At 42.4% G+C, this 140,890-nt stretch overlaps 1 protein-coding gene across 1 annotated transcript; it reads right to left on the bottom strand.

The window, feature by feature from the left end:
* Positions 1 to 5,035: 5,035 nt before the first annotated feature.
* On the bottom strand, positions 5,036 to 112,463 carry cacna1ab (calcium channel, voltage-dependent, P/Q type, alpha 1A subunit, b). Its single transcript, XM_080464247.1, has 48 exons — positions 112,365 to 112,463; positions 111,823 to 111,962; positions 90,841 to 90,932; positions 90,154 to 90,306; positions 89,246 to 89,433; positions 87,712 to 87,815; positions 87,488 to 87,603; positions 87,337 to 87,381; positions 86,920 to 87,015; positions 86,168 to 86,365; positions 83,724 to 83,836; positions 82,554 to 82,666; positions 81,431 to 81,562; positions 81,267 to 81,339; positions 79,352 to 79,472; positions 78,918 to 78,985; positions 78,201 to 78,307; positions 76,799 to 76,952; positions 72,205 to 72,794; positions 71,708 to 72,006; positions 71,194 to 71,326; positions 70,972 to 71,101; positions 68,960 to 69,019; positions 68,671 to 68,777; positions 59,081 to 59,180; positions 58,008 to 58,168; positions 56,750 to 56,887; positions 56,465 to 56,666; positions 56,197 to 56,361; positions 54,509 to 54,619; positions 54,148 to 54,231; positions 48,919 to 49,035; positions 48,759 to 48,824; positions 46,809 to 46,906; positions 46,562 to 46,712; positions 45,445 to 45,572; positions 43,620 to 43,716; positions 34,846 to 34,951; positions 30,992 to 31,099; positions 28,259 to 28,362; positions 24,016 to 24,137; positions 22,675 to 22,810; positions 20,262 to 20,375; positions 15,074 to 15,091; positions 14,480 to 14,515; positions 10,003 to 10,204; positions 7,979 to 8,232; positions 5,036 to 6,401 (listed from the first exon to the last, which is right to left on the bottom strand). Exons 1-48 carry the CDS (start codon positions 112,455 to 112,457, stop codon positions 5,673 to 5,675), a joined length of 6,972 nt encoding a protein of 2,323 aa, XP_080320373.1. The 5' UTR covers positions 112,458 to 112,463; the 3' UTR covers positions 5,036 to 5,672.
* Between the last annotated feature and the right edge of the window lie 28,427 nt (positions 112,464 to 140,890).

Genomic DNA, 140,890 nt, shown 5'->3' on the forward strand with positions numbered 1-140,890 from the left:
TAAAGTAATTAACACATAATGCTTTTTATTGCCTTGTGATAACTGTGAGTGCATTAATGTGTCACGTGAGCTTAGAGACACAAGTGTGAATTTCACTCTCGATGTGTGAGTCTTAGTAGCTTTAATTATATATATATATATCATGTAAATTCTTGAGAACAAAATTTTTATGACTACAAGGGATCAATCCTACAGATGTTTCACTCACACGCTCGCACACACGCACGCACACACACCCACACGCACACACAGACACACACACACACAGAGTGGATGTCTCCGTGCTGCAGCGGTAGCCCCGCCCCCTCTCACAATGGGACACAGCATGTGTTGGGTTGACGGTGAAGGGAAGGATGGCCTTTGAGCATGAAGATGAGCCTGAAAAATGTTCCAGTGCCATTGTGAAATTGTGTATTAGCATAACTCTGCTGCTGCTGCTCCCCCCCCACACACACACACACCTCCACCCGCCCCAAAGTTCCCACCGTTTACTCCCCGATCCATATCACCAATGCCCCACCCTTCTAAAATCACTAAACTCTCTCTTTCGCTCATCACTTTTAAGAGTAGCCCCCCAACCCACCTCACTGTTGACACACACACACACACGCGCACGCGCACACGCACACGCACACGCACACGCACACACACACACACACACACACACACACACACACACACACACACACACACACACACACACACACACACACACACACACACACACACACACACCACCGAGTGCTGTACAAAGGGGGAGACCACAGCGTGGCTTCAGCTACATAAGCACGACTTTTGGCAGCACTACTGTACATTAAAACCCACGGTGCAGTTTTTTTTTTTTTTAAAGTTTTTTTTTTTACTTTAAAGAGAGCCCTTATTCGTGTTTTTTTGTCGACACGTTCCCTCGCGACTGACCCAGAGACACAATTTCACAGCCGGCTGAAAGGATGTGTTGGTGCGTTGTTGTTTTTGTTTGTTTGTTTTTTTCTTTTTCCTTCATCTGAGAAGGAACAGGAAAATCAAAGTGATTTGTTAGATTGACCTCCAGCAGAGAGGTGAAAGACAGAAAGCAGATGCGAAGAGAAGTGATGACTGAGCAAAAACCTTGCAATCCCCCCCCAGTCTCATTCAAAGAAAACCAAACAAAAAGGAAATAACAACAACAACAACATCAAAGAAACAAACATCAGATGCTCACTTATTTTTCCAAAGGATGGGAGTTGTTCTTGGAAAAGCACGCACACACAACATGCGGTCAAACAAGTGGCAGTGTTGTGTGTTGGCCATTTTGGATCCGCTGTTACAATTCTGGACAAGCGAGTTGGAGTCATGGAGCCAAAATGGAGGCGTTTTCTTTCTTTTTTTTTTCTGCCTGTCTGTCAACACGCTTTAGCGTCGAGTGTTGGTGCGTCAGCAGGCTGTGGATGGGGAGGTGGTGGTGGTGGTGGTGGGGGGGTGTCGTGGGTTAGTGATCGGAGGAAGGGTGAGGGATCGACAGTACAGCGTCTGATGCCATGCCAGGTGAAACCATACAACAACTCAATCCGAGGCCCGCCCGTTTCCAAGCTCGTTCTCCCCCGTGTTGCCTAACTATCTAGTTACCTAACTCTAGAGGGACCTGAGAAGTAAGCAAACTGCTTTGCACCTCTGTAAACCTCACTACACCGCCTGAAACTGGACCGAGGACACAACAGGGCGTCACGCTGAAGTCAAGAGGGCAAGATCCGGCGATTGGAGTCAAACTGTGCGGATCTCATATGATTTTTGGCAACTTTTTTTTTCTTTTCTTTTTTACAAAAATCCGTGCACTTGAGTGGGAGTTTTAGCTTTGATTGAATTCCCTGCATCAAGTCTCGCCTCTTGACCGTCTCTTGCCGTGGCCCAGTCTGAAAATCCCCCCTCTCCCTGTTACTGTGTTTGGATGGGAGCCGGTGGGACTCGACTTTTAAGGCGTAGTTTGGTTGATCTCTTGGACTACAGAAGGTAAGGTGTGGACAGACAGGAGCGACTGCAGATAAGGAGACATGAGGGAGGGGCTGATGAGTATGACTTGGATACAGAAGGCACTGTGGCTCTGTAGGGGGCTCCGGGGAAGAATCACCACCTGCCACAACCAGTCTTGATGGAAGGTGAGGACAGAGGGGTTTCTAGTTTGCTCCCCGTCATGCCTGCTGAACAAATGAACTATCAGCAAAAAAACAAAACAAAACAACGCTCCCCTGCATCCCCATCTTCTTTCAACTATCCTGGACTACTGCTAGGCCCGGAGGCACCTGCTCTCTGGAGGGGATAGAGGGGATGGGCTGGGGATCTTGCTGTGACGTGTGCAAGAAGAGGTTACGGACTTATCCTCGGATCCGTCTGCTCTCATTTCGTGAGTTACCAGACTGCAGCGCTTGAGATTTCACCTCTTAAATAATATCATGAAGATGCTCATGAGGTCTGCATAGAGCCACAACGCGTGGACTGCGGCTTTGTTTTCTGGCTTCAAACTGCTGCTGAGAAAACGGTTTTGAGAGTTGCTCAGTTCTTGACTGTGTCATGAGCGTGATCGACACGCAAAATAAACATCTGCATCTGTATTCATACTTAATCTATAGCTATGTCTACTATAGTATATCTATATTTATCCGTAGGTAATAATCTATAATTTTCTATAGTTTTATCATTCTGTCCTAGAGTTAGTGAATATTCAATATTTGTTGCCCTTCATAGAAATAAGGATAAGTATTAGTCCTAAGAGTTTCTGTGCTGTAAAGTATTCTTTATCTTCAATATCACTTTCTGGTAGGCTGAAGGAAGAGACGGAGAGGTAAGCAGATTGCAAATACATGACGACAAAGAGGAGGATGGATACTGAAGTGGGTTATGGCTGAAGAATGTTTCAGCTTTGCTACAACCTCAAGTGACTTGGGGTTTTTGGGTGGTTTTGGCGAATGTTCTCTGGTTTTCCAGACCTGAGAGAAGGGGGTTGGGGGTTCAGGATGATGGCTGAAGGTAGGGATTGGGATTTAAGGGTTGTGTGTTTGGTGGGCAGGTCAGCATTGGCACAGACAGGCAGACAAAAGGACAGACTGACGGACAGATATGGCATCTCTCAGGCTACATCCGCATCTCCTGACTAGGATCAGGTCTTGATCTCGTATTCCTCTCATGGTTAGTAGAGAAAGACACAAGCGGCGGTTTCGCTCCAGTTTAAAAACTAGTATGCGGCCCAGAGGCTGTCCTGTAGAGGGTAGGGAAGGCAGGTCGGGTAATGTATGCCGATAACCACCCCCTGGTGGCCGAAAAGAGAATAACATCATGGAATACTGAACAACACCAACACTGTACCACCAATACTGTGCTGTCTTGGCCGGCAACTGATCTCACCACAAAACTGCAGAGCCAAACTGAGGGAGAAGCTTGAGATTCATTGAAGTTCTTTTCTTTTTTTGGCTGCAAGTGAGAGAATTCAACAACAGACATCTTTGAAAGCTCCTCAGTGTGAAAGTCATACAACCCCTTCCCAAAATAATGTGTTACACACCCCCCCCCCCCCCCCCCCCCCACTTTGACCGTGAAGTATTGATGTTTTGGTTGGCTTAAGCACTGACCCCATTTGAATAATTGCAGGTCAAACATTGAGATCTCCCCTGACCACCGCTTCTGCCGCCCTGGAGAGAAATCCGTATCGTAAGATTTGCGTTACAACACGCAATGCTGCTAAGTGAAATGTTCCCAAGCCGTCATTTGCACCGAAACGTTGCAGGAAGGCATCAGGAACCCAGTAAACGTCATTGTATGGGGGGGGATTAAAAAACAGAACAAATGTACCCAAGATGGACATAGCATACTTGAACTCCAAATAACAATAACAACAAATCTATAGCAACAGTTCAGTTCAATCAATCAATCAATCAATCAATCAATCAATCAATCAATCAATCAATCAATCAATCAATCAATCAATCAATCAATCAATCAATCAATCAATCAATCAATCAATCAATCAATCAATCAATCTTCACCAGTATTATCATTGTCACCATCATTTTGCATGGACATTGGTTTCATTATTTATAAGACTGTCATCTTTAACAATTATAAACGAAGTGTGGTAGAAGTTGGCCTCTTTCCACTCTCTCTCCCTCACGTCTCTCAAGCACTGGAGGAAACTTTCACGTGATTCCACGACGTTACGTCGTTCAACAGAGCTTTGGCCCAAAAGAAAAGAGGCAAATAACACAGCGGACTGTCAAAGCCCGTTTCGCGTTCAGCAGAAACCCCGAAAAAAAAACTTTTGAGATGTTGAGAGAGAGAGCGAGTGTGACAGAGGAGAACTTCTTTAGTAAAACCTAAATGCAAAGTTTCCTATAAAGCCCCCAGGTCCCTCCCACACCAGTTAAGATTTCCTCTCAAGTATGTATTTAATCAGTCATGCAGGTTTCCATCAATTTTTGGACTCCGAAAAAGGTCAAAGGAGGCTGAGCGAATGCAACAGAAGAACCAAGCTCCAATGTCCGAAGAAGAACAAGAAGGAGAAGTAATCGATAGAAGAAATATTGAAGAAATTAGTCTTTTTTTTCCCATCCCTCCTTTCCTCTCCTCCGCCGCCTTCAGCTGTGTGATATCATTTCTTGTCGGGGTCATCCTTTTACACCGCGTGTCGGGGTGGTGGTCGAGTGACAGAAGAGGAAAGCGGCTCGACAAAAGTGTCCGACTCCCTTCTCGAGCTACCTGAGCCCACCCCCTCTCGGCGCACTCGGAAACGGGAAGCGAGCCCACACTGTTGCCTCAACCCTTCCCCTTGCTCGCTCTGCTACCGCCACCCACCACCGGCTGGACAGGAAGTGATGTCACAGCAGTCCCATCAGCATTAAAGTGAGTCTTTAACAGTAAACAGAGATGATAAAACTCATCAAATATCAGCCAATGCTGGGATTGGCTGGTTTTTGCAGTATAGGCGGAGCTTCCTGGTTCTGTCCCTTGGAAAGGAAAAAGATTAAAGATAAAGTGGTTTTTCTCCCTTTTTTTTCTTTTCTATGTAAAGTTTCATTGTGTTCTTCATTGTTCAAGTTTGATTTTCTGGAGGCATAGCTTGGCATGTAAGGGTTTAGGGGGGTCCTGACTTTCTATTAATGTATTTTTCTTGAAACATATCTGTCCCGGAGCAGAGTCAAAGCGGTGGACTCTGCGTTCCAGCTCATATTTTTCAGGCTTGTTCAATAGTAGTCTGACCCGCAACACGTAGCAGAGGTCTGGCAAATCGAAGTAATCGGGCGTCAGTCTGGGAGAAGTGCTTTCTCGGCCTGGTAACGCCCCTCTCTTGTTCTCCTGTCGTGGCGTCTGCCGCGTCCTCCTGCTGCTGTCTGGGTGTATTTCTGAGACTGAGAGAGTCAGAGGTGCCCATGCCTTGGCCTATCTTTGCCAGCTGTCTGTTTTGCATTTCATTCACGTGCTGCTGCTTTATTGATTCGAGTCTTACACAAACTGTGTAAAAAAAGCGGTTTGCAGCACACTCCCCTACAACCTCCTCATAATCAGAGTCTGCAGGATGAGGGTAGAGTGTTTAGAGGGTGTCCAACCCTTTCATTTTCACTACTTAAAATCTACACGTCCAAGGCCAAAGCGCTGGAGGCTGCTGTTCTTCTTCTCTCCTGCCGGTATCCCTTTGCTCACTGCCATCGCTAGCACCAGTCATCCTCATCCGTCTCGCTATAAGGTTCATGCAGGCCCTTGCGGGGCCCTCTAGCGTGGGGGGGCCTGTGGTGCGGGTGCGGAGGCACCCCCGGTGGTCCCCGTCGATGTGGGGACGGTGAGGATGAGCGGTAGCCATTGGGTACCCTACGTGGATGCGGGTGTGGGGGCGGAGGGGGCCCGTGGCGGGCAGTCCTAGGTGAGCGCGGGTGTGGGTGGGGGTTTCCTCCATGTGGGTGTGGGTTGCCGTGGGAAAGGCTCTGCTCGTAAGCAGGAGGCTCGTGGTGCCGCTCGTACTCGTAATCTCTCTCGTAGAAGGGGCCGTCGCCCTCAAGGCTGTCCCCGGGCGGCGGCCCGCTCCAGCGGCCCCGATGAGGGGATCGAGGCGAGCCGTGGAGGGGCGAGCGTGGGGACTGGTGCCTGGGGGAGCGTGGCGACCCATGCCGGGACGAGGAGCCTCCGTGATGGGGGGACGCGTGGCGTGACGGGGGCCGGTGGTGGTAGCCTCGGTCGTGGTCCGGCGGGGAGAAGTGTCGGGGGGACGGCGAGCGCAAGCGCCCCGGGCCTGGCGGGCCATAGCCGGGCTTGCGGACCGCGGGGGAGTAGGTGACGTGCGGACGGGGGACGGCGGGGGTTTGAGGCAGCTGGCGACGGCCTCTCCGTGGAGTGCTGGTCCCCGAAGTGGAGGGGACCGGGCTACCGCTCACCGAACTACTGCCCTACAGCAAAATGTAAACAAGGAAAATCAAAACGCACCACCACCACAACAACAACAATAACAACAACAACAGAGACCAAAGTAGAACAGAACGGTGGTGAGATAGATATAGATAGATAGATAGATAGATACGTAGATAGATAGATAGATAGATAGATAGATAGATAGATAGATAGATAGATAGATAGATAGATAGATAGATAGATAGATAGATAGATAGATAGATAGATAGATAGATAGATAGATAGATAGATAGATAGATAGATAGATAGATAGATAGATAGATAGATAGATAGATAGATAGATAGATAGATAGACAGACAGACACCATAGAAAATCATTTGAAAAACATAGTGATGAAGCAAAAAATTGACATCAAGAAGCCACAAGTCGCGTCGAAGAAAAATGGACAGAGAGAGAAACAGTGACAAAGAAAAAAGCATAACACAAAAAAGAGAGATTGAGATCCATAAGTAGGAGCATTGCACTAGACTTATGTGAACTCTTACTAGACAAATGCTGGTAAGGAGTCAAAAAAAAAGAGGTTGAGAAAAATGGATAATTTATAGCATATGTAAATCTACAAACCCAAGTCATCTGATTTTGAAGCATATTGTGGTAAAAACACACTATGAATGAATACCAGGTCCAGGTACCAAAGTGTGTCCAAAAGTCTTGCAGCTTTAACGGTTTCTTTTAAATCGGGTTTTTGTGTTTTCATGTTTCATTCCAAGCCAGAATAATCCAGGGGTCTGCAAACTTTTATGAACCAAAAGGCCATTTTGGCCATAACCCCCCCGCCTCACCCCCAAAAAAAACTAAAAACAAAACCTTAACGTTTACACAACAACGTTTTAAGTGAAAATGCATCGTTTTGGAAAAGTTTCTTGTTTGCATGGCAACATTTTGAAAATGATGTTTATTTCCACAGACACGATGCGTGGCCACAAGTTGATGCTGTTGGTTCTATTTGTAATGAAACCACAGTCACATGTATGTGGAGAACTATATGCTATAAACATTAAAAATGGCGAGTACAGCAAAATTCGTATGGCCAGTCAATGAAGTTGGATTGTTATTACGGTCACTGTCAACTATAAAACTACCAAGTCCCAACAGAATAGGAACTGGGAGTGTTATTGTCCATCTTCTCACGGATATGCAGAAGAACTATTATGTACAGCCGCAGTGTGCATGAGCAGTCGGGGCGTTTCAGGAAAGTTATGTTTTCCCATGTTTCCATGGAGACGGAGTCAGACGTTTTGAAAAAATAGCATTTTCCCTCGTTTCCACAGTGACAAGTCGGAGCATTTTGAAAAAAAACTTGCCTTTTCAACTTGTGGCCTGGCATGTTAACTACATCGTTCTCAGCAATTCTGAGACAGTTATGCTTTGCAAATATTGCGGTGTAAATGAAAAATATTTCTCAAACAAAAATGCCACAATGATTTGTATTCACTTGGAAAGCTGTTGTGTAAACGGAGCACGGAAAGGGGAAACATAAAATGCAGCAAAGGTCCATAACAGAAATCTTTGCCCACGATATCTTGACATAAGCTTGGTGTCCTATGAGCCCACCTGTCTGTGGCCCCGCCCATCAGGCCCCTCGCTGGGTGACCGCGACCAGTGGCGGTCGTGGGGATGCCTATGGGAGTAGTCGTGGCGGTCGGGGCCGTAGCGCTCTTTATCCATGGAGCTGTGGTGGTGGTGGTGATGGTGGTGGTGACGGCGGTCCTTGGTGCGGCCGCGGTCACGCTCGCGCTCCTTCGGTGGGAGGTCGCCCGACTGCGTGGTGGTGCTGAGGTCTGTGCCCAGGCCTAGCAAGGACATGAGTCAGTTTACATGTGCACACAGGACTCAGTAAACCAACCACTGTACCATCCAGCATCATATCAAATACAAGTCAACAATAATAAAAAAAAAATTCAAAAACGGTGCCACATTAAAATCAAAACCCATCAACCTTGTCGCAGAGGAGGGAATGCTCCATCAGATGAGAGAGAGCTCTCAATTATAAAAAGGTATGAGAGTTTCTCTCTGCTGGCTTTGTTGGATTAGTTTTACAGCTGAAGCAGGCAATTTGCACTCACAGATACAAGTGAAGTGGCCGATCTGCGCGTTCGATGTTCCTTTCAGGGACTACTTGGTGCCGAGGCTCGACTCCCATAACAATGTTTATTGAGTATGAAGATCAGTACTCAACTGCTATTAGAGTACTCTAGACCAAAAGTTAGAAACAAAAGATCCACCAAACAAAAAATAGCCTGGAGCCACTACACCACAATGAGCGGTCGTCTCCCAATCGGAAGGTTGCAGGTTCGAGTTCCATCTCTGCCTGCCTACGTGCCGAAGTATCCTTGGGCAAGACACTGAACCCCAAACTGCCTGGGTGAATGCAGTGTGAGAGTGAGTGGTTGGTGGTGGTCAGATGGGCCGATGGTGCAGAATGGCAGCCTTGCTTCCATCAGTCTGCCCCAGAGCAGCTGAGGTTACATATGAAGTTTACCACCATCGAGTATGGAGTGAATGAATAAAGCAATGTAAAGTGTCTTTGAGCGTCCTGAACAGCGCTATATAAAACCTATGCATTATTATTAAAATTGTGATTTATGTTGCTTTTTTCTTTCTTTGTAATTTTTCGTTTCTTTTCTTTTTTTCTTTCCAATAAACAAACTGGAACAAGTATAATTTTTTAAGAAATTTAAAGACCACACCTTAAGAATTGTGTTGTTTTATTGCAATTTTAGGTTTTTCTAACATCATTTAAAGCTGGATTAGCAATTTTTTTAGCCATTTCTTACCATTTGAAACCATTTTTAACCATTTTCAACCATTTTGGCTGTTTTATCCTCGCTTAACTATTTCTACGCAACGTTTGGCCATTTTTGCTGACTTTTGCCTGACTTTAAAGATCATTTCAGCCATTTTATTTGTTTATAATATTCTTCAGCCGTTATAGCTGTGTTTGCTATTTTAACAGTTTCAGCTGTTTTTGTTTCCATTCTGAGATGCTTTAACCATTTTAGCCATTCACTTTTATTTCTAAGCAATTTTAGCTTTGCTCATTTCCCATTTAATTTCAGTGATGCCGCCATGAAAGCTAGAAAACTGGCATTAGCCTCTAAGCCATGCTGCCAGGATGAGTTTCTATAAACATGTATAATGCAATATCTATAGGACAATTTTTTTAATGTATTTTGCACCAGACGGCAACATTAAAGTTGGCTTTACTTTGCGATTGTAGGAATTTTCATTGTAATTGTTTCTGTCGAAAGTAATTGTTTTGAAAAACATTAAAGTTTAAATTCAAGAGTTATTACGACACGACTTTACCATTCCGGCCCAGTCAAGTTGAAATTGAACTGTGTTTGGCTGCTGAACTGAAATGTGTTTGGCACCCCTGTATTAGATTGTTACCTTAATATACAGCCAGTAATACTGAAGAATGTGATTTGTCATCAGGTTGAAATGTACCTACAATGACTATCCTCCTGTTAATTTCTGTTTATGAACTTTTTTGCAATTGGCTTGTGCGCTGCAAACTAAGGAGGTGATGGCTACATGTGGCCCACCGGAAGGTTCGCCCACTACGAGTGACTCACCCGTGTCTGCGTCAGTGTATCTGGTCAGGGAGCGCTGGGAGGTGCGGTGGCTCCTGTCCCGGTGCCTCCGCCCTCCCCCGTGCCGGCCCTCCTCGGACACCACCCTCTCCAGCGAGTAGTCGTCGAGCCGAACACCCCGGCCCGTGCGTCCATGGACTAGGCTGGAGGTGGAGCGGCGCATCGGACTGGTGTCGGTGATGGTCTGCTCGGACACCGGTTGGGTTTGGCAGCAGGGCGGATGGGGAAAGGGTGAGGTGAAGGCATGAAGAGAAAGAGATAAACAACAGTGGGGGAAGGAGGAGAAAAAGAGGGGAAAAGGAGTGAGAATCAACTCATTGTGATTAACGATTCTCGGCTGGAAACGACGCTTCACTGACTTTTACTGAGCATTGGAAACTATGAAGCTGCTCCTGATTGAGTGTTCATTTATGTCACTCCTGAATCTGACAGGAGCAACATGAGGCAGTCTCATCGTTGGCTGTGTTTTGACCTCAAATCCTCTGACCTAAAAGCTGATGCCTACTTACTTGTAATGGTTTTGGCCTAGCTCTTTAACTGCTCTATATGCAAAAGCTTGTGCTTGTACGAATAAACGAGCAGGAGGACGGACAGAGATATAAACGACAGGAAACTGACGGAGAGTAGAAGAAATGGGCCGAGGGACAGAGAACAAGCATGGAGGAGGGCTGTAAAAACCATGCCTCACATACATGCACAAGGCAGAAGAGCCTGGTGGACTCTTCCTTGTGGTAATATTTCATTCACATCATAATCAGATTGAAACCACTGAGCCAAAGATAGTCGGTACGTCGAAAGCCAAAAACGTAATATTTGTTATGAATCTCCAACTTGTTTTAAAGCAATTGATCATAATCAGGTAACCTTGTGAAACCTTCATTAATGTGTCAGAGATTCAGCACTGTCTGGGTAAGAATGATCCATTTTGTTTGTATTGGACTGCTACAAAGCTGCTCATGTCTGATTGACATTTTTAAAAGTGCTGAAAATACATGAACAGTGATGAACAGTTTTTATACGTGATGTAAATGAAATACAGGCACCACGTGGATAACACAAAGCTTCCTTTCATAAGTGAAGAGGCTGATCAGAAGCTCAGTGACAACCCAACAGGAAAATCACAGTATGCTGTTGATTTCATTGTATTATTGTTGAAAAAAATTGGTTGGGCGAAAGTTTTAAAAATGTGTTAAGGTGCTCTCGGGTGACGATTAGGGTCCAGCAATAGAGAGGGGAATTATGCACGGTCATTTCTTTTGGATTACCAAGCAAGCGTGGCTATCATATCTACAGGCATGTACCAAATTAATTGAGTTGAATCAAACATTTGCTCCTCATTGAAACGGTGCCTATTAGTAAAGGGGAAAAGGATCTTTTACATTTTGTATTCAGTTTTGGGTTTGAGATTACAAACAAGAAAATCCACTGACAATTTAAACAAAATCGCATTGTTGCTTTAAAATCTATTAACAGCTATATATATATAATATATCTAATAAGTTAGATCGAGGTAAAGAAGTCAAATATCGCAATAAAACCTCAAACGTTGAAGGTACCCTTCAAGACAAACAAAGGAATTTAAAAAGATCCTCAAATAATATTAATGGGGGAAATTATGTTCAGGTGGGGCAGAATTCAAAGTGTTTAATGCAGGAAAACAAACAGTTTTAAAGGGAATTTTGCACATAAGTGTACATGACTTTAAAGGAATGGTAGCTCTATCACTCTAAAGCTTTATTACACCAATTTTTCCTGAAACCAGTGTTTGTTTGGGTTTTTTTTCCTGCTGGGTTCACCGTCAGCCTTCTCTGGCCAGGACACGAGCCTGCTGACACTACGGACGCCGACAAAGCCCCACGTCACTCCGACACGATCAGTCGCACGTCAGTCTGCGAGCGGCAGGCCGGACAAGGACACACACACACACACACAGGAGGATTCATCGTCGTGAGCGAACCGTCGCTGCAGACAGACAGCAGTCTCAATGATTTCTGGCACAAGCCATGCAGATCCTCCTGGTAGCTCACGGTGCCAGACAGATTCATACACTTAATGGGCTTATAAGCACACACAAACACACTTTAGAATGTCACGTTTCCTGTATATTCGGTTTGAAACTACCTTCTGTTCTGTGTACAATAACATTTTATAGTGCAGAGTTCTTAGACAAATTTTAAATTAAAAACAGCCTTGACATCAGTCAGACAATATTCAGACAACTGGAGTCTGATCAGTGTCATTTCAATTGGTGCTGAGTGACTGAAGGAACGACTGAGGATTGTGTCACAACATCAGCAGCACGTTTTATACAAACAGTTTACGTCAAACCAAATGAGTGACTTCAGAAATAACAAGTCTTAACGGCTACAAAGTCCCTGCATTAAAAGGACACGTCTGCAAATGTTAGAAGTGTCAATGATAAAATAATCACAGAGAAGAGGATGTTACTCAGAGTTTGGAGGCCATAAACTGCTCATCACAAAGAAGATAGTTCCGTTTTAGTTCTAACTATTAATGGAAAATGATACATTAAAGACTATCAACCTCAGCATCGGAATATCTGTTATTGGCCATTCAGTTAAACTTTTCAGTGAATTCTGTATCCCTATCTTGCTCATGACCACACTTTTAGCTTTAGCATGAGCTAAAGCTGTTGTTTGTAGCGTTACCATTTGATAAACAAAGCTCCGAACAAACCACGTCCAACATGAATCATGTCTGACTTGAAGAGACATGAAGGTCTGACTTCACCGACTGTCGTCTGCGATGCCTCCGCAGCATCACATAAACATTTACCAAGAGGAGCGTTCTGCAAATTGTTTGTTTATCTTAGCGGTTTTGGTGATGCTGCTTCGAGATGACGTTAGTGGTAATGTCTAGATTATAGAGCATCTTCCTTCCACTGATGGATTAAACTCCAGCCGGGACCTAAACCCTGTGTCGATCGGTCATTCGAGAAATATTTCCTCACAAATCGATTCAATCTCTCCTGTGGGGTTACAGAGATTTAGAAAATCAATGCTGGGGCTGCTTTTGTGGCACTTCTGGTGACCCAACTTTAGTAAGACCATTTACGTTGGCTTTTCATTTACTTTTTTAATGCATGTTTTCCTTGTGAGTAAAAAGTCTTAAATCAACAACTACAAAAAAAAAAAAAAGCATCATTGACCAAACTGATTTTTAGGTGTAAAACAATCGCAACAATCAGATTCACACAGACAGAACTGAACGTGACAAAGACACTTCACGAGCACCGCACTCTGATGGTGTCCAACATTCACTCCCACGGTCAAGCAACTGAATGACTTGGACAAGAGCCACACGGCTTCCTCCCAGTAAACCCCCCCCCACCCCCACCCCTCCCCGCGCTCTGGGACTCTGCCACGTCATGCACGACTAACGACATGCCGGCAATTCTCCAAACCCCCGGCACGGGCCAACAGCCACATATCAGGGCGGTCCACATGCTTCCAGTGGCTCGCTGTTGGGTTGCACATCGCCCACGTAATGCACACACACGCTGCGTACAAGCCCCAATCTTGCGAAACTTTGGCGGCGAACAAAGAATGGAGAGCGGAGCGACCTCGATATGAGCAAACATGGGTGAGTGGAACAGAGGGAGGGAAGAGAGAGAAAGACTAGCAGAAAGTAGACAGAGGAGAGAGATTGGCACAGATAATCAAAGCAGATCTGAAAAGTGACATTTTTGGTCACGGTTGAGTCTAAAAGCTTTGAGCGCCAGGTGGGCGGGGTTCAATGCACCAACACAAGTGTTGCTGTTTATTTAGGTCTCATGTCTATCATATCGTTCAAAGATCATCTCAATAGTTCACGTGGAGGAAGAAGAAAATGTCAGCTACAATCCATTTGGCCAAGTGTCGTGTAACTATTCAAAATGACTAAAAGAACCTTGATGCAATCAAAAGAATATGAGAAAATAATAAGGCCAAGACCTTACGATGTACTGTCTGTCTTTGTGTTGTAGCCAGTCCATCTGTTTTGTCTCCACATTGGTTCTTGTTCGGATGCCTGTTTAGTTCATTGTTATGTTGCTAAACTTGTCGTTTTATCATCGTCTTGTAATACCACTTCCTGCCACAAGATGGTGTATTAAGTCAAAACATGATCCAGGGAATTATTTTTTTGTGATTCCTGTGATCAAAACGTAGTTTTCTGGTAAATTTTCTGAAAACTTTAAACACGTGAATTTATTTTTAAGAAACGAGTCTTGAATCAAGTTTCTTGCTATTAAAAGAGAAAGAAAAAAATGCAAGCACACTTAAGTTTCAGTTACACCCACATGCACATCCAGGTGGGGGCACAAACCACCACCAAAACTCCGGCATGGTTCAGGTCCAGTTTGAAAACTGGCCAAGAGCGAGACAGAGAGAGGTGTGGAGGAGGTGAGAGGGGAGACGGACAGCAGGAGATACAGAGAGAGAGAGAGAGAGGTACATACACTGAGGTTATTTCCACGAGGCCTGTGTCTCCTCCGCTGCAGAGCAGGCAAACACAGAGATGATACGTAGAGCAGAGCAGTGTAACACACACACACACACACACACACACACACACACACACACACACACACACACACACACACACACACACACACACACACACACACACACACACACACACACACACACACACACACACACACACACACACACACAGACCCGATGTAGCATAGCCGCCAGGACCGGACAGAGAACAGAGAAAGAGATAAAAACAAATACATTGATAGGGAGAATGGGGGGAAAAACATGACATGAATATGCAACGGGAGAAGGGAGCGGGAGGATGGTGAGATTATTTCAAGATGCATTTTTGAAGGAATGCAGGGTTAATAAAAGGAGGCGAGGAAAGAAAGCGATGAAGAATGTATAAGGGAGGAGGTGAATAAGTAAAAAGAAAGGGAGGAGAGAGAAGGAGAACCCAGTTAATATAAAGACGGCCAGTGTGCACGCATGAGAGCGAACAGCGTGTGCCAGCCAGCGAGGAAAGAGAGTATACGATGGACTCACACACACGCTCATACACGCACACTTACCGAAACAGCATGAGCTCTCTGTAAGGCAGAGCAGTGTTAGAACGACAATAAGTAACAGTGCACAGACACACACACACACACACACACACACACACACACACACACACACACACACACACACACACACACACACACACACACACACACACACACACACACACACACACACACACACACACACACACAGATACACACACAGATACACACAGAACATTTTCTACATCCCATCACAGTAATGATAAATAAAGTAATTACTGTCTGATTATAGCAGCAGAGCCAAATTGTCGTTGCTAGACGTACATGAAGGTAAGGTGTTAACAATCATCTTTAATCGGCTGAAATGTGACAATTAGTGACGTTCTACCTGACAACTGGTTGTTTCAAAGACTTGAATGACCTAGCAGCTCTGGATAATGAAGCCAAAACATCGAGATTGCCCCCTGGTGGCTGTTTGCAGTATATAAGTTGATGTTCATGCTTGTGAATGGGACATAAAAACTTAAAAAAGCGTCTCATCTCAAACATGCTTCATGTTGTAGGATTCAAATTGACTGTGCAGTTTGATAATAATACTTGACATGCTTAATTCTCTGATCTTTTTTTTTTTGGTTTATAATTACCAACATGAGCGAAGGAGCTGCATGCGATTGGCTCAGTTGGGTAAAGAACTACTTACCACTGCATAGAATCTGTACTTGTACACCATTTCTTACTTATTAAGTCGTGCTTGGCTTTCGACTATCTTGGTGTGACAATGACATTTGTGGAGGAACTTTTGTTGCACTGTCAGCGCTCAGTGACTCAAATGCCAGATCCTGATGAAGCTTTTGGAAAGGCATTTTTTTTAAACAAAGGACAAAATCCCAATTTGTTACTTAATCATATTATTAGTGCAAAAACTAGAGTCTTTGTTGAAGTCTGTCCTCTGTTAATAAATCAGCCGGCGATTGTTGAGTTAATACCAACAAAAGGCTGCTTGATGTTCTTCTATTGTCTCCATTATGAGGCGGTGTTAGCTTATGTAAAGCACAACGTTTCAAAAAATACAAAATTTAAACAGCTTTAGTGGCTGAAGCACATTGGCAGTGCACTCTTAAAGGTACAGTATGTCATTTTTAATTAAAACCTCAAAAATGTATGAAAAAAAGCTTATTGTTTCTTTGCATTGACATGCACTGTCTATGTGTTAAGCTTTATTTATCAGAACTGAAGTGAGCAAAACAGAGGCCGGACGGTGTGACCATTTAGTAAAGCAGCAAAAGCTGGTAAAACTGTAAATCACTGGTGCCACCTAATGCACCGATGTGATATTACCTAGATCTAACGTACTGCAGCTTTGGAAGGTGTCACATTTCTTTGTAAAATCTGGACTCACAAAGTTTATATTAGCAGGAAGCTAAACGGATCAAGACATAACGAAGCATCCAGAATGTTTTTGGCTTCACTTTTCTGCACTTGCAGGAGACACGACGGCCATCTTTATGCACAATGTTGCACTCCAAAAAAAGAAGAAAAAAAACCCCCCAAACTGTTATTATGGAATGATTTTCATCGTAAGGAACTGACAAAAATCGTGTCATATTCCACATCCGCAATCGTCTTATACACTCTCTTAAACAACACGCCAGAGTGAGAGCAACATGACTGGATGCAGTGAGATGTTGTGAGTATGGCCATGCTGGTGTGCATGAATGTGCGTCTGAGTGTGTGTAACTGCAGCCAGAGGCTTCACAGTGACTCAGTCATTAGAGGCAAATGTGTCTTAATGCTGATAGGATTGTAAAGAAATGTGTAGGTTTTCTCCTCCCGTGACCCAGGGGAACAGATTTGAATCAAATTCTCCTTTTTTGGGGAACAATATTTTGTAACGCTTCATATGTCACTGGAAATGCCAGGATGTGCTCTGATTCCAAGGTTAATAGGAAGGAAATGAGAGACGGCTGTTGACAATGTGCCCACTTAAAGGATACAACTCAGTGGGTTTGGTCCCAGGAGGTAATTACATTCTGTTCGATCTTGTTGTCTTGTAAAGTGAGGAATCGTTTCTGATTCTGGAAAATCTGATTCCGAAGTCGATTAGTACTATCTGATCGGATCATCTTGGATTTGCTTCACAGTTGCCGTCGGTGTTGGTGCGCTCAATTGTTATCGTGCAAAACTCCAATCTTTGTCAGATTCTGTTAAAAAGTCGGGGAACCATCATCTTGGTTCCTTTTATATTCAGTGTCATAAGAGGCACCCAGTATGATGGACAGTTGGGGTAGGATTGATGGATTTTCCAGTCTTTGTGTGTCTTTGTGTATCTTCATCTACTACAGCAGTGGCTTTCTAAGATGTTGCCTCTACAAAAGTTAGAAACCTACAAAATATACCAAAACATTACAATAAAGCTAACAGCTGGAGGAAACACCGACTCTCACCAACATCTGAAAGCAGGTTTCTTTCGAACAAGTACCGTATTTTCCAGACTATTGAGTGCACTTGAATAAAAACCGCACCCGCAAAATTTCAAAAGAAAAAAAAAAAAAAGGTACATATATAGGACACACTTGACTACAAGCCGCAGGTGTCCACGCTGTAACAGGGAAGGAATTTCACTGCAAATCTTTCATAGTGCTGCAAATTCCTGCACACAGCGCTCTGTGTGTGTGTGTGTGTATGTGTGTGTATGTGTGTGTGTGTGTGTGTGTGTGTGTGTGTGTGTGTGTGTGTGTGTGTGTGTGTGTGTGTGTGTGTGTGTGTGTTGCAGGATGTCCACCTGGTGCGGAGAAGCCCCCAGACAGACAGACAGACAGAGAGAGAGAATCACAGAGGGTTTTATCTCTGTTGATAAAGTATTTTATCAGTTATTTGCTGATTGTGATTCTGAGGACGAAGATTTCTCAGCCACGGAGTCCAGCAGGGCGGCTTTACCTGATGCACCTGAAGGCATCACTCACAACCGTCAGCTGCTGGAGTTCTGGACCACGGAAAGCAGCACAACACGAGGTCACGAAGAGCAGAAATATCACTTTTAGGGCAAGATTTTGAGAAGCAGAGGCTCAAAACAGCATGTATCTACACGGGGAAGTAGAATCTGGCGGCATGAATGCCCTAACCCGTAAAAATTCATAAATTAGCTGCATCATGATAAAAGCCGCAGGGTTCCAAGCGGGTGAAAAAAGTAGCGGCTAATAGTCCGGAAATTACGGTAACAAGTAGTTTCCTCAGTCTGCTCTATATTCTAGAAAATGTTTCCCGATGGGTTTATTTGACAACCAAATGAGGCCTTAACCTCTTCTTTCACTGAGCTTTGACAAATGGTGGCTAGGTGGAGCAAGAAAACATGAACAAATATGCAAATTAGCACAACTTTCACCCAAATTCACAATTAATTGAGTACTTTGAGTTTGCTACACAAATGTTGTGAGAATCCTGCAAAAAACTGCAAAACTGGGGCTAATATTGGGATTACATGACAGGCGTTTGAGATTGGGATGATCATTGCCAGAAGACCATACACATTGTGGGAATTTTGCAATGGATGGCAAACGGTTAAAGTGAGTTGTAAATTCTGAAGGGTCCTCATAGTTCAGCAAATGTTTTGTAGTCAAGAAGTGCAGAAGCTGCTGGATGGAGATATTCTGAAGGTTATTTCTATTTTCTTGTCTAAGACATTTGCATTGACTCACTCCCCAAAAAAAGAAAACGTCTGGAATCTCCATCTCGTGATGTTGCATCCAGCTCGTTGGGTACGTTGACAATAAATGAAGCAAATCCAAGGAACGGCGGTAACCTTCACTAAAATCTGCCCTTTGCTCTCAGAAACATAATGATATGTACATTTTCTCCACACACATGCACATACACACACATTCAGTTGGCGTTAGCAGCGACACACTGGACCCTGCTTGGATCACACGCGAGTCAGAAGAAAACTACTTCTTCCACTTTGAATGTGGAACACTTTACATCTAGGCACTTGCTGGTTTGGGTAACCGAGGCTCACTCTGGCCACAGTTTACACAGGACAGACACACCAAGGATTTGATGGAAATGGGGGAGGGGATGGGGGAGGGAAGGGGTTTTCCTAGATATGTACCTGGATACATATCTAACCCACTTAGTCAACCTCCAGTGGATTTTTGGAATCCTGCTCGCGGGAGGTGAAAGTGACTCAGTGAGGGTTGTGGGGGGTGTTAGAGGAGTAGGAGGGAGGAAAGGGGGGGGGGGGGGGCAAAATGGGGGAATCAGACCGAGGGAAGTGAATTTCCAGAAGTCGCTTAGTTCTGTTGCATCTTAAACCGGTTTCCATTTGAGGAACTGCAGAAGTTGTAGTAAAAAATATGAATGTTTTTGTTTGATATGTTCAATCTAAACAAGCTCAAAACTAAATATACTGGTAGAACTGTTTTTAAAAGCCAAGTTACATTACCACCGAAATTCAATACGGAACAAAAATACCTTTGTTTATTCATTTTAGAGTTACCATACTATGTCGGCTTGTTGTGAATTTCCTTATATGGTCGTAATATTTATCTCGTCATAACACAGCGGTAACAAGCAAAATTATGAGGCTGGTGTTCAATTACAAGGACAGCTTAGAAATGAAATATCAAACTAAAACATTTTTTTTCCCTCTGTACACTGAGAAAAGCAATCAGACATATTTTTTAATCATGAAGGGAACTTTTCATGCTTCTTTATGTCGGAAAGTTAACTGTTAAAATAATGACAATACTAGGTTGGTTTTTTTCCCCCCATAAGAGATGTAGTAGTCGCTAGAAACTGATGAGGCTGATGTCAAATTACAGGCACTGATGACGCACAGTGCATAAAGAGAGGCTTCAAGTCAAAAGGGTTTTTCATTTGTACAAAAATTAAAGCGGTTAAATAGATATGTATGCCAACACATCTTTGATGACAGTGCTTGAGTTGACTGGACTAATTTGAACCACTCATCCTGGTAGAACAGCAACAAGGGATGCTGAGTCTGGTGTCAAATTACAAGCACTGCTACATCAATGGTGTCCAGGTAGTTGGCCTATCTGGCGAATTAGAATTCCGTTTCATTCTCGGTCCCAAGCGTTTACGATGCAACCGCGGACTTTTTTGGATTCACTTCAGAACCGGTCACGGCTAACAGGTAAAGTGATGGGAGGGTGAACGATGGTGGTGATGGTGCTGACAGTGGGATGAAGGTGCTCACTTGGTTGTCTGCCGAGAGGCGGGGCATGGAGAGGGTCCGCCCGTGCCCATCCATTGGGTGATAGGGCTCAGTGTCGGAGTACCCGTCCCGCCCCATCTCCCTCATCTCTACCGTCTGTAAAACACAATGACAGGGGGGGGCGTGACCACCGTCTGCTGAGGGAGCGGACCCCGGCAGGGCGTTGGGCTCATCCACGGGCATGGAGTCAAGTCATGAAGATATTCTTTCGAGTTAGAAATGTATGATGTGTCAATTTATGCACCACCACATTGCATAAATTAGCTGCTGCAATCATTTGTTTAGTCCAGGCAGGATGAGTGAGCATCCAGAACATTAATACGATGGCATATTGGAGCTTCATTTAAAGAGATTTTTGAAACTGTTATCGAGGAAACACACACATATAATCCCAAACAATAAAGAAAATGGTAATTAAAATTGGCCAAATGGCTTGACTCTTATTCTTGATACATGACGAGGCTAAATTTGCATTATTTCCAGAAGTTTGGACAAATTTATGATTGCTTGAACTTTGTTTTTGGGAATTCATTTGAAACCAAAAATCTTATAGCACGATGCTCGATTCCTGATATTGATCAGTTTTACCTGAATTTTGACTGGAGCATGCGCATAGAATTTATTTTGATTGAACTGTTCTAAATTGCTTTAAACATTTGAAGTGTTATTTTTTTCTCTTTTCACTTTGGAGAGGTGGAAAAAGTAATCACGTAAAATGATCAATTTGACTTCAACTCCTTGAATAAAGTGATTTTGACATGTCCTTAAATGTACAAAAGTAAAGATTCATATTTAACGTTGTTCAGACAGAATTCCTATTTTTTCAGGGTTCTTTTTAATGTTTCTTTTTGGTGATGGTGTTCCTGTCGGTTCTACAAATGCACATATAAGTAGGCAAATTTGCACACCAACACATTATTACTATTGCTATCGTACATATCATACGTACCAATATAATCATATATATCAAACATATTAAACACACTAGAAAGTTTAGTCATATTTGCATTTTTTTCACCATTTTAGTTATTGTGCCTTTCGTTTTTTTTAAAAAGCCTTTTTTTAATCGAAGAGATGAAAGTAATATTGAAAATGACTCTGGTGTGTAAATAAAATACAAATAGGATGAAACGTTTCTTTATAATTTAGAGAAAGCTTCAGGGAGCCACTACAAAAGAGCCAAAGAGCCATATGTGGCTCCAGAGGGGCAGGCTGCAGGTCTCTGCTGCAGTAGAACTATGGTAGTAAGCATGAAAGCAGCGGCTTGATCATTAGTGATGATGCAGATATTGATTCAACGTAAAAGTCTATACAGACTTTACGTAAAATACCATGAACTTATTCAATCATTAATGTAACTTGCCCTAATAGGGGTTCAACCAATAAATGAGCCAGTTTTGATCATGTGACAAGGAGAGAAGTGTGTATATTTGTGTGCAAGTGTGGGAAGAAAAAGTAAAACCTCGTCAGAGGAATATGTGTAATACAGACAAAACTGGATAATGAACACTATTTCATTTTCAACAATGTATTTTTTGAACAAATGTTCTAATATGCCATTGTATATTCAGATGGGTTAGATGTTAAATATGGCGGACGTTCCTAAACACTATATTCTGCATTATAAGATAGGAAACGAAAAACAACAAAAACAAATGGCTTGTAATCACTAAAATCTGACTTTGTAGCAACAGGCAGCAAACTAGAAGATTAAAAACTTGTATTAAAAAGATGTTAAAGCATCTTCTTCCCTAAAGAGAATGTTGCATGGGTGCAATTGGACTTGTTTCGTTATCTTGGCGTCAACTAGAGATGAGGCGCAGGGGGAGTAGGGGCATCCCAACAGACAAGCGAAAGTAAGAGGCAGTGAAGAGGAGAAGGTGCAGAAGGTGCACGTCACAAAAACCAAAACACCGACTGGAGAGGAGGTTGAAGAGCAGACAGGAGGGAACCAAGGAAGAGGAAGATGGAGAGAATTAACAAGAAATCTGGAGGAGGAAGATGAAGAGAGAAGGCAAAAGAAGGGAAGGCGCTTGAGGACAGAGAAAGAGACACGGCGAGTCCTGTTGGCTGGAGCAGAAGACTCGACATCCAGTGTGTCGGACTAGTCAAACAGGACGGTGAGGTGCATTGAAGCTGTTCCACCCGTCGGATATTCGATCAGACGAAGAAAATCAGGGAGTTTCTACTTCATTTACTACTTCAGATTGGATTTCCTTAAACTTCTACTCTTTATGCCATTGTGCTGCAGGTGTGCTGCCCTTGGAGGCTCTCGATAGACAGATTGCAACAGACGGTATTCCCGGTCGTCTTCACAACGCCGTGTAACCCGAGAGGTCGAAGGCAGACTGCCTCGTTACCGCGGTGATGGCGTGTGCACTCGGGCTCATCGTACCTGCGGGTTGTGCCGATTTTCATGGAGGTCGTCGGGGTAGGGTCTGTCGGGGCTCCAGTTGCCCGTCTTTTGGAACATTTCCTGGGCTTTGGCCGTCACCCACGACTGGCTCTCAGTCATGCCACCCTCAGGAGGACTGGCATCCACACACACACATACACACACATACACACACGCACAAACATGCACAAGCTGGATTACAAAGTTACAAAAGTCATGAGGCACTTTTTAATCCATAAAATCAGGGCTAAAGCTGAGGACGTACTGAGGTACATCCAAGTTGGCTTCTGCTTTAGAGCAGATTAGAACAAATGATCTAATTAAATAATGTTATTTTACTTAGGAAGTTAGTTTGACTACAATGCCTTAATGAGAATAGATTGACCAAGCAGTAGTGAAAGTCGCAGCGGGAGCTTCGGACTAAAACCAGCTTCTGAGTAACAAATAGTTTGTGCTCAGTTACATGTAGGGAAGATAAACACCAACACCACCACAAATAACTGATCCCCATGTCAAGAAAAAGTAATTGTGGCTTGCTTCTTCTCAGAGACACATATAAGTCTCGCTTTTTAATGACAAAACTTAGTATTTTTTGGCAATAGTGGTATCAATCCCCAACATAGGGAAACACAGTGTTTTGACATGAGACCTGCTTCAGTTGGTCAAAAGTGTAGTTATTTTGTAATCTGGAATTTCTTCATATAAAGTGTGTTCACTTTGTACTATAAAGGACCGAGACGAGGGCTGCGGGGTTAGAACCCTTGTGAGAGGGCTGTTGGTTCAAACTCGAGACGTTCTGTTGTGGCACCAGTGACCCTGAATTGGATAAAGTGTTATAGAGCAGTGGTTCTCAATCTTTCTCAAGAGGGACCCAAGTTTTTTACCATCGTAAAACCTTGGTGGCTATCCCACCACAACCCGCACAATCAAAAAGAAATTGTTTATGGGACTTCTCGGGGTGTTTGGGTGTCTATTGCAGATTCAGCTCGCACAGTTTCAAACTCTCACTTGCCAGTTTTTCACAGCAAAAAGATGAATTCAGCTTTAATTTTGTGCAATGCTTCTTTTTTTGTAATTGTACAGGGTGTGGTGGGGTTGCCTAAGTTTACAGGGGTAAAAAAAATATTGAGTCCCTCAAGAAAAAGGTTGGAAACCACTGGTCTGATTTACGTCTTTGTGCCATAATCGTCTGCACCTAATTGAAACCATGGTTGCAAAGTACTAATGCCTGGTGGCATTGAGTTTGTTGTGCAGCAGGTATCTGTGGAGAAGAAACACACAGTTCTAATATTGTGTGTTTTCTGTCTAACATGAAGTCGCACCTGTCTCAGAATTACTCACATGGTGTTGAGGTTTTCTGGCTGGGTGCTGGGGAGGCCGTTCTGCCCCTGCCCCTCCTGGCCCTCCGTGCCGCCTCCCTCAGGGGGCGGCTCCATGCGCTCAAACATTGATGGCGTTCGGTTCTGTGTGAGATACACGACATGGCCTACAGGCTTGCATCAGGCACAAAGGGGGGGCGCAGACACTGGACACAAACACAGGATGCACTCGCAGCATGCACCCACATGGGGGCGCCATCGGCAAGCACATGGCTGTGGGTATCCAAGGTAAAGCTCCTGACAGACCAACTGATCTGGAGTTTGCTCGCCACCCTGAACTTGTGCTTTGAGAGGTCATTGTTGAGTTTATAATCCTGTTATCGATTCAGGGAGGGAAAGCTAATCTCCAAACAGTGTCACAGGGAAACTTTCACCTTAGCAATGTGAGGTAAGGTTGCTCGTAAATCACAGGTCTTGGACTAGAAACTCATGAAACACATCAACAACTAGACGTATCACCCCCCCCCCCCTCAAAAAAAAATCACATTTTGACAGGCCCTGTGATTCTTTATCTGCCAAGACTTTTTGAGTTACATGCTGTATCCTTCAGTAGCAGACATCTGAACCTGTACCATAAGCAACGGTCAGAGGTCAAGCAGATTTCCTCCCCAGGGATCCTGCGTAACAAAGTTCTCCCAGGAGTGACTTAGTGGCGATGGTCCATGACTCTTACAGCTTGTGTCATGTCCCTCCACAGCCTGGAAGCTAAAGGCTGGAAGCTAAATGCGAACATGACCTGTTCAGAAACAAATTGAACAAAGGCTGACCTGCTGGACAGTTAGTTATGGTTAAAAAGCTGCCCTATAAAAATCAAAGACAACCAATTTCACTATTGACTATGACCCTGGATTTCTTTTAATGCACATGTAACATGTAACACAAGTAATCAGTCAGAAGTCGCTTAATCCTTACCAGTTATCAATTCTTGGGTTAGGGTTCTAACCCTCTAGCCAATTCTAGCCTTGGAGAAATGGCTTCAGTTTGTCTCTGGACAGTCTGTTCTGACACTCACCCAAGCCAGCGATGCATCCCGACAATTCATGATAAAAAAAACAAAACATTATAGGATGAACGAATGAGGAAGAGACACTCTGAAAAATGCTGGGTTATCGATCTTAATGCTGGTTTTTTGCTGTTGAGTTCTCCTTTGGTGTGTTTGACATTGAATTGGGAAAAACCCAATAACCAAAATAGAGATGCTACCTGAAGGAGTGAATCATCATTGGTGTAAACCATAACAAAACGTTGGCTGCTAAAGAACTAATGTATGTGAGCACGAATGGTTATTTACACAGTCTTCAAACTATGTATGTGTTAGCATGTACTGTCTATTCATGCATATTCTCATTCGTCCATGTCCTCCAAGACCAAGTCCAGTTGACCTGATTCAATTGCTTGGAGGTGTCAGCAGATAGTGAGCAGTTATAATGTAAACAACTCTTCATCTTGCCTATTTTCTGGTGACTTCTATCCAACAATGTTTACATTTATTTGGGATAGGCCACATGGTAGTCAAAAGTAATAATATCCTCCTGCTGAGTTATATATCACCTCACAGCTCGGTCTGTCCATTGTTGACCCAGTACTACGCTTCCAGGAAAAACTGAATCAGAATATTTATAACCCAGCAGTTTTTTTGAGTGAGTAAACCGTTAACGCCTAATAATGACACTCCCTCAAATGGAGTCTATGTCACTAGTGGTACATGTATCAAAGAATGGTCCAGGGTAGATGGATTACGTAGTGAGTCACTGGTCACAAGGATCTCCACTCAACATCCAACCAACAACCACTGCAGACAGACAAGGAAGCAGACAAGTTCATGGACACACAGACTGGAGAGAGTAAGTCTCGGTTAGAGAAACTTGGTGACAATCAGCCTGGATTGACCAAACAGGGAGATCTTGACAGGTCAAGGTCCCGTGTCTTCCTGGAGGGATAAACAGAGAGCATCAAAACAACAGAGACGGCGTGGCAGACTGGCACAAGGGACGACAGACAACACGCGTCGAGTGAAGAAACAAGAAAAAAATGTAAAACAAGACCAAATGAAAATACACAAAAACAACTAAAACTGAAAAACACAGATGAGACCTGGTTTGACGAATCCACAAAAGCAAGACGATTGAATGGAAAGAGAAACATTCCTAACAAATCAGGCTTTAAAGAAAGAATCCATCCTTTAGTTCTTTCGGCATTAGTTCTGCATCGTCTATCTAAAACAGTCATTTTTTTAAACTTAAGAACTCACAGTATAGTGAAGGTCCAAGAAAAGAGTAGAAAAACTAGAGTTACATTTGTTAAATACACTGAGTGGCATTTTTGTTAACAGTTTGATGTATTATCACAATAAAATGCTTGTTGGTTACATGTGCTAATATAGCAAGCAGGGCCTAGTTAAACTTCCTGGATGACTGACTTATTCAACTGAAAAAATGGCAGTGGACAAGGTACAACACCGCCAACTATTGGCAGAAGAGACCTTCTATACATCTCGAATGGATGCCACTGGTTTTAATATAACAAATTGTGCTGCTGTTAAATTCTTGTGGGAGACTGATAAATAAAATGGAATCAGCACTTTAATGGCACAAATATATAGATGCTAACGCATTTTTCTGTTTTCTATGAATATATTCATTAAACAGTGCAATACATCCCTTTGATAACAGCTTTGGTTCTAACTACTGTGCTGTGGTATGCATGCTATCTCAACATTTCTGCACAGTTCTAAAGCTCTAGTGCAAGGATGTCAATGTCACCATAGGTTAGATTTCAAACAGCCCAATTTGATCTCAATCGGACCGGACCATTTAAGTGGTCAGCCACACCATTGAAGCAGTGTGTCTTCACAACCTAACCCTTACAGAAGGGCCTTTAAGCTGTTTCGCTTGTAATAAGGAAGTTAAGTGTCACTTATCTCTCACGAGAGGCATTGCTGCCATCTGCAGTTGAGTTTTGAGTAGCAATGTTGTTACAACAGCTGCTTTGAAATGTCTAAGCAACTGTACCAGTGTCAGACCAAATGCCTCCCCTCGTCTGATGGGTTGTGTTATATGAGATAAAAGTGTAATCAACCGAGTCATTTGTAGGTATGCCATCCGATGATTGATAAACCAATCTGAAGTTGTTGAAAGAAGTCTTCTGGGTGTGACTCCATTATACATAACATGGCATGATATAACAAGTAGAATTTCTTGAACAAAACCAAACTTTGTCTTTGTGTGGATTCTTCCTTTAAAGTCACATCAACCAAGACTGGAGAGGACGAGAAGTGGAGTGAAATGAGACACCATGACAGGACAAACTGAAAGACACACAGACTGGTTAAAGTCCCTGTACACTGCTGATGTTGGGAGAGCCTGTGTGGAAACTGTCCGTTCAGTCCAGTGGGATTGCTGCATTCGGAACATACAAACACATAACGCATCTGTAATGGCGTGCAGTTCAACAGGACTAACATGCTCTCCATTCATCAAATACCCTCGAGGAGGATGAAATTGGACTCTGTTAGATGTATCAAATTAATGGTTGAGGAGGAGGTATTACATGAATGGAGAGATGTTTCCACACGTGTTTCCACCATGTGGCCCGAAAGTACAGAGGCAGCGGGAGCGAGTGCATCTCAAAAGCATTCATCAACAGGAAGGGGGGGGGGAAGAGCACTGACACGGAACGAAAGGTAAGGCCATGTGGTATCGTCAACATTGTCGTTAAGAACATCATCAACAACAAAACCTGTAGTTGAACCTTCAAAACACCAAACTCTCCACACCAAAGTCAAGAAAGCCAAGGTTAAGACAAAAAAAAAAAAAAAACAAACTTAGGAGGGGAAAGGGAAATGTTTTTACCAGATCGAACAAGACGAGGGGCTAGAGACCCTCTTAGCAAGCAAGGCAAAGGAGGATATCTGGGCATACAAGTTCTAAAAGACAATGCAGTTTTCAGGAATCATGCTAAAAAGAGGGAATGCAAGAGGCCAGAAGGTAGAAAAGGTTTGTTTAGCAGTAGAGCGAGGAGGCTTTATCGGATTTAAATGTATAAGAATGGGTTCTTATGCTTTTAAATCCACCTTTGAAAAATGACGGTCCAAGCAGCAAGTGAAAGTGCTATTAAAATAAACAAAAGGACCGGGAACGGAGGAAGAACAGAATATTGTGACGGGGTCTTTCCTGCGTTCGGGGAATCTCTGGGATGGAGTCTACCTGTTCCTCTCGCAGTGCCTGCAGCTTTTTCATCTTGCTCTGCCGATAGTACTCCATGATCATCATGGCAGCGTAGATTTTGCCCACCGTCAAGTCTGTGGCTGCTGAGAAAATGACAAGTTACCCTGCAAGATTAGACCTGAGCGAGATGGGACCCTGAGCCGTTGGGGAGGGGATGGGAGTGCGGGACAAGACACAGATACACACCAACAAGAGAAATACACAGTGGCATGCAGATCACACCAGCAGGTGGGGCTCCACTTCTCAGAACCATGTAGATACTGTTCATAGCTTCAAAAAGGAATTCATAGGAGAACTTCGATGGTAGAAGGAAGTTAGGAAAGTATTCTAGATCAATAATTCCCAACATTTTTCTTGAGGGACCCAATTTATTTACCATAGTAGAATTAGATGGCATACTCCCACCACACCCAGTACAATTTTTTTTTATTTTTTAAAGTTGAAGGAACCTCATAGCACACTATATGTGAAATAGAGTTTCGGGGTGTTTGGTGGTCTCGTGCTACATCAGCTGCAGTTTTTAAATTTCATTCGACAGTTTTTTACCTACAAAGGTCTATTCAGCTTTAAATGTATCCATTGTTTCGATAAAGCCATATTCTATGTAACTATCTTAGTGCGAGCAAAACAGTAGGTAGCTTTTACTGCTGCATCACGGCTCTCTCACCTCAGGTCTCAGTGTTTGTGATAAACGTTACAGTAGAAGCATTCTTAGTAAACTGAAGCCGAACAGACCCCACATGCTGATGTGCAACACACAAATACAATAATACACCACTGTACAGTTGTTAACATAACATAGCTGATAGTCTTTTCACAGGCAGATGCTTGATTTAAATCAGATAACATATTCTTATCACTTTGCTATCATCCTATCATATATACACTTCAGTATATTGTGTTTTCTGACCTAAAATCCATTTACGGATTGGGCAGCCACCTCACTAAGAAAAACATGGACGCCTCGGTCAAATGATCCCAGGAAAACAGGAGCTCAATTTTTTTCTAAAAACTCCAGACGTATATCCCCGGAGTTTGGATGGAACATATAACATTTAAAATCAGAAAAATATTGAGCTTTGTTTTGATTGTTGAATAAATCAAAAGTGTAGTGGACGGGCTTTGTAAATGAACGGCGCCGTTTTCAAAGTGGCATGGCTACTATGACTATTACTGTGTCATAAGATATGACCAGACATATCTTATTCTCTTATAGTATTACAACGCTATAAGACATGAAAATACAGATCTTATAGCTGGTTTCCTGTCATGCACTTAGCCGAACGACTACAAGGCATTGGTAAACATGCAGGATAATATAGCTGGAAATCATCATTGCATTTAGCTTAATCTCAGATTTACCAGAAAATAGTCATCCAATAAACATCACTTAAAACTAACAACACCTATCTTGATAGTTTAAAACTTAAGTTCTTCCTGTAGTGAAAAGACTTCTATAGAGGATCTTCTATAGTTGGCACCCCCTGATATCGAGACTGGCTGAATGCGTGTGGAGGTAAACAGTGTGGCTGTGTCTCTGCTGCTGGGATCTATACGTTTGCGTGTGATATTACTGTATTCACACAAGGGATGTTCATCTGAACATAAATGAGACAAAGCTATTTTGGCTTATTAATTTTAAAAGTGCTCAAATGGGATGAAAAATGTACCGTTTGAGATAAATCCACCAAAACTACTTTTATTGTTTTTCTTCAAGATTTCTCTAACTCTGATACCGTCAATGGTTCTATACGGAAAATGCGTAGGGAAGGATATCGTAGAAAGAGGTGATGTTAACATGTCAGATTTGTAAGAGAGCTGTAGAGCTGCTGTCCCTCACGCCAACTGTTAGCATTAGCTAATCTCACTATTTCGCCAAACTCCTTTTTGCTGGAGGAGTGGCACCTCTTTAATCCTGAACTAACTGAAAGATTGGCCCATATGCACAGTAGCAGCCATTAAATGGCAGCTTTATTACGTCCACCAAGGATGGAATAAGATCATCGGTTTTATCTTTATCTGTTTGTATGTCTTTTGACAAGATTAAGTCAAAATTACTGTCAAAAATGTTTCACCACAGATAGATATTAGGCCATGGAAAATTCCATAACATTTTGAGGGTGATTCGAATCCGAATCTGGATCTGGATTCTGGATCAGGATAAGATTTTTTAGGCTTTTAAGGATTACGTCTAAACTACATGAACCTTTGGCCAAACTCAGAAATCTCTGACTGCTCAGTTCATAATAAGAATAATTTAACTAATTGAAAATGATAATTAAAAGTAATGCATGAGCTACTTTCTCGAGTTGCTTGTTAATTCTTATTAGTGATGCACTCGGAGTACATAGTTCTATATGCTAATTTTCAGTAAGTATTGATCAAGTATTAGTGAGTAATGTTGCAATGTGGTAGAAAGGCGATGGCTTTTTAACTAAAGTAAAAGGTCTGGGGTTTAAAAAATGTTGAAGTGTTCCTTCATAAAATCACACGTCTGTGTATCATGAATCCTGATGTGTAATTTTGAAGATGTAATATTTTGTGTTGAATTTGTGTGTGTGTGTGCGTATGGCGTTTTAAGTATTGATGATGTAGTCTGATCAGGAGATGCAAAGCAGTGAATGACACTGACTGGTAGAAGCTGTCCTCTTGGTGAGTTGGTGATCGGACACACACACACACACCACTATGCGCTGCTTCCCTGCAACTTACCCTTGTGCGGCGTGACCAGCAAGTCCAGTGTTTTCTGCGACAGGTTGGGCCAAATGGCCATCATCTCCTTTCTGAGCTCGGCATCCATCTGGTGCTTGTCTGCACCACCTGGGTCGCCCAGTGCCCAGTGTTTTCACACACACACACACACGCACGCACGCACGCGCGCACACACACACACACACCACAAATGCATTGCATCCAAATATACGCAACCAGCCCACAGACCAAGAGGGTACAGACGCAAAAGGGAAGAAACAATGACATGAATTCCCAAAAGAAAGATTCATCCAGTCACACATGTACACATTCGTTCATTCATTCAAAAAAAAGAAAAAAGAATTTAGTTAGTATATCAAATGTCAGACAATTTGATATATTATAAAACACTGAAATAGAATTGATCCATCACTGTAAAAAAAAGAGACTCTAAAACAGGGGATTTCTAGGTATTGGATGACTGATCCTCTTCGAGTTTAAACCAAACTGCTACAGCTCTAACAGTCACCGAGTTAAATGCTGTATTTTATTGTTAACAACTGTTGAGATCTGCTGGCATAATAAAAAAAAACCTCCTCCCATGCTCGGTCCAAACTTTTAATTTGAGGTCCCGTTTACACAACATTGTTGTGGGACAACTTCCTGACAACAACTTTTATTGCGTTTTGCGTGTCTGTTTACATCACAACAGTGCTCGGAGACAGTAAAAATCGCAACCTTTTGAAAACGGCTCCCAAGGTGGAAACAGGACGAAATAAAACTTTTCTGAAACGTTGACACTTTGCATGCACTCCACACTCGTAGTAAATGTTTTTTTTTGCACTTGCGCTAGTGGATGGACAATAGCAACAATGGTGGCCTCCAGAGTGTCATGACTCCCAGTCAATATTCTCCTGGAACTCGGAAGTTTAGAGTTAAGTCAGTCATAATAGCACTTCAACTTTCTTGTCTGGTCATACGAACGTCTATTCACTTGCCATTGTTACTGTTTATTGTGTATTGCTCTCTGTGTGCATATGTGTGTGGTTTCATTATAAAAACCAACAATAGCACATCTTTGTGTAAACGGACATCGTTTTTAAAACGTTGCCATGTACACTAGGGATGCACCGATCCACGTCTTTTCACTTCCGATCCGATCCCGATACCTGAATTTGGATATCTGCCGATACTATTCCCGAGACCAGAGCTTTGTTTGCTTTATTATTAATCATTATTATTATTCTCATTATTGTTGATTTTATATGAGGCTGTAATAATCTCCTCTCTACAGGCAAGTAAGAAATGTAAGAATGTATGCATGTATTCTCTCAATAGACCACTTGAGGTTAGTATAAGATCAGAAAAGAAAAAATACAAAAAATTTTTGTTCAATTTGTATAATGCAAAGTTGGATAGCACAGTGCTGCGACGTTAGCCTGCTCACTGGCTGTAAACTGTGGAATGGATTTCCTGACTCATTACTCCGCGTCTCATTGAGACGCGCTTCCCTTCAGGAAATCCAGTCCACATTTTGCAGCCAGCGAGCAGAGCAGCCGGCAGGGAATCGCTTGTGGAGTCATTTCAGTAACAGTAAAGCAAAGACGAGGCTTCATGGATCGAAAATATCCAAAGGTTGGATTGGAAATTTCCGATCCGTGAATAACCTTGGTATTGGCACCTGATACCGATACCGGATTGAATCGACGCCATCCCTAATGTAAACACAAAACCTTTCTGAAACAAAAAAGCAAAAACGACACATTTACATAAAAGGGCCTGAACTATCTGACACGTTTTTATCAAAAATCTACAACTGTCGGAACTGTTACCCATATGGTTTTGTATTGAAACATTTATCTGGTCATACAGTACGTTCGGCTCTGCAAAGGCTTGTGTTTATAAAATGTTCAATAATATTACCCTCCTTCTGTTTAATGATGAGTCCTTTGTAAAATCAGCAAAAGCAAAAACCCTGATGGGAAAAAGCCCCCCGACATCTGTAAATGTTTGCATTCTTTATTTTTGCATCTGTTTTTTAAGTGTTCGGAAAAGACGTGCAAATCAGCGGAGTCATCAGGGATTTCCTAAGCTGGCCCCCCACGACTTATTTATTTGCATTTATTTTCTGTGTTGCACCCCTTCTTAAGTTTATTTCTCTCTTCAGCAAATCTCCTGTGCCCGTATTCACAAAGCATCCTTAGGCTGAAAGTAGCTCTTAGTGATGCCACTCTTCAAAAAAATCTTAGAATTCCTCCAAATTTAGGGTTTTTCTTAGAATTTTTCCTTACTCAGATAAAAGTAATTCACAAAGCATCTTAAACCCTAAGAGAGCTCCTAAGGTGGAAAACCGCTAAAAGAAGTGAGGAGGACTTTTAAGAAGTCTAAGAGTTTATTAAACAGACAAGATGATGGAAAGACAAAGAGAAACTCTCTCTGGCGCGCCGTTTCTGTACGGGGGTGGGGGGATCTGTGCGTACTATGAAATTGAATCCTGGCAGCGCCACTGTGTTTAATGACAACGATTAATGACACACTATCGGCTCGATCGTACAGGAATAATGTTTGTTGTCGACCTCATCAGGGAATAGCTTATTTCTCCCACAGCGAAGCAGTGCAATAACACCCGGGATGAAGGCGATCACAACACTGCAATTCCTGGCGACAGGGAAGAAGCAGCGGTGATGACTGGGTTCTGTCCCAACACTCCGTCAGCAGAGTGATCAGTCTGACCGTTACGGCGCTTTCACAGCCCCACATTGGTCATTAATCTCAGGAATTGGTTACGGCTGCGTCCGCGTCCAATATTAATATCAAATACATTAAGTGGTAAAAAATATCCAGCGTGGACAGAAACGATAACAATAATCAAATCAATATAATAATCTGCATGTGAACGAGGTAAGTTCAATAATTTTCATGATTATACATTTTTAATACAGCCCAAGATATTTGATGGGTTCATTTTACTCTCCATTCATTACTATGAGCACAGAGCGCTTTTTTTTCTGTCTTCCTCTCTCTAACAACCAATCACAGCTTTCAGCAGACTGCATCATACATAGTGACTGGGTCAACCACACCTCCTCACTAAGATAAAAGTTGATGTCAACTCCTTGCTAAAAGTTACTCTTAGAAACTTCCTGAATCACTTTTACAGCTCAGATTCCTTGCTAAGTATTTTTAGGCTAAGATAGGAGCTCCCTAAGAGGACTCTGAGACGCTTCGTGAATATGGGCACAGCTTCCCACAGCTTCAAGACCTCAAGATCATCAGCCCTATTGTGTTTTTTTTTTTTTTTAATTTTAGAAAAAGTCAGAATTTTTTTTTTATGTTAACACCCGAATATATTTGAAAAATTCCTCCCCCAACATGTCCAACTTAATTTCATTTTGTGTTTTTAGGGGCTCAGCACTTCATGGCAAACTTAAAAACAAAACCATGTCCAGCAGATCGTTCTTGTGCAAACAGGGTCTAATGGATACAAAAACCTCATTATTATCCTATCCCATATACCATCTGATGAGTGATACAGGATGTTAGTGAATCAGACCAAACATTGGCTATTCGGGGTAAATACGTCTCTGGGTATAAGTATTCTTTGCTTTCTTCTTTTCAGGCGAGTCGGTTTTTGAAACATACCTTTGACATGTTTCCACGATGAAGACAGAAGAAGACTGTCGAAACATGTCAAAGGTATGTTTCAAAAACGTACTTGCCTGAAAAGAAGAAAGCAGAAGTATTCTTATGAAGAAACGAAAAGCATCATGAACTGAAGAACTAAGACTCTGGGTAGCTCCACTGTCTTCATATAGGAGTTTCTGTTTCCTTGGAAAAGTTTGACGGCCAGAGCAAACTGAACTTCAGGATCGTACCCTTGGCGATCTTTATATCCAGTGCCGTCCGGATCAGAGCCATGAGGGTGGAGTTAAAATGCACCGTGTTGTCGTCAGCGACTGGCAGATCCATGCGCAGGAGCCTCTGTGGAGAGCCAGTCGGGATGAGAGGATGAGAGAGGGACGTGTCCTGGCTAAAGACTGATGAGCCTGAACCTCTGGGGTGAGGGGTGAGGGGGTGAGGGGCTTGGGAGGAGAGGGTTGAGAGAGCTCCATAGACAATAGCCAATTACATGTGGACAGGGGATTTGCCCAGGTTTTTTTTTTTTTTTTTTAAATTAACGGGACAAATTAGAGCTAAGAAGAGAATGACCAGGTGTCAAGTCAAGAAAATTTACAAAGTCCTCTGCACAAAGTGGCTGTGGACAAGATAAGTGAAGTCTGCTGGTAAGTCAGATCTTAGAGTGAGCAAATAAATCTGAACTGGTGAGGTCCTGTGTCTCCTGTTAGATTTTTTTCCCAGTGATACTCTACGAGACAGCACAGCTATCCAATGAGGGCCATCTGCTGCTAAGCAACTGTGAGAGCCAAGAACCACAAGGAAGAACAATCAGAGCCAAAATGGCCTCCGACCCAACCTGTGCCCATGTTCCCTAAATGTGTGAATGCATCGGTGCATTTACACATCTCTGTTGTTACACAGATATAACAGTACACATACACAGACTGACCACCAACCTTCTGTCCCAATGCCCCTCCCCTACCCACTAACACACAATTATTTGCACAGACTCCAATTAAGTGCGCTTAATTGGAGTCCTCTGGAGACTGGAGAACAATAACAGTATCACTGGTGTAATTCTGCTATTTTCAGGAGACTGCTCTGCTTTTATTTCACTGAGGCATCTGCTATAGAGCTCCCCCTACCTGTAAGGAGGTTCCCTGTCCTTTACATGTCTATACCAGGTAAGACCGATGGAGAAAAGCCACAGATAGATAGAACAAAACAAGCCGGGGCCAAGCTCGGGCTCGCTTGTTGTTCCTATCCTGTCTGGCAGACATCCATCAGACTTACCTACGAACATGAGCGTTGGGCAATCAAACGATGGCAAGCACGGACGTGTACGATGGCGGTGGGGTTGTGTGCGTGCTCGTCGTGTTCCTGAGTGTGTGCGAGTGTCGGGCATGCCCGGGGCCTCGCGCGGCACGCTAAGGGCATCGGCCAACATCCACAGCGCTCAGCAGGCAGCAGGCAGGCAAACTCGTTGTCGCCCATAGCCATGCGACAGAGAGTGTGAGGATCGCATGCAACAACACCCCCATAGATAAAACCTAAGACACAGAGCATGCAGCATGCAGCATGCCTTTACTTCAGTCCCGCTATCTAACCCTCCCCGACTTTTCCCACCTGCCCAGCCCACTGACCACCCTTCCCACCCCTCCACCGCACCCCACCCCACCCCCCCAGCTCCCCTTAAAATCCACTTTTACAATACAAGCAGCCGTGCATCCGCGCAAAGAGAGTATCCTCAATCCAACCGGATTGATCCGACTGACTAACATTACTTTCTTATTTTTTCTTTTTCACTCTATACAGTCTTTTTTTCACATTTATGGATCCCTTAAAGTCGAATTAGACAACAATGGTAGCACTTCAAATCAGGTCAAGATCTCTCTCAATGCCAAACGGGTGCAGTGTCTTAAGGGGGGTGTCAGAGTTAGAGAGGATTAGAGTTGTGGCATTCCCTGAAAGAAGAAAAAAAAAATCATAGAGAAGATCAAAAAGAGATGGCTGATGCTCTGTTTTAGTTTTTTTTGGATCAACTACAATGTGTAGTTGTGGCACTGCAGGGTAAGGGGAGAGGGGTCTATCAAGGGGTGGGGGGACAGCAGTTATTAGAGCTAAACTGGGTGAGTCTAAGCTTGGTCATGAGATGTAGATACAGATAAAAAGGGGAGGGAAAGAATGAAGAGTAGGAAGAGGAGGAGGGAGAGGAGGACTGTGAAAACACTGAAAGAGTCGAGGAGGAATCAAAAGTGTGTGTGTGTGTGTGTGTGTAAATAGATAGTGAAGAGAAGAAAGAGAGGCGGTCAATTACAAAACACAACAAGAGATAAAGACGAGGACTAAAACAACACTGACATAGGTCTAGAGGTCAGTTCAAGAACAAGGTGCTGGAGCCATACAAAGTAATCTTTTTTATTTGAATTTTTTTTTTTTTATGGGACGGCCCCAGTGTCCTCCACAAGAAAGATCAAGAACTCTGTCCGATCGCAGTGTTGAACCTTCCCCTCTCTATTCACGAGGTCTTTCTGATCTCAAAAAGGTCATTTTACTATGGGGAATTGTGTCAATGAACACTGGAGAGTTTTGATGGCTGAAGTATGTGATGGGGGGGGGGAGGGGCACTGCTAGGACAGGTTGACAATCTGAAGGAAACAAAAAAGAACAGAACCGAGAGGTAGGGTAGAGTAGAGTAGAGTAGAGACAGAGTGGGCTGGGATGGACAGAGGGTGTGATGAAAGGAATGAGGATGGGTCCTGATCGCTGACGGACGAGTGGATGTAGAGGCAGGAGGACTGAAGAAGCATGAGTTTGGATAAAGATTTAGCAAGAAGATCAGGGAGAAAAAGGTACAAAGTAATCTGAAAAAAACTGAGAAAGTCAGAAGTGAAGAGGGCACTGACACCCAGATTCAATAGAGATGAGGGATAGTGGAGAATTATTTTAATATTGGATCAAAGTCATGCTTGTCACTCATTGTTCATAAGGAACGCTATTTGAGCACTGAGTGGCCGGTTCATAACTAGAAAGGGTTGGTAAAGGCAAAGAATGGATCGAAGAATTATTCACCTGGTATTAAAAAAAAAAAGTCCTTAGCTAGACTTTTGTGTGTAACGAGGACTTCATGTTGGTTTTTGGACCATCTTCTCTTTAAATGGATAAATCAAGAGTAGTTTATCATTCAAACAGAACCTATTTTTCAGAATTTAGAGGTCCACTTGAAAAACTCTTCAGAATTTCTTAATTTGTTTTAATTTCAACTCCATAATTTCTCTATTGCCCATGGGCACTGAGGCCGTAGTAAACAGTTCTTCTGCACATGTGCGAGCAGATGGACAATAACAACAGTGTTTGCCTCCAGAGTGTCATGACTCCCAGTCCATAATTCTCCTGGGACTTGGTAGTTTTATATTTGAGAGTCACCTGTAATAATAGCAATTCTACTTCATCATCTGTCCATACGAACTTCTGTGTACATGCCATTGTTAATGCTAATGACATCGTTTTTACCGTTTCTGCCGTGTTAGTGTAAACAATTATTGTTTTCAAATCCGAAACAAAATCAAGCAATGCCATTTCACTTGAAACGTTGCTGTGTAATCGCAAAACTTTCCTCAAACGATTTCACTTGAAATGTCATGTAAAGGTAAAACTTTTCTGAAATGAAATGAAACAACGCGATTTCGCTTAAACGTTGTGTTAACAGGGCCTGACGGCTCAGCTAATGTGTCACAGGTCCATGAAAACAGTTTTTTTATGCAATGCTTGAATTACCAGGGCAGTGCTTTATTGTTTTTCCCAAAAACGTTGAATGACCTTGCCAATAGTGTTTTGGTGAATCTGGATGGCAGGAAGAAGACGAAGAAGAAAAGAGAGGCCAGACAGAACAGGAATGAACTGAGGTTCAGAAGAAACAACAAGACAAAGACAATGAGGATGCTGAAATGCTCGACCCAAATCTTTACCCTGGTGGTCTGAGGCGCAAACAAGCCCACATTTCCTTTGGTGTCAAAAATAAGCATCTTGTGGAAAAAAAGACAAAAAGGGCCAGAACTTTTCTCTGCTCATGTGTGACGTATTTCTGATTATCTGTATGAGCACAGTGGAGTGTGTGCGTGTGTGTGTGTGTGTGTGTGTGTGTGTGTGTGTGTGTGTGTGTGTGTGTGTTTGCGTGTGTGTGCAGTATGATGCCATCCACAGGAATAAGAGGCGCAGAGGACTGAAGACAGACGTCCTTGCCGGTCCTTCTGTACCTGCATCGTAAGCAAACAGTGACTGAAATACTCTCTTACATCAGCATCTATACTACAAATGATCTGTTTTCTGCTGTAGAGTACATATTTGAAGTATGAAGTCACTACAATTATAATTATATTGCTCAGGATGCATTTTGTTATGGTGCAATCCTGCAAAAAAATGTCATTTCATTTAATAATTTGTTGTAAAATGCAGTTTTTTGCATTAATTTTCCCAAAAATATATTCCAAAACACAAGTATTCTGCAGGATTTTTTCACATTTGTGCATTCATAGTGCTGTTACAGAAGTAAACAACCAAAAAAGGACTTTTTCTTTTTACATACAGACTAAAAATACAAAAGTTGTTTTGTTTTTGCCACACCTGACTCCTACCTGTGTTTCTTAAACTTTTGTGCATGCGTCCGTGCAGGTTGCAGAAGGACTGGCAAAGTCTCCTCCGTTCCCTTACTCCTGCGGAGGAGGAAAATCAAAAGGAGGAGGACTGGCTACCACTCCACTATCACTTCACTTCACGACAAAAGCCCATCCCTCCATCCCCGCGGTCGGAGAGAGAGAAGAGAGGACAGCGCTCACCACCACCACAACCACCACTGACAGACAATGAGGAGAACATCGCTGGGAGGAGGAGGGGGGGGGGGGGGGGGGTATGGGGAGAGAGGAGGAGGAGGAGGAGGAGGAGAAGGGAAGGTCTCAGCAGCAGACAGAGAGAGAGAGAGAGAGAGAGAGAGAGAGAGAGAGAGGAGAGCTCCTCCCCGGCGATGGGGAGGTTTAAGGTCGAAGACTGGAGGAGGGAACAGAAAGAGGGTGAGGAGAGGAATGGTAGAGAAGGGGAGGATGGGTTGGGGGGTGGGGGGTTGTGGGAGGGGAAGGGGGTGGTGGCTGAGGGGGAGGGGGGTAAGGTGGGGGGCGAGTCTACCTTATAGGCGACCCGGGCGGGACACCTCTTCCCGAGGCCTAGCGGCGGACACATGTGTCTTAGCATCTGATACATGTCTGTGTAACTGATCCGGCCGCTGGGGTGGCCATAAACACACAAACACACAAACACACACACACACACGCGCGCACGCGTATAGCACCCGCACACCAACACACACACGCACACGGACAAAACAGACGAAGACGGACGACGTGAAAACGAAAGAAAGATCAACAGGTGGGGCGGGGGGGGGGGGGGGGGGGTGGGGGGGAAGGGGGGGGGGGGGGTTCAGGGCACGGACAGACGGACACACAAAGGTGTGTTGGGGGAGGGTGGGGGGGGGGGGGGGGGGGGGGGGGACACGAGGGGAAAAATAGAAAGAAACCAACAAAGGAGAGGAAGGGGGAAGGAGGGAAGGGGGAAACAAATACACAGAGGTTATTGGTTTGGTCGCTGTGGATATGTGGTTGCTGTGGTGAGAGAAAAAGAGAGAAAGAGAGAGAAAGAGAGAGCACGAGGGGGCGTGTTCACGAGGATTTCTAAGTCTGGTAGGTCATACAGTTAAAATAAATAGAGGTGGAGGAGAGGAGGAAGGGGGTTAGGAGGGAGGGCAAAGGTTCAAGGAGGGAGGTAGGAGAGGTTTGGAGGTGTTATTTAGTTTAGTTAGTTAGTTGCTCTGGAGATACCGTTCTATGCGAGGTGAAAAGGGGATGTGGCCTTTTTTTTTTTTCATTTGAAAGTTTTTGCCCTCTTTCGCCGCTCGGATAGAACTGGCAGCGGGGCTTCGAGCAGGCAAAGAAAAGCGCCGCTGCGGAGATCGGAAGTGAGTGACAAGTCAATGCAGTCTGTTTTACTGAGGCTGCGCGTCCACAAGGAACCTCCATTCACGACCACGTCTCCAGATAGAGGACGGGAAGCGACGCCAGACCCCCACAGTGGTCTTCTGGGGGTCATTGCAATAAAAATTCTTCAATAATATTTGCAATGGAGAAAAACTGACTGCTAAATAAGAAAAAATGTAGTTGAAAGATTTAAAAACAGATGACAGGATTCACAGACTCTACTGTCCTATTATATATAAACACTTCACCTAATTTTGCATTATTCTTTGTTTGCATATTTGACATTTACCTTTTAAATGCTTTTATTATATTTTCTAAAACATTTTTTTTCTTTTCTTTTTCATTATTCTTTTAAATTCCTGACATATTATCTGCTCTCATCCAATCATTTCAACCTTATTTCTATCATTTTATTTTCAAATTTCCTCAATAAGCCAACTTCATTCATAATTTACCGAAAGATTTCAAGATTTTCGTCACTATTTCATCTTTGTTTCTTTTTCCTCTATACTTTAATTTATTGTCGTCTAATAATGTTTTGGAGAATATAAATTACATGATTAATATTTTCTTCCAGGCAGTCACAGTCGTGGTCTCATATTTTCACACCACTGTGCTTAATGTGTGTAAAGAAGCACGATAACAATGAAGAAAGTATCTTTTAGGCAACTACTGTGATTGTGATTATCGCAGAACACGACACTAAAACCGTGCCGTCTAAAGGTATTTCTCTTTTTCTTTTTTTCCATAGTGTGAAAGACTGGCTCAATGATGAACTGAGTCAGTTATTTCCGTCATTGTGACCACTGTAAAACATTCTTAAAAAAACTAACTAAACAACCAACAATTCCTCCCATGAGCATCTGTGGACGCAGGTCGTTGTTGAGAGGTGCCTGGTGGACACAAGACCTTTTCTTAAAGTCCAAAGTCATTTGCCTTGGACCACACACACACACACCCTGCCCCTTTCTTTTCCCATAAAACTGGAGCCACAAGCAGAGAGGGTTTGGCCGTATTATGACAGTACTCTGCGTAACAAGGAACATCAACGGACTCCTGCAGAGTGCAGTTTCTCCTAAGTTTTATCAAGTTGATCTCTGAACTGAACTCACACAGTTTCAGGTTTTAGTGACGCAGAAGAAGCGCTGGACTTTTCCGATCATATTGTCTTTCTTGTGTGGGATGAGAAGAGCCTGTAACAGGCAGAAATATTCGTTCTGATTCCCATAACTCTTAAAGCCACTCTGCATAGGACTTTATGGGGGTCCTTTTTCTAAAACTAAGCATTCATAATAAGATGTATTCATGGCAAAGAAAGAAAGAAATCCATGCACACATAGCGGCTTTAAGGCGTATTCAATCAGACAGCTTTGACGAGTAGTTTCCAAACATGAGCCGTGGACGTACTGAAACTCGCAAATACTTCTGATATAGGCTACAACTAAAAGTTTCAGAAAGAGATGAGGTCTGGTTTACTAAGGCAGCAGACAACTCGAACTATAGTACCATCAAAGATTATAACCCTTTATAAGGATGCATAATGCTCAATGATTACATAGTACAGGTGATTTATGTGTGTAGAATTTTATCAAACACCTCACGATGAAGTGAGCCGCATTTACTTCGTATTGTGTTACATGATGTTACAAAACATGCTGAAGATTATTTAAGGAGGAACACTCCCCTGGACCCGTGCAGAAGTCTGTTACTTTGCAGGGATTATTTGCTGTTTAAATGACACAAATGGACTTGAACATGGCCTAATGCTCCTGCACACTGGAATTTAATTCAGTGGTGTCCCATTTATATTAGGCCCCGTTTAAACGACAACGTTTTCAAGTGAAAATGGTAATTTTTTGTTTTAGGTGGAGTTTACAAGACAAAGGTGCTCAGAGAGACTGAAAATGCAACTTTTTGAAATCGGCTCCCGGGTGGAACTTTTTGAAAACGTTTTGACTCCGCCTCCCTGGAAATGGTCCAACTCTGTTGCTGTGGAATTAAGGGAAAACAATACTTTTCAGAAATGCTCCTACTCCATGTAAATGGAGGAAAATGCGTTTTCTGAAACGCTGCAACAGCGTATGCCATCGCAAATAGTTCTACCACAATAGACTAATGTGAATAAAATCTTGATTTCTGTGTTTCTTTGTTTTTTTTTAAACAGTCTGGATTTGATACTAGTCACAGCTGCTGCAATAAGTTAGATTACCTTTAAACGAGAAGCTTTTATTATTGAAAATTGTGAGAGAGTATTTTCCTTGTCGGTTTTAACTGAAGACAGAATGAGGTAGGCGAGTTGTTGGCTTTCACACATGTTTATATGTTTAATCAGCCCAGTTTATTCATATTTTGTTTGCAGGTCAACGACACATGTCTGGAAAACACGGTCCAAGCCAGGATTTACCAACCGGTCGACTGTATTCAGGCCAAACCCTTTTTGCACATGTCTCTGCACTGAAGTAACCCGCACCTCCCAAACCCCAAACTCAAACAAGAACAATGCACATTGCTCAACCATTTTCTGCCCAGGCAAAATTAGACAGCAAGCAGAAATCAAAGACAATGGCTGACTGGAAGTCTAGACTCTACGGTTTACAGAATACTCAATTCAAAAAAGTGAACACATCAGTGGAACTTTCCCAGCGTTCAGTCAGAAGACAATAGCAAGTGCAGTGCACCACCTCATGCGTGTGTGCGTGTGTGTGTGTGTGTCTCTGTGTGGATACATGAACGTGTGCAAGAGTGTGTGTGCATTTCTGCATTGTCCCAAACATTCTCATCGTCATGTCAGAATGCATATACAAGAGAATAACCCTCAAAGAAGAATGATTCAATGGTGAAATGGGCTTAAAACAAGTGAATAATGCAAACCCAAACAGAACGATCAAACCAAAAAGCTGAACGAAGAAAGAACTTTGTTCTCAAAGTGATAGAGCGACATTCATTCCAGTCTCTTAAAGGCGAGCAGGTTGCGTTTAAAGTTTGTGCTTTAGGGGTTTGGTTCAAACCTTGCAGGCCACCCTATGTGGGCATTTCTTGCCAAGGCCCAGAGGAGGGGAGATAACTCGCAATAAACTGTACATATCCTTATAATGTATGCGCCCGCTGCAAGAAAAATACAAGGAGGGGAGGTTAGGTGAGGGAACACACCAAATACAGAGAGAGAGAGAGAGAGAGAGAGAGAGAGAGAGAGAGAGAGAGAGAAGTGAAGGAGAGGGCATTTATTTACACTGAGAAAACATTCCACACACACACACACACACACACACACACACACACACACACACACACACACACACACACACACACACACACACACACACACACACACACACACACACACACACACACACACACACACACACACACACACACACACACACACACACACACACACACACACACACCCTTCCAGAGAGGAGAAGAGGGAGAAGGTGGGGTTACATTCATCTGAACTATGCACAAAATAAAAGAGGAGAAAAACCAAACGAGAGAACGACAGGACGAAGGCTGGATAAGTGTCAGCCTTCGCTGTCCTGTTTAATTCTCATTATGGTTCAGTACAGATCCTGTTTCATCGTCTTCATGAGAGCGAGACACTGGTCCCTGCCTCGTCTCAGAGGGAGAGAAAAAGTCAAGGGTTAACATGACATCCAAGAGTCTCAAACAGCTGTAGAGATATTGCCACAACCTGAGTATTTCATTCTGACAGACGTTTGGATTCCGACCATGGATCCAAATTTGCCTGGGTCGCCGTTCCTGTTTAATGTTTTGTGCAAACTGTTCTTGACTTTTCTAATAACCTCCACATAATCCTGCAGTTCTTCAGCCACTCCCCGATCTCGTTTCGCCACGTCCTGATTGCTACCAGTATGTTACAATTATTCCTTATGGCATGTTTTTGTGTGTGTGTGTGTGTGTGTGTGTGTGTGTGCGTGCGCGTGCAAATGTGCATTAATGAACAGCTGGGAAATGGGAATTTCCCATTCAAGTGTCAAAAATACGTCTAGACGCCGTAAAACCTGTCATATATCAAAACATTTGGTAATAAAACAACATTGTTGTACTTATTGACAATTAATGGGTGTAGAAACATGTGCTTCTGCCACTTTTTCAAAGATAGCTTCAACTTTCAACATATGCCAACACTTGAATATTACTGTTTGTGTTTCATGGTATTGAATAATTCATGTTACCAGTGTCACACCTTGGTAACATGAATGTTTTGGATGATTCACTTTGCTGAATGGACACTTGAATTCTTGGAGGCTATAACGACTAATATAAAGGTGCTCAGCTCTATTTTAAACATATCCAGGTATCCGTTACATGTGTCACATCTCATCAGCAGTGGGAAGAATTAAATACCCGGGCCATATTAGCATAGCCTGATCCAACCATATGTGTAGAAGTAACATGGAGATAAAAGACTTTTAAAAGGCTGTTGGTACCATTTAGCTTGAAATGAACTAGATGCTGGAATGTTTGGAATTTTCCCAACTCCAAACATCCAGAATTCCCAGCTACACTAACTTGTCTGACTCTGACCTCGTGTCTATTGTATTACAGTTTTCCATCAGTATTCTAGACTGTTTTTCTTCCACCTTCATTTTGATCACCATCATCTAATATCCTCCACCTTCACTTGGGTCTCCAGTGATTGGCTTTACACATCAGAACTGTACATGTGCATTGGTTTCTATATTCCTGTTGCTATGGACTATATGTATGGTACTTTAAACCTCATGTGTGCTGGCACGTATATGTGATACATGTTGAGGGTAGTGAAACTGTCCCTTCAGCAGTGTCTTTGTGTATGAGTGTGCCACTCACCAGGCGGCGGGGTCGTACTCGGCCCATATCCTTACATACTCGTCCAGGTGATGCGGCCCCAGGATGGACGAGTCTCTGGTCAGATATTCAAAGTTGTCCATGATGACAGCCACAAACAGATTCAGCATCTGGAGCAATGTGGCAACAAACAGACAAACAAACAAACAAAAAAACTTGTCAGGCTTTTCTACACAAGGTTTAGAAATCTCCCTCAAAAGCAGGAGTCACTAACAGTAGCTTTAGGAACTGTTTACACAAAGGTTTCAAGTGAAAATGTAAAATAAACAGAACAATTTTTCTGAGACACTTGGTCGCCATGGACACCGGGGGGAAATCCGGACAACTTTTATGAAGATCTGCTACCGCGCATGCACCCCACGGCCGTACTGAATAGTTCTTCTGCACATGTGTGAGTAGATGGACAATAACAACAATGTTTGCCTCCACAGTGTCATGACCCCCAGTCCATGTTCTCAAGGGGCTTGGTAGTTTAATAGTTAAGAGTCACTGTACTAACTATCCATAAGAATGTCTGTGTACTCGCCATTGTTAATGTTTAGCTTATTGTCCTCTATGCAATTGTGTGTGTGGTTTCATTACAAAAACAAACAACAGTCCCAATTAGTGGCCAAAGATGAAAACATTGCATGACCAGCTTTGTCACCATTGATACGCAAGTTTGTGAACTGGTGAATGTGAATGACCATTGAAGGGTTTAGGACATTATCTGCCAGTGGAGCATGTTTGGTGCAGACCAAAAACATCTTGTCTGCAGAAAAAGAAAACATTCTAACAGTAAAGGCAGTGGTAGGAATCTTCTGCTTTGGGATTATGGTGTGCCTGCCGTGAAGGGTAGCTTGAATTGACTCAGTTTTGAATTGTACATCAGTGGGTTTGTAGAATGGTAACTCAATCAAATTGGCAATGTCAACAGGTCCACAAAGATGCCCAGAAGTTATGTATCTAGAAGCATGTGATATCTTTTGTTATTATTCTAGTACCATCTTCCTTCAAAATGTTCCATAAAGCTTAGGGTCATGGGGGTCTGGAAACAATCCCAGTTGAATGTGTAGATCTTGATTGAGTGGATAATGACGTGTTCATTGGTTTTTCTCACCAGAAACGAGCAGAGGAAGATGAAGGAGACAAAGTAGGTGTAGGCGAAGGTGCTTCCACACTCGGCTTCTGTGTTCCCTGAGGCCGAGTCGCATTTCTTACCGCCGAGGCAAGCCAACATGATGTCATGCCATGCTTCACCCGTAGCGCTCCTACACAAGCGGAGGCAAACAATATTGATTTACAGTGTCAGAAGAAGACAGGTCAAAAGACACTGAGGACCCAAGGAACCGGCGGGTCTGCCTCACCTGAACAGTAGCATCAGGGCCATAATGAAGGTTCGGAAGTTATTGTGCTCATTGATGGCACTTATTTCTTCATTGTCGAGAGCTAAGTTCCCGAACAACTGCACAGACGAACAGAGGCCATTGTAGTGATTTTAAAACAGAATTCAAACATTCATACGACGAACTCTCAATACTTCTCGAACTGCATTCCTTTCAATGATTCATTTTCCCCTCCTTTATGTCCAGGCAAACTTCGCCCATCTTTGCGCTTTTCTGTTTCACAAAATTTAGGCAGATATCTCCTCTATCACAATTCATCTGCTTACGAATCCTCATTCCTCTTCTCCTTTCTCTTTTGTAGGAGCTGCCCGCACCAGCGTGAACGTACAGATTTTCAGTCTGAATCAACCCAGTTTGTAAACACCTTTTCTGTCCCTGAACTTGTTCTCACAAAGGGCAACTGATAACAAACCACCATACACAGAAAAATAGGTAATAGTTCAAGCATCTATGCTCAAGTGGTGTGATGTCATTATCATCATTATCAGTTGGAGTCATTTGGTTATGGATGGGGAAAGCTGATATATATTACTGCGTCTACAGCACATGTGGGGCAGCGAGTAGTGTTTACGCAGTCCCGTCACTCCTGGAAGTTCTGCATCAAGGCTATATGTACCGCAAAATAGTTCACCGCTATGTCTCAGTCATCTCAGCTTTTTTGGGATCAGTATCATACATGGTACACTTGGTAGATTTGAAATCGGTCGATGTTTCTTGTACTTGCACGGTGAAATAGACATGACAAACCAAATGATTGCTGGACATACATCGCACTTAAACCTCCATCTTTCTAAAGCTGCACTTATCGTACTAATTCTGTGCATCAGCTCTAGTCTAGGTTTATCTGAGATGGTATTGCTTCGTTCCAGTCTGAGTTTATCCGATGTCTGTCTATCTTGACATCTGAGGCCAGTTTAATATTCATTAGGCTTTGAGGTAACCGCAGAGATTCCGCCTGAATTTGACTCAACAAACAGAAACACGGTAGTCTTCACAAACAGCTTGATAAATTAAGCTTGCTCATGTTAAGTCACTTCCCATTTAGACTTGATTTATAGCTCTGTGGGAAAACAGTCTGTAAGTGGAAGAGTCATCGCTATGCATTCAAGATAAACTCTGGTGTAACGGAGGGGATTCATGGTACGTATATTAGTAAAAAGAGAACATGGTTTCGCGACCGATCCCCATACGCCCCTAGCGTTATGGCGGTGAACTACTTAGCGGTACATGCAACCTCGTCACAGAACTTCCAGTGGTGAACGAGCTGCGTAGAGGCTACGTACTGCCCTATGCAGACTGTAGACGCAGTCGTCTACTGCAGCCTTCAGCCTATACTGATACATAGCCTTGATAGCTGGAGAGAAACAGATGTAGATAGTTTAGTAGCAGTTATATCTCCCCATAAAATGTCTATTGTTATCAGAATAGTGGTGTTTGTTGCCCACAGCCCTGATGGTCCAAAGTACAAAACTTGAAATGAGAATATATAAATTCTTACTTTTTTTTCATGTATTTGTTCTTGGGATGAGTTTAAATGTCTGTTAAGATGCTGCTGCGTTCTGCAGTGTATCATGGCTAATTGACACGGTTTGTCGAGGCCGGTCATAGCGGTGGCACCTGGTGAGCTCAACAATTTCTCAGGTGCTACATATTGTAGAACGTTTATGAAACACTTGGTTTTGACTACATTACTTTCGAACTTTTGACTTCAAATGCATTTTCAGCATTTAATGCAGTATTCATTTTATTGTCTTGTCAATATTGTACATGTCCATCCGTATTCTGTACATGCATGCAGCTCTACCTCTTATAGAAGAGATTTCCTTCACCTCACAGCTACACGAGCAACCAAACACAACAGGCAGAGAGAATATTTAAGTTAAGTAGTAAAGTCCAGTCAGCAGCACTCACCTGCATGCCAATGATGGCATAGATGAAGAAGAGCATGGCAATGAGCAGACACACGTATGGCAGAGCCTACCAGAGCAGAGAAAGTAAATACTCGTCAGTGCCGCCGGACGCGTTGCGCTCTGTACACACTTGGAGCCTGGATCTGTTGGCGAGCGGATACCTTGAAGGACTGGACGAAGGTCCACAGCAGGATGCGGATGGTCTCTCCCTGTCGCAGCAGCTTGATGAGTCGAGCGGCCCTGAAGAGCCTCAGGAAGCTCAGGTTGATGAAATTGTTCTATGTCGCGCAGGAGGAACACAGTCAGTTTTCACGAGAATATGCGAGCCCCGTGCAACTTTCCTCTACCGAAACACAAAAACGAGGACAAAGGGAGAAGTCCAAACCAACAAAAGCTATCTGACCGCAAACACAATGCTTCTCAGGAGAAATAAGAACAAATGAGGCAAAAGACAGAGAAAAGATTAAAAGAATAAAAAAAAAAAAAGAAGAGATCTTAAAGGTGACAAAAAAAAGAGGAAACTCATAATTCAAAGAGTTTAAAGGTCATCATCCAATCTGGTAGAGCAAAACACTTTTTTTTTTTTTTTTTTTGTTTGTTTGTTTTAAGAGAACCAAATGCACTGATCTCTGGGGGGCAAGCAGGCCACACAAGATGGAGCACGGTGCACTTTGCCTGTCACACACACACACACACACACACACACACACACACACACACACACACACACACACACACACACACACACACACACACACACACACACACACACACACACACACACACACACACACACACACACACACACACACACACACACACACACACACAGTTAGCAGAATTAGCTTGGCTTTGGTTTGTTTGTGACACAGAATAAGATGATTTTCTGATATTTATCTAAATGTATAAGCCCCACATTGTGGATTAAAGCTTTATGAATGTAAATTCTAATCGTTAATGTCTATGCTGGTGCATCAACACATTTTCATCTTACTGTATCATAATTTCATACTTCATAATTTAGCGGAGCAGTTTTCACACTTTGAAAAATCTGATTTGCTGTATGGTGGCAAGCATGCAGCCTGTCAGAAAAAGAAAAGGTAAAAATTTACGTCCAAATTAGCGATTCTTAGGGCTGGTAAACTCCTTCCAAGTCTATATTTTGGCTCTTTGCAGTGTCATGTGGAGAAATATTGAATATACAACAGCCAAACTCCCTGCTAAGGCTCTGGCATTTTGTGGATGACAGGCAAGGCAGAAAGAGGCACATGAAGAGGAAGAGGACGAGGAGGAGGAAGAGGAGGTAGGGGGAAGCACCAGCGAGCAGTTTCAGTGCAGGCATGGCTTGGCATGGCAGCAAACTCTTTCAGGGAGGCTCTGGCCTACATGCAGACCAGCAGGGGCCAGTGGGGCCGAGCACATCCTTAAGTCCATTTCAAACATTCACTGAGTTGCACTAGAAGCAAGAGAGATCATTTCTATTAGCGTGTTTGACAACTATTGTAAATCAGCTGTAAGTACGTTTACACTGGTATTACTGTCTAATATTATCATGACAACGCTAATGACTTCTAATTCTTTCATACTACTACTGTTTTCACTATCTTGTTATTGTTTACTAATACTATCATGACACTACTATTGTTTTCAAATACTATCACAATAGTATTATTGTTTTATATTACTATCATGACACTACTATTGTTTTCAAATACTATCACAATAGTATTATTGTTTAATATTACTATCATGACACTAGTATTGTTTTCAAATACTATCAAAATAGTATTGTTGTTTTATATTACTATCATGACAGTACTATGGTTTTTTTAATACTATTATAATACAATTCATTATTTCTAATGCTATCGCGATACTACTATTGCTTTATAATATTGTCATGACAATACAAATTATTTCTGATACTATCATGACACTACTATTGCTTTTGGTTGTTTTAATATACTTTTGTGTCCTTTTGTGTATTAAGCTCAGTACTGTTTCTGGATTAACGTAAAAGCCAACTAAATATTGTTCTGTACAACTACATCTGCTTTCAGTGTGTATATCGTTGCATAAACTCGATCAAATTGAAATGTATGTGTTGAGATACAAGGAGTTTAAAGGGTCATCATTCAGAAAGCGCATGCACAGGACTCTGGGGTTTGGACTGGCTGTGGGGGGGGGCAGGTGACTGAGGCGGGGTGGCAGGACATGTATCAAGGGAGTACACATGGCCAATGACGATGCAGCAGAAAGCTTTGAGAGATAAATTACAAACCAACCAGATTCTACATGTGCGAAGATGTAGAAAGATGAATGGGAGAGGGAGTTTTTTTTTGTTGTTGTAGTTACATTTTTTGGTAGGTTGTAGTAAATCGTGAGTGGGTGAGAGATATTGTCGTGGGGGGAGAAGGAGGAGGATAAGGAGGAGGAGTGGCAGGTTGGTCGTGTGTTTTATTGGGCGGGGGCATGGGGGCGAAACACACACCATCACCATCATCACAGCACCACCACCACATGTCATGGCGCAGCAACGGATGGAGAACACGATGAAGGATTTCATAGTGCATTTTGATTGGATGGATTTTTTTTTTTTTTTTTTTTTTCAGAGGAGGAGGGAGTGGGAGGGGCGTAGGGCGCCAACAAAGTAGAGAGGTTTAAAGAAAGCATGTAAAGAGATAGAAGAGGAACACAAAGTCATTATGGGTGTCAGTACAAAGGCACTGAAAAAACTTTAACAGAATGTTCAGCCTCTGTCTGATGCCAGTCAAATGAGGGGAAATCCAACAACTTAACAACAAAAATAATCCTATTCTGGAACCTGCTGAAGAAAAGTTTCCAATGTTTATTCTAAGCCACCTCGTTTTGGCTCATTCATGCTTAAATCTTTGAGTTAAATTATTTTGCTTCACAATGTCTCTCTTTTAACATGCAGCATCCACAATTAGTAGATCACCCCGGCTGGTAAACATCTGCAATAAGTTGTATCGAGAGCAGAAAAAGAAAACCATGACAAGCCGATGTTGTGCAAAGGTGAATCTACAAAGAAGTCCAAAGCTTCGGTCATGAATACAATTGACAAATCATTCAACAGTATGTTATAATGGCAAGTAACTTAGTAATCTTAGCCAATTTAAATGTAATGAATCCATTAACATACTAAGTTGCCAATATAAAGTAATAAAAAAATAAAATTACAACCATTATTGAAAGAGTGCTGGATAGTGTGTATCCCCAATGAATGAATGATGACTACGCCATCCACTACAGCCATTTCTCATAGCCAAACTGCACAAAAACTGCAAAAAAAAAAAAAAAGATACAACTAAGAAAGAAAGTCTTATTTATAAATGATTCATTCGTGATATTCAAAACATTTGACGAAATTCGGAATTGCTAGTGTTACTGTCTGTTTCTTTTAAGCCTTTAACTATAAACTAACGACGATCATAAATAAATAGAGAGATTGGTTCGACAATTTAACAGTAGTACACTATAGAGCGGGATTGTATTTCCTAAAACTGAGTACGTAATCTCATCATTTTTTGTTTTTTCAACAGTTTCCCTCATAGAAAGGTGATTATTTACAGTATTGTTAAATTTGTGAATGCTCGATAAAAGGTAAAGTTGTCACTGTGCTAAATGTGTATCGCATCATAAGGGTGGTTAAAATGAATTAAAGAGTGTTACTGTCCGTCTTAAGATCGGTACAGTTGATATTGGCATATATTCTCTTACACAAGAGGAAGTTAACCACAGCTACCTGATGAATATGAACAAAAGCCAACAGGTGTGTTTATTTGAGGTGCTAAAGATCAGATTCTCTCAACAAGAAGTTGAACCTGACACTGTCCATGACAACAAAATCAATCAGATGTTGAAAGCAGCTCGAATGTCAATTGATGCCTCTTCAGACAGAGAAAGGTAAACAGCACGGCCGACATGGCTGGAGGGAGACGTTAATCATGTTGAAACACAGCTGGGTCGTAGCACTTAGCACCGTTACTGCTAATGCAGTCAGTCTGAATGAGGGGAGGAGGAACAGCAAGACAAATACAGCAAGAAAATGTGTGTTGGCTGGACAACAGAGAGAGGCTGAAACTGCCACTGAACAATTACATTAAGCTAATGTGAAACGCAGACATACAGTTTGACTGATACGCATAACAAGAACAACAGTTAAATACAACAGAAGCTTTAAGGCAAAATGTCTCCATTCAAACGGAATCATTAGACGTAATTAGACTTTTCTTCAGTTGTGAGATTCAGGCCCCGTTTACACAACGCTTTGAAAATGATGTCTGTTTACACAGAAACATCAGTAATGCTGAACATGATGTAGTTAGCATATGAGGCCAGGACTTGGCGCTGTCTGTTCTTAATGAAATACACGCGCACATAAGAGATCAATACACTATAAAAACTAACAATCGTGCGTATACACAGACATTCATATGGAGAGACGACCAAGTTGGATTGCTTTTACCGTGACAGTCAACACTAAAACTACCAAGTCCCAGAGGGATCTGGACCGGGGAGGCATGACACTCTGGAGGCCGCCATTGTTGTTATTATCCATCTACTCGTGCATGCGCAGAACAGCTATTTACTACGACCGCGGTGGGCATGAGCAGAAATAGCATTTCCAAAAAGTTGTTTTCGCATCTTTTCCTTGCCTCAGTGTTTTTTTCAAACGTTGAATTATTAGTAGCTGCGAGCACCGTTGCCATGTAAACAGGCACTCAGAACACCTTGAAATGTCTCCGTTTTCACTTGAAAACGTTGTTGTGTAAACGGGGCCTCAATTTTATCCTGATTTCAAAATCCGCACTTTACATATTAGAACTGCATGATATCAGGTAAACATGTGATATAGACTACGATTTGTGATAAATACAAACACTTGAATAGTCATTTCTGACCATATTTTTCTGCTTTTTAACTGTGGCCCTGTTGCAAACAGGTATGAAAATGATGAAATAAGTGAAATAAGCTCCAATGTCAAAACAAGCTAGAAATTTTTTTCATCACAGTTCAGTCAGTTTTTTGCAATATTTATATTGGGTATGTTGCTTTCAGCGAAACATATGATCATACAATATTGCAAAAGACTGACTGAACGGATACAAATCCATTCAGTGTGCATTCATATTCCGGACTTGGTTGATGGTTTTCATTATTTCATTCCTGGAGACCACAGGGCCCAAATCAGAAAAATCAAGGACAAATGAGCAGAATCAACCAAAAATTAGGGTCAAGAGAAAAAAACAGTTATTTAAAAAAAACAAACGCAAAGACTTTAAGCTCATCTGCATACTCGACATTTTGCCAGAAAAGCTTTCTCCTTCATTTAACCGATCACCTCATCCGCCCTCCGCAGCACTTACCCCTAGTTCAGTCACTAATATGTCGGTGATGCTTCCGAGTACGGACACAAAATCAAAAATGTTCCAGGCGTCTCTGAAGTAATTCTGCAGGGGAAAAAAAGACTTCATTAAAGGTAGCCAAGCGCATTCCTCCTTGGGTGGACGCTACGGACACGGCAGTGGTGGTGTTGTTGCCATGGAGACAGAGTGGAGAGAGGCTGATAGCGTGATTGTGGTGCCACACGGTGCACTCCGGGTTTTTCAGGGACAGGAAGAACATGCTCTAGATCCGTCGACCAAAATAACCGGCTTTATGAATGAATAATAAGATAAAACACTGGAGCTTATAGAGCGGGCCAAGCCAGACATGTCGGAGTCTCACCAGAGGGCCAAAGGCGATGATCTTCAGCACCGACTCCATGAAGAAGAAGGTGGTAAACACGATGTTGAGGTACTTCAAGACGTCGTCGTAGGTTAACGAGGCGCCGTCGAACTGTCGACACACACAACAAACACAGGGAGTCAAACTCTTCATAGCAAGTCTTTGGTAAATTCCACCTTTTCTTCAGAATGGGGGAAATGTAACTGTTTGATCATGTTTACTTGATATCTAAAGATATGTGACAATGTGTACATTGTCATATTTAAGGTACTGTTTAAAGAGAAAAAATAATACTATTGTAGTACACAGTAGTGCATACGATGCAGTTATTTTCAGCTGGATATGAGTTTAAGTGCTGTCAAATGTTAGGCCAGAGAAGAGTGGCAATTTCAATTAGGTATTTAAGAATGAAGAATAAAAAGATCTGCTCCTATTAAAGAGTATCAATATTTGAGAAATAAATGTGTGTTGTTTTTTTTTATACTACTCAAACACTAAAGGGATGACAATCAGGGCCTGATTTACCAGCACTGAAGGTTAGTGCGTATGCAGAAAGAACAAGGCTGGAATATCATTAATCTTATAGGTACGCATCCGTCAACTTATGGCACTGATTGCCTCTGGAACCAAAAACAAGTCGAAACAGACACAAATGTGACATATACATACACAAACAAGTGAAAACTCATCGAGACACACAGGGGAAGACAGCTTCTGACAGTCAAAAGGATGTGGTTTCATTTATTTCTTAAAACGTATGAAAACAGGGCTGTGTCTGTTTTCATAGATGCTTCTGTTCTTGTGGTGAGACACATTCTTTCTGCCGGACCCTCATTAATTCTGTTTGCAGACTTTATTATCAGATATTATCTGTGTTGCACCTTAAATTTTGACTCAAGTCCAACCTTCACAATGAATCTCTTTCCTTCGCACACGGAATATTTAGATTTATTTGCTGTAACCTGAAGTAGATTTAAAAACTAGCGTCACCAACATGACCGATTCACCATTATTGATCTTGAGAGGGGCTCAGCGTGCCACTCAAGCCCCGTTTACTCCACAACATTTTCAAGTGGAAATGGAAAACTTCTGTTGTATTTTGGGTGTCTGTTTCCATGACAACGGTGCTCAGAGCAACTGAAAATGCAACGAAAATGCTCTGACTTTTTTTCTTTGGGGAAACGGGGAGAAACGCAATTTTCTGAAAGCGTTCCCACGCCGTCTCCATGGAAACGGGGGAATGTGCAACTTGTTGAAAGCACTCAGACTCTGCCTCTGTGGAAAGAAGCAACTTTTTGAAAACTTTTTTCCGCATTTCTGCTGTTTCCATGTAACGGGCATTGCTTTCAGAATGTCACCGTGTACACGCAAAACTTTTCCGAAACCAAAATGTAAAAATTATATGTTTTGGAGCGTCGTGTAAATGGAGCCAGAAGAACTCGCTGGTGAACACGAGCTAATGAACACTTAATAAATTGTCCATCACGTTGGTATTGTGTAAATTGGGTCTAAAACATGCAAAACTTTCCTTTCAATTGTCCGGTTGATGCATGAAGTCACTCCTTGTTGTTATTCGAGCACAATTAAAGCACATTCAAACTGAAATCTATTTGTGTACGAGTGCAATTTAACAGGTTTCATAAAGGATCTAGAATGTCTGATGTCAGAGAGGCTTTTCGGACTTGTACCTTCATCATGAGGACGATGGTGTTGAGCGCGATCAGAGCCATGATGCTGTACTCAAAGGGCGGAGAAACCACAAACTGCCACATGCGATACTGGAAGCTCAGCTTGTTCTTCGGCATGTGGCGAGTCAGAGGTCTGGCGTTGATAGCGAAGTCTATACAGGCTCTCTGCAGGAGGAAGAGGAGGAGGAGGAGGAGGAGGAGGAGGAAAGTTATCCTCACATGTGACTACTTGAGAGTTTCAACAATGGAAAAAGAATGCAGCTTTCACCTCATTCTTTTCTAAGCTATAGTCCTCCATCATTTTATCTCCTTGCTCCTGGAAGGTGATGATGATGAGAGCCACGAAGATGTTTACGAAGAAGAAGGGGAAGACAACGAAGTACACCACGTAAAAGATGGACATTTCCATCCTGTATCCCGGGCTTGGGCCCTGATTCTCATAGGTGGAGTCCACTGAGTGCTTTAACACCCTGAGAAAGGAGCACATGAGACGCTTATGACAGTCCGATATAACAAAGAGAGTTTAAGTCTACAAGACCTTCGGTGTACTCACTGCGGCCACCCCTCTCCAGTGGAGACTGTGAACAGGGTGAGCAAGGCCCAAGCCACGTTGTCGTAGTGGAAGTCGTACTTCTCCCACTGCCGCTTCTGAGCTTTAACTTCATCCCTATCATACACCAAGTACTCGCCCCTGGATAAAAACACACACATGGACATACACGTCCATCAACAAAAATGAAAGCACAAACATTTAACAAACTTCTGGTGTAAACAAGGAGTAAGAAACTGCATATTTCGATTGATTAATGTGGAGATATCATGGATCTTTTTATGGATGCATAATAACTTCAAACATTAGTGTGGTTAATCTTGTGAATCATTCTCTTTTGATCAAATTGTGACCGACTAAAAATGATGGTTGAGCCCTCTGTATCTAATGAATTCCCAGCTTCCTCCTCTAGGTGGCAGCACTGGCGTACCTCAGACCATGAAGGGTAAATCTGTGTGACAAACCCAAATCGCCATTGCTCTTTTCCATCTTTCCCAATTATGACACTAAATGACCAGATTGAATTTGCTTAGTACACTTTTTCTGTCAATTGACATTAATTGCATTAAAGTGTAACACAGTGGTTCTCAAAATGTGGGGCGAGTCCCCCCAGAGGACAAGGGAGAGCCTAGAGGGTGACACAACGAATGGAAAAACCCCAAATTCAAGAAGATAACTTTCCAAACATACATTTTTTTTTTTATTTTAATTGTTGAGGTCACAATTAATTTCTTCCCCTCTGTTTTTCTTTCCTTTTCCCCCTTTCTCTTTCCCTCCTTACCTTTTATTTCCCTTCTTCATTCCTTTTTCTTTTCCTCATTCCCTTTTCTTTCTTTCCCTCTTTACTTTCTCTCGCTCTCATTCCTTCTGTCTTTTTTGTTCTTTTTCTTCCTTCCTTCCTATTCCCTTTCTTTTGTTGTCCTTTTTAAAAAAAAAAATCTGCTTTCTTTTCCCTCCTTTTCTTTTGCCTATTTTTCCTACTATTAGATAGTTCATGGAAATACAGTTTAAATACAATTATAAGTACAACTAAAATGAATGAAAATGATAAAAGAATCTTTAGGGCTACACGGTGGTGTAGTGGTTAGTAGTGCAGCCTCAAAGTAAAAGTGTCACAGGTTTGAATCTGGGGCCTTCTGTGTGGGGTTTGCATTGATTACCTCCCACAGTCCAAAACGGCCCCCCCCAATGCATGTGGTGTTAATCAGTGACGCCAAACTGCCTCTAGGTACAAATGTGCGTGTCTGAGAGTCAAACTAACTTGCAATCGCGCTCAAATTCTTTGGATTCGTCTGTGCAAAAGAAGAATCGACCCTTGAAGAGCTGTACGGCCACCACAGCGAAAATGAACATGAAGAGCATGTAGACGATCAGGATGTTCAGCACGTTCTTCAGAGAGTTCACCACGCAGTCAAAGACAGCCTGCAAAGAACAAGGGACATTGATCGATACGGTTTTAATCCTCGTAATATTCACTCTTCAGGTATCAAGCATTGATCTGGGTATCAACACCAAGCAAGACCTTTGCTACATGATGACTCGACTGGTTGAAAATTTCACTTGAGTGGTGAAGCACAGATGCTGTTTCTGTGGTGAGACGTATTTCTTCAGGTGCCTCCCGACGACTTTTGTGAATTTTCTTAGAACATATATTCACAATCTTGTACACCGTGAAGTATTTTCTGAATCTCTTGCGTTGCTCTTATTTTTCTTACAGCTTTGACTTTGTGACCAATTGTCTTCCATATTGCGTTTGTCTTTCTTTGGTAATTTAGCATCTCTTTACTACACAGTGAATCCAAGCACAAATGCACGCTAAACCCTCATTTGCTAACTCCCATTTGTGGGTGACGTCCGCGCAAGCTTTAATTCCTGGTAGATCACAAAATACTTGCTTTATAGAGGATCTTAGGCCCTGTTTACGCAACAACATTTCAAGCAAAAATGCATAATTTTTTTCCATTTTTATTTTCACATTTACATGGCAACGCTTTGATAATTGTCTGTTTACACAGAAACAGCATAAATGTTGAATATGAAGTCATTTGCATGTAGGGCCACTAGTGGCTGCTGTTGGTTGTTGACACACACACACACACAGTCACACATGCGAGCAGACAACAATCCGCTGAGAACATTAACAATGGGAGTGCACAGATATTCGTATGGACGGATTACGAAGTTGGATTTTCAAAAATGTTCAAATTGGAAACCACAATCAAACGGTTGCATTTTCAGTGGCTCCAAGCGTCGTTGTCAGGTAAACAGACACCCAAAATGCAACAAACGCTTTCTGTTTTCACTATATACTGATAACTACAAAGCTTGTCCTACCTTTAACTTGGGGAGACGTTTGATGGTCTTAAGAGGACGCAGCACCCTCAGCACACGCAGAGACTTGATTGTACTGATGTCTTTGCCTTTGCTGCTTCCCCTAGAGGTTGGCAGAGGAAAAGAAACATTAGGAGGCAGAAAGAAGGACTGAAGAGACGGGAAAGGGCTCCTACCAAACCCTTTACGTCAAGACAGTATCATCGCAGGAGAGTGAAGCGTGGTGTGAGATATGTCCTCAAAGCCAATTTTTTTTTAAATATCTTAAAGCTCTACGGTGAGAATCGATGTGAAAGCAAACACGTTATATGACACTTGCAGGTTGTTGGTAACACAGAGGCAAAGCTCTCACATTCTCTTCTTCTGTAGAGATAAGAAACTCTGACTTGTACGTCAAACATGAAACCGGTAGGAGACAACGCATTCAGCTATCTGATCGTTTGGTTTCATGGACATCGAGAAGCATCATCATCATCATCATCATCATCAGTTCTCATCATTTCCACCATCATACAAGGAACATTCACTCATTCCATCTTGACAGGCAGCTCCCGGCAGAGTGCCCAGCCAAACCTCTTTCTTTCTTTTTCAGAGAGACGCTGTTAAGTTCTTCAAAGGAAATGGACTTTTGCGACGTGAAAACATGAGGTGTGGACGTTAAAGTATTGTACAGCTAGGATTATACTGATATAATCCGGATTGACTAAATCAAAACATGTTTCACATAGCTTCTCGTCATCAAAATCCCTTTTTTTTTATTTTGGTTCCTTTTTTAGTAAATATAGGCTATGTGAAACTTTTTGGGTCATGTGATGTCCGTGACATCGCATGCCGTTACACAAATAAACACCAACAACGTCATATGAGTCATGAGAGCGACCGGACGAAACGTTACTCAGTGTTGAAACAAGGCAAACCCTTTCAGTAGAGTGCTTTTAAAGCGCAGTGAGCCCATAGCGTGACCATTTGCTCATGATTTGTATGCCCATATTCTGAACCCCCCCCCCCCCCCCCCCCCCCCCCCCCGTAAATGGCCCTTTTCCAAAACAAAACCCAGGAGGAATCTGGATCCTGCCAAGTCTGAGCAGACGAGGGATCGTCCGTCAAAGGTTTTTTTTCTTTTAACTATGAACTCAGTACCTGTGACAGAAGACACAGAACGGGTCAATTTGATGCCGATTGATCGAGTCTGAGACTTGGCAGGCGTGTGTGTTTGCACGTGTGCGTGCTCACAAGATCCAGTCGATAATCAATAGGGTTTCTCCCTTTGACGCCATGCGGGACTACGGTCTCTCTGTCAGAGCAGCTTTAGAGTATTAAAGTAAAGCCAGTCAGGCCATAGGTGGTCGGAACTAATAACATCCCATGCACACACTCATACGAAAGATCTAACACGCGCATACATACACACACACACACACACACACACACACACACACACACACACACACACACACACACACACACACACACACACACACACACACACACACACACACACACACACACACACACACACACACACACACACACACACACACGCCGAACATTAAGTCCGACAGCCGCTTGACTGAGGTTCAAATATGGTTGCGACCTTTGAGTACTCCACCCATAATCTGCGTATTGGGAAAAAAAAAATATTACTAAAGACTCTGGAAAATTACCTTTTTCTCTAAGGAAGGTCGTAGCTGAACACTCCTATGTGAAATACAATATCAAGATGAGTAGTTTTCCAGACTCAACGATGAATGAAACTATTGATGCGTTCACAGATCTCAATTTCAAAGTAACAGAGTGTGCGAGATAAGCAGAACAACAAGAAATATATCTTTTTATTGGTCAGTGCAGAAATGATCACCATCCTGGTCTCCTCAACCAAAAACTATTGGATTGTTTTCATTGATACTTTTTATTTTTGCAATTTATTTCACAAATGTGAAGAAAAACAAGAAAATCGAAGAGGCATAACTTAATAAGTCTAGGGATTCACCAATATCAGTATCGGGTGTGATATTGCACGGAGTATACTTGTAAAATACCCCTGATACAACCTCGCCTTCCCAAAGGGTAAGAATTGTCACCAAAAGGCAGAATGCGGGTGGAGTATAACGTCGAATCGAAAAGACTAGAACGTCTAATAATCATCTGGGCAACAAATCAAATGTACTGAGCTGGTTTCCTGTAGGTTCGTGGAGTTACGATGGTGGAGATCGGTACGGCGATAATGAGCACGAAGTAAGAAGAACAAAGAAAGAAAGAGAGAGAAGCCAATTTGATCCGGTGGTGGAAAGCTGGGGACAGAATGGAAGAGGAGGAGGAGGAGGAGGAGGACAGAGGAGGAACTTTACCGGGTGGTGGTCCTGTCGAGTTTCAGCGAAGGTGGAGACAGCGAGAGTCAGTGACAGCAACAGAGACAGGAAGACAGAGATAGTAGGAGAGCAGGGACCGAAAAGAAGAAGTAGGAGGAGGAGGACGAGGACAAGGAGAAGAAAAACACACAGAACAGACACAGACACACACACATTGATAGATAGAGGGACGGACAAAGACAAAGAGAGAAGGGGTTTGGTAGAAACAGGAAAAAAATACATCCATATGAGAGACAGACAAAGAAGGGAGGACAGCAAGATGGGTATACCGGATTAGAAATACACCCCACCCACCCACCAACCCACACACTAATCAGTACCTCATCAACCCCAGTATCTTCCTGTGTCTCTACGATGACCCAATGGCATGTCTAAAGGATCTAAACGTTTGGAAATGTCTTAACACGCCACTACTCCAATAAAGGACGTGATTCTTAGAAATGCTCTGGGCTTCGGGAAAAAGGCCAATCACAATAATGACCACTTCTCTAAAGAGTTGTCGACTCGACCGTCAGGACAACTGTAACTGATATTTTGACAGTAAGTTCCCGATGAAACAACTGAAGACGAGCTTATTTATTGTTGTTTATTGGACCAACAGAAATCTATTCCCACAGAGATCACCTCGAAAAAGAATTAATTAAAGTATCACTATTTTCTGTCACACCAACACATTTGCTGACATCAGTGGTTTGTTCTAACATTAATTCTCCAAATCTTTTGATTGCGTGACAATTTAGGCTAAGAACAGACAACACAGCTAAGACCTAATGTGTGTATTTACAAATTGAATTGGATTCTTTGTCATGTTTCTGTTTCAAACGTCATATGACAAGTACACCTTTCATGTTTCAATTGAATTTCATTTTACTTACTATTCTATTTAAATACTGCCATTTTTTCCAAGATCTTGTGATTGTTTCTGTATTAAGATGCTCATGTCACAAATGTGTTAATCATATTCATAAATTTTTTTGTACTGAAAAAGTAAGATATATAAGGACTAATGTTTGTAGTGTCTGTATTCCATAACCCTACTGCTGCCTTCTCGGCATCATAAATGGTCCAAGACATCTTAATATGAGCGGTATGCAAGCAACAGGATAAGAATAAAAAGGTTAAATATACATAATTTCTAAATAAAATGACATTTGACGTCTCATAACTTGTGGTAATTTCTATGTAAATGGGTACAAATAAAGTACCATATTGAAAAAAACTACAGAACATGTGGTTTGGTGTGACGATACAGATGGTTAATTTATTACATACAGTATTTTACTTCATCATCGAACTATGGCAAGCCTTAGTTTTGCATGTTTTATAAGTAACAGACACACAAGTCTGATCATTTCATATTTTGAGCATCAAGAATCAATAGTTAACAACAGTTTCTTTCTGCAGACAAAATAACCCTTTTTAGTCTTTATGTGTCAAAAACAGAAGATATAAGCTAACTTGTACACTAATTGTTGTGGTATGACAGTGTTTGTAATAAATACGTAGGAAATTCAAGATGATTCGTGGGAGTAATTTTACACAGATTGGCCCAAGATGTAAATTTAAAAAACATTTGCGCCTTTGGTAAATTTTAAAACAGCTATGTTCGATTTAAAAATATTGGCGGTGAAAAAATACTATATATTATTATGGCAAACAATGCTAATCAAAGAGGTTGACAATTATGAATATCTGTAACATATTTTCAATGGCGCATTCTTCTGTCACAGTACTCAAACATGTACCTTGCTTTACTCTGTTATCTTACTGCGATCTGCAGTTTATTTGGAGCGCTTCAGTGGATCCGGGCCCTGGCTGATCTTGAGATGCACGAGGCTTTCTTACCTCCTGGCTGCCTTTTGCTGAGGCCTGCTGCGCTACCAGCTCTATGAAGAATTACCTTCACGGTTGGAGGAGGAAACTCAACCGCTGCATCCATTTACACCGATTCTTATCTTATCACAACATAATGATCAATTAGACCAGGCCTACAGCAGAAATTGCTCTCATTAAATCTGCAATCATCTGGTAGGGATCTTTTTTTTTTTTTTTTTTTAAATCAAAGCTCTTTTGCATGCACATCTGCATAGAGGGAGGGTGGGGGTAGAAGAAAAAGTCCCTACAGGTGGCCGGTTCCAGGTTTTCTTGACATGTCAGAGTGCATGGGCACGCAACTCAGGACATCCGGCATCAGCGGAGACTCAAGAAACCAGGATTTGTGTGTATTGTCCCATACACGCACACCGTCAATAAAAAGTAAGAGGCATTCTCACAGAGTACTGCGACTGCATGCAGTTCTCAGTCACGATACTACCATTCAGCATCTAATTGAGAATGAAAGGTGCCAGAAGCGCAACAGTTGTGTCTGAAAACCCATTAAAAGTCGGAATCCATTGTACTGCGACCATGCTAAGAAAGAATCCTCGGTACAATGGTTCTGTGCTGTACCTGCGTTTAAACAACGTCATGCGTCAAGGTGAATAATCACAAAAACTGTGTGTGTGTGTGTGTGTGTGTGAAGCCTTCGCCCCTTAAAGCAAGACTGTACAGTGTAGCTCAGCCCTGATGCGGATGGAGACAGCGAAGAAGAGATCGGGAAAAGGGAAAAAGACTGCGAAGAGAAAGTGGTGGAGGAAAGAGTCCGAGTTGGGGAGGAAATGTGGTGTGAGAGCGTCCTAAAAAGAGACTGGAAAGAGTGATTAAAGAGGTGAAGAATGGAGAGTACAGAGCCATTAAAGAAGGTGAGAAGCAGAGGGACCAGAACAACCAGTAATGGAGGGCAGGAGGCATTCTGCTATGCCACGGCGAGTCATGCTGTGGAGGGTGCAGCAGTGGAGTGATTTCAGCTTCTTGTGTCTAACCTCACAAACAGTTCGCTTCACTTAACTTGGTACGTCCTTCTTGTTGCATTGGCAGTGATAAGTCACTTTGGTGGAACATTCTTTTAACATATATCTATCAATCATAACTCCCGCTGACAGGTGAAAGGATTTGATGTGTGGAATGTGTAAGTTACCGTTGGGTACTCCGGTTTTCCGACCACAGAGCAAAATCATGTGCTTCAGTTAATTGCTGATAAAGAATTGGTGTGAAGGTGAGTGTGTTTGGGTGTCTGTGTGTGCTTCTGCTGCTTTTCCAAAATCTGGTCCATATTGTTCTGCTCACAATGGAAAGGGTGTTGAATTTGCTCTTTTATGTCTTCCATCATGAGGCTGGTTTTAACATTAATCAGATATGTAACACTGGCGTAATGTTTTTGAACTTCACGCAAAATTGTGAAGCTTATCCCAAAGTAACTTATGACCCCAAATTCATGGCACCACTCTCTGGTGTCCTGGGCTGTCAAACTCTTGTTTGTGCATCTTCCTCAACCCGTTTGATTACCAATCCACAAACTGTCAGCCTCCAATCTATTTTGACAGTGAGCAACCACATTTCCCTTGGTTTGTCTTGTGTCTTATATGAATCTGCACATTTCCATGAGGGATTGCAGCAAAATGTGCTCATGCTGCACTTAGGTTGTGTAATCGTTATGTTCCTTTTCTTCTGTGCATCCATGGGAAAGCTGGAGTTGAGTGTTGTGTTGTAGACTCTGACAGTGACCAACTATAATCAAGGTTTCAGATTTCTTCAAGGTTTCGGAGAGGTTTGCTGTCACACAGAAACAGTGTATTTGTCATTTAATGGCTGTCTTAAATTTTGAATCTTGACTATCAGTTTTCTATTCCACTGAAGGAGCTATATTCATAACAGCAATGAGCCAAGTTGTAAGTATTCACAGTTCTTAATGAGAAAATTGATGAAGACGCTTAGTTTCTTACACGGTGGACAGATTTTTGTTTGAATAGCATACATTTATTTGAACACAATGGCCATTTTGCACTACCACTACGGTTCAGTTCAGGGGCCACATACAGCCCACTGTCATCTTGAGTGGGCCGGACTGGTAAAATAGTGCCATAATAACCTTCAAATTTAAACTTAAATTTTTTATTTTTTTTTGTTGTGGCAGAGACGAGGTGATGAAAATGTCTTATACGCCCATAAAACCAAACAATTACGATGTAAACGACTACAATCTAAACTTAATGCCAATTTGAATGAAAACTTCTGGTGCAAAATACAGTGAAATGTAAAAAAAAAAAAATGTCTTATAGCTGTTGCATTATGGGTATTTTTATAAACACCCTGACAGCATGGCTTTGAGGCTAATGCTAATGCTATCAGTTTAGCTCAGGTTTCAGTGTCGTGTTCTGTCCGCTATTCAAATGTATTTTCTCAAAAATGTATGTTTTCTTTGAAATCTTTATCATATGATTGGTTGTTTGGTGGGGCAGACTGGAGACTCTTGTGGGCCGGTTTTGGCCCACAGACCTTATGTTTGACACCCCTGGTTTAGCGAATATGTAAAATTGCATAGGTGGCAAATAATTGTTCGCAGTCATATCATTTCTATTAGAATTGTCACTTTTTTTTTTTAACAAATTCATACAGTTTAGTGTCATTCGGTGCAACACAACAAAAAAACACCAGGACTAATATTAGGATATTAAAAACATAAATACGTTTTTTTCCCCTCTTTTCAATAAAGTTCCTCAGAGTTTTCACATCCTGACACCAGGCCATGAGACCTGAAGCCAATCTGCACCTCACAGTACCATTCGTACCATTCACATGTTTCCGTTCATGCAGAGGCACTGCTTCTATAGGCGGTGATTCACTAAAAAGAGTTGAGTCTTTGACATGAAACACCTGTAATGTAGTTCTGAGTGATGCCGTCTATAAAATGTTCAGGATCATCATGCAGCCACAGAGGCAGACATGCACTATGCATCTACAGATCTACAGAGCTAAGGAAGATGCACTAACAAGCTCTTCTCTAAACCCTGTACACTCACAAACATTCAGTCAACCCTCTCAGGTGCATCTATCGTACATATTTAATTCAAATGTATTATCTGTATGCTACCTTCGCCTAATCATTCCAGCCGCCACGCCCTGCCCCAGCATGCCTCCCTCTGTCCCCCTCCCTGTTTTCCCCGGGTTCGTGCAGAGGAAGGAGAGTTAAATACCTGTGCCTCCGGGTTCATAAACATGGTCAGAGTGTGTGTGTTTGTGTTTGTGTGGTAAAAGAGACGAGTAAGTTGAGAGGGGAGGGGGGTTCGGATGACCAGTCCCAAAGGTGTTTCCTCCGCTGTGGCAGGATGGACGGAGAGCCTGGGCACTTAAAGGGTTAAAGGTGTCTGGGGCGCCCTCACCCCCACGGATAGACCGATCGGGACCTCCAACCGGGAGGATGGGGTGGGGGAGAATGAAGAGGTGGAGGTGTGGTTGGGCAGAAGAGACGATGTTTTCTTTAATGGTTGTTGGAGTGGGAGAGGTTGAAAGGTGTGTTGGGTGGACTTCTGAGTAAAGAGGGGGTCAGATGTAGACTGTGGGGAGGGGGGAGGGGGGGGGGGGGGTTATACTCTGCTAACAGTGATAGTTGCAGAGAAAGAGTGACATCCGTTCTTAACATACAGCATGGGAATACAAGACAGGGATAAACAAGACTCTACAAGCCAATTTCTTATTTTCCGTTAATGACTAAGACTATTTTTCTGTTGTTTTAAGTCAAATATAGAGAGATAGTATCAACGATAGCCAAATAGCTCAATAATGAGGTTTGTTGAGAAAACTTGTTGAGCGATTTGCACAGTTGGTCAAAATCACTTGACTTTCTCATATCTGCTCCAGGCATAGCAGCAGCCAGCAAGATGATGAGGCTGGTGTCAAAATACAAGCATGCAACGCTGCATGTCGGCAGCTTCAGTGCTGAAAGGAGGCTATCATGACGGCCAGCTATTTAGAGTAATGAGAAACAACTCGAAGAGAGTTTCAGTCTTCAAAAAAAGAAAAAAAGATTCAATCAGGTACTTTATACAGATCCAAACTATCTTCGTCCAAACTCGTCCCCAGACGATGATTTTCTTTTCTGACTTCAGCGATCGTTGATGATCTTTTTCTATCGTAGTGTAACTCCTTTGACTTTTGGTTTCTCTCTTTGCTGTATGTTAGGAGCAAGATGGTGGAGAGGATGACGGCTACAGGGAGGAAGAGGAGCTGTTATGAGAGGGAGTCGAAGGGGATCCAGAAGGAGGAGAAGGCATCAAGAGGGCCTAAGGCTGTGGAGGACCTGGGTGAGTGTGTGTCGGTAAGCGAGAGTTTGGTTGGTCAAAGTCAGAGATTTAAATGCAAGAAAAGAGGAAGGGATGACTCACGCCGGCCTGGTTGGTAGAAATATCAGATCGGCATGGATTGGTAAATAGAGGGAGACAAGGGAACAGGAGCAAGGAAGATTGGGAGGAGAGAATGTTGGTAAAGGAGCAGGTGGTGTTTTATAGATTATTAGATCAGGTAGTTAAGGAAGGGGTGGGGGGCGGATGGTGTTAGAGAAAAGTGTTCAAGCGTATGAGTCAAGTAAGGTTGGAGGTTTGTTGATGGTGGGAGGAGAATGTATAACTACACTCTAAAAACAAACTTTGGATCCTCAAAATGTGTCACGGGATGGACGTTCCTGGAAGTAATGGGTCCACAGGGTATTGTACGAGGCCCCCCAACAATTCAACATGTTTGTTTTTAGAGTGTGGGTAAGAGATGGAGAGGAGCCTTCAGGCAAGGAAACGATGACAGATTATCTGACGAAGGTTTGGGTGTTGAGTGTTGGCATGGCAGTGGTGGTGAAAAGTAGAGAAAGACCTGCTGGTGGTATGTGATTTCTGATGTGATGGTGGCCAATGAAGGAACGGAGATGAAAATGGGGCCGAAAGGGAGGTGGGTATAAAAACAGACAATGACCAGAGTGTATAATGAGAGCACAGAACAAGCAGAGGCTGGAAATGGAAACAAGTTTAAAGAGAAGACACAGGAGAATTTGGGGGAGAAGGGACTAGGTATATTAGAAAGATGAGAAGTGTAGAGCTGTAGAAGAAAAGAAATCTTGGAAGATTAATGAGGACAGAGTGAGAGGAGGATAGAGGAGGAAGTGAGTGTTTCTGAAGAGCGGCAGGCTGAGACAAAGGGACAGATAGAGAGGAGAGCTCAGCACTGCCTGGTTTGTCGGACGTACAAGGCTGAGCGACGAGGGTCTTTCTGTGGGTGGTGGGATGCGTGTGTGCCGTGTGGTGGAGATGATGGTGAAGGAGGGTGGAGAGAAAGAGAGGAGGGGCGAGGAGGGGCACTTACGTGAAGGCGAAGGCCACCAGAGCACCACTAACCACTATAAAGTCCAGAATGTTCCACAAGTCGCGGAAGTAGGAGCCCTGGTGGAGAAACAAGCCCAGCACCACCATCTGGAAGACATGGAGCGAGCTCAGTACCACACAGGAGAGGCGCGGTGCAACTTACACTCATGGACGCACACACACTGAAACCCATCAACAAAACTCTCCATGAACATAAATCAACAGACAAGAAATACTCAAACAAAAAGCGTAGACGTACACTCGATACCAACATGATGATACTTTGTTACCTTGATCAACATTTCAAATGTGAAGACGCCTGTGAAAACGTAGTCAAAATAACGCAGCACCTGCAGAGCAACACAAACACCGTCAGATATAATTATCACATCCGATGATGAAAGAGAGGCAGAAATGTGCAGGAAGAGAGAAATTAACAAAAAGTGAAGGCAGTCATCAGATATCGAGTAAAAAAATTTATCAAATGCTGAATGAACTTCAGTTAACATAACAGTCCAGAAAAAACATTGATTGCAGTGACTGTCATTGCTAAGTGTTTTGCAGCTGGCTTGGAGTTGGAAAAAAAAGAAAGTTTAAGCACGTAAGAGGTCAAAGCGTAAATAAATCCTCAACATTCATTGTTAATGATAACTAAGCTGAGCGAACACATGCACTGTAAGATTAGCTCCTGATAGTTTGATGGTGTATTGACATAAGGTGCACAGTAAGGTGAGCAAATCACAATAAACGTCCATGTTGATCTTTGTAAATGTTGCATTTTGAGGACAAACTTCACATTGTGAAGCATAAATGTTGGAAGATGAAAATGTAAGTTGATCAATGTCACTGAAAAAGTCAAAAAGTCATGAATAATCTAAAGTTTGATAATACAAGGTCAAAAAGAAACATTTTAGTGAATACATTTAATTTCCGGACTATCGAGTGCACCTGGATATAAGCAGCACCCACCAAATTCAAAAAGTCAAAAAAAAAAGAAAGGTCGGAGTTACGTGATGCACCTGAACACATCACCCATGTATTGGTGGCATGAAGCTCGTTAACCCGTAAAAATCTATAAATTAGTCGAGTCATTGTTTAAGCCGCAGGGTTCAAAGAATGTGAAAAAAGTAGTGGTCTTACAGTGCGGAAATTACGATACAGAAAAAAAATTGTAAATGCAGGTTAGCTGTAACTTTAAATGAAATGTAATTTAAATGCCTCCAAAGAAAAGAAGGAAAAAAAGTCGAAATTTTTAAATTAAGTTGAGAAATTATTGATAAATTACACTCATTTTTAAACTATTTATTCAGAATTATTCACTGTTTAGGCATTCTTTTTTTTCTGTTTTGTAAGAATCAAGAATTTTTTATGGCTAAAATGTTAAAACTTAAAGCATTCAGGCAAAGTTCAGGATTCCCTAATCAATTACATATTATTTGCACTAATATGTTTATTTATTAAATCTATTCAGCTGCTAAACGTTGCAGTGGCGGCTGTGGGATGCCGGTGGCCCTGTGAGGTGGAATAGCACAGTGACTTATGCGATTGCATTTCCAAGGACTTCTTCTTTGGGCTAATTGTGAATATAGTTGTAGCTTTTGTGTTTCTGTTATTATTTGGTCAACCTGTGACGTGTTTACCTTGGTTAGAGCAGGTTATATTATCCCTGTTATAACATCATGAGTGAGAAGGGAGTGTCAGCTGATCACACCTGTGTGATGTGAGATAAAGTAGATAAAGTTCTCCAGCTCAGTCACAGGCGTTCATTTCTTACACGTCTTGTCAGTTCTACATTGGTGCCAGCGGGCGGACGGATCGCTAGAGAACAAGAACGGATGGAGGAAGAAGAGGTCCCAGATGGTTCCAGTGAACCTGCGAGGCGCGCCGTCCAGAGACGGCCAAAAACCCACTGGAACCTTGCAGGTCACTGATGTCGGGCTGCAACAGGCGACCAAAGCAGCCGTCAAGCTGGCAAAATATGACGGCATGAACCAGCTGGACAGGAGTCCTGGGAAATGGAATCCCACGAGTCCTTGTCCGACCCAACCTGACGGCGCCAAAGGCATTCCACAACCACTATTACAACATTATTGTTTCTGAAATTGAATTCTCAAAATATCCTGAATTTTGTTAACTGGATTTTGATATTTTGACTATCATTACAGAAACTTTGATTTAACTTTCTTGTGAACATAATACACCATCATACATCATTCCAAAAAATCTGAACTCGTTTAATATAGATCAAAACACAATTGGAGACTCATTTGTGTCCAGATGTGGATGGTATGTGATGTCTCACGTTGTTTTGTGGTGAGTCAGGCCAGACGGGGTCCTCTGCAGCGAGGGCGATGCTGCTCATGGCGATGACGGACAGGATGCTGAACTCAAAGTACTTCAGAGTCAGGATGTAGTGACAGCACTTCCGAAACCTGGTGCGAACACACAGACGAGGACACACATTGACAGTGGGCATTTTCCTGTGAGTAGAAACCGACTCATTCTGGAATGGGTGAGGACTCACGGGTTGGTGGTAGACATAATGAAGCAGGAGCTGTAGGGAGGCATGGGCTTAGGCCCGTCTTCATCTCCGCCCTCGTCATCCTCCTCCTTCTTTTCCTCGCTCTTCTTCTGGTCGGTGTTGGCGTTCTTGTTCACTGAGCAAAACAGAGGAAGAAAAACAAAGAGGGAGAACAATCAACAGACTGACAGACAAAAAGAGGTCAGCATCACCAGAGCGAGACCGTAAACACATGAAGCGTGCGCCGACTGCAAGAGCAGAGGCGAAACATTTATATCAGAGCACAAACTGTCACAAGTGGGATTTAATTACTTTTACATTGGCAAAGGTAATGCATTCTTCATCGGGAAGATGTCGTTCAGTTGTATATTCCTCAGTATTATACACTAGTATCCTATATCAGTAACGGACTGATGCAGATGCAGATGCAGATGAGAGCAATCTATTTGTACTGCAATTTCTGGCTTCAAATTACATTTGCATCTTTCACACATGGCAGAGGAAGTGAGAAGTCTACCTTGTAAGATGGCGTTGGTTGAAGGGTAAGGGTAGACGGGGGGCATTTCTATGGTGGTGTAGTCGGGCTTGGCCATGCTGGTCAGGATCAGACTGTCCATGCTGTGGAGCAGGGTGTGTGTGTCGGCGTCGCGGCAGTTCAGCAGGTTGTTGACATGGTCGGGATGGTCCGGTGGGAGGTCGTATGGGTGCTCGTGGGCGTTGGCCAGCTTGCTGTTGTTGCGGAAGTTGTCCAGGTCCTCGTTGTATTGCTGGATGGGCCGTGTGGTGGAGAGGCTGGGGCCGGTGCTGTGGTATTCCCTGAGCGAGGAAACAAAAGGAAGTGGAGCAGTTTTCACTTGGTTCTGATCGACAAGGAAGCCACACAGTAGTCATTAACTAAAAAAGTTATTGACAGGTGGCTTCCTGGTGTTGTAGACAAAGATAAACTACAGTCGCTATTAATGCTCGTCAGGTTGTAATTTGAGAGTCAAGAAAATTGACCCTTCCTTCACTCACTTTCTGGTTCGATGTCCTCTGCTCCTCTCCTGGTTGCTATGGCGATGCCGTCTCGCTTTTCGTCCCTCTCCGTCCTCGCCCTTCTCGCCTTCTGCCTCCGTCCCCCTGGAGCGGTGCCGTCTGCCCTCCTCCCCCTCCCTGGCTGCCCGGCGGTGCTGCCTGGTCCTCCGGTGCTCGTTGTTCCCCTCCCCGGCCTCACTGCAGTGGGGGGAAACGCTGCGCGCCTCCCTTCCCTCCCTGTTTCTGTGCCGGTGGCCCCGGTGGCTGTGCCGGTGGCTGTGCCGCTCCTCCCCCTGCTGGCCATCGGCGCTGGCCTCCACGTTGCCCAGGGAGGTGCAGCTGAAGCCGTGCTCCATGCGGGTCTCAGCCAGCTGCCTCAACTCCCTCCCGTCCGCCGCCACGGCTTTCTGGTGGTGGCGGTGGTGATGGCGGCAGTGGTCAACGTCCTGGCGCCGGTACACCTGGTCCAGGGGGAGCTCGCCGGGTTGGGTCTTGTTGGTGTTGTTGTTGCGGTTGTCCTGCGGGTTCACCACCAGCGGGCGGTCCAAGTGGGTTTTCGTGTCACCTCGTCCTTTCTTTGGGAAGGACACCTGAGTTGGTAATAGGGTGGCAGATAAAATGAGTGTGAGATGCCTCAAACTTAGAAACATCAAAAACGCCCCTGCTTACCGCTGGGATAAACCATGAAACCTGTGCTACTATCCCAAAATCAATGGAGCTTTGCTTCAGGTCTACAATTACAATCAGGTATCTATAGTCCATCTACAAACTTCATATCCTCCATGTAAAAGTTGGGAATGTTTTGAATGATTGTACCTTCATGGAGTTAGGGACAAACCCTGAGGTAGTAAGTGGAAAGTTACCATTTGGGAAAACTGAACCGGAAATATTTGCACGATAACAACAAAGAGGCCCTAAAAACACTCTAATAAATGACAAATAATATTGTCACAAGGCCAAAAAGGATTTTAGAATAACCACTGTTACTCAAATTTAGGCGTTTCTTTTTTTTTGGGAGCTCGAAAGGTATTGTTGCAGAGCTAATGAATAATCTTGACTAATCAAGATATAACATTTCTATGAAGTTGCACATATATTGTTGTGATGAGTTGCACCAAATTTGCTTGTCAGAGCTATTTGAGACATTTCACGTGTTTTCCTCAACTCTTCCACTTCCCGAAAAACAGAATCCATGATTCATAGGCATGATGTTATATTTAGAAAATATAGATGTGGTCTTTTTTTCTTCCCTGCGATTCTGAATAAAATGTAATAAAAGTACAATTCAAACCAATATCTAATCATTTAAACGTGAACTTAATGATATTTGATCAAGGAACAGTGAATTTTCATTGACATCATGATTTTGAGAAGCAGGTCAATTTTGTACCTTTCATGTCCACCATTGGTAATAAAATGCACTCCATAGACACAAGCATTGGGGCTTTTCATTCTAGTAGTAACAAATTGGAGAAATGGATTTTTTTTTCTAATCAATGAAAGATGCAGTTTGCTTGAGTGAAATACTAAAAAATAGCACCGCCTTTGCAAAAATCGGCTTCATCAGTTTTCTTCCTTCCTAAAAACTCCACCATCAACAGTCACCATCGCAAGGTGGAGGCGTCTAAGAAATGCAGCAACTGAGCTGCCAAGTGTGAGATGGTGTAAACCAGGGGTGTCCAATCCTGGACATTTCAGGACAGTCAACGCTGCAAAACACCCAACTGCAAGGAGCAACTAATTATTGGGGCTTTGTAGATGCTTGCTGATGGAGTCAGGTGTGTTGAAGGAGGAAAACGTCTTGTGGTTCGTCATTTTGAGCTTCATGGCGGTATTTTTTTTTTTTTATGAGTAACTGCAGACGAGCCTTGACTCACCAAACCACGAGCAGATGTGAAATGGTGTAAAGCACAACAGCAAAATCTGGCTTCTTATGGGCCTTACCTGATACATGGCATTATACATAGAAATAAATGAGCAAACCTTCAATAGAAAACTATTAAGAAAGGCCTTCCACAAGGGTGGAAGCTGTAATAACTGTAAAAAGGACCAGCTAAATATTAACGCTGATGGAATAAGAAAACGATCCCATATAAAACTTCAATATATGCAAAATACATTTGTCCATGTTTTTTTTTTTTGTTGTAAAATAGAAATGCAAATCATTTCCAACCATTTCTTGGTAAGAGTCTATCATTTGCAGCAATGATGGTCTGGTCTAAGAGCTTTGTTTAAATTACATTTGTTAATGGATGAAAATGTGGATTTAAAAAAAAAAAAGCTAAAAAAAACCAAAAAGGATTTTGAAGAAACAAAAAGCCAATAAGAAAAAAAGCTACAAGTAATAAAGAAAACTTACAAAGCAAATGAGGTGTCATCCTGAGTTGAGCTAAAACTGCCGTAGCTCACTCGCTATAAACCAACAACCTAAGCCCCTTCCCTCCCTCGAGCCGCAGATACACACAGTTGGGCAAACTGTCTGAAAGCATCATGCCGGAGCAGCAGCAGTTTGCCCAGTCGGATCCAGTCAACTCCTGATCATCTTATCTTCTTCTTTTTTTTTTTTTGTTGTTGTTTAAATGCATTGCTACATTGCACTTCGCCCTGCTCCACTTTTGAGTGCGCTGCCTCTTGGTCGGGTACGGCTCTGGGTTTCTCTGCATGCCCCACTTTAATAATGCATGGCTCCCAAGCACGCAGCTTCAAGCCGTCCCATATAGCAGCACATAGCGCAATAATAAAAACTCTTTCTCAAGCTTAAAGGGATATTACACCCTGGAATTAAAGCATCTAAGAAGTACAGTGTGACCCAGAATGCTAAGCGGATAAAAAGCAGGTCAGCCCCTTGCATTGACGCCAGTGCAGATCTATAGAGGAGCACAAATGTTTTGTCACTGAAGAGGAACTCAACAACAGCCTGGGGAATCTTGTTGAGCTCATCAATCTCTGAGAATAATTTAAGTAGATGGTCAGTATTTTCAAACTGAGGAATACAGGTTCTAAACCATTGTTTTTCTTGAAGTACCCCCACAATTCCTTGAAGAAAGGTGGTGGACCCTCATCCCAAATGTCTAAAATGTAGTCAAAGGCTCAGAACTGCTGCTTAAGATCTCCACCTGTACAAAACAGAGAGTCATTCAATGAAGGTCATCGTGCCTTTTATTTGAGCAGAAGTATTTTGTCTTTTCTTCTCGTCGGGCTACTAGGTTTTTACAACATACCTTTTTACATGTTTCGACTGGATTCTCCAGTCATGGTCAGAAATAGGTGCCATCGTGGACTCATGACGTCAAAATGTGAACGGAATGATGCGGAGGACTGTTACAGTTACAATAGGACAATAACATTTCTGACGGAGACGAGAGAATCCAGCCGGAACATGGCCAAAGGTATGTGGCAAAGAACTACTTACCTGAAGAGAAGAAAAGAGAAAACACTTAAAACAGGGAGTCAATCGCTCACTTGAGCACTGATGTATCTTCCACCTAAAAGTTTGGGTTTAACCAGGTTTTTCCGTCACAAGCGTCATCATAGGTGGAGGAGCGAGGTGTCTTTTGGTCATTGGGGTTCAATTTTAAGGGAGGAGACCTAAAGAGATCGAAGCAACAAGATCTTGTTTAAAACAGACAGTCACCAAAGAGCCAGAGAGTGACAAGTTTGAGAATCGCGTGATGTTTGAGGCCTCATTTACACGACAACATTTCGAGAGAAAACACAAAATTTGTGAAATTGCTTGGGCTCTGTCTCCATGTTAACGCCGAAAACACTGCCAGTGCACATGTGCGCCACAGCTAAGTAAATAATTCGTCTGCACATGTAGATTGACAGTAAAAACAACGTTTGCCTCGAGAGAGTCATGTCGTTGAGTCCATATTCTTCTGGGATGTAGTAGTTAAATAGTTAAGTGTTGTGTACTCACCACTGCTGATGTTTATAGCAAATTGTTGTCTGTGCGCATGTGTGTGTAGTTTCATTACAAGAAGAACCAACGACACCGACTAATGACCTGGCATACTAACTACATCAGTTTTAATGTTTCTGCCGTTTATGTGTAAAAGGACATCGTTTTTTTTTTAAAAGTTTGAAATGAAAACGCAAACATGATGTATTTTCACTTGAAGTGTCGTTTAAAACATCTTGCATGAAAAACAACATTTCAAACCACCACAATGTTATTTTGACCTAAAAAAAAAACTTCCCATCCCATTTGCACATGTATTTTAAGTCTGGTTACTACGTTTTGTTTACTTCCCCTCTGAGACTTTGATGCAACTTTATATTGTCATGCATCTCCACAGCTGTGGATCTGGGTGATGCATTCAGGTCACATCTGGCTCTGAAGGGAGACATTGGCAGTTGGTTCATCAAAGAAGTTGGGCTTATTTCACGAACACCTTGAGATTTTAATATTACAACTGGTTTCTGCAGACATGCTCCTCCATCAATGCTGTACCTACGTCCGTTGTGAATTCAGGGGCGTCATCGAAAAGTTCTATAACCATCACTGGGTGGTAATATCCCTTTAAGTTGTGTAGTTATGTGTATATGTGTTTCTTTCTTAAACGGGGGGGGGGGGGACGGACGGACTACTCACCTCTTCTCCCTCTCCTCCCACCTTCCAGTCATCCTGCTCCAGCTCGTTGTAGAGCGCCTCGCGGCTCGTCATCAGGTTCTGCCGGCGGATCTCGCTCGTCCGCTGCTCCCACACTGACTTGTTGCCCTTGATGTGGTTTTTCTGCTGCTCCTTGCTGTTCGGAGGACGTGGGAGTAGGAAAAGTCCACGGAAAGGGTAGGAAAGGTGAAATGTGGTGATGGGTAGCAGAAGTGGATGAAAATAAAGGTAAAGGAGAACATGAATAAGACATTCTTGGATAAATTTGGAACAATCATCAACAATAAACTCGATAAGAAAGTGTATAAGCGTTTCTATTATTTTGACAAATAAATCTGTTTCATGGCTGAAGACAAACCTTATTTAGTGGCAAGTGGACAAAAACATCTCTTCCTCTGCTAAGGAAACTCGACAAATATTTGTTGTTTCCCCCGTTTTGTTCGGACTGATTTCATCGATCTAGCATTCTTAGTTAAATCTTGCGTTGTTCTTTTAAGAAATGCTGACAAAGTGCACTTTGGAAGAGACTATTGAATGATTCTCACATCTCACATACAGCAGCCAACTGCAACCGACACAATTTCTTCAAATTAAAGATGCATTTTTTTTTTTAAAGTGGAAGTTTGAACTTTAGTAGCATCTCGACAATAGATCTCTGTGGGTGAGATCCACGTCCAACCCAAAGTCCAACATTGGTCTGAGAGGTGGGACGTCTCGGGAGTTGACCTCTTATTAAGCTCTGTTGTCAAATCAATCGTCCCATTAGATGAATCAGTGTGTGATCGACAGGTTTCTGGTGACTTCTGAAGCAGGAACGAGTTTCTGCGAGTCCCATTGTCAGCGTTTCTGCTGCCGGGAGCAGATTTTGACAGGCTCTCGCTTCATAAAGCCTCAAATCTTTTCTATTCAGTCCTAGAACTATCGGGTAATCATGTTTTGGAGGATGAAGCATTTTGTGTGTGTGTGTCTGTGTGTGTGTGTGTGTGTGTGTGTGTGTGTGTGTGTGGATCTGCCAATCATAAACATTAGGAAAAAAACGGCTCAGTGGAAAAAAAACCCTTAGAATTTACCATTTTTCAAACTTTACCGGTGCCTTTTTCAGTATTTGTCATTAATATAGCTCTTTTAGCATCAATATAGCATCTTTTATATTGATTCATGTTCGATCTGAGAGTTTGTCATTAATTCAGCCCAAAGGAAGAAGATGTCCGTTAACAATGTCCGCATTCATAACGTCACAAGCGCAACACGAGTATAAAATTTTTTGATTACATTTACAACATAAAACCATTACAAAATCCAGAATGAAGACATGAAATATATTCAAAAACGTTAAAGAAATGTTCATTTTGTGGTAAAACTTTGACCCAGTGTGTGTACTCACGCAGCAATGGACAGGTTGGCTGCAGACAGCGGGCTGACCTCTGCCACCTCTTTGGCCTTCTGCATTGCTGTCTTCTGATTGGCTGCCTCCTCCTGCTCCTCCTCGTCCTGATGCAGAAACACAGCAATCTGCTCTTAGGCCTTGTTTTCACAACATCATTTCAAGAAAAAAAATGCAGTTTTTGCATTTTTGTTCCAGAAATATTTTGTGTCTTCACGGCAACATTTTGAAAAAACAATGTCCGTTTACACGAAAACGTCAGAAACGCTGAAAACGGTGTAGTTCGCATGCCGGGCCATGAGTTGGCGCTTTTTGTTGTTTTTGTAATAAAACCACGAACACACGCACACAGAGAACGATACACTATGAACATTAACAACGGGAGTACACAGACATTCGTATGGACAGACGACCAGACAGACTGTCAACTACCAAAGTCCCAGGAGAACCTGGACTGGGAGTCATGACACTCTGGAGGCAGCCATTGTTGTTCATTTTCATCTACTCTCACATGTGGAGAAAAACTGTTTACTATGGCCATGGTGCAAATGCGCAGTATCAGTGTTTTCAAAAAGTTGCGTTTTCCCCCGTTTACACGGAGACCGACTGTCTCCGATATATCCTCTGAGGATCAGAGCAGGACAGAACAAAAGACTAGTCCAAATAATTCATGCCGATTCATTGGGTTTTCCTCTGTACATGAATGAGATGCTGTACCTTGGTGAGCTCTTGGGCGTTGGCCAGATTGTCCACGGCGATGGCCAAGAAGACATTCAGCAGAGTGTCTGTGGTGGCACGGGTCAGGGAGAAACACTGGTGGTACGACAACTCCAAATAATGAATGACAAGTAAAAACCATGGCTGGAAAAGAGACATGAAAAGAGCTGCAGGATGTCAGGCGAACATGTAATAATATCAATTGTCTTACAAATAACAATGTTCTTTCTCTTGTCCCCAAATTAAAACCAGCTGTGAATGGGTCATGTTGTTCCCATCACATTTATGGACTGTATATGGTACAAGTTTGCATACGGACTATGCAAACTTTGTGATATATATCGTGCAGCTGGGCCAATTGAGGGTTTTAAGTACTCATTTGCATGTTGTGTGTGTACTTTAGGTTTCAGGTTGTGTGTGTTTAAGCAGGATACAGTTTCCAAAGAGAGTGAGGACAATGAAGAAGATGGAGAAGACCATCCCTTTGTCGTTGACGCCTCCCTGGGACTCGATGCCATCGTACATCACCACGTTCCAGTCCTCACCGGTCAATATCTACCAGAGGAGAAGAAGGAGAACAGTCAATGCTACTGGCAAACAAGAATTTAAATGTAAAGAAAAAACAGCAACAAGAAAAGTCTTCAGAATTAACAGGTTAAGGGTGTAACTGAGTGCGGAAAGTTTTTTTTTTTTTTTTTAATGAAGGCTTTTTCTTGAGTTGCAACTCAAATTTGATTTAATTTAACAAAATGTGTTATTTATACAGAAATATATATAAAAAAATTATGTGCCGGTTTGAAAAATAAATAGTTTTTTCACATTATAAGAGATAAAAACGAGGTTCATCCATTATAATTGGAAATAGTTGGAAAGTCTTCATATATAGTTTGCAAGTGGTATAGTTTAACATTTGGCACTAATGTCTGATGATTTAAATTAGGGGTGGCAAACATAAAGCCTGTGGGTCTAAAACGGCCCGCAAAAAGTTTGAATCAGGCCCTGGAGGCAATCAAGCAAATAATTAAGAATTGTAAAGAAGACATTGACTTTTTTAACAAATTTCTTAGGAGACACAACACAACACTGACACCTGAGCTATCAGTGGCGCGGCCATGAAAGCGAGCTGGTACGGCTAGTTTGGAGCCTCTTGCGGGCCGTGTTTTTCGCCAACAGGCCTTATGTTTGACGCTGCTGCACTAATGTGTAATTGTTTGAGTCACTCTGAGACAATAAGTTGACACAAACTGTCCCCAACAAAAGATCCATTCAGCTGACGACTACAGTCAAAACTCAACAAGTCATGGCACATAAAATTGACAAGACAACAACAGGCTTCATTAAATTTCTGAAATCGTACAATTTGTTTCAAGGCACTCAGGATTTGACAGTTATCGGTCTTGTATAGATCAACCCACAATAGTTTCTGTCATCACGCTCGTACCACGTCTGCTCTGCCCGATTGTCATTATAATGATAATAGAGACGTGGTCGCTGCTGCTACAGGCTGAAGAAAGGAAGAGGGAAGCTTTCTTCTCATTATATTATTACCCAACTGGTTACATATGAGGAAAAAATCTAATCCATAAATCATTATCCCAAGATTCTTGGCTCTTCCTTTCTGAATGCTTTGAATTGTACACAGTAACTTATAGTGATGGCAGGAAAATACTACAGAGTGGGAGTTATGACATTTTGGGGGTTGCCATTGTTTTTATTGTAAATTTACTCGCAAATGTGCAGAAAAACGAATTATTACGGCCTTGGTAGCAGTAGCAGCGGTTCAGAAAAGTGATGTTTTCCCCGTTTACACAGAGACAAGCGTTGGAGGGTTTTCAAGAAGTTCAGCTCGCCTGAACAAAAATGAATGTGACAAGCAACAAATTCCTGCTGTTCGGGGTTTTTCTGTTTGTACATTTATAGTCAAAGATAATTGGGGTTTTTTTACAGGAAGAGAGCAAGAGACTATGATGTGCATCTATTGTGTGGTCACACACTTCACTACTTCTATTCCATCTGCCTGCAATCTGCACCGTATGCAAACCTCAGCAGAGTCCAATTGTAAGTGAAGCCAAACCTGCGTTTTCAAGCAGAGCGGAGTTTAAGTATGCGAAGGAAAGAATATCCAAGAATCTGAACCCTGGTCTGGTGTGAAAGCACCTAATGTCCAGACACTGTCCTCGTCTTCATCAGCCCCAATCTCCACACTGAAATGGTTTCCTCTGTGGTTGACCCCGCTGCTCGAAACCCTGAGACTAGATATCAACCAACAGGTAGTGAAATAAACTCCTTAGTCTTTTGGGTTTGGCCCTGTGACATAAATGATTATGTCTTCTCCTGTTTCGCTGGTACCTGAAACACCGTCATGATCGCAGCTGCAAACGTGTCGAAGTTGGTGGGCGGCGTTCCGTCTTCAAAGTTGAACCTGAGGAGAGTACAAAATGGTTGTTCCAATCATATCAACAGAAGATATGCATCACAAATGAGATTCTTTAGTAGATAGCACTGGTACTGACTGTCCTCCAAACAGCTGCATCCCCAACAAGGCGAACACCACGATAAAGAGGAAGAGGAGGAAAAGCAAACTGACAATGGACTTCATGGAGTTCAGAAGGGAAACCACCAGGTTTCGAAGAGGAGCCCAGTACCTGAGACAAAGAAGACACATGTTAGAACAGCTAAAATAATTAGGGGCTGAGCCCGAAAGGCAAGGACCCTATTGTACTTTTACCCATTTTCTTGGGATCTACCGAGAAAAGAAACCACCGGTCGGTACGGACATCTGACAATGCAAGGGTCTCATTGGGTAATATTTATGGCATCAACTTTCGTTCAAGCTCATCACTTAAACTCATTTTAGTTAATCCCAAATGGGTCAGACCAATCAAATGAAAGCTTGACTTAGAAATACCAATAATGCAAACGTTTTTCTAGTTTTGTGCAAATAAATACAGTGAACGAACAAAAACGTTCCCGTATAATACCCTTTTTAGAAATGAAGGTGAAATCCACAATGTTGCCAGAGTGCACAAATAACTGAAAAAAGAAGACAATGATTTGGCTCTAATGCTAATGCTATCGCTACCAATGATCACTGTTGTAACACTGACGACCGTAATAATCTCTTGGAGAATTGTTGTGATGTGCTGTCAGTTTTAGGTCTCGGCGTTCCCTCCAATCTTATAGACAAAGTGCAATCCAGAGATAAAACAGAAACAATAACTTCTTTTATCTGCACCTACCATCCTGCAGGCTGGATTGAACCATTTTACGGGCGATTTTGGCCTCATGTTTGTTGTTCTCGATACACATTTTCTCCTCCATTAGTTTGACTTCATGTCATTGGATAACCACCCTGTTTTAGTTTTGTGATCTTCTTTTGACTGTCGACAATGAAAGTCACCGTACAATCAAAGCAAATGATGTACAGGAGCCAAAACCAATCAAAATCCCTCCAGAAGGGAACGTCAAAACAAGCCTCAAAGTGCCAAGTCGTCAAAAACGTGTGGGTGTAACAGGATAAAGCAATGGAGTCTCTTTTGTAAAAGTGACAAAACCTCAGTCTTTTCTCGTCATGATCGTCATGAGCTGTTCGCACACAAAAGGACGCATGGTTGGAGAGGTAATGGAGAAGCTTACTTGGTGACTTTGAAGATGCGGAGCAGTCGTAGAGCTCGTAACACACTGATTCCAAAGGATGTGCCCGGTTTTATGGTGGCCCACACAACCTCAAAGATACTGCCGACGATTACCTGCACGCGAACAACAGTCAGTTGTGTTGGATACATCCAACAAAACACACGCGTTAAATAAGAAAAATCTGGTGATTCTGTGGTCATGTGCCAAAAAGAGTACTGAGTCAACCATTAAATAAACAGTAAATGAGTATAGGCATAAGGTCTAGATATCCAAAGTGCTGAAGGAAACCAAGTATGCCTGAACACTATCGCCTCGAGACAGACAGTTAGTCATCTCTGGTTTTGGCCCTGCGTTCACAACAAATTCATTCAAGTGAAAACAGAACATTTTTGTTGCATTTTGGATGTCCGTTTACACAACAACTGTGCTCGGAGCCACTGAAAACCTATTTGGAATGGCTCTCAGGGTGGAACTTTGCAAACTTTCAAAATATTGCTGAATAAACACCAACATTTTCTGAGAGGTAAACATAAGAAATGTGCCTTTTCACTTGCAATGTCATATAAATGGAGCCTCAGTTCAACTAGGTGAGTAAGGATATTAAATACAAGAATGGTGCTGTAGAATGGGAAACCTATCGCAGTGGTAGAGGTGCTTGGTCACAGATTTTGCCCTCTGGTAGTGATAATGAAATGTTTGTGGCCAACATGATGATAAAAAGTTACCACATTTATATATTCAGAAAGCCGAAACCATCACAATTCATTAGATCTAACACCACTGGTTAAAAATCATTTACAGATTATTTGTTTATCAAGACTTTCATCATTAAAAAGTCAGCTTATTCTGCTACTTATTTCGTCACGCTGACATACTGCGTCGCCGCATGACAGCGTGACGAAATAGGAAGGGGAGTGCACTTGTGCCTCTGCACCCGTAATGTTTCATTGTGAGATTGTTGCAGCACAACAAGAGAAAAATCTATGTTTCCGTTCTGGTGACGAAATGAACTGTTGGATTTGTCCACAAAAATCTGATAGTTACAAGCTGAGTTTGTCTTTTTTTCCACTTAGTCACAGTCTGTGTGTGTGTGTGTGTGTGTGTGTGTGTGTGTGTGTGTGTGTGTGTGTGTGTGTGTGTGTGTGTGTGTGTGTGTGTGTGTGTACTCACCACACAGTCAAAGCAGTTGAATGAGGAGTGGAAGTAGGGCTGGATGCCCAGGCCATACATCTTGATCAGCATCTCAGACATGAACAAACCGAGGAAGATAAACTCTGCATAGACTGCAGAAAGGAGAGAGGAACAACAAAAAGAAGGTGAGCAGGGACAGAAAAGAGAGAGAGAGAGAGAGAGCGAGAGAGAGAGAGAGAGAGAGAGAGAGAGAGAGAGGAGTGTGTGAAGGGAAGGGATGTGTAAAAAAAAAAAAGTGAGGATGGAGGAGGGCAGAAAATGACAGAAAGAAGGGTAAGATAGAAGTAAAGTGGAGGCGAGTAAAATCAGATAAAAAGAGAGGAACAAGTAAAAAAAAAAAAAAAAGGAAGGGAGAGAAAGTAAGAGAAGATGAGTGGAAGTCAATAGTGCCGCCGGTCCAGCGGTGTATGACAGCGTGGTGATGAATGGACTCCATCAGCAACTACAGCCTCATATGCTAATGACACTGGACTCTGGCCAGTGTGTGTGTGTGTGTGTGTGTGTGTGTGTGTGTGTGTGTGTGTGTGTGTGTGTGTGTGTGTCATGTCGAGCGCATCTAAAGCTGAAGTAGGTTTTTTTTTTTTAGCATTTTAAAATCAACCAATAAAATCTGAATCATATTACTGAGAATAAGTAGCACTTTTTCAGGAAAAAGTTAAAAGTTTCACATTTTGCAATTTTCTTATTCCCAATTTTTTCCCCCTGACATTACAAATCAAAGCTATTTGCATATATCATTCTTACCCTGTCAGAACACTTGAACCCAATCAATACCATAACTGTGTGTGTGTGTGTGTGTGTGTGTGTGTGTGTGTGTGTGTGTGTGTGTGGTGATGCATCCTTGCTGGGACTTTCACCCTATACGGATGCATGAGGATTCATGTCACCATCATTTAATTTTGATGTGAAGATATCGTTCGTGTGAGACTGTGGTTGAGATTAAAGTAAATTGTAGCTCGTCTAAATCTGAAAGAAGTCATAGTGCTTCAATGTACTGTCCTTAAAAGACATTAAAACATGAATGTGTGTACTCTGTTTAGCGCTAAAGAGCTAGAATCAACTGAGAGGTTCAAGAATGCATTTTAGTAATGTTTTAAAAAATACATGACGGCTGTTTGTGCACAGTATTTACAGCAGCGTTGTTGAAAGACTTAAATCTTCCATTTAAATTCCACATACCTCAATTACAACTTTCTAGCCTCTCAATGGACATTTGTAGCATCTGATCCAGGACAAGAGCATACGATGGGGAAGTGTCGTGCAGTGAATTAGGATTGTTGACTAGAGTAACGACTGTTCCAGAAATAAGAATATATGGATCAGGTTTTCCAGATTGGAGGAGTTTCCACCCAATCAGGCTTGTTTTGAACACGTTGAGCAGGTTGATCAAATTTGGGCTCCTTTTCAGAATTAGTTTTTTTGGATATTCCAGAGAAAACATGAACAATATAACTATCACATGACCAAAACGTAGTTTCTTTGCCAAACAATCTGTATAGGCTGTTTGATAGCGTGACTGCACTGTTGTGGAAAGACTGTTTATGCTTCATCTTTGCACTTGTGCAACTTGGTGTGATAATTCTATGATTTCAACACGATTTCACTCCAGTAGTTAAGATTTCGGCTGATTTTTATTGGTTTCTTCATGTATTTGGACTGAAAACGAACATATCTGTCAACCTTACAATATTATATGACCATACATGAAAACATTCAGAGGAGAATATGGAATAAGTCTAAGTTTCGTGACTGAAACACCTGATTTTTGCTGTTTAGCGGAATTATTTATTATATCTTTATTTGCATGTATAGGAGGAGACAGAAGGTTGAGGTGAGAGTGAGCAGCAGAGGTGATTAAACTGGAGACACATAGGTTCACATGTTGGTTTTGGTTATAACATTTATATTTGAAGGCACACAGTTGATATATATTGAGTAAATAGATATTAAACTAATATACATGTGATGCAGTTGTCTATTTTTTTATTTGATTGGGAGCAGATTTAGCCGGTTTTTGAATTAAAATAGCTTTAAATTCACAGAATTGCGAAAAGTCCATCGATAATACCAGCAACGTATGCAGACCTTTGGTTCATCCAAGTTACAGATCAAAGTGTTTTACCAATCTGAAGCTTAAATTATATAAAGCTGAGTGGACTTTTAAGTCAATACACTGAATGTGAAATATTTCATTGAGGCGGAAACTCTTCAAACTGGCTGAGATTTTAAGCATTCTGCTCAAAGTTAATGAGCTAAAAACAGCACAGAAAGGAAAAATACTTGTGACAGTAATGCTGAAGTCACGATGAGTTTGTGAAGACACCAACATTATATCAAAGATCAGAAAGTTTGGGTGTGCCGCACATTGTGTTAGTGAGCATGTGTGAATGTGTGCGCTCGGTCTTCGAGGTGCATGGACTCACAGAGGAAGTCGGAGAGCAGCTGAGGCTGGTTGTAGTGCACCGCCGCCACGCACATGGTGTTCAGGCCCACGAGGCAGAGCACCGTCCAGTAGAACGCTTGCGTCTTCACTATCTTGCGGATGAAGAATCGCAGCCGCCGCTCGTTTTTACTGTAATTGGAGCCGTCCTTACCACTCTTGATACTGGACCGGGCAAACCCTGGAGAGGGGGGGGGGGGGGAGGTGGAAATGCCACTTATAGAAAGCTGTAATTTCTACATGATAATCACACTGTCAGACCCAATCGAAGAAAGGTGCATAGTCTTACAAATTCCATTGAGAAACACTGAATTTGTGCCTAAGAAATATAAGAATCATCAGCATTGGAGTGGTGGTACCCTTCATTTTGCCCTATGTCCGCTAAGATGTTTTAAAGTCATTCCTAAAACCAATGAGCAATGAAATATGAAATAATGAGTGATCAACTCATCATTTAAGGTCCTTTTGTCCTTAAGAAAAAAAAATTCACAACTAAGTTCCTGTTTACACAACAATCGTTTTCCTTTTAGGAAAGTTGACACGGCAACGTTTCGGAAACTATGTCTGTTCCCACTGAAACAGCAGAAACAATAAAAACAACGCAGTTTTTCTGTATCATAAGCAAACAAATCATAGAAATGATACCATTTTCACAGAGTTGATTGTCTGAAAAACCCAAATTAAAGGCACGGTCTATTTGTATGAGTATGCAGGATCCAGCCCTGTGTGCCGTACCAACAGCATCTCCCATGTTGTCCTCTCCTTCCTCGGGGTTCCTCAGCAGCTCCGTCTTGTTGTTTTTGGTTTTGATAGTTGGCCTTCGCCTCGAACCTAGCATGAGACAAGAGGTCAAACAAAACCAAGAAGCGCCGTCTCTTCTGCCTATCAAATGTTGCTTCTATATCTCGCCCTTCCCACAGAGTCTGTCACTTTCTAGCTCTATGTGCTAAACCTGACGTTTACACATTGAAACGAGCAATTCTAAAATTGCTTGGCGAAAACATTGCTAAGGCCTGTTGTTAAAACCAGCACACAAGATTTTCATGACATTTGTGGTTCTTCTTCCATCTTAGATGTTCGCTCCACACAGCTCTATGGTTGGAGTTTCTTAATGTATGCCTATATACATGTAAAAGGAAGAAGTTCAGTTACCATCAAAGTTTACTGTTCCATCTTCCTCAGCCAGAATCACCTCCTCTGTAAGATAGAATAAGACGTTAGCAACCCTGGTGTCAGGGTTTTACTTGGTTTTTCCAATGCTTATGCAGGGACTAGAGCAGTGTGTGTCGGAGTGCGCACCGACCTGCTTTGCAGATCCACTCCAAGTATCCGTTGAGCTCCCTCTCAATCTGCTGCTGTCGCCTCAGCTTGAGGAACTCACTCCTGTTCTCCACCCGCTCCCTCTCTTTGGCAAATTCACTGTGGGAACAGTTGGCATTTACTCATCTCCATCAATCAAAATCAAAAGAAAGGAGACAATTACAGGCAGAAAGTACTGAGGTTTTATTGCCGAACTGCGAGCCGTACCCTGAGAGTACACCCAGCACCAGGTTGAGCATGAAGAAGGAGCCGATGATGATGAGGGGGATGTAGTACATCCAGTTCCAGGCACTGCCCTCCACATCGTTACTCTGCAGGAGAGGCAAACATGCAAACAAATATCTTTTAACTGGTATTATATTTGAAATGTTCTGTTCCTCTACTACAGACCAGTTAAGTAAGATATTCTATTCGCGTCTTGAACATTCTCTCATTGAAAAAAGGTCTGGTGTGACACATTTAAAATCAGATATAGCTGTTAAAGATATGAAATTATCCTAATACAAACAATATTTCCCGGCACTGTTTAAAAATCTAAGATTGAACTAAGACTTCCTGCTGTTTTGCGTTCCGATTTTTTTTTTTCCCCCGTCAATTTTCGTTGAGCCAACAGAGGAGTCAGCCGCCCGAAACATCAATAACGTTGAATGTCTTTGTGCTTTTCATTGTAAACAATAATATGGAGACACAAGTCATGTGCAGGGTCATGTTACGCCGGCTTCTGCTTGTGTAGACAACAATGGCATGCAAGGCGCAGCAGCGACAATATTATCTGACAGTCCGTCTCTTCCTGATCGAACACAACCGAGAGTCGCACAAATCAGGTTACAGGGGGGATATTGTGTCTGCACGGCCCGCGTAATACTTTAACGGGACAATCGGCTGATTATTATCTCCCGCCCCGGAGCGCCGCGTGCATGCGTTAGGTTCTTCAACCTCATGGCACGACGCAAAGGAGCCCATTCTCTATTAAACTTTCATTGGTTTCCTCCTGACTGCCTGTGCGAGTGTGGAAGTCAGCCTCCATCCATCAGAAAAGATGTTAAATATAGAGTGAGACGGACCAGAATAGAGAGCAGAGGAGGCAGGGAGGGAGATGAGAGCGACTCGCTAAGCAAGGAAAAGGAAGAGATGAGTGGACGGATAAAGAAAGTCAAAGAGATAATGACAACGAGAGGGATGGATGGAAAAGGACTTCTTGGGACAAATAAATGGTCAAACCTCAAACTACTTTATGCTTCATTCAGCTGAATAAAAATCTAAGTCGAGCGCCGATGTCTGCCGCCACCCATCCGAATGAGTGTGAAAACACAGCGTATAAAACCTAATCGACTTGGTTTTCACCAGTACGTGTGGTTAAAAACAAACAAACCAAAAAACCACACCAACACAGACTGTTTGAGCTGACTCATTGATTTTCTCTCATTGGCTCGTGTGTGGCCTCATTTTATTTAATCTTTATCGCTTTATTTCAAATATTGTAGAATGATTTATTGATATACAGTATTACTTTTTGACTGCTACTGCAAAATAATTTTTTTTTAAAAGTACATTTTCTGCCTTTTATTCTACTATAACTATATTTTTCCATAGTCTGTGTTAATAGGATTGTTTGGCGTTGAGTTGACAATGACTTAAAGATGACTTGACAAAACAATGACGGAGGTAGTAGCTGGGGAGCTGGGGTTTGATTCCCCCGTTGTAAATGGAAGGTTCGTCTCGGGGAACGTGCAGAACGTACGAAGTAGAGCATGTCTGTCCATCCCTCCATGGTGATGCACTGGAAGACGGTGAGAACGGCAAACAGGATGTTGTCGAACTGGGTGATGCCGTAGTTTGGTCCGAGCCAGCCGCCTCTACACAAAGTGCCGTTGGGACACAACCTGGACGGCAACTCTTGGCCACATGGCAATTGGTCCACGATCTCTCCTGATCAGTGAGAGCAAAGAGAGAGAGACAAAAACATAACTGGTTATTTCTGAGATTCTGTGGCTCAATTTGTCAAAGTGAAGTTGTCTTTCAGTCTTAGGTTCGGTCCCCCATCTCCTTCTGTCCATACGCGGAAATATTCTTGAGGATGGAACACTGAACGTCTCCATTGCTCCCAATGGACGGTTGGCATCCATCCCCCATAGTGCTTTTTGACTGCTAAAGCAGGTAAAGTTATACACTGTGATCACTTTAAGATTCTTTTGATGGAGACACAAACCCTTTTCATAGAGAACTCGACGACTTGGTGGAGTTGATTTTGTAAAGATTACTTGTGGCTTTAAATAAAATAAATGTATCTTTACCTAGTTACCAGCCAGATATCACACCTGGGGTGTCAGATTGCACTGTGGGAGGAAACTGGAGTACCGGGGGAGAACATGCAAACTCCACACAGAAAGGCCCTGGGTTGAACCCAAGACGTGAGGCGAGAGCACCAATCACTGAAAGGAAATTGGTAAGCAACAGGAGACCAAAGTGGAATTCTTTTTAAGTCATATCTTGACTTTCAGACAGCAAACTTCATGGGGGGGGGGTTGGGAGAAACGTTTTGAGAGATGCACCATAGGAAACATTCAGACTCCTCTACTAAAAGACACTTTGAAAGCCCTCCGAGGGCTCCAGTGTGGAGAACAGTGAGTAAGTCTGTGTTGTTTTTACCTGTAACCTCATCAAAGCAGGTGGCGTGGAACTTTCCCATGTAGAACTCCAAGCCTATGATGGCGAACATGAGGATGGCCACAAACAGCAGCAGGCCGATCTGCAGCAGGGGGATCATGGCCTTCATGATGGATTTGAGCACCACCTGCAGGCCTGGAGGTCACAGTGTAAAACAAATGATCAGGAGGAAGTTGAAAAAGACTGAACCCTACAGTTTATATTAGGGATGCACCAATAGCACTTTTCTAAGGGACAAGTACAAGTACGAGTACTGACCTTTATCTACTTCTGTATACAGGAGGTGGTTCGCGACAACCAGCAAGCTCAGTCCAACATCAGACATGCTTCCATTATGTTTATCATGACAATGCTTGTCCTTTCTTGTCTACCTGCTGCTGATGTTGCTAACAGATGACGTCACGTAATACTCGCAAAATTTTATCAGAGATCTTTAATGAGTCAGTGCATTATCAGACCCGATATCGGTATTGACACTGGTGCATCCCTAATTCATATGGTGATGAAACACAAAAGACCCAGTTCCGGTATCTCACTAACCACCATGTTAAGGCTGCTGTTCACCAGAACTTGCTCACCAACATTATCAAGTAAATTCACAGCTTCTTTTATTCGGAGTTGATGATCAACAGTCAATGTGTTGTAAAGTTGCAATGAAAATTCACTTACTGGGAATCCCAGAGACCAGTTTCAGTGGTCGCAACACCCTGACGGCTCGTAGCGTCCTCAGATCAAGCTGAGAGCCCACCGATGACAAAATACTGCAGCAAGAAACAAAAAAACACAACACAAAACAAATTCAATTTGAAGAAGTCCTATGTTTCACAGAGGTATCCTATTAACAGATAAACCAACAAACCAACAGCAGTGAAAACATCCTCCTGTAAATTATATCAAAAATGTACTGGACATCTGCAGGACCAGTATACAACAGAACACCAATCATAGTGAGGTGAATCTATTTTCTAACACTGCAAAGTGTTATAATTGTCTTTATAATGTATACTGATAAATACAGACAATAATGTTTAGTTTTTTTTAATTACCAAACCAAAAGTCTAAAAAAAGACCCCAGATTAACTCAAAGAAAGACTGTTAGATCCTTCTACAATCTCGGATTTGTCAAAACAATACAGTGAAGCCAAACACTGAGGACCGTTACCTCAAAGATTTGTACTCATATTTTAAGGCCTAATTTATACAACAACATGTCAAGTGAAAATGCGTTTTTGCATTTTGATTTCAGAAAAGTTTCATGTTTAATGTTTGGTAATGTTTTAAAAGCTATGTCCGTGTTTACACGGAAACGGCAGAAACTACAGATGGTCCAATGTATTCACTTCACCAGTCAGTGGCTATAATGTTACGGCCGAGTCGTGTAAGGCATGCTGAGACTAAAGTCCATTTATCATTTCCACGCAATATAGAAAAGCACATCAGGTCCCTTTTTAATCAGTGTCTGTGAATGTCAATAACTAGTTTGGTAACGCCATGTTTGCTGTTCCCAAGAGCTGCTACTGTGTGTGCGTGTGTGTGTGTGTGTGTGTGTGTGTGTGTGTGTGTGTGTGTGTGTGTGTGTGTGTGTGTGTGTGTGTGTGTGTGTGTGTGTGTGTGTGTGTGTGTGTGTGTGTGTGTGTGCCTCTGATGTGAAGCCAGCCTGAGATAGGTTGGAAAATTCCACGCTCCGTCTTGTACGGGGGCGGAAGGCAGGGGCTGTCCGACGGGAAGGAGGGGGTGCGGGGGTGTAGAGAGGGGAGGGGAGGGGAGGGGAGGGGGTTGCTCTGAGGAAGTGGAGAGACTCGAGCAGAGGGGAGGAGCCAAACAACCTCACGTTGGATGAGCTTCTAGCTGACACGCTACATGATACACTGGCATAAGACATCACTTTGGCTGCTTCACTCTTATATTGAAGACTTAAATTTTGAGCAATATCAACATAATTGTCACTTGATATCGAAGTCTAACTTTAAAGCTCAAGTTTCAGTCTTTCCAGTTGTCATTGCATGATCTCCAAAACAATGGCAAAATGGTGAAATAAACAAACCCATTCAGGGTATGATCTCCTAAAGGAATGCACATAGAGAAACGGGAGCAAATGTGATATTGTGCACGCACGCACAAGCAAATTAAGGATGCAATGGAGATTGAGGACCCCATTTACACAAAAACATTTTCACGAATTTTTTTTGAATAATAGTAGCGTTTTGGTCCTCAGAGTGACTGAAATCACGGTTACCAGGGAAACTTTTTAAAAACTGACTCCGTGTCAATGGAAGCGGAGGAAAAAGCAACTTCTCTGAAACGCTGCTGCTGTGCATGCACACTTCTTTCTTTCTTTCTTTAAGTTAAACGCATGTTTATTTGCTGTAAGGTTTCAATACGTTCGATAACGTCCTCCACCAACATGTGGAGGACGTTATGCCATGACAGTGGTATTTTCCAGCAGAACGTTCTAATCGTGTCCTAATGCAAGAAAAACCTTCAATTGAAGGGTGTAACTGACGTTGGTCACCCACAGAACACAGTATTCCAATGCTATTCATCATGCTTTACACTGGATCTTAGTACATCAAAGCCCCAAGTGTTAAAAAATGTTGGCGTCTCCTCCTCAACTTCTCCCTTCTGGTCCATTCCCTCCCTCCTTCTCCCCCGTCACCCCATCCATCCTTCTTGCCTCTCTCTCTCCAGGTTGGTTGCTAATTCCAGTAAGAGGTCATTTATTAACAGACACAGTACCGGCAGCCAAGCCCCTCATTCCCTCAATGGCTTTTTAACTGCCACGGCTAAAGGCCACGCCGCAGCTCGGAGAAAACCGGACCTCAGCAAAACGAAGCGCACTGCTACTCCGGTCTTGACACGGTGTTTGTGTAAATTAGAGCACACAGCCGGGACGTAACTGTAACTGCATGACACTGCAGCTTGTAGCTCTAAATGGGATTGCAAATCACCGTCTTTTTCTGACTGGTAATTCATGCCGGGTCTCTGCAGCACAACATTTAGCGCTATTAGCGTGTATTTTCATAATATGAACTGCAGATTGCAACACTTTGCGTATAATTTTAGGTTTTCTTTGAGTGATCTTGTTATTTTTCTGGGACTATAAAAGCTCTGAATAAATTCATTTTTTCTATAGTTTACTTCTGCATGAATGAGTAAACATCCAGCACAAGTGCAAAGAATCAGTTCTCTTCTGTTGCCTTTATGTCTCCCAGCTTGCAGCTGCTTGTTTTATTTCTGTCTCATTTCAAGGTGACTTTTTTTCTTTTTCTTTTTCTCTACAGTGGGCAAATGCTTGGATATTCATCCGTGCGAAATGGCAACCACCCGCTTCTGCCAGACAAACCTAAACCTCCGGGAAGCAGTCACCCCTGGCAACGGCTGAGCAGGCCTGCAATTTAGGGAGGTGGCCAGTAGAGGGAGCAGGGACTGTGCAGGAGGTAGAGGATGGGGATGGAGAGACGGGCTGAAAAAGAACAATTTTGAGGATCTAAAAACAACAGGATGACAAGTACAGGAGTACTGCATGATAATCTTATTAACACTGCCACATCAGCAGTTGCAATATGTCTACAAATTTGGCCAATAAGATGGCGTGATGGATTATGCGCTGGTCTTGGTTCTGACTCGGTCTTGAGATAAGTGGTGTTTATTACAATACCACCTGGTTCGCACAAACTAGTGTCCTGAACTTTTATTGCTATGGAAAGAATAATTAACCTGCTGCTAACACAGTTGTCGTTGGCTAGGTGTTACTTTGGTGAAGTTTCTCACGCACCTCAATCAGCTACTTAGCACACGCTTCTTTCAGTATTTATATCGCTTATCTAATTCATTTCTCGTTTCCATTCTTGCTTCCTGCAATAGCGAATAGTCAAAAAACAGCCCCCTATTCAAAATATTAGAGCTCTTAACACCCATGTTTGGGGTTTTACACCGAGCTATATTGAGGTGCTTTTCCCTCTTTAAAAATCTTTTTTTTCGTACATTAAGAGAGCAAATAAAACATTTGCTAATCCCATCAGTATACCATTTTATGCCCCCAAATTCCCCTAAACGACAGAGATTATACAAACACAGGAGCTCACAGGGGAGGTCGCTTCTTATTAGAGAACACAAGAGAGTCCCTGATGAAATGCAGACTTGGAGGGAAGAGACTCGGCATCCCCTCAGAGACCCACAGCGTTGGAGAGAGTGAGCAGATTGAAAAAGAGTGATAGTCCTGTGTGTCAAAAGTGTGAGGTTCATCCGCTTAGAGAGAGAGAGAGAGAGAGAGAGAGAGAGAGAGAGAGAGAGAGAAAGAGAGTGAGAGAGAGAGAGAGAGACTCAGGAGAGCTGGAGGTTCATCTGCAGAGGGAGAAGGTGTTTGGACGGTGATGACAGAGGCTCTCACTGCAGGGAAACACCTCGCAATCAACCTGTGAGGCTGCACACACACACCACATACTGTTCTGTGTTATTCTCGTGTACGTTTGACCCTCCTCTTTTATGGCATATATGTTATAAAATGGTACAAAAAAAATAAATAGAAATATTATCCCGTATTGTGAATACATAAAGGTAATCTTCAACCACTCTTATTGTAAGATGGGCTTCAGGCAAATAGTTTGATTGGTGGAGCAGCTCTAATTAACATTGCATTCTTCTCCGGCCTTTGTTTACTGATGATAACCTACTATATGTACATGTTGGGGATGCTCCTGGTGACTAAATTCTTAATGGATTAAGAAAATTACCAATAGAAACTGAAATAGTCGAGAAAAAAAAGCACCAAAATTAGTCCAAATGTGGCTCAATCTTTATTTAGAAGTCTTAACCATTGTCCTTGAATTATCCCATGTGTATTAAGAGCCAAAGAAACAATTAATCACCGTCGTTGCACAACAGCAGCTTTTTAAATAATATAAAATCTGAATATGAACCTGAGGTGGAAAGAAAATGTCTACTGTTTGATTGCTTAAACTTAATTACAAAGGAAATAAAATGCTGAACAACTTTTATCCATTACGTGCTCTATTGCAACGTCGATAGCATGCCATGTAATTAAATTTACCTGGATAAAAGAAGATAAAATTTATGAATTATGTAAATAAAACCATCGTTTTCATCAATTGGCTGGAGAACTGCAGATTCAAGTACCGTACCCCAAATCCTGCTTCATTACAGTAATTTAAGTATTTATAATTTATTACCGCCACCTAAGGTGATCTGATTGCCTGTTTTTTTTTGTTTTTTTACCTTATAGACAGAAAAAAAAACTTTAAAAAAGTGTTTTCTCTTGATATTGGAGATGCAGTAAAAGTGAATTTACACTACTACCCGGCTTTGCTTTTTCCGTCTCACACATGATAGTTATCAGGGTAGAAACAGGACAGGTATTAGAAACACTTGTAACTAATATGAACTGAGTAGTTTCCTTTCAGTGACTAAATTTCCTCAAGGCTTTAAACTATGTTTCAAGTAATTGTCAGACAGGAAGTGATGAAAACCCTCCGACGGTCGTCATCTTATGGCCAGTGACGATGACGATGCCTGACGGCCCTGATGAAGATGTCAGAGGTCACCCTCTGCCTTTACTTTGCCCGGTCTCTCCCCGATCACGGTATTGCCATGGCAACCGGTGATTCCTCTCTTCGCAGAGTCTCCACGGTTACCGGCCTGCTCTCATTCATAAGCGTTGCCAGGGAAACGCAGCCCCGGCTCATTGATGGAATCTCGGCATTGCCGCAGCAACGGGGATGGGAAGTGGGTCTCCTAGCGATTGATTTTCAACCCCTCCAAACCCCCGCATTTCCCGCCCACACATATACCCACATGCACTCACCCACACACACTATCCTCACCTACCCCTGAAACACCCTGTTCTCCCAGCAGCTCCTGGGCATCCTGGCTATCGTACAGTATGTACACTCAAGTGGAACTTCCCCTCCATGCACACACACACACACACACACACACACACACACACACACACACACACACACACACACACACACACACACACACACACACACACACACACACACACACACACACACGTCAAATCTGAGTGTATGTGCTGGCTCTGTATTCATACGCAGCATATGATCAGATGACAGTGATGAATGCAGCGCAGCTCAGATTATATGGTAATATGGATGACCCACTTCCTCTGAACACTAAAGATGTTGTCTTACATACAGCAGTGACATCGCAGTGATGCACGGACACAGAGAAGCAGGTATGAGTGTCTTATTTTATATGGAAGATAGCTGGGCTGAACTCTAGAACATGGACGTAAAATACATTTATTTATTGGGGACCATTGGTGGTTTTCCATTGATTTTCTTTTCAAATCAATGCAGTATTAAGTGGTTCTATTAACTTTGATCAATAACGTTGGGTAATATGAACATAGTTTAAGTCACTCTGTCAAAGCTAATTAACAAGTTGCAGATTAGAGATCTTCTTTTAAACTGAATTTTTTTTAATTCAAGATGATTGGACCATCAAACAGTGAACATTCAACACAGTGTATTCAGGTTAAACATATTCTATTAATTTGTTCTACTTGAATTGCAAATTATGGAAAGTCACCCCTGTGGAATTCCACAAAAAACATTTAAAATCAATTCATAAATCCCCTGTGATCCCTGAATGTAGACTGGATTTTAAAAGCACGAAAAAGAGCTTCATTGTTGTCTACACAACAATGTTTTCAAGTAAAAACTGGACATTTTTGTTGTGTTTTGGGGGGCTGTTTACACAACAACGGTGCTCAGAGTAACTGAAGACTGAACTTTTTGAAAGTCAGCTCCCAAGTGTCAACGCATGGCCAATTCTGTGTGAAGGGACAATATTTTCAAATGTTGCCATGTAAACACAAAACTTTTCTAAAAGTAAAATGCAAAAAACGACGCGCGCAAACAAGGCCATAGTAAGCTGCCTACCTTTCAACTTCAAAATATCTTAAAATGTTCTTGTAATTTCATCAAAATAATTGTGAAATAAAGAAAGTAGACATGTTGAATCTGATGGTGAAGCTTTGGACAATGGGACAGGATCCAAAAATCACATACGTGTGATATGTGTTTCCTGTGTGTGTGTGTGTGTGTGTTTGTGTTTGTCTATGTGTGTGTGTGTGTGTGTAAGAATGCATGTGCACATGGCTCATGTGTGCATTGTGTGGAAATAGAGTGGGAGTGCCATGTGTCATCGCAGTGTGAGCTCCTGTCCCCTTAATGTCTCCCACTGAGCCCACAGCCCCCCCTTCCCAGCTTAACACACACACACACACACACACACACACACACACACACACACACACACACACACACACACACACACACACACACACACACACACACACACACACACACACACACACACACACACACACACACACACACACACACACACGTACAATCTTGCATGATCAAATTAGAGAAATCCTAACAATGATTACACTTTTTGAAATGCGGCCCAGTCAGATCATCTTGGTGAATTTCGGGGCTTTTTCAGCGTCTCCTGTCTCTTTATGTAATCGCAGACTGAGTCCACGTTGTTGAGATCAGGGCTCTGTGGGCACGACACCATCTGTTTTTAAGACTCCTTTAATGTTGCGGAGGCCGGTTCTGACTGACTCGAGCAGTAGATTTGGAGCAGTCGCCACGCAGTAGATACTACGATAACCATGATTTGGCATCTCTGTGATTGTACTGCGTGACTAATAAAAATGGAAAGATCTTAATTGGCAAAAAAATGCAATACCATTTTTTTTTTTCTTTTTCTCAAAGCCCTCCCATATTGTGTCTAAGAAGGGCCAACATCCTTCACCCGTGGTTGATTTCCGAAAACATTGTAGTGAAGCCAAGTGACACCGAGAGCTTTCAAATGAAAAGAATTGTCTTACTGTGGAGGTTTTTTTTGGACAAATGTAAATCTGATTTTTACAGCCTATGATCGGGCAAAGACTTTCTCTCTGGGTCTCTGGGATCTCTCAAGGCCGGGAACTCCTCTTGTAATGTGACTCACAAGCTTCATTGTAAAACGCTTATGTCTGATACAACTTTGGTTGACTTTGGTTTTACTTGCTCTGCAACTATTTTCCATCCCTTTACAAGCACACCCAAATAGTATAACGTAACCGCGTTCACTAAAAGTTTGCCGGTTTTCCATCAAGGCCCACTGTGATCGTTGATGCTCACTGAGGTGGTTTCTATTCTTCATTAAAATTGTACTTATTTGATAAGACAAGATGAGTCTGAATCACCAAGAGTATTGCCTGTTGGCAACTTCAAATTGGAGTCAAAGAGGAAAGGAACGGTGGGGCCCCAATTACATGGCAACGCTTTCAAGTAGGGATGCACTGATGCCACTTTTTTCCAAAATGAGTAGTGTATGAGTATTTGCATTTGAGTACTCACCGAAACCGATATTGAGTACTTAGGCCAGTACACACATTTATTTTTTTCCGACAGATGTTATTTGAACAACATTCCTACATTGTGATGTACCGACATTCAAAATTTGCTCTTTTATGGCGCTGCCACATATACTATAAGAAAACATTCAATAAAACTTTAGTTATCAGTGGAACAGCGCTTTGAGCAAGCTGTGCGCCCCTCGCTGGCCGCCCGCGCTTTGCAGTGAAGTGCCGTAAGTGGTGTCGTAGGTGTCGGTGGCAGGTTTATGAGTACGTGTACAAGTACTCATGCCTGGTATCGAGCCGGATACCCGATACTGGTATCGGTATCGGTGCTGTTTACACTACACTGACAACTCAACAGAAACAGCCCCCATGGTGGAACTTTTTAAAAGCACTCTGAATCTGTCTCCATGTAAACAGGAAAAAAAAAAACTACTTTTCCGAAACACTGATATTGTACATATGCAATATTGGTAAATGGTGAATAGTTTTTCAGCGCATGCGCGAGTAGATGGACAACAACAATAATGTTTGGCTGCTTCTGCTTTCTGCCATTCAGGTCGACTTGACCACACGACATGCCAACCACGACATAAGAACGGAGCCATCTTCTAGATCAGTGCTTCACAACCAACCTTGCTAATGTGCCTTGATGTTATCTGGACGCGACGTGACTCCATTGGCAATGCAAAAACCATAGATTGAACAAAGATCTTTGTGTAGTAGAATCTACCATTTTGTACATACATACGTTTGGAACATTTCAAGTATTTGTGTTGCCATCAAACATTGAGATGTTTTCAAAGCAATTGAATGCAGTTTTTGATCATCTTACAACACCGCTCACAAACATTTGTGAAATGTTTTTGGGTTTTTTTTTAGGTGAGAAAAGAGTTGGTCTGTCACGTTCTTACTATGAGCTTGCCGACAGCATTTTAACAACTGTTATGTCAGTGCTCGCTAAGTCCCAACGGCTTTCCCACGGGAGAGCCTATTAGACAGGCAAAGAGGCGAGGTCGGCATAAGAACCGGGCGGGAACGGTCCAAGGCTCCATCACCTCTGGGCTGGGGTGTTGAATCTTCTCCCTTCGTATGCCATCTCTTGCACTTCATCAAAGACGCAGCTATCTGTATTTTGGTTTCACTCCTGCTTCCTCACGTCTTTTTCCACCCCCTGGTTGCCAAAGCGTTCGCTGGCAAAAGTAAGACAGAAGCACTCTCATTCTGACCACATTCCCCGTCCTCATCCACCCTTCCTCTCCTTTTCCCTCAGTTCATTTTCTCGCTCCTACGTTATTGCTGATCTCAGCAGAGTGCTAACACTCAGCTGATGTACACTCTCTCCCCACCTCCACCCCCAGCCAAGCTCACTTGTTCCCACCATCTTGCCCTCCTCCGGCTTCATTGTTTCGCTCTCTTACTCATTTCTATTCTCACTTAAATTCATGTTAGATCTGGTATGGAGGATGAGGAGAAATGAAAGGGTCAGATGGGACGATAACTCCCTTGTCTTTCCTTCTTTGTCCTCCACGTCCAAACTCCTTCCATGCATGCGTCTGTCCTTTAATCAAATATGTGTTTCATTGACCTTTATTTATCTTAGGGGTGGCCTGCTGACTGTGCTTTTCTGAAAAAACTGTCTGTCCACTGGAGGATTTTAGAGCTCGAGTAGCTTTTTTGTTTTCTATCCACAGTCCTTGATGACTGGTTGTAGAACCCGAATGCAAAAAGTGTGAGCGCATGAATGTGCTGAAACAAACCAATCGGTTGGTTTACACTCACTCTTGTAGGGACTTCTTATTCTAAGTGTAATCTATACTACCAACCTCACTGTACATCTAAGCAAAATGGGACATTTTGGCAAGTGGTGGCAACACTGGCTGTTCAGTGATGTATTAAAATGAAAAAAAGAAGAGAGGCCCAGTCCCATCCATGACACCAATAGATATAATATAGATTGACCCAGACACTGCAGACACTATCAGATTATAGATAAACTCAAGCAGTTCTGTGAGTTTGATTTGCCCAAATCTTTTCTGAATAGTGTGCAGGTCAGACCAACGGCTACTGCACGATCTCATTTCTGCTAAAGAAAGTTCAGTCACTGATGTTTGAATTCCTATTCTTGTAAAAACATTTCCACCCAAGAACAGTCAGGAAATTCTAGTTTACAGAGGTGAAACACAGAATTTGCAGAACTCAGTTACTATATCAGATCAAGCAACTCATTTCATTTTCAATGGACACAATGTCAGTTTATCAGTATTATAATAAACTAAGATTCATTGACACACGTCTTTTTCCTCTCTCCTGCTTCCGAGCGTCAGTCTTTCCTGTGGCTCTGATCTCCCTTCTGTTTTTCCACTCGTTTCCCTACCTCATGCCCACTCTCCCTCTCTGCCGGACCGGCTGATTGGCCCACCTGTCCCTCAGTCTCCTGCCAGCAGGACTTCTGGACTTCACAAGGACACAACGTCTGGACTCCTCCATCCTTGTTAGTGTTTGCTCTCAGTGTGTTGGCGGGTTGTTCATGTAACATGTCGTATGATTAAATGTGTTTGTGTGTCGTCTCTGGACTTTTTCTCTGTAGTTTTATGCCTTTTTGTCCCTGATAGGAAACTGACAACACAAACTCCTAATAGTACTGAGTAATAATAAAAGAAAAAAATTTCTCTTATCAATAATTTTCTAATCTCAGAATTATAGTTAATGTGAAAAAGATTATTTTATTCAGTGTGTTAGTCAGCATCTGATAGTTAAAACACGACTGGAACCTTGTGCTGGTGTACCGATTATTGATTAGCCGAATCCTTGTTACAGTCAGGTTTAATCCAAGTACACCTTGATTTTCAGCCTTTTCATCGCACAGACTTCAATCAACACACTTTGCCCCATCAGTTGAGACTGACCACGTGCCTGGTGAAGTCAAGAAGTCGTCATGATCTGAGATTTCTCACCAGATGGTCGAAAAATGAACCTCACTGACGTCGTCCTGTCATTATGCCGATAATGGCTCAGTTTGCAGTGGTCAGTGATGAGTGCATGGAGGTAAAGAAAGTACTGAATAAAGTAGTCCATGGCTATCATTATTGCCATGGCTGGTAGAGGAGGTGATGCCATGTTTGAGGAAAAAAATCTATGGATCCAGTGAAAGCGAAAACTTCCAGATGGTATTCTCTCCTTTGCTGCCAGCGAGGAGAGAGTCAGGCACCTGCTTCTCATTTTGCTAAGGGACACTTGAGCTGGACAGTGGGGATAATAATTGACAATCACTTGCTTACCTTCAACACCTCTCTGCCCTCACACTGCGCGTCTGTAGGTGTGTGTTTCTGTCTGTGCTCTATTTCTGTTCACAAGGGTGTGTGGGTGAGCAGAAAGCTCCACACTATGGAGCAGGCTTATAACTAAAAAATGGCATTGCTTAAAGTGACATGTCTACCGTTTTATCTTGCGACTGCTGTTTGGAGAGGGTTGGCTAAGCCATATGAAAGTTCCTCAGGGTTTAATACAAGTAGTTTGGGTGTGTCAAACAAATGTACAAATGAAATCCGATCAAGGTACACAGCAACATATATTTTAAATACAGTCAATTACAACTGCGACTATCTTTAAGACTAGTTTAAGCAATTGGAGCACCCGATTCTTAAAGATCCTATTGCCAAATAAGGAAAAAATAAGCATTATATACTGTAGAATGAACCATCGATAGAACATACAACAGACTTTTGTTCAAGATCCTATTGCACAAATATATATACTGTAGGATACCTATACCTTGGAACATGGATCAAGCACAGGAAACAGACTTCTCCATATGAAGTCGTATATGGCCATAATCCTGACCCTGATCATGATCTTAATTCAAGTTGAACATTTATTTTCGACTATGCAATCTTGAGTTGATCTTTATCCTCATCGTAACCTCAAGTCTGGGACACGCCCTTAACCTTTGATAAAGTCTTTTCAGATATGAATCTTGCCAACATAACTGACTGTTTGAGGAATGATCGACTCAAGCCTGCCTTAAATAAAATGCTGTGATGGTGAACATGGCTGAATAGATATACAGGTTTTTTAGTAAGCGACAGGCCCTTAATACAGAACGATGCATTTGCGTTGTTGTTTCAGAAATGTTCCGCGTATATATGTTTTGAAAAAAGGAACGTTAAAAGTTAGCAACCCACACACGCACACACACCAATGGTAATGGCTGCCATATAAGACGCTCACAAGACATTAGGAGCAACTTGCTCTTCTGTCCAACGACACTTTTGTGAGACGCGAGATGGTGGCTTAAACCACCAACCGTGGGATTGGAAGAAAACTCACTTCACCAACGTGGCCACAGCCCCCCCTAACTATGCTTGATATTAAAACATTCCCTTATTCACAATCTGTCATACCTCTCAAACTCCTCTGATACTTTCAGCTCATTTCAGTGAGCGTTTTCGAAAATACATCCACGATGATGCTTGTGCAACCCAACAGTCTTTACGAGTGCCAGTGTTCGTGCAGCAGGCAACCTGCAGGGCACACAGTTGGAGGGTATAGGAGAACATATAGCAGAGTGATGAGCCTGTAAATGACTGCAGAGCAATGATGATAATGGAAGTGATGGCAAAAGGACAACTTTCAATCAAGTACTCTCTCCCTCTCTTGCCTCCTCTCTCTCTCTCTCTCTGACCTCATTTTTCTCTCCCTGCTGGACTTCCATTTCCTCTCTCAGTGTTCGTACCACAAACACACCGCGCTCGCTGTGACACCTCTGTGTACTGCTCCTTAATGTTTGATTAAAGTTTGATCCTGTGTTGGGAGCGACCTGACTCCAGCCACAGTGCACTAATGTTACAGTCACAGTGAGGAGCCTTTTTTCTTTTTTCTTGTCCTAAGCTATTTATTAACCTCGGTGGCCTGAGCAGCCGATGCAGGCTGAGAAATGTCTCTGTGAAGACCAGCCTCATCCGATCTGTCCTCTTGCTGACGCAGAACTCAGCGAGCGGCGGGTGCAGTGACTCAGAGGTTGCTGTTTCCCCTCTGTCTTGGGTTCTGATGTCACTTAGCATCTCAGCCAGATACACCAGTGACTCAGTGTGCCATCTCGCTTATCCCCCAGCTGGGAGGAAAAAGCTTTTCGAAAACTTCTGGGGTTTCTTGGTCTCAGCTCAACAGTCTGCTTCATCTCGACATTCAGAAAAGTACAAAAGTATCTGATGCATGTAAACAGATTAAATGCAGATTAAAAAGGCAGCAAGCACAGTGGGGTTGTTGTTTCTTGGGCATTTACGTCATAATCCACCCTTTTTTCTCTTCCTATCACTTAACTAGACAACTGGAACAGCAGAAAGTTATGGGATAAGATGTTGTAGTTGGCACTGTATGAATAAACGTTTTTTAATTCTACTTTACACAACTGCCTCATCAACATCAGTGTTTAGTTAAAAAGCAATGACGTGGTTAAATACTAATCAGCCATAACATTATGACCACTTGAATCCTAAACGTTGAACTTAAATCACAAAGGAGTTTCTGAAATATCTCAAAACATTGGCAAAACTCCCCCCCAAAAAAAACCCTCCACAATAAGACAATCCTTTTCATTTGAAAGCTCTCGGTGTCACTTGGCTTCACTACAAAATTTTCCCTTATGCAAGTCCGATTTTTTAGTGTCATAGTTTTCGTGGATGTCTTAAAAAAAATTGACTCAGTTCAGTTTTGGTGAATTAGAAAGTTTGAGAAATGATCCGTCAACTGATCAATCTGGTCTTCATCCAGAAGCTTTTGCACTTTAGTTGTGAGCCTCTGTTTTGATTGGTCGACAGAGGAGAGAATTAATTGTATCACAAAGCTGGTGTCCACCTCTTGCATGACACTGGGTGAGTATTACGTATATGTCATGCCAACGTGAGGTATACAGACAAACAATCCAGCGTGTCATGACTACCAGTCCATATTCTCCTGGGACTTGATAGTTCTGTCGTTGAGCGTCAACCAAAATAGCAATCTATCCTGGTCGTCTGTCCATACGAATGTCTGTGTATTCCCATTGTTAATGTTTATAATGTATTGTTCTCTATGTTTGTGGTTTAATTACTAAAACAACCAAAGTGCCAATTTGTGGCATGCTAACAACATTGTTTTCATTGTTTCTGCTGTTTACATGTAGATGGACATTGTTTTCAAAACGTTGCCTTGCAAACGCAAACGCAAAACTTGGCTGAAAGGAAAATGTAAAAACGATGCTTTTTCACTTTAAAAAGTAAAAAGGGCTTAAAGTAAATTGTTGGGAACTGCTGTTTCACTCCCAGGTTTTTTTCTTTTCCAATATATCAATGCGTTTTTATCAAATCCACAATCCAGATTAAAGTCAATTTTAAAGACATTAGTCTTTTAATGTCATTAATTTCATTTCGATCTTGACTTCTTGGATTAGATTAAAAAAAGAAGGTGCACCGGGAACCTTTTTCCCCATTGTGATCATACATAGCTGAGTGGCTAATTTATTAAAGTTTCCTCAAAAGAAAATATGTACACCAAAATGTATTTCCAGCAGGACCAGTCCATGAGGTACACTGGGTTTCGCCGCGTGTGACTTGCACCTGAATACGTGGACGTTTACCTTCCTGCATGCTTCAGAGTATGGATGTGATAGTAGTTTATTTTTGACCGCTGTCTCTATGAAGATCCATTAGCAGAGTCATGGGGACATCAGTGGTGTCCTCTCATTGACTGACCGGCCCAGACTCTACTGTAAATGATTAGATTAGTGTGTGACGTCACAGCGCGGCACCGAAAATCAATGGACTGTCATCCCTGCATACTAAGTACAGTGGACACTGTGTGTGTGTGTGTGTGTGTGTGTGTGTGTGTGCTTTTAATCGTGTCCTCTTTTTCCCTCCTCTCATCTCTCTCCACCCCTCCAGTTTGTTGGGTAAGAGTGAAGTCAGCACATACACACACACACACACACACACACACACACACACACACACACACACACACACACACACACACACACACACACACACACCTCATAACAGTGGCAGAAGCCTCCTCCGTCACGACTCACACAGCACCAGCACGCGCTCCACAGAACCCCACAGATGACAGACGACTTGACTTAGAGAATCAAAAGCAAAGTTTATCGGCTTCTTTGCATCGTCCAGACCAAAAGTGTCGAGTCAAACTAGGATTGTTTTTCATTTTCGATCATTAAACTCTTGAACGTGGTGTTGTATGTCATTGCTTTACTGAAACTAAATGAACTCATCCTCACAATAAAGAGCATATGTAAGGGGTCAGACATGAATGAGAGGTGAGCACTCTTTTAAAGCAGGTGTGTCAAACACATTTTAGTTCAGGGGCCACAAACAGCTCAATTTAAAAAAAAAAAAAAAAATGAAAAAAAAAAATTCTCCTAAAGATGTTGCATTATGGATGTTTTAAGCATGTTGGTAAATATAAAAGATTAATGCAGAGTGTAGAGTTTGTTTGTTTTTTCTCTCCAATGGGTACATTATAATACTTGTTTACTAAAGCTGAACTTAGATTGTGGAGAATAGGTTGCTGTGTTCAAGGAATTTAATTGTAATTGATCATATTGGACCAAACAAAAAAAACTAAACAGAAAAATACAAGAAATTTCCTGGTGCAAAGCAGGAAAAGTAGAATGTGTAGCTTTTCATGAAGAAGTATATGACTATTGGGGAACATTCAGATTGAGATAAATTCATGTGTTGGCCCTCTATTGGAAAACATAACTGCCCACTGCTGGTTAGAAGGATGTATAAATGATGAACACATTTTTTTCAAGCTTTTCTGTTGTCAAAGCAGGAATTTTCTCCAAAACTTAGCATTTGTTATGCTGCAGTCGCAGACATGTTTCTAGGTGTTCTCAGCTCGCGTTAACAGTAAAAAGACTCATCAAGGCTTTACATAATTTCTTTAGGAGACTCAAACTGATTACAGGTGGAGGTGGGAGGAGCGTAGCAGCATTCTCTGGTGGGGTTGAAGACAAATATAAAATTATTATTTCAATCTGCAAAAGAGAAGCCACCTCAAAAAGAGTCTCAATAAAAGACTTTTCAAACCCATCTGGCCTTTTCTTGGATTGGATTTACTGCAGATTGCGTAACAAGAACACACACACAAATACACACTCTCTTGCATGCACACACACACACACACACACACACACACACACACACAGCGGGGAAACATGGAAAACATATGCTAGCTGCTTGTAGCTTGAGTTCACACCAAGACCTTCCTTTCAATTGAAAGCGCTCAATATGAATAAACATGAAAGCTTGAAATATGGCTGTAATTGCAATATAGGCCATGCATAGTAATTGTGTGTAAGTTTACAGTGTCTAAAAACGGAAATGCTGTGTGTGTGTGTGTGTGTGTGTGTGTGTGTAGGCACCATAAGGTAGCAGCAGAGTGTGTTATATAGGCTGTGCAGAGTGATTGATCACAGGGAGCAGGGAAAAGCAGGTTACTGCAGCGCTTACACACACACATTCATTCCTCTCTGAGTGCGCTCCTCTCGCCATTTCTCATCTCTCTCTCTCTCTCTCTCTCTCTCTCTCTCTCTCTCTCTCTCTCTCCTCTCTCTCTCTCTCTCCGTCTCTCTCTCTCCTCTCTCTCTCTCCTCTCTCTCTCTCTCTCTCTCTCTCTCTCTCTCTCTCTCTCTCTCTCTCTCTCTCCCTCCCTCCCCTCCACCCTGGTTCCATCTCCATCTTCTCCTCCCTCCTCCTCCAAACCTCTCTCTCCTTTCCTATATATCACTCTCACCTCCCTGACTCCCCCCACCACCATCAACCATCACTCTTCCCTCCTTCCTGTGGTCATCCTCTTCTTCTTCGCTCTCCATCCTTCTCCACGCCTTCTTTTAACAGCCAAGCCCATACTGAACTCCCCCCTCCCCTCTCTCTCTCTCTCTGCTCTCTCTTTCGGTCCTGTTATCCAGACCCCAGGGGAATGGAAAGACACTGTCACATGTTTTTTTTTTTTCTTCCACCTCCTCCTCCTTTCTCCTCCCCCCGTTATCTAGCTGCAGTAGTACTCCACCAGTACTCAGGCGAGGGGCTTTGTTTCTCTCTGGAGTCTCTCTCTGCATGTTAGTTTATCTATTTATTATATCCATCCATCCATCCATCCATCCATCCATCCATCCATCCAATCTTCAATGCTGCAGGAAGTGGGGAGTTTCAGTAACGTCAGTTTGAAGCTATATTTATGGGTTATGCACGTAGATAATTAATCGTGAAGTAAACTCAATCCAGTCTTCAGGACTTGGTAAAATACTGCAGGACATGAATGCTTGTCTTTCTAACGCAAGCATCAAGTACTGCTCTTTATTATAGAAGGAGATGAGGTTACACAAAAAATGATTTAGCAGCAGTGGGTAGACATAGACCGGAGGTAAGGTACGTCCCCTTCACATCCCTCTGCAATTTAATTAGTTGAAAAATGAATGAAAAACGCTAATAGGATGAAGTGTGAATGACTGAATAATTGCATTCACAAAACGTCTCATATGAGTGAAGGACTTTATTCAGTGGTGGACCTCCAGTGGTGCTGGTTGATTTAAGGTGGTGATATGATGTGACGGAGAGGGTTGCAGCAATGGAGCAACAATCTCAGGTCGCGTTTACGCCACAACGGTTTCAAGTGAAAACGAAAAACTTTCATTGCGTTTGAGTGTCCGATGACACAACAACGGTGATAAGAGCCGGTGAAAACGCAACTTTTTGAAAACAGGTCCCAAGGTAGAATTATTTTGAAAAGCTTCAACTCCATGGAAACGGTAGAAAAGACAACTTTTCTGAAACGCTGCTGCTGCTCATGCGCACCACGGTCGTGGTATATAATTCTTCTGCACGAATGTGAGGAGATGGGCATAACAACAATAGCGGCCTCCAGAGTGTCATGACTCCCAGTCCATATTCTTCTGGGACTTGGTGGTTTTATAGTTGACAGTCACCGTAATAGTAATCCAACTCGGTCGCCGAAACAACATTTGTGTAAAGAAGGAATGTTTTTGTCTCCGTGTGGACAGGGCCCAAAAGCTTGCAGTCATTATATTTCATTTCACAAGGAAAAAAACTATTGACAAAGTTCTCAAATTGGCTGTGGTTACATTAACCATAAGTAACCAGATTAAATGTTTATCCAATTGAAGGTCTTGTGTCTGATTAGATTTGCCCTTTCAGATTAAAATCCCAATCAGTGATCATAATTAGTTTGTGATCTGAAAGATCATCAATAAAGACGGCACAAGATATTGCTTCGAACTGTCCACATCTGATACCTTTATTCAGTCTTTATGTAAACGGGTAATCTGATCTCCCCTTAAGACTGAATTGGAAGCACTGCTGTCTGTTGCTTCATCTGCAGCTAAGTGCGACAAAATGTCTTGTGTTGTAGTTTGTTAAAATTATATTAAACTGAGCTTGGAGAGAATAATAATACAAAGAGAAAGAAGATTGGCGGAACTCTGCTCCCCCTCTGTCGGCTATCACTATAACAACAAACCTGCCTACGCCCACCTACACCCATCTCTGGGAGAAGTGACATTTCACTTTGCCCCGGTGGCCGCCCCCTGCAGGGATGCTGTGATACTGTGTGTGTGTGTGTGTGTGTGTGTGTGTGTGTGTGTGTGTGTGTGTGTGTGTGTGTGTGTGTGTGTGTGTGTCCTCATTAAAGGAGGATAGTGACCGAGGGGGAGTGTCCCTGATCACACACATACACCATGTCAAACCAGACCTCTGCTGTGCATCTGTGTGTGTGTGTTTGTGTGTGTTTGTGTGTGTTCCTTCAGTTGTTGTAGCCTTTTAGAATCCTCTCTCTCTCTCTCTCTCTCTCTCTCTCTCTCTCTCTCTCTGTCATTAAGATAATGTAATTTCTACCTCCCATGTTAATCCTAACCTTCCCAGTTTGTTGCTCACCCGTCGCTACGATGAGGACCATCAAGTCAATGGTTCATCTGGGGGGGTGGTGGTGGATGAAGAAAATGATTGATGACTTTCGCGAAGATTTTGTTTAGCGTGAGGAAGATTTGCGAAGCATCGACCTCACTCTCTCGTCCAGTGGCATGACCAGGTCAAGACGACTGGAGATGGAAACGGATGCAGTGGATGGCCACTTAGTCGAATCTATCAACTGTGCCCTGAGCACTCCACGGTGCCGTTTGCATGCTGGCCGTTGGCTCAGGAGGTTTCGACGACGACCGACCGTCCATGACGCAGGTTGTACTGGGTTACATGTTACCAGAAGCAGGGTTTGAGCCCTGGCCTGAGCTGACAGGTCATGAAAAACTAGGTTTATTCTATTTTTTATTTTTAAACTTGTATTGTGGTCGTATAAACAAGGCCTAAGTCAAACCAGCTTGCAAGGTCCACTTCATCAGTCTTCAGTCAAAGCCATTAAGCAATGTATTTTCCCTACATGATAACATTTAGCATTGTTTGATGCACAGAGAGACAAATACTACGCTAAGCTACTGAAAAATTGACAGATCTCAACACTCAACAACAACAATCAGTAGATGGCTGCTAAATAACACAAGTAATATCATAAAATAAACAAGCATCTGCATATCGTTTGCTGATTTATCTGCCATAAAACTCGATACATTTTAAATGCAAAACCAATTTCATCTCTTACTCGGTTTTGGACTCTGAAAGCTAAATCCATTTTCTTAAAGAAAAGATAATTATAGCTTGCTTCAGCAATGTCGTGGAAATTGGCATTAAACTTGTTCTGCAATCCTTTGTTATGTTCTTGCTTGTTGGATCAAGAACAGACTTATTACACCATCTTTTGGTTGTAATACAAGTGGCTTCCTCACATTTGGCCTCATCTATTCAAGGTTATCATATAGAAATGAGCACCAACTTAATACTTTGTGCGTATTTCAACTTCTGGATTCCTATGTTCTTACAAGATGTTTGCCAGATGAACATAGTAACGATCGATGCCTTTATGAATTTGGAATATCATGCATGTGTAACTGATCAAATCAATTTCACGGAGGATTTCGATTCATTTAGAATGCATATTTTGTTTAAAAATGTCTGAAAACGTTCTGATTGCATCCATTTTTAAAGTGCTTCGAAAGTCAACCCGCTCTGCTTGAATAGAGATGCTGATGTAATTGTGGTGAGAGGAATGTCCTCAGCTGGTCCTCCACGACTTTCATTAGCAGATTGTGACATAAAGTATTTTCACTGTTTTATTGCTTATTCTACAGCTCTGACTTTGTAGTTGAATTGTGTTCATTTAGTCATTCTAAGTACGTATGTATAGATTTTTTTTAAATGTTTCTGATAAAGACCGACACGTCATCAGACGTCAGATGACGCTCTGAGGAAGGCTGCACTCGCAGCCGAAACATGTCAGCCAGGTAAATACCGTTTCCTGCATTTACTGTCGTTTAAAAGAATCTATACATAGCTTTGACTTTGTGACTGATCTCCCATAGTGTGGTTTCCGGGCCTCAGAGCTCCATCTAATCACTCCATGAAGAACGCAAACAATTAATACACACACAAAACTCTCATCTGAGCAGTCTGTTTTGTGTTACTTGGTTTTTTTTTTTAAAAAAGAAAAGTATTTCGGTATCAGCCAACCTTTGTGTGCTAAAAATATTAAACCACAGCTTCTCTTAGAGACATCATTTCAGTAATACCTGATAGTAAAATGGAAGACAGATTTCAGCATCAGCTTAAACAATTAAGAGAAATAAGTGGATGTGTTCATATGTACTGTTGTGCTCAGTTTGAGTGGCTGTTCATAATTGTGTACAGTGTGTGCATGACAAAGACAGAAAACACAGAACGGAGTATTCGAGAAAGGCAAATAATGTGGTTGTGCACAGCAGTGTAAGCCCCCCCCCCCCCCCAATAAATAAAATAAAAAAAATCACAATATTTGCTCTCATGATGGGAAAAAAAAGCCTCAACTCCTGATTGCCCCGGCTAACCCGGCCAGCACTACAGTGGAGCGGGTAACCATGGAAACACAGCCTACACATTTCAGCAACCAAAAAGAGGTACACATTAGGTACCGTTTGTACAAAAACACAAATAACTGAAAACACAGACATGAATTTTACACCTACTCTTCACTGTGATTTGAATATTGATAATTACCAGGAGCCAAAAATGAAAAGCGATAAGAAAAGAGAACAGCATGTATATGTAATGTTTCAAAATGGTGAGAAGAAAATCCCAACGAGGACTCACCCGGTGAGCACGACCACAAAGTCCATGACGTTCCAGCCGTTCCTCAGGTAGGAGCCCTTATGTAACGCAAAACCCAGAGCCAGGATCTTTATCCCCGACTCAAAACAGAAGATGGCTATGAAGTAGGGCTCTGTCTCCTCCTGCAGGGGCCAAACGAGAGGGTGGCAGGGTGGAGGGGGAGAACATGGCACAAATGAGTTGGATGATAACACTCAGTACTTATATAATTAAGACAAAAAAAAAAAAAAAAACAGTTAGTGTTGAAGTTTAAAACAGTCTACATTTTTAAAATGTTGATTTTATTAAAAGCATACAGATTTTGGGTGGTGGTTGTACTTGTATTTTATTACAATGTGATTATGAGTCGAATGCACACCTGCCTACTGTATTTAAAAGCCTTTGTGCACACAGTAATAATGCTTGCACAATGTGAGTGTGTGTGTGTGTGTGTGTGTGTGTGTGTGTGTGTGTGTGTGCGTGTGTGTGTGTGTGTGTGTGTGTGTGTGTGCGTGCGTGCGTGCGTGCGTGCGTGCGTGTGTTACCAGTCGCTCGGACAGAGGCGTCTTGTCTCCGTCTGGAAGGTGCTGTTCCAGAGCCAGGACGATGCAGTTTGCAATGATGGTGGTGAGGATCATCCATTCAAAAGGAGTGCAGGCTGGAGTTAAGGCCAACAAGTAACAGTAGAAACACACTCATATACTTCTACAACGCACACGCACACGCACACACACACACACACACACACACACACACACACACACACACACACACACACACACACACACACACACACACACACACACACACACACACACACACACACACACACACACACACACACACACACACACACACGCACATGCACTGCAGTTGCTCACACTGCACAGCCACCGCTGACCAACTGCTGTTTAAAATTTCATTCTATTCACCCAGACTGGCCGGTGACATTTCCCTCCCTCTGCTGCTCCGTCTGTCCATATATTTCATATTCTTTCTAATGTCAGACTGTCCAGTAAAGGTACAACAGCCAGGAAAACATGACTCATAAACCACAAGTTATGACATTTTTACGTTAAATGTCTGGGATCCTTCCATAAAAAGAGTCAAGATTTTTTTCACCGAATGTTTTTTTTCAAATTTGGTTGTTCAACTAGAAAACTAGGTGTACTGGAAATATCAAGTTAGCATGTGATGACACATTACTTGAAATATAACCTTGCTGCCAAAAATGGCCTAAAAGACAATAAGTCATTTTGATTTTCAGAGACTGATTCAGACAGTGTCCAGACTTCTTCACTCACTCACTACCCCCCGGTTTCATTGGTTGTGCCTGTTGTGGTAACCAGCAGCAACACTTTTCACTGATGAGACTTCTGGTGATGAGAATTTAACTAAGTCAAGCTCAACCTAGTGGTGAAACTTTTTGGTCTGAGGCCCCCGTCCCCATCACACCTGTGGAGTGGATTTATGACTTCATCATGACAATCTGTTTGTAGCTTTTTTGCTGTTTGAACCCCTCCCTACAATCTGCCTAAACTTTCTCTTTCTCTTCTGCCATCCCCTAACCCCAACTGAAACAGCAACAAAGTCTCCACCTCTGGGTCTGGTTTTACGGTTTCCTCCTGTTTAACCTCTCCGCAGTCCACTGGGAGTTTTATCCAACTTTGGTTACTACCAAAGAGCTGTCCCACAGTTTGTATGGAAAGAATGTCACGTTCAACCATCTTCTTTAAACACAATGGTAAGCCCAAAAGTTAATTTGAGTCTTCAAGTGCAATTGCACAAAAACAATGAATGAATGAACTAGGTTATTTACATATTGGCTGCACAGAACCAATACATTTCTTCACTGTCCCCACTTCACTTCACTTTTAATGAATTTTTGTATCTCTGGTTGTCCTCTAACCTCACAGCCTCAGGAGCAGGAAAAGCCTCCGGCCCCTAAATGAACTCTGATGCCCCCCCAAGGGGGTCCAGTATCCCAGGGTTAGCAACATCTGCTTGAGAGCAATTTGTAGGTCATTCCCTTTTTTGCAAATCTTCAATTCCCTAAACCTTGTTTGACTCACTACATGAAACTTGGTTGTCCTTGGATTGAAAATCACTAAACGTTCAGGAAGTTCCTGAATTTTCCACTAACAGATTGAGATTTATCAGTTTGTGATTCCAAAAGAAAAAGTTCAATATTAGTTGTGTCAGCACACCACTTTTCACATTTGTTTTTGCCGTCGGCACTGCAGTGAGAGACGCTCTGAAGTGTGGACTGAAAACGGTCAGTTTATTGCATTAGAATTAAATTCTTCCACACACAAACACAGCCGGACTGACTCACAGAGGTCGCCTGGTGGAGCAGCCAGCTTTTCACAGCGCTCCATCCCATCCAGTCAAGTGTGTGTGTGTGTGTGTGTGTGTGTGTGTGTGTCCATGCCTGAGTAATGGCTGCTGGAGGGGCTAAGATGACTGGATACACCCAGACAGATCAAGCCTGTGCCTAATTGGCCAGTCATTATCCTGTTAGCCTGTGTATGTGTGTGTGTGTGTGTGTGTGTGTGTGTGTGTGTGTGTGTGTGTGTGTGTGTGTGTGTGTGTGTGTGTGTGTGTGTGTGTGTGTGTGTGTGTGTGTGTGTGACTACGTGTCCATTGTCATGTTTACCAGATGCAACAGTGACATTGACACTATGGCCGGAGGATGGCCTCCGTGTGTGTGTGTGTGTGTGTGTGTGTGTGTGTGTGTGTGTGTGTGTGTGTGTGTGTGTGTGATAAGAAGCTGGCGGTTGACGTGAGAGGATGAGACAGGTCGGTTAGAGGAGCACACACTAACAAGACGGCGCCGAACTACCCGGCACACGCTGGCCGGCAGACGCATCTCACACACCTACTTATGAAACATGCAGCAGTGGAAACAACCAAACATTCATCCAAAGAGAAAAGATTATTATTTCACAGCTAAACTTAGACTTTGCGGTAATAAAGTTTACTAATAGTGATTCTTAAAGTTCAATTTAAGCATTTAAGAAGCATTTTAGGCTGAAATGATTTAAAATGATACTTCAGATTTGCTGATTAGAGTATATATATATATATATATACAACTGCCATGCATCAGCCCACCACTAGTCGGCGCTACAGAGCAGTCAGATACTCGTACACAGGGAGAAGGAAGCCTTAAAGCAGCATTGTGAGAGACGAAAAAATGACTGAAGCTGTTGAAAAATAACCTTCACCAATATAACGCTGCTGCTGCTGCTAGCAATGTTAGCTAGCCATGCTCATGCTAAGCTGATATTGCTCAAGCTAGATGATTATGCCACTCAAGTTTTAGGATGTCAATGGAATAGGTTGAGACTGAAAAAACTGAGCCGGGACTCTGAAGACTTAAATATCCTTGACTATATAATACATAAATCTTCTGCATGCATTGCTACGTTATTTGGTAGGTATCAAGCAAGCTTACAGTACCATTGATGACCTGTGGGGGCAGTGTTGTGCAAGAAAGCTCAACAAACGAGACAACAGAAATGTTGGATCTTTTGAAGGACAGACTGCATGCGTGGACACTACAACATTACCTCACCTAGACATGAGACAAAGAAGCTAAAAGAGCGAATATTAGGACCGCTGATCATCTATATTAGACGACCCGAAATTACACTGCCCTTTACTGGATGTATTGCTTAATCAACACGTAAATGTAAAGAACACATTCAAGTATGATGGCAGCCATGCATGACAATGTTCCAGATGCCCGTACAAATTTATATGCATAAAGGATGCATATTTGGACCTTTAAAGCACATTTCTTACAATTAAGCATAATTAAAAACCCAATATATAGCTGGTGAAGACTGTGATTAACGCCCTAAAATGGCTCTCAATACACACAAAAATATAAGTTTGAAGCACTTGACTATAAATTGTGCAAAGGTTTTCTGTTTTTTGACCATTTTCTCTCTGTTGACTGGTTGAATAGCCTCATTTAAATTTACTTTAAACTTACTCATCAGAGAAATTAGCTGTCAGGAACATTTCTACCGCTGATACACTGCATGCACACCGCATAATCTTCTATCAGCGTACTTCAGGGGTGGCCAAAGATTTTCAATGAGGTTCAAATCTGTTAATGTAGACGTGCCTGATGGTCAGCACTTTCTGATTACATGATTTTAAACATCAAAGAATTGTATTTTAACATCTGTTAAAGGGCCTGTATTTCTCTGTACCACAACATAGAAGCTAAATAAGCAGAGTGGCAAACTGTATTGTCTAATCATAACAATAACTTTTTTAATTAATATATACTTCGCAATGATGGTGCTATCATAAGTTGGAGCTGCACTCTAGCTGACAATTGACGAATGTTTGTACTATAGGAATCTCATTAGATTCACATTAAAAGAAGTTGAAACATGTTAACTCATCAAAATAATACATATTGAAAAAAAAAAAAGACAAACAGCGTTTGAAGTTGCAACCGTTTTAATTACTGCAAATATTTATCAGCTTCACATTTAAATAAAATCTAGGTGGGCAACTTTTGTGGTATGGAATACCAACATTTTCAGCTGCTAATGAAAATAAATCTAAAAAGAGATTCTATTTATTTTCTTTTATGCAACCGTAGCGTTCATAAATGTTTTTCAATACTGTGATAATTTGCAGGCGGAGTACAGTGAGCACATTAATAACACGCTGCCATTCTGTGGCAGGCACACCGTGACCACCTGAGCTCCTCCTGCAGGACTCAGAATACTGATAGTTTCTTGCTTTTCATGCAAGAACACAATATTTCACAGTGTTGTTTTATGTCACTGTTTGTCTTTTCAAGCTGATTTAACATTGCATTCTTCTGTTTTTGCATAACCTCTCTCTCCGTGTGGTGTGTGTGTGTGTGTGTGTGTGTGTGTGTGTGTGTGTGTGTGTGTGTGTGTGTGTGTGTGTGTGTGTGTGTGTGTTTGTGTGTGTGTGTGTGTGTGTGTGCTACATGCAGGCCTGCCACACTATCTATTATTCATCAGACACACACTCTACTGGCCTAACAACCTGCTGAAAGCAGGAGGTAACACTCCCTTAGTGAGTGTGTGTCTCTCGCCCTCTCTCTCTAACATTTCTTCATCCCACTGCAGTGTCCTCTAATATGTATTGATACTTCTATTTTCCTCTGTTTCTTTTGTTAAGCATTCCTAAAAATGATTCTCACTCCTTGGCTTATTCCTTTTTTATTTCTGCTGACAGAGAGAGAGAGAGAGAGAGAGAGAGAGAGAGAGAGAGAGAGAGAGAGAGAGTATACTGGGTGAATCAGAAGCAAGTAGAGAGCGGAAATTTTTGGCAACTATAGTATTGGTGAGCACTGCAAAAAAGTTCCTCTCTTGTTAATTAAAATGCCTTTCTGATGGCCACAAACAAGTCCTGCACTGCCAGATACACTGACCACACACACACACACACACACACACACACACACACACACACACACACACACACACACACACACACACACACACACACACACACACACACACACACACACACACACACACACACACACACACACACACACACACACACACACACACACACACACGACTTCACAGGATGTTCCATCAAGCACAATCATTTTCCAGAAGACAATGACTGGATGTATTTATTATCAAATGCTACTTTCCAGATCAAAACCTTGATATCACCTTCAAATGAACCTAAACCAGTTAATGAGGCTGTAACTGAATAGTTTAGCTTGAAAGAGTTGATTTTGGTTCCCACAAGGGTGATATGTCCCCCCGCAGAAATAGGTGCTTATATGATAAATTGGACCATAAACACACACCGACACACAATTTCCTGTTTTTATTCCTCGTAGGGCCACTATCTAGGGTGCATTTTCCGGCCCCTCACCCAATCGTTATCCATAACAACTTAAGTTACCTGTAACCTTAAAACCCGGCTCAACCCTTCAAATATTAATACTTTAATTTATTTTCATACATTCAAAGTGTGAGTGGATTACCAGCTTCTGAGCACTTTGATCCGATAAAGAGAGTAAAACTAAGGCCCCGTTTACACAACAACGTATTATGTGACAACACCTACTGGTTCTTTTACATTGCAGCAGAGAACACACTGACAACGATGTAGTTAGTATGCCACAAGAGGGCACTGTTGCTTGTCTTTGTAATGAAAACACGCACGTGTGCAGAGAACAATACGCTATATACGTGAACAAAATCGAGAGCACCCGACATTCGTATAGACTGATGACGAGTCGGATAATATCACCGGTGATTCTCAACTATCAAACTACCGATATGGACGATAAAACTAGAATATGGACCATGAGTCCCACAACTACGGGGCCGCCATGTTTGTTTACTAGCGCATGAGCAGAAGAAACTATTTAACACAGGAGGGGATGAGCATAAGCAGTAACAGCGCTCCGTCGCCTCGGCAGTCTCTGCAGGGGGGAATCGCGACCGTCAAAGAAAAGTTCTGCCTTCGGAGAAACTTCACGGATGCAGTGGATCTGCACACCGGCGTCGTGTAAACGGACCCCACAAAGAGAAGAAAATTTTGCAGATACACTCGAATTCGGCGATGTGTAGCTAAGCGCTTTCACTATTTATTTCTTATTCTCAGAGCAAAACATTCCAATGTGGTGTGAAATGATGAAACTTGTTCTACTTTTACATTTTAAGGCAAAATTTCCCAAAAACAGTACGTGTGCAACATGACAAATTACCCATCAAGCATTTTTTCTTGGGAAAAAACAAAACAAGAACGCAAAAGAAAAGTGTTACTGGCTAGTAGTGGCAAATTTGACTGTAAAGTTTATAAAAATTTGCTGGGATTTGCAAATGACGGTAAACTTGTACATGTTTGTTTTTCTCTATTAGCTGCATTAGCCTAACTCTGCTAATTCCCCATTTACATGACAGGGTTTCACGTGAGAAGGTATCGTTTTTGCGTTCACATTTCATAAAAGTTCCACCTTTACACAGCAACATTCTGAAACCGGAAATGGATGTAATTTAACGTGCCAAGACATGAGATGGCGCTGTTGGTTGGTTTTTGTTATGAAACCACACACATGCACGCAAAGAACAATATGCTACAAACATTGACAATGGCGAGTGCATGGACATTCCTATAGACGGACGACCAAGTTGGACTGGGATTACGAGTGACTCAACTATAAAACTACGTCTCAAGAGAATATGAACCGAGGGTCATGGCACTGTTTTCAAAAAGTTGCATTTTCAGTGGCTCCAAGCACTATTGTCACGTGAAGTGAAAGCCATATACACCATGCAAAGGACTTGTTTATCGTCGTAGCGCTACCTGTGCAAAAACCAGCACACACATCACTGAACCTCCACAAACTCCTACACCTCTTTAAATTCCTCAGTCTAAGTCGCCCTGTGAAAAATGTCCTTGCAAAGTGGGTGGCTTGTCGAGGTGTGTGAGTGTGTGGGAGTGTGTGTGTGTGTGTGTGCGTGCGTGTGTGTGTGTGCGTGCGTGTGTGTGTGTGTTTTCAGCTGATGAGGCATTTTGGCGTGGCGCTGAGGCTGTGCTTTAGGGGAACCGAGCCTGATGAGGGGGGAGATTTTAAATCACACCAAATGAAGCTTTATCAAATAAATGAAACTGTGTAGCACTCGACTCAGCAAGAGTCGGTTCCTTTATGGGAGTGACGCAAACTCTCTCTCTCTCTCTCTCTCTCTCTCTCTCTCTCTCTCTCTCTCTCTCTCTCTCTCTCCCTCTCTCTCTCTCACACTCTCGCTCTATCCCCCTTCACAAACACGCAGAGCTGAGAAAAAGCCAGCTCACACATGGTAAATTATTCTCTATATTCAGACCCAAATTAAGATTCATAAAAGTCTGACAGCATTTTTAAAGTGTTGTGGGGGTGAATGCAAAGTGAAAATCAGAAAACATGCCAACAAGTAAAAGGTGAAAGAGAAATCACAGTGAAAGCGCCGGAAGGCAACAAGACACAAGTATTAAGAACCGACCCGGTTATTCTGTTACAATCGGAAGAAAACCTGAAAAACCATGAAACTTCCATTGAATCAGTCATTCAAACACTGAACTGAGAGGTAACTGGACAAAGCATTTCTTCAATTTTAAGTTGGAACTCTAATCTGTAACACAGTGATAGTCCTTATTGCGGATGAATAGAACTAGTCAGCTCAGTATATTACTCAGTCGGTGTTTTATTCATGGACAAAATGTTTAACTCTCATGAGCACGACCGCCCACCAATACTCTCAAAAGACTCTCAAGTAGATGCCAACTTAAAGGTTCTGTTTACACAACAACGTTTCAACCGAAAATACATTGTTTTTTGCATTTTTTGGGGTTTCAGAAGAGTTTCAAGTTTCGACGGCAACATTTTGAAAACAATCTTCTCCTCCGTGGAAATGCCAGAAATGCTGAAAACGATATAGTTTTTCTGTAGGGCCACTAATGGTTGCTGTTTTATGTAATGACACTAGCTACAAATGCACACGGAGAACAGTACACTGTAAACACTGACGCTCATTTAAACGGTCTTTCTTTGTTGGTTTGGTCCACTCAAAATGTGTCTCCACATGTGCCTCGGATGATGGTGTAATAAATGTACACTTTATTGGAGAATCGCTGTTAAATTCAAGAGTGAACAGCACACACCGCATTCATTGTAATGAAATAATACATCAAAAACCTTGGGGAGCCATTTTCAAAAAGTTGCCTTTTCAGTGGCTCTGAGCACCATTGTCATGTCGTTTTCACTTGAGGACATTGTCGTGTAAATGGCGCCTGAAACAGCACTGTGAGAAATGAGGACACGTTGGATGGTGTCTTGCGAATCCAGCAGGGATTATCATTTTGTTGATCTCGAAAAAATAAACCGAGGGACTGTGTATGCTGTGTCAGTGTCACTCTATGGGAGCCGTGCACAATCATAATGGACAGTGACATTGCTTAAAGGTTCCATCTTGCTCAGTTGCAAGAAGCAGCTCGTCACGACAATGACCTCACAACATCCCAACCTCCAGAGTACTGCACAGAGCAAAGTGCCTCATACTTCAGCAGCATTTAAACTTGATAGTTGTTGAAGACTGATTTAAGGTTTGAAATAGGCTCTTACATACAAATTATTACCGGGACAATTTTCAAAATAGATAAATGTGATTTGGAGTCAATTTGGACTTTTCTTAACTTTTTGTCTAACCAATTGAGGGATGAGTTATCATGAGCAGGGAAACAAGAGGTGCCAGAAGACAAATTCCCAACACACCCACAAGGATGGCGTAGGCCACATTTAAAGAAAGCAACCTTACGGGTTGACTGCACAAGCAACAGAAATCAACTATGAAGACGTATACCGCCCCTTCTAGTGCCATTGGTCATAGGACTATAGAAGGAAAGAAGAACACAGCCAAGCACTACATGGTGTAATGTGAAAAGTTGTTTTAACTTCAGTATTGAAAGCATGCTTCATATTTGACTTTTATCAGATTTCATTAGGAATGAATTAAAATCGGTGAGAAACCTTTTTTCTTTTTTTTTAATCCTGCTTTCTGCACCATTGGAGGGTCTAAATTGGAACCTTCCAATCAAGACCTGTATCTATATTCCACTGAAGACGTACCAGACACGTGACATGGAAAAGATTCAGCTGATTGAATATTGACTCCACCTGTTTATCTGCATCTACAAAAATATCTAATCCGCATGAAATAAATGCAATTTAGACACACAGACATGGTCCGAACATGCAAGGTTCACGTAACAGCATGAGAAGAGGTTGTTTGTGGAAAGAAATGACCAATCTAGAGGGAGTTGCACACGGCAGTTTGTAGAGTTTCTAAAGTATTGGTGTGAAACAGAGACAATATCCACAAAGCAGCGATTTGGTTCAGTACCCGAGCATAGCGGCAGAGCGTTTACGAGCACAGTTCGATGAGTTCCCTGGACTCAAATGGCCTCCACAGTCAGCAGACCTCAGTCCATCAGAGTGCCTTTGGGATGTGGTGGAACGGGAGGTTAACATCATGGATGTGCAGCGACTGTCTGATGCTGTCAAATCTGGAGGAAACTCTCCAGGGAACGGGTCTCGATGGATCTGTGGCACCACGCAGCTCTGAGGGCCAAACAGGATCCAGACCAAAGAGGCTCTCATGCTGGAGCCAAGAAATCACAGTTGATTTGGTCATTTCAAATAGAAAAAAGGTGATAAAACGAGCTCTTGAGGAGCTTTTCAGCGAATCTTGTTTAGTACAGCATGTTCCATCGTGTTCTTAAGCCCTTCTCCACCTTCTATATTGTGACCACTTTGGCTGGTTGGCAAAAGGTAAACCAGTAAAACTTGACCGGTACCCAAAGGGCTTTACACCGTCCATCACATTCACCCATTCACACACACATTCTCACGCACCAGTGGAGGGACGGAAGTTGCTCAGTCCATCCACCGGAAATCAAACCTGCAACCTTCGACTACTCGAAAGCCACCTCTAAGAAATTCCTCCACATCTTTTTCATTCAGCGCCGCGCAAATTCAGCCATGTTGTCTATTCTTCATCTTGAGCGCGATTGTTTCCTCCTCTACCTCTGCTTCCCAGCCCTCCCTTCCATCCTGCGCCGCTCCTCTCCTCCATAAAGTGCTATATATAGACACGTGGAAGATAAAAGGGTCTCTCTCTCTCTTTCTCTCTCTCTCTCTCTCTCTCCCTCTCTCTCGCTCTCTTCCCTGACCCCAGATCTTTTTGATTTGTAGAGGAAGCTTGTGTTGTTTTTTTTTGGGGTTTTGTTGTGCACAACATCCAGCCCGCCACTTTCCTCCCGTTTTCTCTCCTCAGCCGAGACGTCGCGTCCACCATTTCCAAACCGAAAGGAGATAAAAGTCTCGTACACACTCCGTCCATGCGCGCCGAAGCAACCGCTCGCGCACGTCCACGCTCGCCAGCGAGCGCGCCGGAGCAGTTGCAGCATCTCCCGTGATGCAACTTGAAGAAACAGGCTCATTTCTAGAGAGTGACAGCTGTGTATACAAACACACACACACACACACACACACACGCACACACACTTGTTTTACAGAACACACACACACATCAGTGTCAATCCAGCTCTGATGGCTGCTTCAGCCGTGTCTCCGCTTGAGCAGCCCACTCAAAAATGACAAAACGCCATTCATCCAAACTTGATCTCCACTTTACTCCTTTTGGAGTAAACATTGAAGTCATGTGGAATCGGTCCTCTCTTCTGTTTGCTTTACAATAATTCACCGTCGACGAGGCCAGAAACGAGATTAGATTACAGCAAATGAGATTACAGAAGATCTGATTTTAATCACTGCCATGTGGATTGGGTTATGTATCAAGGAAGTAATGGCTCGCTGGTCCTCAATTTCCTGATTTGGACGACTTAAGTTTTGTTGTCCAGCGTCTTCAATTTCCACGTGACAAAAAGAGAAAGTCTGCTACTTTGCCGGTTGGAACTCTGGCAGGTAACTTTGCCCGAGCAGCTTCTTTTGTAGGTCAACCATCATCTGGAGTCCTGTTCTATTTTAACAATCCAGCCATCGTCTGAATTATTCAATGTGGTGGCTGGTGAATTTACCAGCTGCACAGGACAAAAAAAGGTTACTTTGTCATGACTTTTTCAGGCTGTCTCGCTCCCAAAATTGGTGGAACGTGGAACAAAGTTTCACCTTTTTGTCGTCCGTTTTTTTTCCCCAAAGTTGAATCCAACTCTGTTATACCTACAACGTAGCTTTAATAATCCAACAACACAGGAGGGAGACGAAGGAGTCGAGACGCATCAAGGAGGTTTGCAATTACATATAAACAATGTCAAATTTAAATATATTCAAAGTTTATTTAGAAAAGTGAAACCACACTGTCTGACATATCGAAACAATCACTTTTAATAGTCGAATATTGCAACTTAAACCTGTTTTTTTTTTATTTTAGATGGAAGGAATAAACACTTGCAAGGTTAACTTGAAGGTCATATTTAAAATCAAACCTTTATAAAACATTTTAAACAATAGTTTAAAATTGAAAGTGTCAGCCACAGAGCGTGATGTGTGGATATTTAAAGTATTAATAAGCTCCATGATGTCCTGTTTATAGAAGATTCAATCGGTTGAAAATAAGTAAACTTATTAAAATCACCCAGATTTCACCATTTACTGTCCAGCCTTAACATGTATTATTTCCTTTAAATATGACTTGAATTAACACACATTGTGTTGTTACAAGCCGCTGCGTTGGACGGATCCCCCCTCAGTTAAGGGACATTTTTGATTACAATTAAGATCAATATGATATTTCTCGTGTCTTAGCTTGATTAAATCAAATTTTTTTGATTTAATCAAGTTGATTGTTTTGGGGTTTTTTTGTAATTCAGTTGTTAATTGCAGATTAATTGTTGTCAATACAAAAGTTAATTTAGATTTGAATAAGATTAAAAATAAAAGTAAAGATTTTTTTAATATTGTGTTCCTTGAGGGTGATTGATTGATTGATTGATTGATTGATTGATTGATTGATTGATGTAGTTTTTCAAAGAGCTTGAAGGACTTGCTGGAATAAATAAACCACAATTAAAAGAAATTAAAAAAAAAATTATTAAATAAGGTTGAGGCAGCTTTTACACAACCACGTCTGCGTTTACACGGCAACATTTTGAAATCATGTCGATTTACGCTGAAACACTGAAAACGATGTAGTATGCCAGGCCACCCACAAGTTCACGTTTTCAAAAACTTCCGCCTTGCGAGGCATTGTTGAAAAGTTGTGATTTTAGTGGCTCTGAGCACCGTTGTCATGTAAACAGACACACAAAATGCTACGAAAGTTTTCTATTCTCACAACAGTTTATGTACACTTTGTGACGATGCCCTTTTTCTGTTTATGTGACAGTTTACATACGTATACTTCTCAGATTTCCATTTTTCTTGGGTGTGTGCACTAATCTCCACTCATCTCTGTTTGTACCGCAATGACCGTTATTGTGTTATTAATGTTATAATGTTATAATGTTATTTCTGCTGAGCTGTCTTGTCTTGTACAAAAGGAAGTATTTTAGATTCTCTTTGCATCCGGACCTATCCTAAATTAATTTCTGCATGGAAACACTCAAGTCTCAGTGTATCTTTCCCGTCCAGCAATGTAAAATACGATCATAAAAATTTTGAGTCAAAGAAAAATACTCATTTAAATGCAGCTTCCTGCTTCTCTCATTCAGCCAAAAGGCATCACATCCGTCCATCGCCGCTCCTAATGCTCCCTCCCGTTTCAGGCTACTACTCTGTCTGAGTTACAACAAATCTGGATCACAAGTGCCGGAAGAAACTTTCCTGCTGTTATTCCCTCCGCCTCTCTCTCCCTTTCTCTGCTCCTCTTCTTTCCATCTCTCATTTCGCTCCCTCCTCTCTGACTAATACCAGCATGTAATCTTAACTCGGCTACACTGCAGATGGCTGCAGTTCCAGCATCTCCCCACCAGGACGAGCGTGAGTGGGGGTGAAAAAAAAAAAGACGAAACAAAAGGGGAAAAAAAAGACAAATCAAACCGAATAATAGAGGACAGGTGACAAAGGCGAGAAAATTAAGGATAAAAGGAGGGGGAATGACAAAGTTGGGTAAAGAGAAAAAGGAAGAGGAAACCGTGGGGATGAGGTAGTCGTGGATTTGAAGGAAGATGAAGGATGTAATGAGAAGGAGAGCGTGATGGAAGTCAGATTAAGACGGAGGTAAAGATGAGAGGGATGAAAAAGAGATGGACAGATGTGGGGAGAGAAAAGAGGAAGAGGTACAGGAGGTGGAGCGGGAAGGAAGAGGAGGGGAGTGGAGATGGAAGTAAAGATAGAGCGAAGGAGGAGAGGAGGGAGAATTGCAGTATTTTTATCATTCAGAGTGAGTGGGCTCCATAAAAGTAGGTTACTGTCAGCAGACAAGCACGCACGCACGCACGCACGCACGCACGCACGCACGCACGCACGCACGCACGCACGCACACACACACACACACACACACACACACACACACACACACACACACACACACACACACACACACACACACACTGCAGCTGCTTCAGCAGAACTAAAATGGAGAAGATGCGCGTGCGTGCAGGCATGCATCCGTGTGTGTGTGTGTGTGTGTGTGTGTGTGTGTGTGTGTGTGTGATGGTGTGTGTGTGTGTGTGTGAGACAGCCTTGAACATGCTCAATGAGCCACCAGCTATACTGTTGGTTCCTGCATGAAAATACCAAGTGGACTGTCTAAATGGCAGCAGGGGGAGAAGGAGCAGAACATATCTGCCCCGGAGGCGATCTGGTGGCGATGCACCTCCCCAACACGGTGAGTCAACACCAGTACTGAACTCATGGGGAGGGTCAGGTCCTGGCCAGATGTGGCTTCTCAAGGGTGAAATAGATTTTCTTCTAAATACGTCACATACGTTAGAAAATGACGGCTTAAATCACGGAGAAGAGCTGACGTTTATTGAGTTCTAAATCACAAAGTTAAGGCAATTATTCAACTAGTTTACTCATTCAGTTAAAAGCCAGCTGGCTTTCATCTTCATGAGGATATTAGCAGCTACACCTTCCTCTGCAGTGATCATTTTACATTTGGCTGGTCAGCTAAACAAGTTCAAGTAAAAAATGTTTTCTATGTATCAGCAAATAACACAAATCTACATTTTTGTATTTTACAATTGTATTTTATAATTTTTTTTTAAACTAAAGTTTGCAGAGATGGGAATAATCCTGAGATTAACTTTAAACTCTGCAGTTTGCCTCCTTTTATACGTTAAAAGATATTGCTGGAAATGGATAATCCACAGGCAATAAATGTTTGTTGGTGGCTTTAAGTTTGCATGTGAACTGTAGACGTTATGAACTGATGCTTCAAGCTACTGAGCTGCTATTGCAGAATTACCTGATTCATGGTTCAAATCTGCCATTTCCACAATTTGTCCATCAAGGAGTTTATATGAGGAAGTGGAATTGCACCGTTTTCGCATTTTCGTTTCAGAAAGGTTAACGAAAGGTAAATGTCCATTTGAACGGAAATGGAAAAGATCTGGAGGTGTTGGGGTTCGGGTTACATGGAAACAGAGCATTTCCAGAAACTTCCACCACTGACCGAACACTCCCCTGTCAGTTTCTCTTCATTCACATTTTGAAAATACGTTTCTAATCAGGTTTATTTTTTATTTTACTTGGACGGCATTTGTGAGGATAACCTGTTTATCAGTGCTACACACAGGCCAGTCACCAGACTAAGTAACTGGAATAAGAACTCTAACTTAAATTTAGAGACTTGTTTGGAAAACCATTGTTTGTACTGGATTTAGCTTCCTGTGGTACAGATCCACTGTGTTTTTTTAACCATTTGTGATGTCAGTGGACGACTCAATCATATTCTGACCATTCAACCCATTGCATAAATGCTGCATGTTTGTTTGAATATGTCTTTTCTTTTTTTTTTTTTTTACACGCTGTTTTTGTGCTAAGTTCGCAAATGTGTCCGTAACATGGCGGCACATTAAAGCTCTCGCTCAGCCTCTGCAGCTGTAAATGCTGCGAGTGCACATCAGGCGCAGAATGTCATTGATTTCCTCCAGAAATCACTGCTGCTGAGCACAGTATCACTACAGGAGAAACTACAATGCTTTAAGGAGTGAAATGAGACATGATGCTGACATGGCGCATGAGTGTAAATGCTCCCCCTCCAGCTGTAGCATTCCCTCGCTTAATTGCCTTCTGGTCTATAAAGACCACAGTGGGGGGCCAAGTTGTGAATAATGTCAGCGTGACACTTAAAATGAGGTTGGCCAATGAGGACTTTACATTACAATCCTCCCTCCACATCTTAGATGAGGATTTTAATTATATTTTTGAACTGCTTTTAAATTTGACCTGAGACCTCTTTCAATTCCTGTCAAAACATGGGATGGATTTTTTTTTTTTACAACTTATTTAAAAACCTATAAAAGGCTTGGCCTCCTAAAGTCTCGGGATGATCTGGTCTTGGTCTTGACTCTGTCGCAGCCCCTCAAAGTCTTGGACTTATCTCTGTCTTGGGACGCTATAGTCTTGGTCTTAACCTTGAAAATCTTGGTTTTGTCTCGGTTCTGTCATGGTCTCGACTCAGTCTCGTACTGGTTGTGTGTCTCTGGAAATTTGCAGTTTAAGGGAAATCCAGACGAGTGAATGTATTTGAGTATAAGTTGCATTTATTTCGCCATGTCCTGATGTAACTGCAGAGTTGATAATCCTGGTTACTTTTAACTTTCAATTTCAATTAAATTCAGTAGTGATGGAGGATTTTCAGTGGTACTGTAGCATCAATCTGTTGACGTCCCATGATCGAAAAGTCTAGTGACTGATCTTCTGATAAAATAAAATCTGATCCACATTTGAAGACTGACAAAGAAAACCACCCAAAAATCTTTTTAGACCCCCTGAAGGACTCCTGTGTGGCTCACTGCTGGAGCTCTCCCCTTCCCTAGCTGAATTTTCTGATGGCCACGGCAGGACAAAGTCTCTGCGTGCTGCGAGACTTCCAAGTCAGATTAATGTTTTTTTATGTCTGAGTATTTCTGATACTATAGTACATGTATTTAACAATTAGTTTATTCATGTGGTTGTGATAAAGTATCAAAATGTTGAGATGACGTGTTGCATGTTCATCCTTTCAAGAAAAGTAACTTGAGTTCTTTGTGGATCTTCAATTTAGTTTCACACAAACACGAGAGAACATGTTTAAGGCCTTCAGGTCGACAAGACAGGGTCAAAGTCAATGAGCTCCATAGGAATGTCAATGGATCTGCCACTGGATGAATAAGCACCCAACACACACACCGACCAACACACACACACACACACACACAGGACATTAAGTACTCATGCACACACACACAGGTCTGATGTGCGAAGAGGTGGGCTAACTAACATCCCACCGCGTCCTGCTAGCTCAGCAGCCGTAAAGCTGTCAGGAGAGCCGATGACCGACCGGTCTGCCTTCCCTCTCACATACACGCCATTCACCTTCGGCACAAATCTTTCGGCCGCCCCTCCTCCGCTGTCACTCGCTCGACATCCGTGCGCACTCATGCGTGGCCATAAATATGCACTCACACATTGTTCACACATTTCACCTGAAGTGTGCGAAGGATGATGGAGGCAGAGCACGCTTATGAGGAATCTTCCACTGAGGACATGACCGACACCTGGAATCAGACTGATGCACAATCCTTGAGGGTTGAATCTGTAATTCCAACATACTGAATTAAACTGATACCAAACTGAAACGTGGGACGAAGCAATCACTGAAGTTTGTCTAAAGGAACTTCATTACTTTCGTTTCCCTTCAGCTTTAAATTAAGGTTTCTTACTTGACGACTTTCCTAGCAAATCCAAATTCTGTCTTATTCCGACACAAGCGAGCCGGCTTTTATCCAACGCCAACCTTCACTGCAAATAGTAAAGGTGTGAAAGTTGTGCTGATGGATGAGGACATAACACATTTTCTCATAACACCGAAGCTGGGCTTGTGTCCTATTCTGTATTTGCTGCTGAAATTTTAATTCTTTCCCCGAACAGTGTTTCCACTGGTGAAAAGTGACTACCATCTTGGTGTCGGCTCTCTGTGCAGTCGGCTTATTGGAATGTTGGCATGTGCTAAAGGACCCGAGTGTCAGTTGAGATCTTAGGTTAATGCATCCCAGTCTGATTTGTACTGGCCTACAAACCACCATCATGAAAGAAGAAGACTAATCTGTGATTGGTTGAAATATTATAGTGAAGGTTAACACTGGCAGCAGTTACCAAAATACAAGAGCCTTTAAAAGAAAAAAAGTAAGGGCAGCTCAAAGCAGGCGAATCTATAGACGCTACCTTTGATGACGAGTTTTCACATAAGAAGTTGGAAACCATTGCCTCAGATAATGTCGTAATTTGTTAAAGCTTAAGGCCCCAGTTACACGACACATCGTTTTTGTCTCAAAAACGTTTCACATTTACATGGAAACGTTTTGAAAATGATGCCCGTTTACAGAAAATGGCAGAGAAAGTAGATTTCATGTTGGGCCACTAGTGGGTGCTGATGGTTGTTTTTGTAATGAAAGCAGAATTAACTATATAAAGTACCATATTCGTCACATTTGTCCAAAAATGTGCCATGAACAGTACAAAAACAAGCCACGCTGGTATATTCTTTTAAAAATCTGGCAAGACTGCCCCGAGAACATAAACTACATATGTCTGCATCAAAAGTAAGGTCTTAGAGGTATGCAAACTAATCCGCTGATTTTCAACTATGATGAATCTTGAAAGATTAACTCAACTCAACTTTATTCATCGACCACTTTTAAACAACTGCTGCTGAAGCCAAAGCGCTTTCCATAAATAGACTAATAATAATAATAATAATAATAATAATAATAATAACAAAGAGTAAAAACAAAAATACAGTAAAAGAATAAAATTTGCAAGAATAAAACAGGTGTGGAATCTCAAACGTGGTTAACAGCCAGGGAATAAATGCTGGTCTTGAGGACAGTGAGGGGGATTGTCTGACGGGCAGTGGTAGATCATTCCACAACCGAGGTGCCGCAGCAGAAAAAGCTCTGTCCCCTCTGAGCTTCCGTTTGGACCTCAGTACCTCCAGAAGCAGCTGACCAGCTGACCGGAGGCACCGAGTAGGAGGGTAGGGGTGGAGCAGCTCAGAGAGGTAAGGCGGGGCAAGACCATCCAGGGATTGAAACAGAAATAAAAGACTCTTAAAATGAATTCATAAATGTACGGCTAACCAGCGGAGAGCAGCCAGGATGGAAGTGATACGTTCCCTGTTACGTGCTCCAGTTGGAAGTCGTGCTGCAGCGTTCCGGACTGGAGACGTGTGAGGGAAAACGTGCTGACTCCAGATTAATGCTAAATGTCTATTGCATAACGGCATATGTTTCAAAATAGATTAATAAATCTCAAACATACTATACAGTGAAGCGCAAGTTTCACATTTGGTCCATTTACCAGCAGCCCAATTAAAAATGAACATGGGGCCGCCTTGTGAGCCACAGTCTGACTCCTATGATCAATTGTAAATCAAAAACAAGTATTCTTGTCTTAACTGAACTGAAAATCTAACAGAGTGATCATCCTTGTTTATTCCTGTGTGTTGATGCATAAAGAGTTTAACTTGTTTCTGATGTCTGTAACAATTCCTGAGGTGCTGGTTCCCACACAGAGCTTTGGGCGATCTTTGTCTTGTTTGTTGGTCAGGTTTCAACCAACATATGTGCAACTGGCAAATCGAAGCTGGATCTGAACATCTAGTATGCAAACATCCTCTTTTTTGAGGGGGAATATGAATGAAGGAACGCCATTCAACCTGAATCAGATCACGACCTGAATTATCAGAGGCCACCAACAGCAAGGAATAGATTACTGCTGCCACCACAGCTTGTTTCTTCACACTGATGTTACATTGAAGAACCGTTTTTTGATCCACATTAACATGTTAAACCTGCAGTACATTAAAGTAGTTGTTCCTAACCTGTGCCAGGGGGTATTATAGGCAAAATTAGATGTAAAGAGGCCACAATAAGACAGAAAGAGAAACTAAGACTGGAAAACCACTGTGATCAAGTATTCATGAGTCTGACGCTCTGATCAATGTCTGAAGAAGAGGCAGGTTATGTAACACACCTGTATGCTACTACTAGTACAACTACTACTGTTACTAGTTTGATTTCACACCCTCTCAGTCGCTCTCTTGCAGGCTGCTCCCCTGAGCCACGCATCTATACCACTGCTTCATCTCTCGTCCCTCGCTTCCTTTCTGCCGCGTTACTCACAGCCCCTTAAATACAAGCAGCTTGTCGTGTCGTATCAATAGCTTATTTCCTGCATATTGTACTGCCTGCAACTTTGAGACTGAACGTGCACACTTGTGTGTGTGTGTGTGTGTGTGTGTGTGTGTGTGTGTGTGTGTGTGTGTGTGTGTGTGTGTGTGTGTGTGTGTGTGTGTGTGTGTGTGTGTAGTACATGCGCGAGGTGATTGGCTGATCAATGTCAATGATGAATATCCAGGAAATGAGGAGTTCAGCAGCAAAGAGAAGCAAACGTGGCATCGCCGGCTTTTACATTAGTCACCAAATCGCATCTGCAAAATGAAGCACTATCCCATTATTTAGTGCATGCACGCATGCAGGCAAGCACGCACAAGTATCTCTGCCAGAACACACAGTGAAACTTTGCATGCATGTACACAGCAATGTGTGTGTGCGTGCGTGTGTGTGTGTGTGTGTGTGTGTGTGTGTGTGTGTGTGTGTGTGTGTGTGTGTGTGTGTGTGTGTGTGTGTGTGTGTGTGTGTGTGTGTGGCTGGTTGTGCTCGTGCCGCTGCGGTGACTAATCAATCCCGTGAATCGCACAGAGATTTGATTTAGAAACCGACTGCGTCCACCTGACTGCTGCTTCCACTGCGCATGCGTGTGCATGTGGATGTGCAGATTGACATATGCACATTTCTGCATACTCAGTCATACACACTGATGAGGATATATAGTTGATGTTGGGGTTTTTTGGACACACAGATTGGGACACTTTTCCAAAGAGGAGACTGGCTCTTTAATTCTGGTGATTATAACTATGACAGTTGTTGAAAATACTAATAGTTGGGTAGTTGCAAGTAAAAATTTGAGTTTGATTCCTCATAGTGAGACCAGCTATGGTCTGATCTTTTGTACAACTATAGGAGTAGCACCAACAAATGTCTGTTTGTCTCAAGTGAAAACGCATCGTTTTTGCCTTTTTGTTTGAGAAAAGTTTCGTATTTACACAACATTTTGTGCTGACATGCGTGCAGAGACTATTAGACGTTATAAACATTAACAATGGTGAGTTAAGGGACATTTGTATGGACAGATGATGAAGTTGGACTGCTACTCCAGGCGACCCTCAACTATAAAACTACTAAGTCTCAGGAGAAAATGAACTGGGAGTCACGAGACGCAGGTGGTCAGCATTGTCGTCGTTGCACGTGCAGCAAAACTATTTATTACGGCTTCGCCTTGTGACTATATTATACTAGTAGTCTGTGTGTCCTATCGTTTTCTCTCCTCTGTCCCCTAACCCCGGCTGGAACAGCATCTTCCTGTTAAACACAAGTTTTTCTTTTCCGCCGTCACTTTTTCTTGCTCACGTGGAGATGTTGGGTTGTTCTCTGTAAAAGTACCTTGAAATAACTAAGTTGTGTTTGACGCTATAGAAACACGAGCATGAGCATTAGTGTAAAAGCCACACTGCTACAGTAAATGTATATGTGCATACCCGCAGGAGCCTGCAAAATATTTATGCTTCTTTTGATATTTCACTCCTTTCTGCACCAGGCGGCATCATATAGGGTAGGAAAATGTTAAAATGACCATTCATTTTCTCGAAACTTTTCAAGTTTTTCACGTTTTTTTTTTTAAAAATCAGACCTCATCAACTCCCTTGGGAAGATTTCTTTTGTCAGCATTTACCCATCTTATTTCTAGGATATGGAGGGCAGACACATTAGGGCGCTGATGGGGATCACAAAGTCCTGCTCAGGGATCCTGCGAACGCCTGATCGCAAGTTTTGAGTTGTCAAAAAATCTGGTTATTCAAAGATTGGTGTGCTCCGGATTTACTGGTCCGGCCCATCCTAATCGAGAAGGACAACCTTCCACCTTGCCATAAATTGAAGCCCTTCCTCTCTTGCTTTGCTTTGTGAACATAATTTGGCCTCATTTGTGTTGAATACAACATTTTGTCCGTGATTGTGTCTGCCTCTGTCATCCGGTGTTCACTGTGCTCCGTAGCGTTTCCCCTATTGTGTAATACACTTGTAAATCCATTCTGCAAACAAAATCCCATTCAGAATGTGACCCTGTTAAAAACTGAGCTGAATTGTGCTCGCAGATAAAGTCGGGGAGCCTAAAAACCTTTTAATAAGGCGGCGACAGCCGGTTATTCTGCCTCCTTGTCCTCCTTTAACGCTAAATCCATATTACACTGTGGATAAGTCTGCAGCTGAAAAGGAGCCTAACTTCAGCTCGCTCGTCGTCCTCCCCTCCCCCTGATGATTTTGACTTCAGCTTCAAGGGATTTCAGGAGAACGCTGAACTGCACGCAAAAAAAGAAAAAAAAAAAAAAAAAAGCCTTTCAATTACCAGGTGAGCTCAAAGCGAGAAAAACACCTGTCTGCTGCTCTGGCAGCGTTTTCAGAGGATGACACAAGTGCAGAGATGTGCGCCTCAAATAATTAGCCCAATACCAGAGTCCCCTGTCGCCAAATAGTTAATTAAAAGCTCACCCAGTTTGGGTATATGCATGTGTCTGGAGGATTAAAGGCTGTAATTATAATTACATTCGCTCCTCTCCGTCTCTTCTTCCCCACCCTTCCCGTCCCCGAACACGTAGTCTCTTGGTATTTTTACAAAGACACACATTTCTCTTTCCTCTACACACATATATGGCCACAGTGGGCGATGATGGTGCTCCTCCAGTCTGTGCCAACTGCCACATTAACAGAAGGCGAGGTCTCCTTATCGCTGCAGTGAGTCGGGCGATCAGTCTGAGGCTCTCGCTGCTCACGTCAGTCTACTATCTCGCAACTCGAAAATCGACTTTATCCATCACTGGTAGAATCCAAGGCGAGAAAGTGTTGACGATGACATCCGCCGATGCACTTTGGAGTTTGAGGGGAGAAACTTTTACCTTCCAGATTGTCGGTATTCTTCCTGTTCGGGCCCAAGTGCCGCATAAGAGATTGAAAATAGCTTCATAGAAGTTTCTGTCCAATTGGGTTACAATAGTGTTGCCATGGTAACACCCCAAATCTTCCCAGTCTTGGGGGCAATCCAAACTTGTTTCTGTTCCAGTGATGAGGAAGAATGTGTTTGGTCACATGACACCAGACAGCAGATTCTGCAAACACTGCCGTCTGCAGCAGCCAAATGTGGCGATGGGAGGTCTCCTCTAAACCAGGGGTTCTCAACGTTTTGGATCTCAGGGCCCAGTTGTCCCAGTACATAGTAGCCCGAGGTTGATTTAAAACGAAACGCTTTCATTTCAACTGAAGCGAGTCTTTGTTTGATTTGTATTCAATATCTAAATCAAGTCCACTTAGATAAAAATCAGAAACCCCAAAATATTTGGACTTAAATACTCAAAAAACTGAAGTGAAATTCTGATAAATAAAATGCTGTGGTAAAACTAGTGGCAGTGCAGCGTTTGTGAGATGAGTGGAAGAGAAAAGCTCGCTATGCTTTATTCTTTTTAAAAGGCTGTATGTCTGACGCCATGTCAGCAAAACGGCGACTCACTGTGTCGTTTGAGCGTTTGACAGTCATCAGCATCGCCAGTCGGTGACGCGATAGATCGTTTCTGCATCTGTAGCCCATTTTCTTTGTCTCTTGAAATAATCCACCGGCTTTCTAACCAGCTGTGGACGCTTTTGTCTCGAGATGCCGCCTGAGTTTTGAAGGCTTCAGTGCTTCGTTGGCGAACGTTAGACCGCACTCAACACGCTGGACTGTCGGCTCTGCCTCGCTACCTCCGCTCACAAAGCCCAACTTAACAAAGTCATGGTTGTACTATGGACATACTTCGCCTTTGAGGAGGGGGTGGCATCACTTTCATCTTCTTTTATTCGTTTAAAAAAATTTCTCCTTCACTTTAGTCAAAATTTTACATTTGGCTTCTTCTTCTGCCGTTTCTCGTTTCTCATTTCTCACCCTGGAACTGGAAGAACTGGATGCGGAAAAGTACAAATGTGGTAGTGCTTACACTATTTGAAGCTCACATCGGTTTCTCAACAATGTTTCAAGTGAACTTGCATTGTTTCAGGAAAGTTTTGAAAATGATGTTAGTTTACTCATAAATGGCAGTCATGCTGAAAACGATGTACTGAGCTTGCCACGCCACAAATTGGCAGTCTTTGTAATGACACCGCTCAGATGCAGAGAACAATGTGCGAAAAAAGTAACAATGAGAGTACACGGACACTTGCATGGACAAACAGTGAAGTTGGATTACTATTACAGGAGACTCTCAACTATTAAACTACCAAGTCCCAGGAGAATATGGACTGACAGTCATGACACTCTGGAGGCCGCCATGTTTGTTATTCTCCATCTACTTGCTTATGTGCAAAATAACTATTTACTATAGTCAAGGTGCACATGAGCAGTTTCAGCATTTCCTCATCCACAATCATTTTCAGAAAGTTCCCGTTTTCCCCTGTTTTGGATCATAAAGTTCCACCTTGGGAACCATTTCCAAAAAGTTGCATTTTCCGTGGCTCCAAGTACCGTTGTCATGTAAAAACACAACAGAAATTTAGCAATTTCACAAAACGTTGTCATGTGAAGAAAGGGTTTGGCAACCTTGTTAACATTGTTGTGCCATTATTACCAGCAGATTAAAACAAAATGAAACCATGACACACACACTGCACAACAAGCACCTGAGAAAGTTCCTCTCACTTCCTTATCACACACGGCCGATGCAAACAGACAACTCATTGACTGCTTTCAGTGCATTCACTCCAACACAGGGTCATTATACAATTAAAATAATCATTACCTGTTGAATTTATAGCACGTTTTCATATGGTTTGATTTGTGACACACAGTTGGTCTTTGCCAAAATCCACAAATGAGATCCATGCACACGGAATATAAAGGAGCAAGAGGATTTTGGCAGGGATATGCCACAGTGACAACTGATTTTTAAACAATATGCATACTAAGTGGGCCTTCGTCAGGGGGCCAGTGATGACGCTGGGATGTGTCAGCGGCGGAACCTGTGCCTGAAGCTGTCGACCCCTGTTGTACTATTTCTTCAAAACCTGCATTTAAAGATGTCCTAGACTCAAATCACTGTGATTTTGTCCTCAGTTTGCCTCTTCTCTCCGGCCATATCCACTCCACCGTACCACCCGGAGCACACCATGATCGGAGGGTGCTCTGGGAGACTTAATGACATTGACGTCTCATCCACTCTGGTTCAAACAGGCGACCTCTGACCCCGAGATCTGAGGACGGTATTGACGTTGCGACCTCGGCTGATGTAGCAGGCCTGCTGATAGACTGTGATAAGAGACCGTGTGCGCAGGCACCGCCGAGACGATCCGGCACAGTAAGGCAATTAAAGCAACTACGTTCTTGTATATGAAAGATAACAGCAGGAGACTTCAACCACCGCTGTTTAGACGCTATGTTTTATATCAGGACATAAAAAAAATCAACGAGCAGAAAATTTGTTTGAGTAATAAGAATATAAAATGTTGCCAAAGAGAAAAATCGAATTTCTTTAAGCTATTCAGTTGCGACTCATGATAATTCCCACAGGATTTGGCTCAGAAGTCTGTGATCATTAGTTGTGGTGTGATTACATGAATAATTATTATCTTTACAATTCTAGAATCCATTTTCCACGTTTCACAGATGTGGTCAATCATGTGGAGAAAACATCAAAACCAAAATGTTGAATTTCACCAAAGTGGACCTGCTACTAAAGGTTTGCATGTATAAAATGAGTGAAAACTCAATATTGCGTCAGTATTTTTGGGGTCAGCGTGATGCTCTCAGGATTGCGTCTCACCAATTTTTGAGTTGGTTCCATGGGTGTGGAATATCAGGCATGTGTTCCAGATTCTGAATTACTGGGAGGAGTATATCCCGCTATACGTCATGCGTAATGCATTAAACCGGGTCAGACTGACATAAAAACACCAGATTAGCTCAAGATCATCCGGAGTGGTGTATTTTTGTGGATGCCCAAAGCTCCCACACACTTTGCGATTTTCGGCCATCGCCGATGAAAGATTGAGATCGCAGGAGTCATGAGAGAAATCTATGGTCGTGGCTCTAATCGGTGGCTGTAACGTCGCCCAGTTGACGGACGGCTGAGGTGGTGCTCGTAAGCCTGCGATCAATATCAGACAGTGTCAGATATTTGGGGCGGTCATAGCGGCTGCTGCGACCTGCAGCCTGTTTGTTTTGTCAACATGGATTGTGTTTTGTTGGAAGATGAAAGACCACAACGTAAAATGTTAGCGGTAGTACTTACTTCAAGCTCCCTTTGTAAAACAACCCCTCCAGGTTGTCTTCTCTCTCTGAGTCACATGGAAAACATGCGGGGCTGCGGCCCGCTGGGAACTGAGCTTGAGACCCCTGCTGTAAGAGCAATGAGTTAAGTGAGTGTATGCTAACAGATTAACATTAACATGTAACAGCATTTACAACATCTGAAATTGTTTTCACTAATTATGCTTCCATTTTCCACACGATTCAAAGGTTGGTGCAAAAACAAAAATACCAAACTGTTTTTTATTGTGGTTAGAGGTTTTCATCAGCTGGCTCTCCATGACTTTTAAATGTGGACTTTACTATGTGATATTTTCTATGTTGGAGCCATTCCGAAGTCATCTCCAATATTGCAGTTATCTAGTGTTTTTTTTTGGTTTTGTTTGCCAAATTCAAATTAATTTCCCCTAAAATATGTTCGTTAACTCCCTCCACCATGACAACGCCATGGTATGACAAGTCCTAATACAAGTAAACGAACACGGAAACGATACTTTCAGCAGTCCATTCACGGGTGAACAGGACTTTCATTTGAATATTCCAGGTGTTATTCTTACTTGATGACCTGCAAAACACACACAACTTCAAAAGTGCAATCGCTTGTGCTTCCCAGTATTCGCAAACTATGATGCTGGTCTCACTGATTCAAACAGCAGAAAGTTCACAGTCAAAGCTCTCGCTACCATTTAGCTAATTAAAGTGTCAGGTCGCTTATCCATCCGTCCCGCTCCTTCCTCTGTCACCAGACTACTCTCCTGCTCTCTGTTATCCACTCATCTACCTCAGCGTCTTCGCTTCAGGGCCTGCTGATTGACAACCGTGCTGACCCGAGGGCCCACCTTCACAAAGTGACAGGACCAATCCCCCGGCTCGGCCAAGTGACACGCTAATGTGTGGGACTGAGCGTTAGGCCGCCTGGCAGGCTGCTGATGCTGCAGTGTCCCAGTCAGCTGCCTGCAGTCGCTTCGCTGAGCAAACACCTGCCCACACCTGACCAGGAAAAACTTGTTTTCCTCCTGAGATCGAAGGTTACCGGGAAGTAAACGATTGAGTGGCTTTTTTTTCGCACTTTCAGAACTTGCACATCAAGACATCAGAGGAGCTTACTGTTACTACCTGCAAAGAGGAGATTCCAAAAAAAAGGTTCAAGAATGACCAACAAAGTTACCAACAAAAAGACGTCTTTCTATCCTGTGCTGTCGAGATCGCAAATAGCTTAGGCTGTCTAAGCAGCGTCTGCTCATACCAAGTTGTGCCACGAGAGACAACATTGAGACGTCATTTCTGTAGATGATCGGATTAATCAAAATAACGGAGCTTTCGTTAAGCAACTATTTAGCGTTTTTTCACACTTACTCTTTGAAGGAAAGTAATACAAGTGTTAAGATAAGCATTACTTTCCATGATTCAGCTGGTAATGAGTTTAAATTAAACTCAAAACATTCCTTTTACAAACAACAATGAATGCTACTCAGGTAGATGATATAGTGTACAATACGAAAACATTCCTGAACTGATGGCCCCAGTAACTTGTTGACCAATTTTGTTCGCCAAGGCCGGCTTTATCCGGTAAAATAACACCGTTGAAGTGAATGGATGGATGGATGGATGGATGGATGGATGGATGGATGGATGGATGGGTTTAATGCTATCATTAGTGGCAGCAAAAATGATGGCTGATGACAAAAAAGCCTAACAGCTGATAAGACTGTATAATAAAACTCCTTTAAATTCACTCTGGGAATATAATCACACACACACACACACACACACACACACACACACACACACACACACACACACACACACACACACACACACACACACACACACACACACACACACACACACACACACACACACACACACACACACACACACACACACACACACACACACACACACACACACACACACACAGATGCCTGCACTTGGCCCTGTTTCTGGGGAGAGGCGCCCAGGGCTGCTCGGTTAGTGGTGCTGGTGGTGGTGGTGGTGGTGGGAGGGAACAAAACCATCTCAGATCAAACACACTCAGAGCATCATTTCTCCTTCATTCCTCCCCTCTTCTCCCGCTTCACCTCCCTCCCTTCCACTGCGTATTCCTCACTTTCCTCTCTGCATATCTCTTTTCTGCCGTCTCTCACCGCCGCGATCCGCTCCCCACACTGCAGTCGACAGCAGCAAGAAAGTAAAATGGAGGGGGGGAGGAAGGGAGGGAGTGCGGTGAAAGAGAGCAAAACAGAGGAGAGCCGTGAGGGGTGTAAGACGGAGGAAGAGGAGGAGGTGGAGGGAACAGCTCCGTCAGGAAGGCTTGGATAAGAGAAGAAATGAAGCGAGAAGATGAAACGCTGCTAAGAGCATTCAGTCTCTTTTACTTATTTATTTATTTTGGGTAATATCATCGACCTCTACTTTTATGCTGCTGTCCTCGCCTAGCCTTTTTCCACCACCACCACCACCACATCTCACACCAACCCACTTCTCCAATTATCTATCTGAAATCTGCAATAATGTTCTATTGCGGCTCAATTACAATAATTACAATCATTAAGGTGATCATTTCCCGACGCCACCATTCATTACTTTGGCAAAATAACTATTAGCGGCAGACTGGAGGGGATGGAGGGGTGGATTGCCCGCTTTTTACACACTCATTCATAAATTCGTTGTCCTCCCCAATTCTATATCCCTTGATTAGCCTTGCATCTATAAGGTTGTGGAATCAAATCCCGCAGCACTTTCATTAATGAGATGCAATCTGTCATCAATCGGTGGTTTTCAGTCAAAAAAAGAAAGCGACCAAACAAGCTGTGAATGCCAAAAGTCATGACATTTGAAATAAAATGTCGTAAAAAACACATCACCAACGCAATTCAGACACAAGGTATGTTCTCACGAGCACATTTACTCCGAATAACATCATTTATTATCTATTTGTTATTAAAGGCCCC

Source organism: Lipophrys pholis (assembly GCF_963383615.2).
Source record: "Lipophrys pholis genome assembly, chromosome: 5".
Taxonomy (NCBI): domain Eukaryota; kingdom Metazoa; phylum Chordata; class Actinopteri; order Blenniiformes; family Blenniidae; genus Lipophrys; species Lipophrys pholis.

Coding starts and splice junctions, on each gene's coding strand:
- cacna1ab (XM_080464247.1), bottom strand. CDS start 112,457: ATGATCCTCACCACCATCATTGCAAACTGCATCGTCCTGGCTCTGGAA. Junction 78,308..78,917: donor ACGCCCAAGAGCTCACCAAG/GTACAGCATCTC, acceptor TTTCTGCATCAG/GACGAGGAGGAGCAGGAGGA. Junction 45,573..46,561: donor TCTTCCTCTGCTCGTTTCTG/GTGAGAAAAACC, acceptor ACATTGCTCCAG/ATGCTGAATCTGTTTGTGGC.